This window comes from Tauraco erythrolophus, chromosome 1 (genome assembly GCF_009769465.1).
Source record: "Tauraco erythrolophus isolate bTauEry1 chromosome 1, bTauEry1.pri, whole genome shotgun sequence".
Lineage (NCBI taxonomy): Eukaryota > Metazoa > Chordata > Aves > Musophagiformes > Musophagidae > Tauraco > Tauraco erythrolophus.
In genome coordinates, this window is record NC_141465.1 from 103,540,958 (window position 1) to 103,678,141 (window position 137,184).

At 44.2% G+C, this 137,184-nt stretch overlaps 3 protein-coding genes across 4 annotated transcripts; 1 reads left to right on the forward strand and 2 right to left on the reverse strand.

Annotated features, from left to right (window-relative positions):
• Positions 1–50,933: 50,933 nt before the first annotated feature.
• NUFIP1 (nuclear FMR1 interacting protein 1) lies at positions 50,934–77,580 on the reverse strand. Its single transcript, XM_009981079.2, has 10 exons — positions 77,193–77,580; positions 76,858–76,946; positions 75,606–75,710; positions 74,907–74,969; positions 74,558–74,634; positions 67,431–67,523; positions 63,260–63,522; positions 56,945–57,073; positions 54,939–55,171; positions 50,934–51,899 (listed from the first exon to the last, which is right to left on the reverse strand). Exons 1-10 carry the CDS (start codon positions 77,578–77,580, stop codon positions 51,561–51,563), a joined length of 1,779 nt encoding a protein of 592 aa, XP_009979381.2. The 3' UTR covers positions 50,934–51,560.
• A 284-nt stretch (positions 77,581–77,864) lies between these two features.
• GPALPP1 (GPALPP motifs containing 1) lies at positions 77,865–111,455 on the forward strand. 2 transcript variants are annotated; one of them, XM_086611917.1, is made up of 8 exons: positions 77,865–77,949; positions 86,108–86,252; positions 87,262–87,366; positions 104,465–104,573; positions 107,903–108,037; positions 108,279–108,443; positions 108,863–108,961; positions 111,201–111,455. In XM_086611917.1, exons 1-8 carry the CDS (start codon positions 77,865–77,867, stop codon positions 111,417–111,419), a joined length of 1,062 nt encoding a protein of 353 aa, XP_086468043.1. In that variant the 3' UTR covers positions 111,420–111,455. The 2 variants fall into 2 exon arrangements, with proteins under 2 accessions (XP_086468043.1, XP_086468049.1); XM_086611923.1 differs by having other exon boundaries at positions 104,465–104,549.
• LOC147529438 (uncharacterized) lies at positions 101,205–103,866 on the reverse strand. The gene is made up of 3 exons (XM_086622516.1): positions 103,647–103,866; positions 103,025–103,069; positions 101,205–102,733 (listed from the first exon to the last, which is right to left on the reverse strand). Exons 1-3 carry the CDS (start codon positions 103,864–103,866, stop codon positions 101,205–101,207), a joined length of 1,794 nt encoding a protein of 597 aa, XP_086478642.1.
• Positions 111,456–137,184: the final 25,729 nt, after the last annotated feature.

Here is a 137,184-nt window from a genome sequence, read left to right on the forward strand (position 1 = left end):
CAAGCTTGTGGCAGAGCCTGAGACTACACCTGAGGCTTCCTAATGCCCTGCCTGCTATCATCTGGCCTCTCCCTCCTCCAAAGGCACTAACGTGGGAGCTTGCATAGGGTTCGAGATCTCCCAGAGCACTCGCAATTGGCCCAAGTGGTTTCCTGTATAAAAGCCCAAGTAAAAACTCTGTCTATATTTCTGAAATCAGGAGCTCTGCAACAAAGAGATAATCAAACTAGCCTCGGGCACGGCAAATCCCTCCTCTCTGACTTCTGATGTGACCTGAGTAAGTTTGAGCCTCAGCCTCATTAACCCCAGGTTCCCACCGCTAAAATACTATAAAGCCATGAAACAGGAATGTTATCAGAAGAAATCCATGCAAAATTCAGTGGTATATACTTTGTATACATACATGCAGTATATACAATGAATATACTTTATACAGTGTGGTTACCTCAGCATGTAATGAGGAGATCCTTAACACCAAAATCTAACAAAAATGGAGAAGCTTTCCTTCTCAGATTTTGTTTTTGTGCTGCCATCATCTCATTGATTTAAGTTTTTCTTTTTCTCTCGTTTCTCTGTGCTCACCTTACACCAGAACAGCTTGTTTGTCTGTGTGCCATTAGCTGCAATGTTTGCACAGCAGTTACTGCCTTTGGATTTCTTACTGGCTTCAGTAACGTGAAGAAAATGCAACTTTGTGGCCTGTAGTGACCAAAAAAATTCCAAAAGCCTCTGGATTTAATAAAAAACTGTACAAAAATCCTTCCCAGAACTCAAACCAGTTTCTTTCACGGGAGGTTTCTTCCTTAAAAAAAAAAAAAAAAAAAAGGGCAAAAAAAAAAAGGCAGCTCCCACACCTACTGTGGACCAGATTCTCCTTTCTCAGAGCTAGAAACCAGAAGTCATTCCTAGTCAGCACAGTTTCAGCCGTGTAAAACTGCTGCTGCTGAGCAGGGTCACAGACCTCTCTCACCTACGCAGATGACAGCTTGAGAAGAAGGGCTGGCTGCGGGGGAAGAGCTGGCTGCATTCCGAAACAACAGCATTAGGGGGCTTTGACATGCGATATTTGCTGCTCTCTGACACTGGCACTGAATTAGTTCTCTTTTTTCGCCATTCCGTGATAAGCCGAAGATGCCAGCACAGCCGAGGGAGCCCGCCTGCACGAGCTGCGGCAGCATTCAAACAAAGGGCTAGAGCTTTGATCGCCAAATGGCTTCTAAACTGCTCCCAGCGAGTGAAACCTGTCTTGTTTGAGCTCTTAAAAAGCTAATGAGCCCTTTTCTCTCAGGTGAAGCAAAGCAAAAGCAGGAAGATAATGGTAAAAGCACTGCTGAACTAGATAATCTACCTTTGGCAATGGGCAGTGTCTGAGAATACCTCCTCTCAGCAAAGGAAAAAGAAGAAAACTTCAATTACGATGAGGGAATTGCGTGTCAGCTCCTTGAAGCCATTGAACACGGAGCTTTCTGCCCAGCTTTATCCTTGCTGAAGGCAAAAGAAAGCCTCAGGGAAACCCCTGGAAGCCACCTGAGCCGCGGGCAGAAGCTGACAACGCAGCAATGACTCTCAGAGTAATGACGGTGAGAAGTACAGCAAAGCTTTTGGAATTGAAGAGTAGAGCAGAAAGAGCAGCCGACTAGTAAACAAACAAATAAACAAGAACCAACCAAATCCGTGAAAAATGAAATGAAAAAAAATGAAAAAGTCCTGCTCACCTCCATGGCTAACTCCCACCATCCTGCCTAGGTGCACCAGTTTGGTACTCTGGGAAACTAACTCTTCCTTGGGCTTTGAGGACACAAATGCTAAAGCTAAGTGAGGGCTAATTATCATCAGTAGAAGGCCTATTTGTCATTAAAATCCAGTTTAATGGATTCCAAGTCGAAGTGGCAAGCAGCATTTCCTTTGCACCATGAAGGAAAAATCATTGTTGCTTCTTATTTCTCTGTAAGTAGAGCCAAAGGGACTCAGAGGGAACCAGCACCCTGGTATGCTACAAGACAAACACGGAAGCCAAGGGAGACTTTACCCAGGCAATGTCAGGTACATGCATAAGCTTAGGAGCCAAGAAGCCAAATAGTTCCTGAACAGTGCAAGCAAAAAAAGGGACAGAGACACTAGTTTATGCCATGTTTATGTACTTTATTCCTTACTTTATTAAGTGTGATTTTAAATTGTATAATTATGTAAAAATACCCTACCTCTCCCCTGTGCCTTTGGCTCACCTATAGTGCAGATCCTACAGTGGAACAAAGCCAAGACTTGGAGGCCACCAAATCTACTATGATGGGTCTTTTGAAGCATAACTTGGGTAGTTCCCAGGAGCTGGAAGCAAGCGTACGAGGCAGATCTTGTCACCAGTGAAAGACCAAAAGTATTTCCTGCTGCACTGGAAGTTCAGGATCCTGAGGGAAAGAAGTTGAGACAACATCATACAATGCATTATCTGAAAAGACCATGATTTACTTGCAGGACAGTCTTTGCAGCACAGACTAACCCAACCTTTCTCATGTTTAGAGCTGGTTTGAGACAATATGCATTTTTTCTATCTGTATTTATATTATCCTCAGTCAGACTGGATCGAAGAACTTGAATTCATGACCAAATAGCCAGCGTGTCTTCTGCAGAAGTACACAAGCAGGATGTCAAAGCTGGATACGGCTGCAAAGGGGGCAGCTGCAGAGCTTCCCGTGTCACCTTGTGACACTACCCATGTGCTGGATGGTGCTAATGAAGAGGAATGGCAAAGGCCCGCTTAATCCCCACCAGTAAATCTGCTCCTGTAATGTTGCCAAGTCAAAGTCTCAGGCCGAGTGTTTGCTGCAGCAGTTCTGCCTTGTGCAGAAAGGACCTCAGTGGCGTCACAGCCCAGGCTGGCCTGATCACCTCCCATTTCTCCATGCGTTTCCAGAGAAGTGAGAAAGAGATGCTTGCCTTGCAGTGCAGAGGCCATGCCCAGGCTTGATGGAGATGTGAAAACCCCCAGCACTGCAGTCAGGCCAAGGGATTTCCTTTCAGAGGCCCCTCCAGGCACTTTTCCACCCACCATCAGCAGAAGCATGGCAGAGCTTGCAGACACCCACCACTGCAGCAAGCCAGCACCGCACGCTAAGCACGTTTGACACGGTAACATAAAAAAAACCCCAACGTTTAAGCAAGCGATGCTATGAACTTTAATGAGCCTCAGAGCCACACTCAGTAGTCTTTTGTCTATGACAGGCAGAAAGGGGGAGGTATTGGTCTGCAAGGCTTGGCAATTGGAAAAGAGTTTGCGTTACAGGGAGCAAAGAGTGGAGAAACACTGGCTGTGAGAGGAGGAAAACGCGGTGCTCACCAAAAGGATGTAGGAAGTGACAGCCCTGCTGGAACAATTGATGCACCTGAAAATCACTAGATGAGAGTCTAATTTCAAGGCAAACAATTAATTTCAAGCAGCACCTGCTGCACAAGAGACGCTCCCAGTACTTGAAACAAAATCATGGGCTGAACATGCTTAAAAAACAACCCCAGTCTGGTCGAAGGTAAAAGCCGTTATAAATAACAGCAGTGGCAAGAGAACCACATCAAACAGGATTTCGATAGTGCAGAGAGCAGCAGCAGTCAGTTGAACAGCTGAAAGGCAAAGAGGGCCAAAGACTGATGCTCGGTGACAGGGACTCGCTGGGGAAGCAGGGAGATGTGTTATCTTTGGGGATTTGAGCAACCTGCAGTCTATGCCACGCTGGTTCCGTGTGTGACCTTGAAAAAGTCATCCAGCGTGTTTCGGTGTCCTGAAAAAGACATAAAATTGTATTTATGAGAGTGTGTCTGTGAAGGTTTGTAGAGCACTTTGTGAGGCTCAGATAGAAAGAGGAACTTTCTCATTGGGGTTGAGAACTGGTTGGTGTTTGAGAGCATTTATGACCATCCGTGTTTATAACCACCTGCCTGTATGGAAAGCTGGAGCTTTCAGCAGCTCGGTTGGCAGTGGGACAGCCCCAGGAGCAGTGCAGCTCTTGTTGCTTTCCCATCTTAGAAGCCGAACTAAAATCCAGTTTTTAATGAATCCAGCTGTAACCCTCATACCCAAACCTGCAACTAAGCAGCTGTGGCAGTTGCCAGCATCCACGGAAGTTTACCCTAGAGTCCTGTCTTTCTCAATGTCTCTAAGGGTCTCATCCCTTATCTGAAAAACCTCTGTGGCTCTCTCCAGAGCTGGCTTGTTTGCATCCCGAAACCTCTTCGTTCCTTTACCTCCATGGCTTATCAGAGGTGTGGGCTGCCCGTGTGCAGACAACCATAGGTACCCACAGAGCTCCTGACAGACTCTTTCCAACCACCGTCAGAAGCCACCATCCTGTGCTGTATACATGGACGATTCCACCTCCACTCCACTCCACTCCTTGTCACCAAGTGCAGATCCTCCCAGGGAAGAATTAAATGGGTTCTTTTGATTCCCTGAGACAGCCCATAAATGAGGTGCAGACCGGTCCCCAAACAGCACTAACACGTTTGTCTAGAGAGGATCAAATGTGAGCCGAAGGTTTGAGCCTGACCCACCTTGCTTACTGTGCTGCCTCTGCACACCTATTGCTTAGAGAGATGCCTGCTCTTGGCATTACCCCATTTCCTAATTGATCTGGATCCCAGCTGCAGATATTCTCATTTTTTGTTAATCCTTTTTGTTTATAGCCAGTGAAAGGCATCATGCGGGTTGGAATAAAATGCACTGGATTTCCTCCCATGCGTGGTGCTCTCACAGTGGTGGCATTCCCTGCCAGAGGAAGCAGCTCGGCAAACCTCGTGGCAGGGCATTACAGTAATCTAATCAGAAGGAGATAAGAAACGGGATGAGCTTTGCAGTGTCTGATATGGATAAACACCAGACCAAAGCTTGTCAGCATACGTGAGAGAATAAACCGAAGCGTTTAGATAGCAGCAAAAACAATCATCCAAAAGATGACAACTATTGAGACGAGATGTAATTGGCGACTCACATTTTAAAAGCAAAACCAAACTCATTGCATCCATGTTACTCTACTTACCCGCTTCCTTTGGCAAGAGAAAAGAAGCTTCAGTTCGATTAGCTGACTTGACTGCACACAACTCCGAGCTGGGAGAACGCTTCTCGGAGACTAATTTATTCCACAAATATAACATATTTTTCGGCTCACAGAATATCCACAAACGCATTGCAGTTTCCTTACATATTTTTCTTTGAAATTTTTTGGCACATTTTCATGAATTGTTTGCAAGTTCGCTGTTTGCAGTATTTAATGCCTGGAATCCAAGCGGTTGGTTAGTGGCGGTTGGTCACGTACATCACATGCTGTTATTTCTGTTGGTCCCTGGCTGAGACTGTCCTTCATCGGGTCTAATTCAATGTCCTTTGATGTCAATGAAAGTTTCTCTCTTTGACTTCAGTACACTTGGGTCCAGCCCTTTGTTAGGGAAGGAACTGGAAGAAGCCACTGGGATTTCAGTCTCTCAAGCTGGGCTCAGATTTATTTGGGAACTCAGCAAACATTCATTCCTTCCCACACAGGCCTTTTTCAGCTCCACTCCTAAGAAAAACTGAAGTTTTCAAACATCTGTTGGAGTCAACATGTTTCCTTGCAACCTGGAGAGGGGCTTTTTACAAGGGTGTGTAGTGATATAACAAGGGGTAATGGCTTTAAATTGGAAGAGGGTAGATTTTGATTAGATGTAAGGAAGAAATTCTTCACTGTGAGGGTAGTGAGGCACTGGCACAGGTTGCCCAGTGAAGTTGTGGATGCCTCATCCCTGAAAGTGTTCAAGGCCAGGTTGGATGAGGCATTGAGCAACCTGATGTAGTGGAGGGTGTCCCTGCCCACGGCAGGGGGTCTGGAACTAGATGATCTTTAAGATCTCTTCTAAGCCAAATCATTCTACGATTCTATGAACTTGCGTGGTTATTCAGATCAGTGAAAAATGGACATTAAATTATGCCCTGCTGAACTTCACACTCCACACTGGTGCATTCAGCAAATATCAGAGGAATGAAAGATGAAGCTCGTCACTTGGATGCAGGGTTTGCCTTCAATTTAATTTCAATTTGCCTTCAATTTAATTTCAGCACTGTAAGACAAAAGCCCCATGGAAGTCCACAATTTAGGAGTTCAAATCCCTTCTTTCTCCCCAGGAGACAAAACTCCCTTTAGCAATCACCTACATTTCTTCTTGTCCATCTCCCCAGGCTTATGGGCACCTGCCTCCAGGCACCTCCAAACCCAAAAGGAGAACCGGAAGGACTGACATGGAGATTTTTTTTTCCTACTCCTCTAGGGCAGTGGTGTGCTGGCAGCTCATTTAACTTTAAGACTGTCAGCATTTAAAAATATAAATTGTCTTCTCTTCAAAATCTGGTTTAAAAATAGCACTATTTGAGGATTGTATAAATAAGTAATCATTTGGAACACAATATCAGAGCTTCCTTCTTTAATTAAATGGTTGCTTGATGCATTACAAAGCTCTGTTCTGACTCAGTCTTCCTGCATCTCTCTACTTTTCCTGTTATGAACAAACCTTGTCTAACTGCACCATGAATTTTAGAGCAAACGAGATGGGGCAAAGTAATAGGACTATTAATATCCTAATTGCTGAGCTGCGCTTGGGACTAGCCCATCCTTGCGCAGACAGGAAGAAATAACATTTCAAACATGCTGCTAAGTAAGAATGGCTTCGATGGCCACCACTGCCTCCATTTGACACATGGCTTACAGGAGAACACAGAGAAAATATTCTAATGAGAGGATACATGCATTTTTCCTCTCAATCCACATAGCGTTTGCTAGACACAGCCAGGAATGAAATCCCAGCTAATCAGACTAAACCCTCTTCTGGTCCTGAATGCTGCTGGAGGGTGAGTAGAAAGGCCATGCATTTCCCTTTGTTGAAGTGCATTCTTCATGTAATCCCTGGATTGGGTCAGACTTTTTTTTAGTATCACAGAAGTGAGGAATGGAAAAGACACATGACATGAGGCCAACAGTTCACCCCATCCCTGAGCAGTGTTATTGACTCTGTTTCATTTATTGACTCTGTTTCATTGTCTTGTCCAGTTTTAAATTTTTGGAGTCACACAGCTTTTGCTTTTCTCCTGAGGTTCTTAAGAAAGTATATCTTAATAAAAGCTCCCTCATTTCAAGGTCTATAGCTTCACTTTCTTAATTTCACCCAACCACCCCTGCTGTCTGCTTTAAGGATATTAAATGCTTTCCTTGGAGTTTTAGAAGACCATTGGTGACCGTTTATATTCAGCATACACATTCAGCAATTCCTTTTTTGCTTGCAGGTCCTTGTCGCACTGGGAGTCAGATTTCCCCAGCACATCACTCTTCACTTCTTGTGCTGCCTTGTGAGCAGCTGCCAAACAACCAGAAGCAGAGCACTTTTTTTTTTTTCTTGGATGATGTGAGGGAAAGGATAGGAGGTCCTAGCTAGAAGAAAGCGAGGAAAATAACAGCCTTTGCCTCTAGCTGTTTTGCTTACACACTTGCTTTTTGAGAGGGAGAAAAGGAGGATAATTTATCTCGAAAGATGGCCATTTTTCATCTGACGTGCATGGATCTTAAACTTCCCTGGAGCCTTTCCCCAAAAGGCAGCTTAAACTCTGTGGTCTTGAGTGCACACGATGGTATTAAAGGCAAATTTGGTGTCTGGAGCAGCCCTGGGAGTACATAGATAGTTACATGGTGGAGTTGGGAAGAAGGTGAGGCATGCTCATGGGAGCTCTCTCAGTGCAGTGTCTAACTTGTTATGATATCTTATACGGAGCAGTACAACCTCCTAAGCCCTTTGGTGACCCTCGCCCTTCATTGCTCCAGTTTCACTGAGTAGATGGTTTCTCCTCTCCCATCTGAGGTCAATGCCCACCAACCAGACAGATGCTGCCACCGCTCTAAACCAAGAGCCACCACTTCAGCTTCAAAGAGATGGACTGGTCCTCACTCTGCACATTCATCCCAGACACTCACATGGCGGCATTTGCTCAACACTCTTATTGGACCAGCCCTATTCAGAGTGTGTTGCACACACGATCCCACCACAATCCCAAGGGTGGCTTTGGGGGTCAGCAGTTGATTTGTCTTGGGAGCTCCTGAAAGGCCAAGTTAGTAAGGTTTGTGTTAATATTTGCTCAGATAGCCCACAGAGATGCGCTGCTTTTAAATCCTGTGTTTAAATCCCCTTTGAATTTACAGATGACTGTTTTGAGTTGCCAGGCACCTTCTTTTTGCCCTCTAAGATATGACCCCTGCATTAGAATGACACTTACACGTTATACAAGCTTGCCGCTCCCTCTTGCATGTTTTCTTTTGAATTCCTTCTAAACATGCAGCCATATTCAACAGAAGAGCTGATATTCAGAGTAAATACAGGCGTACATTTCTAAGTACACCTCGTAAAGCCATCTTGAGTTCTTTGTAATCTCACCCAATTTGCTTGGCTACTTTAGCTGTTATAAACATGAGTTTGTCTAATGCCAAGTTCAGGTGATGAACAAGCTGCCGTGGGAGGGAGATCACACAGAGCTGATTTTATATTTTCTCCAGCTCTTCAGGGCTTGGGAGGGGAGGAGTGACTGACCAGGCAGGAGTGATGTAGAATCAATGAATACCATGGGGCTGTGGCAGGGCAGAGCAGGCACTCGGGCACAGAAGAGATGCAGCTTCAGAAAGGCAATTTTCAGAGGAAAAATATGGTGGGTTCCTCTGAAAGCAATTCTTTCAATTAAAAAGAGGAAGCAGAGATACCACCTCACCCGCTTTGTTCCTTATTTTTAAGCACTTGCAGTGGAGTAACTTCACAGGAATGTTTTCAACACCAAGAAGTGGTTCTTCTCGATTACGCAGGATCTTCTGTTAAGTTGCTTGAGGCTTGAGTGGTAAAAGCATTATCCAAAATAGCAGCAGTCCGTCTTTTATCAATTAGGAGAACAATGGCAGAATCATCTTTCACTAATCCCTAATCTTCCCCACAATTGCTTGAGATCACCATTCACAGAATCTTTGTTTTATTGACATGTTTGTTGGGATGACAGCTGTGGGATTGGATTAAATATCTTTCAGGTTCTGGGACATTTTGAGCCTCATATTAGCCTTAGCCTTCAAAAAGAAATGTTTAGGGAACAATGGAAGAAAAGTTCAGTTTAAAGTTTGAAATGATATAATCACAGTAATTATGAGAGATAAATGAGGTCTCAGCCATGTTCCACATGTGCGTGACTATAAGAGCTTCACGGGATTTATTCCCCTTCACAACAGACCAAGCGTGGCCAGCTGATTTTTAAGCCTATGTCCAAAGCTGTCAATGGGAGTTTTGTCATTGCCACCTTTGATTTCCCGGCCGGGTGTGAGGATTTTGTCTGACTGTCCTACAGAAAGCAGGATCACATGAGCATCGAAATCTATGCGCACTTCTTAACATGACAGAGGGGTTTATATACAAAGCCTGGAGCCACTTGCCAACATTCAGTGTCTCTCCTGTTGCAGGTCGCAGTGCGCTGCCATGCAATGTTACACCAAACTGACACTTGGTGTTCTGACTGGGCGCCATCCCCAGGATTGATGATCATCATTGCACACAGAGTGAGTAACAAGAAGCAAAGACATCTCCTGAGAGCATTTTGGAACAATCCTCTTCCTTTACTGATCATAACTAATTCTGCAGGTTGGCTGGTTTGGAAACAAAGTCATCAAAGACGACGCTTCTGGCATTGCCCCTTAGCAGATCTTTCAGCATTTTCTCAGAGAGGCTCTCTTCAGGTATTCTTTTCCACTCTGTTTTTCCAGACAGATCCCTACTGAGCCGATGTAGTCACACAGTAAACACTGCTAGAAGCAGGCCAACATATGGTATCACTTAGGTACAGAGCTGTCCCAGCACCATTGTAGTGGTATTTCAGTATCTCTGGTTCCACTTCTAGCCCCAATCAGTCAGTTCATTTGTGCATAAAAAGAGAGGGGGAAAAAAGGTGTTAAAGAAACTTTTACTACCCATAGGGTTTTCATTTGATACCATGTGTCATGCCTTCAAGAGAAAGAGATCTAAGGTCAGAAGGAGAACAACACCCAACAAGCAGTTGGCTCTGTAGTCATCTGATTGCTCTGCTACAGGCTAGGCCAGTGAGATGTTAAATAAAAATAGCTTTGAAGTCTTTAAAATCAGACTTCTGTACAACCTTACCCAGCTTTGCTGACCTAACATAAGAAATGTGAGCCACTGCAGATACAAAAAAATTCCAGCAAACATGAGCCACTGGGACCTAATGGAGAACCATGAGTCCCGCTGCGACTGCTTCTCAGTTTCAAGCAGCAGCTGAAAGTAGGACTGCAGGCAATGCAGCAGGAATCAGATGTGTAAAGGGGAAGGGAATTCTGGTGTTCAGCAAGAGTGAACTACTCGGGACCTTGTCAAGCCATCTTATCCCCATTCACCTGCAGAACTGGAGCAATGTAAAGTTACTGAAGACAGCACGGGGAATCCAGATGTTTGGTGAAGGAAATTGATGGAAGCCTCGCAGAAAGTGATGGGAGGCTCCTGTCACGAGAAGCACCTGGGTTTACAGCAGCACAAGCCAGGTCAGAAGCAGTGGGTCACGGACCACCTGCACCAGCGTGGGGTGGCAGGGCAGGAGTGATGGCTGTATGAAGGGGAGGGTAAAGGTGTTATTTTGCCTCAAAAGTGAGGAATGTTTAGTAACTCTTTACAAACCAGCTCTCTGCCTGCCAAGTTGCTTTTACCTAGCATGTGAGACCTGAAGGCTCAAGCTATCCATGAAACTTTAGCAGGCTCCTGGCAAAACACAGCTCTAAGCGACGGGGAAGTTTGAGGAGGTGTATCTGGTCCTCCATGTCAGATAGAAATGCAAAGTCCCAGCTCTCAGGCTGAAGCTGCTATGCAGAAGGTGACTTGGGGCTCTGGAGGCAGGGGAAGAGGAGCAGAGGGGTTCAGTTCCAGCTGAAGCCCTAATGCACGCACAGGCTGCAGCAGCTGCATCCCCTCTCCACAGTGGGCTGCAGAGCCAAGGTAAGGCAGGTTGGCCTTGTTGATGGCAGCAGTAGATGTCATCTGTCACCAAAATGAGCAAATGGGAATTGTGTAACGACATACAGGATACACCGCACAGAAAGGAGGACATTTCTAAGCCACATAGAAAAGAACCGAAAGATTGTTGTTGCAATTTAATAGTCCAGATGAGTACCTGTGGGAAGAAAACCCTCTGGAAAATCTTTTTTTCAGAAAATCAGTTTCCTTGAACAGGAAGTCTAAAGGTACTCAAGGAGCTCAGCAACGTGGTGTTCACATGTGCCCCAGTACACACTCGCAGAGGTGTCACACACCAGGTTTTCAGTCGTGGATAACGAAAGATATAGAAGTACATCTATATTTGGAGCCACAAATGAGGCACCTCACAACTACTGAGCAGTACAGACTCCTTTCCTGCAAATTAAGCCACTTGTCTGCTTTAGGAGCATCAGCTTCTGACACCCACAATTAAACTGTGAAGTTTCTAAGGTTTGTTAGACATCCTTAGACAGGGAGGCCAGCACAGCAGAATTCAGCAGGCTACCTCCTCTACAACAAGATCATCATTAATGAGAATGTGTTATCCTGCATTTTTCCAAATCAATTATCATCTTGCTCTTTTTTGGGTCTCTAGCTTGAAGCAACTTGAAGTAATTGCCGTCTTCCAAAGGTAAGTGTTCAGCACCTTCTGAAAAAAATTAAACTTGTTTTAAAAGCACCTCATATTGAACAACTGAAAATGGAAACACCAAAAATGGGGCATTTTGAAAATTTTAGCTGTCATAAGGGAACGTTCAGGTTCATTTTCTTGCTGGAGTGCCCTTGCATTGACTCAGTCCTCAAGCAATGAGAGGTGCTGGCACTGGTGAGCAGTTGCCTAAACACAAACAAGAAAGACACGGTGATCTCAAATAAGATATGAATATTGTAGGTTGACCTGATGCTGAGATGTTTACTGTACAAAATTTTTTGTTGTGTTGTTTGGTTTTTTTTTAACTTCAGGCCTTAAAGAATGAAATCAGCTCTTGAAGGCTGAGAGAGACCACATGAAGACTGGAAGCTGCAGTCTGTGTCCTTACCACCTGAAGGGCTACTTGGGTCTCTGGTGGAGCCCCGGTTCAGGTAGGAAAAGAGCTGCTGTGGACCTGTTGGGGGAAAAACAAATGGACTCCAGCAGCTCATGAAGGTGCCTGAAGTTAGTCCTGCCTGAGACATCTTCATGAGGGTGCAACCGACAGTGTCATTTCGCAGATCTTTTTTTCTCTAAAAGCTCTATTCCAACAGTAGAAGAAAAAGTGCTGAGGTTGCTGCTTTGTTTGGGACCACACAGATTCATAAAAGGAAGGAAGGGCAGGCAGAAAAGCCTTTTGGGCACTGGCCACGAGCCTGGGTGAGGGCTGCAGTACTGGAGTCTCCACACAGACCAACACCGTGATGCCTCCCAGAGGCAGCAAAGGCAGAAGGCTGATTACCCCAGTGCAGGTACCAGAGGCAGCAAAAGGGAGACATAGCCCAGGGCTGCCAAAAAAAAAGAAGAAAATCAGACTAATTTTTAACAAGCGGTGCTATTTCTGTATTGTGCAAGAGCCGCACAAAGTCGTGCAAGAGCCGCACAAAGTCGTGCAAGAGCCGCACAAAGTCGTGCTGAGCCTGCTGTGATTGCTGCGCGTACATTTAGACTTGTGTTTCAGGAAAGGGCGAGAGAGAGTCCCAGGACTATGGGAGCCCTTCTACTTATAGCTATGAATTAATTCTAATTAGCCCTGGAAATGGGCCTCTCCAGCTCTTTGTTCTCTGAAATTGTGCTTTTCAGATGCAGGCTTCTCAATTAGCAGCTAATTATGATGGTCTTGCCTCCTTGGGGCTGGAGGGGGTATAAAAAACTCAGCCCCTGACAGCTGTCAGAGATTCGCCTTGAGCTTGAGCAGCAGAATTATTGATATCGATTTCAAGGGTCTCTGGCTCTTGTCCATAAATCCTTCGCAGATCTGAAACAACGTTATTTGTGACACTACTGAGAATTATTCGATGCTGTGAGCTCTGGAAAATACATCACATTTCTAGCCCTCACCAAATGTAGTGAAAGCAAAAATGGACAAGTCCAGCAGTCTGTCCCTCCTCTCCTCTCCTGGAGCAGCGAATGAGGAATCCAGATGCAAACCCCAGCACGTTTTGGGGAGTGACTAGGTGTTCCCAGGCTGTTTTGCTATCACAATCTTTCTCTACAATGATGCTAGTAGATCTAAGTACCCTTAACCTATATCCAGATCTAGTATCCCTTAGGCCAAAGACCCCAATAAGCCATTTCCCCATAGGCCAGCTCCAGTTTTGTAGACTATTGCAAGCCCAGCAAAGAACCTTTTTACCCCTGCGATAGGTAGGATTGGCTCTGGAGTCGCGGGCAGGGCAGATGGGATGCGGAGGAGATGCAGTTTCTAAAAATATCAGACTTGCGCTACCAGGGCAAGACTGACGGCCCACCTCACCCTATATCCTGCATCTGTTGATGGTGGTAGGGCATTCTGCATAGGGAGTTCAGTGAGTACAACTCTACTTATTCCCTTTAGTACCTATTTATGGACCTGTTGTCTATGAATTTATCTTATCACTTCTTGAACTAGCTGGTAGCCCTTCTGCAGGAAAGGCTACCAGCTAGTAGCCTTCCCATAGCCTTCTGCAAGAATAAATCCCAGAAGTTCACTACATATTGTGTAAGAAATAGGCTTTCTTTCATCTATTCTAAGATAACGTCCTAGTTCAATCATCATTTTTCCAGCATCGCCCCTCACTTTCAAGCTGCATACAGCTCCTTCTGCATGCAGGGAGAGAAAATGGTTTGTTTGTTCTCTAATCTGTCTGTACTAGGGTCTGTCTGTACAACATGTATCTGCTGAAGGACGTGACAGAACCATACTAGCATCACAATTTTCAGCTACTTGTGCAGTTGTTCTCAGATAACTGGAAATACAGTCTTTTCTCACGTTCTTTTTGCGTGGCAGTTTCACTTCGGATCTCCATGGAGCAGTTATTGTCTGATATTTCCTTGGTAATACCAGAGGGGGATTAGCAGTACTGGAAGGACTCTGCAAGAGTACTGTTTTAAGATAAAATTTCTTTGCAGTAAAACTAGAGATAAGACAGACAAAGCCCAGCTCTAATCAGCCACAGGCTTTCCCCCACTGCAGATCCACATCTGGATGAGAACTTCGCGCAGATGCTAATTATTTCCATGCTGCAGTAGACAGACTCCCCAGACCTGGACTAAATTTCAGCTCCAAGTAAAATCATACATCCTCCGTCTAGAGAGTGCATCTGGGAAAGCAAGGAAGCCTAACACCAAATAGTACATAATAGCACCTCCTTCCAGGTATATCAGACACAGATATATCAAACACACACTTGTCTCCATGTTGCAGGCACTTAAGAAACGCAGCATATACATTACTACTGTAGTATTGTAGCTCCCAGTGTGTTACAGTTTCTCTCCCAATGTAAAAATCTATGTCCTGAAGGGAAAACAATCATCTTTAGATCAAATTAGATTACAAAACATTTACGCTATCAATCTCTATGAATGTTTCTAGCATTTCTCCTTCCTACAGAAAATTGAAAGGATCACAGCAGCAAATGAATGTAGTTTGGCTGGTTTAGGTTGAACTGTGTGTAACTTGTCATCAGCTATGTTATTTTGGATCAGATGGAGTGGGTGAAGATAGAGAAGTACAGAGAAAGGCTGTCCAGGGGGATTGCTTCAAAAACAGATTAGACAAACAGCAGTTAGAAAGCATGGTGATATATTTGATCCTGCCCTGAGCACAGAAAGGAGCAAGATAACTTCTTGAGGTCCTCTCAAGGCTAATTTAATGTGATTTTATAAAACAGCAACAAATAAGCAAATTTGCCAAGTCTACTGCCTCCCTAAATGGCGTACTACAAGAGAAAAAGTAAGTTGCCTTAAAAGGGACAACATACAGCATCCAGACAGAAATACTGCTGCAAACAAAAATCTTCCCTAAGATTGTGACATAGAAATGTTCGTGCTTAGCAACATAATTCAAACTGATAGTAACAGTGGAAAAACAGCTGCAGAAGGGAAAAAGAGAGAGGGGAAGGAAGGAAGGAAGGAAGGAAGGAAGGAAGGAAGGAAGGAAGGAAGGAAGGAAGGAAGGAAGGGAGGGAGGGAGGGAGGGAGGGAGGGAGGAAGGAAGGAAGGAAGGAAGGAAGGAAGGAAGGAAGGAAGGAAGGAAGGAAGGAAGGAAGGAAGGAAGGAAGGAAGGAAGGAAGGAAGGAAGGAAGGAAGGAAGGGAGGAAGGAAGGAAGGAAGGGAGGGAGGAAGGGAGGAAGGAAGGAAGGAAGGAAGGAAGGAAGGAAGGAAGGAAGGAAGGAAGGAAGGAAGGAAGGAAGGAAGGAAGGAAGGAAGGAAGGAAGGAAGGAAGGAAGGAAGGAAGGAAGGAAGGAAGGAACCTGGAGTGCTGTATACTCCACACTCACCAGCACCAGAAAGGCTCCGCTCCAACAGCTACTACTCATCACAGTAAAAGAAAGAAGGTGGCTCATTGAAAGGAGAAACTACAACAGCCATTACTGATGGCTAAGAGCAACAATTGGAGGGGAGCATGAGCATATGAGTCAAAAAGAATAATTTACTGGAAAACACTAAAAAAACAGAAGAGACTTAAAGCAAGTGTGTGTGCAGTTGGGAGAGAAATGTGTGCAGTGCTCTGTAGCGTTCTTGACGCTATGTTTTTAAAAATACCATATTGCAAGTCTTCCCAAACAAAAAGCACTGAGATCTTTTATAAAACTCAGTGTTTCTACTTTTCCAATACACTCGTAGGGAGCCACTTTCCTATTGACATAAGCCTGCGAATTAACATACTTTATACATTTAGGTCTGTTTTCTGCTCCTCCTCCCTTGTCAAATCCCTTTGATTATTCCCAGATATAACAGTGCCAGCATCACCAGTGAGCACTAAGGACAGGTTTCCATCCCTTAGAGATCACCCTCCATCAGCTGAGCTGCAATCGCTGGCCTTACGCAAGCGCTCAGCCTGCCTCATCTGTGAAGTAAAACACAAGTATTTACGTGAGCCCGTTCCATCTGACAAGTGAGGCAGGCTACGAGCACACACATGGTTAATTAGTATGGTTCAGCCAACAGGCAATAACTCATTAGGCTGCAGTAACTCGACTGTGTTTGATCATGTGCTTTATGCCCCAAGGCACTTTCTAAGTAAAGCAGTAAAGTCAACTATCTACCATCTCGATTTCTCTCTCGCTCTCTCTTTTTTTTTCCTAACCACAGAAAACCGTGGTTAAACCACAGAGGATAATTTCTGGACGCGGAATAGTTCACCACCTTCCTCTTTTTGGCAGATGAACTGCGCTTGAAGATTGTTATCGTGTCTCCTTTCAGCCTTGCCTTCCCCAGGCTAAATACAAAGGCTTTCTCTCTCTCCTCGTAGGCGCTGATTTGCAGCCTTCCTCCCTGCCACCTTGCTCTCCTCAGGACTGTGGCCACATCCTTCCTGAGGTATAATGCCAGAAACTGGTCCCAGTGATCCAGTCGAAGGGATTATCCCTCCGTGTCTAAGAGGCAACATCCCCATCTGCCCAACCCAGCCCAATGTTTCTTCCTTCCACAGCCCAGTCATTGCTCCATCACACCCTCCAGCTCCCTCGTGGCAGAGCTGCTACCTGGCTGCTCTCTCCCACTGAGAGCCTCTGAAGCTGATTATTTCAACATAGGTGCAGATTTGCACTTGTCTTCGTTAAATTGCATCCTGTTTATTTCCAGACAGTTCCTCTAATTACTGAGATCTCCCAAGTGCTAATCCTCTCCTCCCTAGTGTCTCTTGCCCTTAGCTGAAACTCTAGCAAAGGGGCTCTCTACCCCTTCATCGAAATCGTTAATGAAAATACCGGATAGTCCTGAACACAAGCCATATCCCTTGGGAACCAGCTCAATAAATCTTTCCAGTTTGACAGCGTTCACCTGGTAGCTGCTCTCTGAGTACTCTCAGTAATTTCCCCTTGATTTTCTTACAAGAACACTGCTTTTCTAAAGGAGAGATATTGTAGCTACAGCTTCTTCCTATTATATAGGCAGCAAGAAAACCTATATTTTTAATAGTTGATGCTAAGATAACATATAGAAGGGAAACTAACATCCATGTGTCAGACCTGACTTCAGCTGGCTTCTCTCTGTGGAGGATTAGGGATGTGATCAAATGTCACAGCTTGCCTGTTGCAAATCCATTTCAGAGTTCACCAAAAGCAGCTGTTGGTGGTCTCCACTGCAAATAGGATGATGGGCAAAATGGTCTTGGGAATAATTTAGTGTAATAGTTCCTAAATCATGGGCTTTCCAACTTCCATGAGATTTGAATCAGGCCCGTATCAGTCCAAACTCACTTTCTGTCTCGAAATGCAAGGCATAGGTTTCCAACAATGATCTCCATTCCTCCATAGGTAAAATTACTGACCTTGAAACTCAACACCGGAGTGGGCTGTTTGTTTTTATGAAGGGAGAAGGAAATCATCTCTTTCTTTCCCTTGTTCTCTAGCAATTTTGTGATTTGCATAATGAAATGTAGGAAGATGGTGGGTAACAACTCCAGATATACAGAGAACTTCTTGTGCTTTTCACATGATTCTGGAGAACAGGAGTATGCAATAAGGTAAAATAAAATATAAATCTAAACACCTGTTAGATTGCACAGCATAATAATAAAATATTGCTCACTTAAGCAAGAGCCTTTGAACTGCTCACTAGAGGAGCCCTTCCGTCTCCGTTGGTTGTTGCAGGTAGCCTAGGGAGATTATGTGTTTAAGTTAGTCATTTAAATTTAGAGACCTAGAACAAACATTGCAGACTCCCCTCCTCCCTCCCAGAAGAAATACTTTGTGATGACATAAGACCATTCTCTTTTTAAAAAAGAACTGGTACCGCAAGAAAAAAAATGATGAGAAAAGAAGAAGTATTTCTCGCTTTTCAATGTGGCGGTGTTTTTTTTCTTGTTCTTCTAATATCAATTGTGCTTAATAACTGAAAAGGAACCGAAGCAAATTAAGCATTTCTGATCACTGGCCGAGCGCTTGCATTGTGCTAATGAGAAACTGAACTGTAAAATCAAGTCAAAATATTTTTTCCGTGGTTCCCAGTGGAAGTCAAAGCAAACCAACATTTGCACTTCCTCTTGCTCCGCGGGCGGCTTGGCGCCCCTTTCACTGACATCGAGTCCTGCCAGAAAAGCCCATCAGGTCTTTCAGGTTCCCACTGGCAGGAAAAGTACCACTCTCATCGCACCAACATTTGGAGAACAGAGAATGTGCTGAGTCTCAAAGTCCTTCGAGTCTCCATAAATCACTCATAGAAAAGAGCGGGGATTAGTTGGGCAGCACATTGTATGCCCAAAAACGGAGCTGAAGGAGGACCTCCAGAGTCGCTATAGAGGGATTCCGTCACGAGGGAGGCTGAGCAAACAGCAAGGATGCCCTGTTACAACAACATCCTGTCCTTGCAAAGAGGAGAATGGCTTTTGAGGGAATGACAGAGCTTTGGATCTCAGCTCCCCGAGGCAAGTTCAGGCAAGTTCAGACTCATTGCTTTTGTGCAATGGAAGGTTTGGGTTTATTATAAGATCGAACTCAAAAGAGCCTTGCCAAGTTTGAAAGTTCATGATGTTTCAAGCAAAGAAAGGAAGCGTCTTACCTCTTGGAGAGGCTAGTTTCTTCATTATGAAACAGGCTAGGAGTTGTTTAGCTCTCGTTCCCAGTGATGAATGGAAGATGATTGAAGAATAGTCTGCTGAAATCCAGAGGCAGATCTGCCCTTCACTGCTCGCGAGTGAGGGCACCGCAGCGCTTCTCCTCAGAGTGAAATTCCCATTTCCCAGGTTTGCTTTTTCTGCTGTGAATGAGATAAACATTGATACAGTGCAGAGCAAACAGAGTCTGCTCTGAGGCTCATCAAGGGATTACTGGCTACTCAAATAGAAGAAGATAGGGTGGGAATTACATTTGTATAACCTCAAGTTTTGCCTCCTTGCTTACATCTCTCTCTCACCCTAACCAAACTCCATCTTCATGCCAACTGGGCATTTGCCTCTCTCTGAAGGCTATCCCAGAGTCTCGCTGCTCTAAAGCCAGAGGGATCCTTAGCTAATAATGGCCACTTCAGACCTATTTGCTTTCATGTCAACCATTTCCCTAGCTTAAATAGTTCTCGTCCCTCCTTTGTGGTTACCTGCATTATTGCAATAGACAGCAACCATAGTTCCTGTCAGCCTCAGTTTTCCTAAGAAAAACAAGCCAAAGCTTTCTATTCATCTTTTATCATTTAGGCAATTTTTTCCCCCTTAGCCCAGTTTTATGCCCTTACCTGCACTTGATTTTGGCAAAATTTCTCTCACTTGAAAGTGAGTAATTAGAGTTGTATAGGTCAAGGCTTGCTAGCACCCTCGTTAGGGCTCATAGTACTTCTTTCCTTTGTACTAGCTTTCAGACCTATTGGAGCTGCTTTGTATTCTTTGCAGCCATCTCACATTCATTGGCCATGGTCACCCATAGTCGAGTCCAGTGCTCAGGTCTCTCCAGGGTGGATGATTTTCAATGGACAAATTTCCCAGGGAAGAGCACAAAATTTCCTTTGTCCACCACTTTGCAGTTACCCTATCTCATCTCACACATACTGCTCTGCTTCTCAAACTCATCCAGTTCTTCACAAAAACTGCCCCGATCCCACTCTGTAGACAGTGCATTAAAGCAAGGTTCATCAATATGAATTAGTGTCATTTATCTGGGCCGAAAACAGTGAAGTAAGTGTGAGAAAAGGGAGAAAAGCAAACCCAAAACCCATGCGTAAGGAATGCCACTGTCAGGTTCCCTCTGGATTGATGCTCCCCTAAAGTACAAAAGCTGCTTTTCACTGTGAGCCAAACCTTTACCCATCTCATTATTATTGCATTAATTTCCATTTTCATTGGTTTCCCAGATAATTTTCCAGGTATCTCTTGTATCAAAACCGTCTCTATATCTCATACATATCTCTCTATCATCTCTATATCTCTATACATTTCCAAGTATCTCTCTATCAAAACCAGCTGTATTAGCTCTGCTTATTCTCTCGTGCCTGGAAAATTGGTCATCTATCTGTTATCTACCCATCTATCAGTTGTCTATTATAGAATCATAGAAATACAGAATGGTTTGGGTTGGAAGGGACCTTAAAGATCATCTGGTTCCAACCCCTCTGCCACACTTGAGCTGCTTCTGATAAACCTAAACTGTATTTCACAGGTGTGTTTTTTTTTTCTCCAAACAGTTTTAATTGTTATTTGTCCTTCAAATGTTGTTCTAGGCTTTTCCTAACTTGAAGACCACAGCGGTCAACGGGCTAGGAATTATTTCCCATTTTCTAAATCTGGATTAGCACCTCTGACTGGGTAGGTTGACAGAAAAGGTGGTTACTATTGGATTGATGGTTTCATGCAATCTGGTGAATGAATCTTTAGGGATCCTGGGATTAAGATGATTTTGTTTACACAGTAAGGTGCATTGACCATGCTGCTTTGTTTTTATGCATGGTGTGGCCCCTTAAATTTTCATGCCCTAGTTCCTAGCAGCCTCCCTGGTTTTACACCAAGTATTTAATATCTTCTTATAGAAAACTGAATTACAGTGGTTTTTTAGTTCAACACACTATCTGAACATCTCTAGTATCTGCCTCTTCCCTTACTGCCTCCTTAGTCACCTCTTATCTGCTTCCTGTTTACACCACTGAAAGGACTTAGCTGCTTGCCGTCCTTGCAAGCTCTAACTCATCTTCATTTACACCAACTTCCTCTTTATATCAGCCTGCGGAGGCCCCTTTGCTTTTCCCAATTCGTTTTTGGTCCCTCTTCCTCCCTCGTGTCCCTCTGTTTCTTGTCCAAGTAGATCTAGAGCCTTCCCTTGCTCTGTCCCTCCAGTTCATTAAAGTGACACCCTGCCTTTGGTGTGTCTCTCTTTAGGAAAAGCAGCGTCAGACCCTGACCTGGAGCGGAGAGGGGTGTCCCAGCAGCCGAGCACACAGCACTTCTCCACTTCTCCAGGTGGAGAGGTGCCACCTCCTCCAGAACAGCTCTCCCAGCTGGGACACACCTGCACCTCCATGCTGCCATGCTCTCCGAACTGTGCTCTTCTGGTGCTCCACCATCTCTGGCTCGTTTTAATCACAGAGCAGCCCCTGAGAAGTGTGAAATGTATCTCCCTGTTCAACACTTCCAGGTCTGGGGTTTGTGCAACAAGGTGTCTCATTCATCAAAATGTCTCGTCGTCCCTACAACTCCCAGCTTTGGGTGAAGGAAATGGAGCAGCTGTGTCCAAAGCACAGAGAAGTGGAAGTAGCTGTTCCCCATTGCTTTGACAGCATTTACAGGTTGCCCAGAGAAGCTGTGGGTGCCCCATCCCTGAAAGTGTTCAAGACCAGGTTGGATGAGGCTTTGAGCAACCTGATCTAGTGGAAAGTGTCCCTGCCCACATCGGGGGGGTTGGAACTATATGGTCTTTAAGGTCCCTTCCAACCCAAACCATTCTATGATTCTATGATTCTACTGACGGTAGCATAAACCCGAGAGAGGTGGCTGGAAATGAGGTTCAAGCTGAAGAATGCTGAAGAAATTCATTCCTCCTGTTGCAAATTGAGACGCCCAGACCATCCAACAGAGCCTTACTCAAGGCCGTACCATACATATTGCAAAGATTCTTCTTGTGTTGTGTGTATGGTAAGCTCAAACTTAAAATGTCTACCTCTAAATGAAGGTAGATTGGATAAGTCCTGGCTCAACACAAGATTTTACATAGGAAAGGCTGTGCTATTGCCATCAGCCCCCTCTTATCTCATCTGCAGCTACCCCTCTCTTTCCAGTGGCTACTCCTGCAAACTGCAAAATATAAATGTTTCTTTTCTGATGACCTCCCTCGATCTGCTGCCCTGGATCCAGAGAGTGCTTCTGCTTGGGTACTTGCTGCTTGGAGCATCCTTCCCAGCGATCTTGTATCTGCTGCACCATCCCACAATAGTGTCCCATTCGGGGGGGCTGAGCAGCAATCAGGTCTCTGCGGGTGTTTCCTTCCCAGTGTGCTAAATCTGAATGATGATGTGGCAGCAGCGCTGATGCTACATGCCAGACCAAATGAATGGGAAATAAATATTTTAATTATTTTGAAATGCCAGATTGATTTCACATCCAGCTGGCACTACTTGTATATCCTCCTTTCCCCCCCACCTCTTTTTTTTTTTTTTTTTTTTTTTAATACTGCCCCGATTTCACAGGCTGTGATTGTTTCTGCAGTTTCTTCTCAGGCCAGAGCTTTTGAGAGAAAAAAAACAAACACAGTTTGGGTTTTTTCCTGCACTGACATCATTAGCTGCCCATCACTTTCACAATGAATGTGCTAGTGCTGTCATAAGGCATATGCTGCCAGTGGGGGTTTCTTCCCACCTCTGCTCTTTAAACACAGCAGAAGTTCCATTTTCTCTGTAATGAGAAGCTGGAAAAAAAAAAAACCAGCCAGGACTGGCACCGGCACAGGCACCAGATACACCCGTACTGGTAAGAAGTGGACAAACAGGCTGAGATAAAGCTTAGACCCTTGGGAATCAGGCCCTGGCCATCCTTATTTGATGCATCGGTCTGTCCCATGTCCAAAACATCGTTGATTTTGTTTTTATTAGGCGATTATCTTGGCCCCAGCTCCTTCCCACGGTGTTCTTGTGAAATGCATCAGGATCCACTGCCCGCTCTCTGCCAGCCTCCTGCCTGCATCCCTCCACAAACCAGAGAGTCTGAGGGTGATGCAGAAATGGTGGGGAAGAGGAGTGGGTCACCAGACACCAGGTCAGAGGGTCCCAGGCCTTCACATTCCCCCCACGCTGCCTACACCATACTTTGTGAGAGTTTATCTCATCTTACCTTGAATATATCTACTGTTTCAATCATAATTACCTTGCCAGGCAAAGTACTCTGTTATCTGATGCCCTTTCTGGTGGACATTTTTTTCCAGCAATGTGAACTTGGTTGGGCTTCTCTGAAGAACCATTCATTTATTCCTCTTTCTGTTGGCGACACCCAACATTAGCAGATGCTTTTTCCTTCCACCCAAGTGTTATACTCCCAGTAGTTGTTTTCTTCCACCCCAATGTATCAAGGGGTGGGGAAAGACTGAATTTGTAACTAATATTTTTAAGCCTTCTGCACCTGCATGCTTTTTATTCAAACAAGAAACTTGAAGATTTAGAAGCGGTACAAAGGGCTGCAAATGTTAATAGGGTCAAGCCTTTCAAATCTGTTAAGGCAGGTGATTTCGGATATGTGGACGACTTCAAAACGATCTGCTCTTGCATGCTTTTGGAAGGTATTCAACACCCATCCCAAAGTTACGCAAGCTGAAACTTCAGGAAAAAAATGACTAGAGGAAAATAGAATAAGAACTTGAACATGAAATATCTCTTCCTCCCCAAATCATCCCCGAGGTTTCAAGCTAATGCTATTAGAGCCCTCAAAACTGAGCAGAAATGCCTTAAAATTAATAGGAAATTTTTTAACTAACCAATGAAGAGATTTCAAAGCCAAAGTAATCTGATTAAATACTCTGAATCCAGTTGGCATCCTCCCATATCATTCTGTATCAGCTGCAATCTTTTAATAGCACAAGCCGTGAGGTACAAAAATAAAGCACCACAAAGGCATACGGTTCCCTGAAATACAATTAAACTTTCATTAGTCGAATTATCCCTTAAGAATAATCACTTTCGGCTGAATACAGTCATATTCTTTAGTCTTTTTGCATAAGCCTGATCTAAAATATTTGACATGGTTAAAAAAAAAAAAAAGTAGAGTAAGAAACCCCCCAAATACAGTGGTTATGAAAATCAGCCTTTCCTTGAGGATGTGAGAAGAGGAAGAGTAATTACCCAGGAAGGGTGTTCAGAAATTCAGTGCCCCCCCGTATCCTCTCCTTGGCATCAGATTGAGTGGCTTAAGCAACAACAGGAGCAAAACTGCAACTTGCTTGCTTTTTTTTTTCCCCCCTCCTTTATTTTCCTTCTTTTTTTTTTTTTTTTTGATACAAACCAGTGCCCCTGGAAGGGAACAAGCCCTCCTCCGTGCTGGTGCGCTGGAGCCTCTGACGTGAGATCAGTACTGTTCTCACAGCTAAGGCGTGATCTCTACACGTCCCCCAGATTATAACCGGAAGGCTTACGTGGAGGCAAACATACCAAGAGGACGTTGCCTGGCTTCTCAAAACCCGGCATTTGGCACGGCAGAAACCAGACCTTCCTCTGAAAAAACACCAGCTCAGCCTCAGCGTTTTCACTGCAAGAGTCAGCTCCCCATGCACATGTGTGGGAAGGGGCAGAGCTCTGCACACCCTGCCACGAGGCAGAGGTCTGGGGCATGTTCAGCTCCAGCCATCCCCCTCCTCTTTTGTGGCTGCAGTAGATCCCAAGGAACTGGATTTGCCCTGGAACTTGGCGGTTTTACTTATTTTTAGATGCCTTAAGTAGTTTTGGCAGCAGCTGAACCCACCTGTCATGGCTGGTGTTGCACAGACCCTTTCACGGTGTAGTTGCGATGATCTCCAGAGAAAAATATATAGAAAGGAACACATCGTGTCATAGAATAACATTAAAAAAACGTAAGAGTCTCTAGACTTGGTGTGGGAAAACATCAGGAATGAAAATCCAAAACACACCGGGTGTTTGGAAGTGCTGTAAGTCCTCATCGGAGCTGAGGAGCGATTTACTCCTCCGGAGTATTTCCTGTAACGCTTAAGGACCTGAAGCGCATTCTTAGATCAGCAATAAGAGAATTAGTGAAAGTAGTGCCTATGAGAGGATTTTTTTTTTCCAGACCGAGTCATTGGAATTAAGAGCCCCTTAGTGGATCACAGCTGTGCTGAAGACAGCCACGGGATTCCTCCTTGCCCACACACTCAAAAACGTGCATGGATCCCCCATTTACAATACTTATTCAAACATTTGGGGTTTTTTTGGCCTTGAGACCCAGACCTGGCCTCCTTCTTCATGGTCAACTACAGTCTCTTGGAAACACATGACAACTGCTTGCAAGGTAGGCAAGCGAAGCCTGAGCCTGAACACAGAACTGTGGTTCTAGATTAGTTGGAACCAAAAGCTTCAGATACTGCCTAACCCCTGCAACACTCAACATCTCCCTATTTGACTTCCAAGAAGTCTGTCATCCCACTCTTGCACGTGATCCCAAGGAGCCTTACAGCAAGCAAGTCGGGGGTTAGTTTTGCCTGAACAAAGGGGGAGGTGAGTCCAGCTTTGCCACCAGCTTCCAGGGCTGCTTGAGTGTTTCCTATCAAACACTCCTATTCCACCTCCAAAATACTTACGGCACATTTCTGCATGGATAGGAAAGATAATTGCTTTAGTTAAATATCAAAGATCCCATTATTTTGCAAGGCAGAGAAAATTAAAAATATCCAGGACCTAAAGCACATCTTTGCCTGTGGTACTCTTGGCAGGGGTTGTATTGGTTCTGTGGACTTCAGGATTAACTCTGGTAGCTCATGTTGCTCAACTTCAAATTCATGAACCCTCCTGGAACAAACCACACACAATTTTATAAGTGCTTGGGAGAAAACAAGGAGATTAATAACAGCCAGCATGCATCAAAGTGATCTACTTGTGTTGAGTTATATCAAGCCAATCTAAATTTGTTTTCACGACAAGATAGTGATTCAGTAAATGTCACGTATCTTGACTTTTCAAAGCTAGGACATTATGGTCCAGACTAAATTATTTGAGGTGGTTACAGGAGTGGCTGGAAAATGATAGAGAATAGTTCTCAGTGCCATAGTCTCACCTCACAGTAAGATTGAAAGGACATTCAGGCAGCGGTCTGTCCCAAGTCTAATGACACTCCACATTTTCAGTAACAACCTGAGAATAGAAAAGAAGGGGCATTTGCTAGTGACATGAAGCTGGAAGAGATTGCATGTAGGTTAGTGTATAGATGAAGAATTTTTAAAAAAATTAATTAAGAAATCCCCTGCAAAACAGCATGACTTGGTTTTGACTAGTCAAATACAAAGTTCTGCATTGGACAGCAAAAAACAACTTCACAAAATCACACCAGGGAGTTACCAGGCATATTTGGAGAAGTAGGCTACAGGCTGAGCATAACTCAGTGATAGGTTGTTGCTGTAAAAAAGGTAAGTTTTGTACTGGATGTGTAAACACAAGTGTCCCAATGTGAAAACACAAGATAATTCTGCTCTGCTCCACTTGATGATCTTCTCTCAAAGCCCCCAGTGGGAATGAATTGCCTGACTTGGGCAACAGTACTTCAAACACAATCTGTATGATGGGTGGACCAAGCAGAGAGAGGTCAGAGGAAGGCAGCCAGGTCTAGAGCAAAATTATTTAATGGTAAAAGTAAGAAGTTAGACATTAAGGCACGTAAGGCTTTCTGAAACTGAAGATAAGAAAGCACTGGAGGCTCACCGAAGGTCTCCACCTTTGACTATCTATGGGCAGACATCTGTCAGGAATGACCTTGCCCTGGGGCAAAAAATGGACCAGAAGAAACCCTCCCCCTGCAGAGCAGGTGTATGCCCTGGGACTGCAAGTAGTGTTTTGGAGACATCAAGTCATGAAGGTTGCTGCAGCTCTGTGCTGGATACATAGCAGATGGACCACCTCTGAAAGATAATGCAGCTGATACCGGTGGAGAAGCAGGAGAAAGAAAGGCAATAGTTAATCTCCGAGGAAGCAGATAATTCATTTACATCCTCTGGAATGTAAAGTTGGGGAGGATTGTAATGTACGATAAAACTCTGCAACAACTAGTACGCGGTTCTTTCTCTCCAGGAAAGCTGCAAGTTTAAGTCTGTGAGTGTATTTAAGTCTCCCAGCTCTGAAGTAAGCTGCCTCTGTTTCACACCTGAAGAAGACTCTGACACTAAGTTTTTAATACTTTTTTTTTTTCCAAATAAATCAATTTGTCTTACAAAAGGTGCAATCTGTATCTAACCATCACTTTGCTACCTTTCCTTGGAAAATAGAAGTTTCTCTGGTTTATGCAATAATGTAGGGGATTATGGAAAATGGGCTGGAAGAGTCCCCTTGTCCGTTGAAGGATTAAACATATTTATCTCATTTATGCTAAATGCCCTTCTCAAATGGTCTTTAAAATCTGCAACAATGGAGATCCTGCACATTTCTCAGGCAGCCTGTTTGAATGCTTTGTTATCCTTCCACGCAAACAGCTTTTCCTGATATGTAAATCATATTTCTCTTACTGTACTTTAAAGCCATTACATGCTTTCCACAAGACACTCCTGTGTACATACTTAATACACTACTGATTCTTTTTTTTAAAAAATTGCAATGTCTTTACCAACTTGATTGTTCCTAAATTTAGCGTTCCTTTCCATAACATCTGTACGGGTACCACACAGCCACAGTGATGTAGCTTTTGAGCCCTCATAAAGTTAAATACATAGTGAGTTATTTCACCTCTTCATTGTCAGACAAAAAAAGAAAGCCAGAGCAGACTCCAATTGCACGTACCGGCCACAGCAGAGAGAGCTGTCATCTCAGTCTTTGTGCTCAGCTGATTGAAATGATGATTGATGCACTTAAAATATGCGTATATCAATCATTGCTAAGGTTAAGAGCTCAAGGGGCAGAGATGGGAACACAATAGAAAGTTTCTAAAAGAAAGAAAATATTTCTCCTCTTTAAAAAAAAAAAATAAAGACAACAAAAAAACCCACAAACCAACCAACCGAAACCATCCCAACTCCCAAAACCAAGTCACGAGCAAGGCATATTTTAGGTGTCCTGTATCCTCCAGCACCCAGTGTTCTCAGGGAGCCATTGACAGTCAAGGACTTTGAGAGGCAACATGAACAGCAGCAGGGGTAGCATCATTTTCACTCTCCTCCATCCGTTCACGTGCACTGTCTATGTTACGGCTCAGAGGCTTATGCCAGCACAGCCGATGCACAACCAGAGAAGCAACATCAAGCAGAAGCTCCAACTTGAGTTGTTTCTTTTTGAATTTCACTGCTCAGGAAGAGTGTCAGCCTCGCAGCTTGGAGCCTGCCTGGTTCATTTACAGATCAAATGCACCAAGACTGTGGTGATGCCAAATTTGATGGCATAGAGTGGGGCTCAAGATGCTCGGGCAGGGAGAGAATAAGGGGTAATGTCTCTCCAGCCCAGCTACAGATCTTTCGGGGAGTGGTTCTTGGTGTCAGGAGCTTTTAACGCTGTGACTAATGACTGCATTTCACAACTGCTCACATTGCTCAGGGCATGTCCAGTGGCAAGGTCTGCCGAACAGTGAAGATAGGATTTGCCATACATCTGCACAGGAGATGGTCACCTACAATTCCCTCTGCCCTCAAACAACAAAGTTCTTGTTTCATGGCCCACCTGCCATCATGTCTCCTGTTAGGCTGAGACCTTTGATGGCTCAGAATTCAGACCAGGTCCGTCTCATGCCCAAACACAGCTTTGGGATCGCAGGTCACACAACATGGTGGTGGCTGGGCATGGCTCCTGTCCTTGCAGGTGAGACCTCCTCAGAATAACGTGCACCATTGTGGTCTTTTCAATTCAAGCTGCAACAGGTACAGAGGACTGAGATGGACAGAGCCATTTTTTTTAGACTTCTTTAACAAACACATAATAAAAGCTGCAGAGAAATCCGCATGGCTGCATCCAGACTTATTTTTCAGCCTGGAGAAAAAAAATTTGAGCTGGCTCCAGTTTGGAAAGTGGAAACCAAGTGGTAGCTAGTTAAACAGCACGTGTGATTAATAATTTACCCCAGCTATTTAGGACTTGAAGCCTTTACCCAGGTGATACCAGGAAGGAGTGAAAGGGAGCCATGCAAGCCATGCGTGCTGCACCAGGACCCACAGACGATGCTTTGCGTAGGTCAGAGGTGGAAATGATTTACAGCTGTTTCAAGCTGGAACACCACAAAGCCTGGAGGGAGTGGCAAACCCTGCTAGCTACCATCATTCATCTCTTCTCTGTCTTGTGCTAGTCTCTAATTATAAAAGTCAGTTTCTTTTAAGAGCCGTCATTATGTTTTCAATCTCCAAACCTTTCAGTTTCCTTGGAGAAACAAATGAGGAAAAAAAAAAGACTTTTCAGAGCTCAGGGGGAAATCATGGGTTTAGTGTGATCATTTCCTTCTAGGAGATGGGTTGGTAAAGGATTTCCAAGAACTGACTCAGATCAGTGTGTGTTTCATGTTCAGCAGTATTGCCAGGGAATTTACGCACCTGTCACTTAATTGCTGCTTCCTTTGTAAAACAGAAATGACAAACCCAAGTCGTTTGCTTTTATTGTCATTTTTTTTCCGTAATAGCAAAGTGCTTGACACTCCTCTGCAAAAAAAATAACAGATTTCCTCTGCACTGTGGGATTTAGCACAGGCTGCAGTCTTCAAGTGATAAGCAGAGTGTGTTTCCTTCGAGTCATCGTGGTATCAGACGGTGCAATGTATTATTAAAATCCAATTTAAACTTCTTACTCTCAAGTGCCAGATGGCCAAACTGTGTTTGCAGTCCTGGAGCAGAGCTGGGATGGGCTTGTCACATGCTTCTGCTGTTGTCACATCTATCTAAATAGAAATTTCTAATGTCACTTTGTCTTTTAAGTAGTTGGAAACCTGTTGATCGTTTCAACCCTAGCAGGTCTAAGTGCTTTACGGATCTCTGTCATGGTGCACAAATGTTCCCGAGACTGTAGAGATTCTGCTTAGTTCTTGCAAAACTGAGGTCACCCTTAGCCGAGTGGCGGGAATACAACTGAGACTGGACCTTAATACTTGTCTCCTGTTCCTCTGCCCTCGTTGCAAAGCCATGAGAAAACAAACAGAGAAGCAACGCACACAAAAAGGCTACATTCCCAAGGCCTGACAGACTTTTCAGCTTGAGACCAAACATGACATTGGGAGCAGCTTGCTAAACAATAAAAAGGGAGAAAAATCAAGGAGAAAAATTTCTTATATCATCTCCAGAGTTCAGGGAGTTTCTACCAGGAAAGATTTAGTAATGTTTTCATCTGTATGTAGTTCTCACTGGACTTTTCTTATGCTCTATTACATTTCCTGTTGCTTTGTAATTGAGGATTTTAGAAGATGGGACAACTTTTGAGCTGGCAGGGTAACAAGGACTATATAGGACATGGCTTGGACAAAATTTAGCCTAATGACATCATGGCTGTGTTACAACCATTTCTGAAAAAGAGTGGCCTCCATATCACCTACAGAGTAGGGCATCCTCTCCAGAGACCTGTCCCATGATTGTCCTCAGAACCAACGAGATGGCAGACGTGGCTGCAACGTGACTTCAGGGGAAGTGGGCATGTGGAAGTGGGCAGGGGAAGTGGGCCCAGAAAGTGGGCCCCTATGGTCCCATGGGCTGGAGCTTCTCCACTGTGCTCGACTGGTCATGTATCTCCTCTGGGGAGAGATGTGCTGTCGTTTTGGGCTTAGAAAGAGCACCCAAGTGCTTCACCGCTGAGAGCTCCCTGCCTCTGAGGGCTGTCTGCATTTTCTCCAGAGAAAGGATGGAATAAGACCTGCCCCACAAGAACATCTCATGGACCTTCTTGCAGGCTCTCTCTATGTGTTTCCCTCAGAAATGCAAACACCAAGCTGGTTTCTCACCCATGCTAAGGGGAAAGGATATCCCTCACTGAAGGGCGAAATAAGGAGAATGCCAATCATTACACGGGTCATTGTACAGGGATTGGGAAACCCTCAAACTATTTGGAGGCACAATCTGCCTCCCTCATGGCTAACTCAGTGTGCTCAGTAGCATGGCAACATGACCAAGCCAGCCAGCCTTCTTGAAGCTAATACCATATGGGGAGATTAACTGCAAGCAAGCAGGCAACAATAACAGGCTCATTGAAATGCAAGGACAGCTCCGCTTCGATCACGTCAAAATATCCCTTCTCCATTTCCAGCTTCTCTCCCCGCTGCTGGCGCAAGTGGCCTGCTGCGTGGCATGGAGAAGTCCCCCCTTGACGTTTTGGTTGTCACCAGCTCTGTGCTTCTGACAGCAGCATGTCCAGGAGGTGTTGGAGAGCGATATGAGATGGCAGGACCATGGCAGGGAAGTCCCTAACCCAGCACAAAGTTGGGATAGGAAAAGGAGAGCAGGGAAGGGGGTTGTGAAGCTGGGGGCAGGTGGAAAACTGGGGTGTAATTTTCAGCAGAGCTTCCTGGAAGAGGCTGAGCAACGCACCACAGAGAGGGGATTTCTCCCCTCCTCCTTCTCCCCGCAGGTCCCCAGAATAAGTTAAACAAGGCGTCAGATGTTTCTATTTTAAGAGCAACCAGGGAGGCTGGCAACTACAAAATGAAAACGAGGGGAAGGCAGAAGTTGTCTAGCAAAATTAGCAACACATTTCCCTCCCTGCCTTCCAGAGAGCATGCCCCCTTCCAGCAAGCAGAGTCTGCACAGCATAAATTATTCCTGTCTAAATTTCAGCCTGTGCTGTTGTTTCTGCCAAGTGTTTACTCTTGAATGCCATATTTTTTCAGGCACAGACGACACTGGGTGACACATGTCATCACAGTAAGTGTCCTTGAAAAATACGCGCTGTGAAATCACACTGATGTTCTCCAGGACATGCGGCTCATGTGCACAGAGAAAGCAGTCAGCAGGTCTTGGTCAAGAGCCTGCTCACCCGTTCCACCACCCCAAAGCTGGACTCGAGGCTGAGGAAGATCTCCACTGCCAAATGTCACCGAGTTCACAGATCATCACCGAACCGTGCATGCGTTTGGCTTGTACAGATAAGACCTCTGGGCACCTTCTCCCTCAGATGTCTCTGCAATGTTGCTTCCCCCATGAATAAGCCCTGTCCTCCTCGCTGTGGTGTGTAAAGCCGCAACTTCATTGTCTATCACGTTTCCTTTAACATCTGGAAGCTGTTTCAGGTGCACTCCTCACAGCACAGTGATTGTGCACCACTAGCAATCGCCTTAAGGGCAAAAGAGAGATGATGGATAAATGTTTGATAGATATTTTTGTCCTCCCAAACCCACATTCCCCTTCACCCCTTTTGGCCACATGCCACCTGCCAGCACCGAGATTGAAGCTCTTTGAAAAGGCTGGATCTCTTTTCAGTCCTATTCAGATTGCTGAAAGCCCAAATCCATGTAGCGTGATCAACAAACCAAATCACTCAAGTGCTGGGCAGGTCTATTTTGGTTGTGCCAAGCAATAGGCTTTTATGGCTGGGGATGCAGCGGGCGTATTCTGTCATCAAAACAAAGATATCTGGGCTGGGCAAGCTCACCTGGCTCCTGATTAGCTTTGGCCTTTGCCCACTCAGGATTCTACCTGATCTAAAGCACACAGATTAAAATTAAAAGTACATTTAAAGGAAAGGCTTTGTAGCCCCAAGTATGGAGAAATGTTTTAAGTTACTGTCTTAAGCTCCAGCCTGTCAGGGTTAGAAATGTTTTTGTTCATTGTTCTGACACCATATGGCCAAAGTCAACAAGAGGCTGATGTGTTTGATATACGGCAGCCCAGCATGATCTCATCTCTGTGAGGTCACAGAATTAGTGCATTAAACAATCAGATATGATTAACATTAGGCACTGTATCTGTGCAGAGATGTACGGGTCTGTCGCTGTGACTACAGATGGAAAGCCAAAGTCAGATGAAGGTCAGACAGGGCATGGTGACTGTCCGGGCAGTCAAAACCTGTGACATCCTATCCCACTTGGTGCTACCAGTAGAGGAAAGCCACTTGTCCCAAAATGCCTCTCACTGCCATCAGCATTACTGTGCTTCACAGCTTAGGTTCACCCAGCACACCTGCCGGCTCCGACAGCGCGCAGCAAATGGAGGAGGACATCTGTGCTGGGGAATTGCTTTCTGCTGTCTTCTGTTATTTTTACATGGTGGCTGTGAAAGCTTCCAAAATGAGACGCGTTGCCACAATTAAACTGAATGCATTTAATAGCAAACTATATCGGAAATTGCAGAGCGAAGCCACTTCGTATTTCCATGGGGTTTGCTAGAAAAATAGTTCCAATTAATGAGGCACATTGTAGACTTGTTTATATTCAGCCGACTCTGTTCAAGCAACAAATTATCTGTGTGTGATTATGAGGCCAAATTCACCCTATAATTTTTCATTTAGCCTTGTTTTACTGCCTGGCCTGTTCCAATGTGCTGAGGAGCAAAACCTCCCTGTCCTTGCTCCCAAGCTTCAGAGGGCTTTACAGGTGTCACACAAAGTCACAACATCCCGTGCACAGCCACCGCTTGGTAGCACCAGCTTCCAGATTCAGAGGGAACAGGCTGAGGTTAGCAACCCTTCTCCATGGACTCAGTAACCAAAAGCTAAGCAGAGAGGATATTCTGGAGTCAGCTTGGAGTGCTAAAATTCGTCTCACAAGCATGCACCAGCCCCAAACAGAATTGAGGCCCCGGTGTTTGGAGCAGAAGAGCCTGATCTGTTTTCCTGCCTGCCCCATGGCGTTCGCGGGGCAGCACGTCCCCGTCCTGGCCGCACCAGCTGCTCGGGTCCCACCGCTATAATGGAAACCGTCTAACACCGCAGCGCCCTGCCATGAGAAGCAGTGGAAGTTGCATTTCATCACTAATCTCGTGGCTTTGCTCGCAGCTACAAGTAGCGTTCCCAGTAAAAGAGGCGCAGGTGAATTTTTGTGTGCTCTTCGTGCAGCCACATGGGAGGGTCTCTGGGCAGAAACCTTCCCAGGCTTCAGTATTTTGTGGTAATTCATGATGTTTCACTGCGTGTTTTAGAACAAGCTGAGTCTCTGTTCCAGCCACTCATCGCCAGGATTTTCGTGGAAGACATGATAGGACAGGGATGGAAAGAGACAGAATAGCCGTATGTTACAATCCCGAAATAGGACAAACGTCCCCAGCCCTTGTACAGTTCCTTCACTTACGCCACATAAGCAGTATCAACCTCAGAAAATGAAGCTTTTCTTTTCCCTTCCCTAAGCTGCTGGAAGAAACATCCCAGAGCAGGCCAGCAGCAGGGCCCCCACCACAGCACCTACACCTGGTGCACACCTTGGTGCTCAGTCCCAAGCACAGGGACATGGGAACCCTCATCTCCGCAGTAACAACTGCACAGACTCTATATATTTATAGCCTCCCACAAACGTCCTGAAGAGGAAAAGATAACATAAAAGCGCCAACCAGAAAAGCAAACAGAGAAGAGCAGCGCTGGATCTGTGTGGTTCCACTTGTTGCTCAGATGCCTTTTATTTTTGGTGCCTGTCCCAGCAGTTTCCAAGAAATCTCCCCCTATCCTGTTTCTATGGGGAGGTATAGCGTTACACTCCAACCCTTCAGGCAAGAACGTTTGAGGACAAAGCCAGGCCACGAGGTCAAGCCTGTATTTATTATACGAGATGTGAGCAGGGCCAGGTCACTGGAGCAGGCTGCACTTTCCTGAAAAACTGAAAGATACTCCAAGGCTCCCTGGGACGACGATCAATTACCAGTACAGTTCTGCGAGGCTGGGTCTGCAGGTTTGCACCAGGCAGAAGAGCCGTATGGGGAGACGCATCGCCTCGCTGTCGTCAGACTGACCTCACCCCTTCCCTGAGCAAGCCAGTGCCTCTCAGGAGGGCTCAGCAAGGGATGGGTAAAACCACTCAGCACTAAATTCAGGTCAAATCTTGAGTCTCTTCTGCTTCATCTGTTTCGAATTTTAGTGGAAAGACCCTTATTTAATTATACTGTAAAAGCATGACAGTTAACATTCATCATTGTTACTTCTATAGGATCAAAGCATAGGTGCCTTTTATTTTTTCAGATTTTTCTTTATATTAAAAGTCATATAGCTTATCCATTTCTCCTTGGCAGTAAGGTCCAAATAAGACAGAGGAAGACATTAGCAACACATAACATGGGCAGACATACTCAGGAGCATTCCTGTGGGCAAAACTTCACGTAAGCATTTTTTTCTTTCAATAAAAATGTCTTAGAGACATTTTAATGTGTGGAAAAAAATATCTCTTAGGCTCCACCGGTCCTGTTCATTTCTCACATGGAGCTGTAATCTTTTCCAGTGGTAACTAGTTGGGATGTCACAAACAAAGGATTATATCTTCAGGTGAGGCAGAGCTTCTTATGAGCTTACTGCTTAGCTATCATAGATCCTGTTCTCATGCGGAAATTACATGCACATATGGACACGTGCATTATTTAAGATGGAACAGCAAGACTGCAGATGGATGGATCTTCTAGCTCAGGAAAGCAGGAATACTGATTATGGTTCTTCCTATGTAGCCATCCTATGTGGAGGTGGGGAAAATGTGGTACAGGGCATTATTTGATCTTTTGGATACACTTCTAAAACACACTATTCAGCAGGGGAGCAAAATTATTATCAATATGTGTTTCTTATAGTCAAGTGACCAATGTTGGATTTGGGTTGATGTTTTAACAGTCTCCAGTTGTCAACCCTGCAGTCAGGTTGTTGTATTGTATCCAAAATACCCGTTTGGATGTTTCTGACCTTGTGCTAAAATTTCAAGAAGAAAGTGCACTTAAATTTTTAATGTGCATCCTGCTGACACATCACTTTTCCCTGTGGGAGAAGGAGTCTTCGAGGAGGGAAGAGTAAGAAAGAAGGTAAGTAAGTCCTCTCAGTTAGATAAACTCATTGATTACATGTGCACAAGCTTGGAAAAAAAAAAAAAGTCATCATTGTATGGTGTTTATTATTTCAGTGTGTGGCAGAATGTCATTTCTAAAAATAATATCAGCTTACCATGGGAAGCCACATAATTTTTATCAGGATAATTGAGAAATCAGACCTCTATCTAATGTTTCTCTTCATAGAAAATTACAGCTTTGGAGAAGAACACATTATTGCAGAGAAAGTCAAAGTGAGCACTGAAGAGCTGACAGCCTTGGCTGGAGACAGAGGTTGCTTTTCGTGGATAACTCAATGTTTTACCAGCGCTTAACTGATTGGGACCATATGACAGTCAAAGTAACCACATTTATGGAGCTTAATCTGCTCTAGGACCCACAGCAGCGCAACAAATACTGCCCTTTCACTGCACTTATCATCGAAACGTGTAATACATTTTAAAAACACAAATTTGGAGTGAGACTCCAACCATCATGTGTTTCCCATCATTTCCCTCCCAGAGAAGAAGAATCTGCCGCTCTGACAGCGGATGAAGCCATTCCTGGGACCTGTTTTGTAGCATCGCCCGGGCAGAAAGCCCGCTGGGACAGCAAGCGCATGGAGCAGCCGGTCTGCAACCGCTTCCGGCAGCCTTGGTCATGGCTCCTGTCTTCTATTTCCTCTCCTCCAAAAAGGAAGCCAGACAGATGTTTAAGAAGCTTTGAAAAAATCTTGTCAAGAATTTAAAAGAAGAAGGAGACAGTGTGAGAATGTCGGGGGGGGGAGGGCCGGGGGGGGAGGGATGTCTCCAGGTTTTGACCCATCTCCAGCTAGCTGACGGTATGGCGCTGACTTTTGTCTTTGTTTCCAAGCTGCAAAACAACCATAAAAACAAAAACCTAAGTTAGTGTATTAGTGACTTGCCTAATTTAACTTTTTTCATGTATTCCAGTACTCGTGCGGCCCCAGAGATGTTTCACTGTGCAACTATAAATAAAGGAGGGGGGAATGTCCCACCAGGCAATCTCCAACTGTGGGAAAGGAGAGAGGAGCTGGTGTGAGTTCACCAACAGTAATAACACTACACCTACGGCTTGCAAAAAAAATAAAGAAGGAGATGTTTCAGTTAAGGAAGAACTAAGTGCTCTCGGAAATTTTCCCTAAGTGCCTGAGAGCGTGATATAATGCAAGCAAAACATTTCCAGGAACACCTGAGAAGATGGGTACGTGGTGCCTTGAATTCCCAAGGAAACTCCTGTTCCTTCGCAGCGCTGGATGCTGCGCAGTGGCAGGAGAGCTGGATTTGTACTGCTCCTGCTGACCTCGGACAGTCATCCTGAAGGCCAGGCCTGCCTTTTTGAAACTTTTTTTAAGATAAAAAGTGCCAAGAAAGGCAATAGGAAATAGTTTTTGGTTTGCTTCATTGCTTAGCTGAGTTCTGGTTAATATTTAAAAAGATCAATCCCGAATCACTCAACATTAATGTTGCAATTCAGATCTTCATAAGCCAGCACAAATGTTGCATCTTGCCCTTGACCTGCCACTTTGTAAATTCCCCATAAGTTTACAAAACTAAACAAAATTCAATTTAGCTGAGGTCTTAGCTCTGTATCCAGCAGAACACACACAAGCACGCACACGCCCTGCCGGTATCTGCATTGCAAAATGCACGCACCATTTCAAGACACACAAGAAGCCACTAACATGATTATGGTAGGCACTACAGGCAAATACCTTTTAATGATGCTTCTATTTCTTCTGCTTGCAAATGATCACTTCTCGTGGTGCTTTCCCCAAGTATTACTTATTTTTTGTCACCAAGCTTCAAGAAATCATCTGTCTTCTTTCAGAAGAAACCAGCGCAGATAGACAGACAACCTAAACCCTGAACTCTGGTCCTTCTACAGAGAGGGTTCAGACTAAAGAAGCAGGGCTTGACATAGCCTACCATTCAGCTGTATTTTATGCCCTTCTGTCTTTATAGATCATGAAATGTTCATGCAAAGCCAAAGGACCCTTCTAAACACTTTATTTGCTTCTTTATTCTGCAGAAGAGCAAATTAAGAGCAATGCTAGATAAAGACTCAGTCTTTCCCCAGACATACCACTAGCGTTTTTGGCTTCAGAATCCACAAGAGCAGCGTGACACTCTTGCCTTTTAATTAGTTTAAGCCAGAGGGAGCAAAGATCTGAGCCCTTTGCCTGTACCGGAGAGACCAAGAGCTGAAGAGCTGAGGCAGAGCTGCTGCCGCCCGCCATAGCCCCCCCTTGCCTTCAAGTCCCCATCAGTGGGAAAATGAACGTGTTTACTTCCCATCAGTGGGTGAAATCAGAGCCCTCGTGCAATTTGTGTCAACAATTACTTGATCACCCTATTTTTGTGCAGGTCTGGTGATTGCGGTGCTGTGTCTCCGTCAGGGGACGGGTGAGAGGCCGGAAGGGATCAACCTATTGCTTAAAACCAGAATACGACAAAGAAGTGGTGCATGCTTTGCAGAGATTTTTCATTCACCTACTAAAATTGTTCCGTATTAAACAGGCTAGGCTAATAAATGTGGCAAATTAAATGCTTACCAAGACTGCCTTGGCCCTCTGCTGCAGCTGTTAATCTGATTTTTGAAGCCACCAGCTTGCTGGGCGGTATGAACAGAGTTTGCTGGATGCTCTCATGGCTGGTGGTGCAATGTAAGCACAACACTTGGAATACAATCCACCAGTGTCCCCACGCCAGATCCCATAACCTACTTCCTAGGCCTGCTGCCAGTGTTGTGCTATGAGTCACGAAGAGAAACAAACACAAGAAACGTCAAATTAAATAGGACACAACGCTTTCGCAGCATTTAAAAGCGGAGCAATTGTGCTGCAGCATACAAACCTCCCTGGACTCCTCTTGGAGAGTTTCTCATCTTGGTAATAAGAAACATCCCTTTAATTAGTTCCACCTAATGAAATTCATGAGCCAGGGAGTGGGAGTTTTGCTCCTGGGTAGAAAATGAAAACTTCTCTCCACTTGATCTGCCCATTTTCTGCAGTAGTCATTAGCAAATTTTATCAAATCTCTCCGTTAAACAGTAACAACTATTGTTCGCCCGGAACACAAGTCCATTTATGAGCTGCAATACGACACATCTCGGAAACCCCAGACTGAAAGGCACTTCTAAAAACAACAAAGAAATTAGAACCGGCAAGAAAAAGTAGTTTCAAATTGTCAAGAACAAACAATAGAGAAACTTCTACCTGATCTTTCTGGCTGCTGAGATCGGAGTGATTCCTTTACCTTTCTGTGTTTGGGCAAAATAATTTCGAAATTTATTCCATCTTCCCTTGCAGTTAAGGGGCAGCCATTAGGTCTCCAGCTGAAGCTCTGGGTGCTTCATGCTCCTTGCCTCAGGCACAAGTAAAATAATTCTAGGAAGCCTCAAGATATGCGTTCGCTCCTATGGAAATATTGACCCACGAGAGTCTGTTTAAATCCATTTTGGTTATGTGTCTCTCAAGACAAAGCGATATCCATAGCAACAAACAATTTCACTGCAGAAGAGGGAACACATCCAGAAAGAGTGTGTAATCGCTCTGTTTATCAATGACTAAAAGCCTGGAAGCACAAAGTTTGAGCTCTCAGGCGCAACATCAGTGGTCTGTGGAACTCCAAGACCTTTTATCGGGACACTTTTGCAAACATCCATAGTAGAGGATGGCGAGGGAAATCAAAGCCTTACCTGCTGTTTTCATTTCCAAACTCTTTTGCAAAGAGATGTGGCTCACCATGACGTTGCAGCTGCCCTTTGAGAAGGTAACAGAGGAGGGTGAGAAGGAGGGAGCCGATTCTCAGCTACATTTGGATGCAGCAAAAGCACAAATCACCACTAAGACAAACTGTTAGGATGATCAGGATTTCAGTACAAACTGTTTTCAGCACCTACTGGGGCCCCTCAGTGTGTAGGCATGTTTTCCTCAAAGTAGCTGCTGACCAATATGTTCATCCTGTTATTCCACGTTGGGTCCCATAATTACAGAGCCTGATTTACAGGGTTGGTTATAGCTGCTATTACGGGAAGCTACAGCGCTGGATGCAGCTGCGGTGCTGATGGGGGAAGGAGGGAGGAAGATCACAAGCAGCAACTCTTGCATGAACGGTCGCCACACTGGGTGATGTTAACAGAGGAAAAGGGGGAAGCCACAGCCCCTCTAGGGTCTTCCCAAGACTCCTTCCCACTTCTAAAGCCATCTTCAATTTAGTCTGGGAGGAGTAATTTTCTAGTTGAGCACTCAGGTATGAGTTTTTTAGAGCTTTCCACAATAGCTCAAACCAGCCTTGCTCTCAGGACCTGATAGAGGAAGGTACTGACACAGAGCACATCTCACTGTGGTCCCACTGGAGCTAAAGTACTGCTTTGGAAATTCTTTGCTTTTTAACCCAGGAGTGTCCTACCCTAACCTGAATCCCCTTCCCCTCCAAACCTGGCTGCCTGCTAGCATTTGCTCTGCTCTCCAACCTCTGTGCTCTGGTCTCCGCTCCGTTGAGATAAAAAGCTCCCCACAGCATTGCTCAAGGCTTCCAAGACAATTTCCTGAGCTATTGGGATCCTTCTACCTGCAGACCAGACCCAGTGCTCACTTCTAGCCTTGAAGATCTGTGGAGGGTGGGTATGAGGTTGCCAGACATTGCTGCTGAGCAAACTCAAGAGAGATTCAAGGCTAAATTCATCAAGCAGTGGTTTGGTGCCATGACCTGTCTAAACGCTACACAGCCACTTGCAAATGATGTGATTGATTACAAATTACATCAACACCACCCCACTGGACCTTCTTGCTGACAGTGGTGCTGACAGAGCACTTGTCAGCTTCATTTCTGAGAACCCATAAATGCAAGGGCTATAAGGTCATCACCCTCGCAGGCAAAAGAAGGGACCCTTGTCTTAAAAGCCAGAGCGTCTCTATTAGGAATTTGAGGTCGAGGTACTCAAAGGAGCATATGCTATCCCCTAAAAACGTGCCCAGGGTGAGCACATCTCCCATAGAAAACACAAAGTGTGAGATGTTTGCTTTGTCAGGGAGAAAGACTGGGGTAACGGTTTCTTTCAGGAGTTTGGCTTCTTATACCAGGGCTTCCTGTCCTAAAGAGGAACAGGTCCCACTTCTGGAGGCCAAAGCTTATCCAGCGAGGAGAGCAAATCGTTTGAAGATTAATGCCAAATTTAACATCTCTAGTCAAGATTAGGAGGTGATTTTAGGGGTTAGACTCACCTGACTGAAAAAAACCAGGGGCACTGCTTCCCCCATCCATGCACTTGCAAGTGCCCACAACTCCCCCTCCCGTATCTACCTCACCTCACCACCATCCAGCTGAGAAACCCCACCTCCGTTACTGCAGGGTTTCCATTTCAGCTGCAATAGAGAGTGGCCTCTCGCTCTGCATCAGCGGTGATATATTACCTACCCAGGTACTGACCAGGCTCTGCGCATCAGCTTATCTGCCAAGGTCTACTCCTATGACCCTTTGTCCCCGGTAGCCTGCTGAATATATGCTCTTTCTCTGATGTACTGCTACACGAAGCTGAAGGCAATGCTGAAGTTTTTCCTGGTGGTGCAGTTAAAACCATTAAGAAAAAAAAAAAGCCCATGAGCAAAACTGTCTCACTTTATTGAGATCCGGCAGGATGCAACCTTACTCCCTCGTGTGGAATACAGCAAATATCGGTTGATCAAAGTGGCTTTAGGAAGAGCATTTTTAATACAAGTTTGAAAGATCTGTAAGAAAAAGTCAGTGCAGTCTCGGGGGGATGCTGGCCTGAATTTAAAGAGACCTTCAAGTGATTGCAGCTCAACTACGTGGGTCAGAGTGAAAATCTCTACTTCAGTGACTGTCAGTGAAAAGATACAATGCTAAGCTACTTTTTATTATGGTTAAACCTTTTGATGCTTACTGCTAGGGTTACAGATTCAGATGCATATTTAGATGCTGTCATTGGCTGCATCTTCTTGAGTCCAGAAACCAATGGACAGTTGCCCATCTGCCTCTTGGGTCTTTTCTCCCAAGAAATTGTGGGCATTTACAAGTCAGCACCCTCTCATTTTCTTGCCCTTAGTAGGGCAACGCATTCCCAAAGCCATCTATCAGAGCTGGGCTGGCTACAGAGACTGAACCTTCTCCTCCCTCCCCTTCTCTCCCGCATCATGTCCCATAACGCCTGCCTTAGTGGTGGCCAAGATCCTGCTGAAGCAGACCGAATTTCAGGCTACTTAGCAGTCCCAGCTCTCAGGGAAGCACAAGACGCAGAGCGGAGAAGCCTTTTCTATCATTATTCCCCGGAGCTGTTAACAGCCAAGAAGTGGTTTTGCCAGATCTCGGCTCCTCTCTGGTTACATCCCCTCCACCCATGACCCTAAGCAGAAATCTCAGGCTTATAAAATTAAATAGGCTATTCCCATGAGCCACTCTGGCACTCTGTGCTTGGATGGGATCAGGAGAAAGAGCAGAGGCACGTCTGCTCCCGGAGCAGCGCAGAACAAGCAGTGTACAAACGCAGGCTCCGAGACTCCCTGGCCCCATTTTTCTCATAGCTGCAAGTCAAACTGGACAGGGACGTAGCACAGTAACCTATTGAACTAGTTCTTGTTAGCTAACTACAGAGAAGTCTAACAGACCATTAAAAATCAAGCTAAATATAGGCACACATTAAAAAAAACAAAAACAACAAAAAAACCCAAAACAACAAACCACAGTAATTCTAAAGCTCTGGGCTGAATTCATTAGGGAGCAGAGAATCATAACGCATGGGATGTTCTTCAGACGATGCAACTGCGGCTCTGATGAGCCAGAAAGCTTTCACCAGATCTCCCCAGAACAAAAGGGAGGAATGCTGTGCCTCTGCTCTGCTGCTAAAGACACCCAGCCTCCCGCACACCTGGTTATTTTCCATGCTTGGACACTCGCAAGCTCACACAGTAGCCCAGGGATGTGCTACCCTTCCCAGCCTCCCACAGCTCACTCCTGCTTTCAAGGCTCACTTGGTAGCCCAAAGGACAGCATTGGGTGTATTTCCCTTGAGCGCAGGCGTGTTGGTGGCAATCAGTCGTAAGCAGGACTGGCAGTCAGGGACAGATTTAAATGGCCGATGTCACTGGGACAACCTCCTGGTCCAACCCTGAGAAGCCACTGCTGTCGCTCCGGTGTTTGGCTCACAGCTGGGCAGTAAGGGCACCCAACTAACAGTGCTGAGTGTCAAGCGCAAAGAAAACATCTTTTCATTGAGAGACGGGAGTTGTGCAGCGGTCTAAGCACAAGGCTTGGCAGCAAGAGCTATGGAACTCCCCCCTTGCAGCCTTCTGGTTTTACCAGGCTCTCATGGAGGCAGAATGAACGAAGCAGACTGAGGAGAGACCCTATCAGATATAAAACAGGACCTTCATAGTGATCCCATGAAGTTAAATTAGTTTGTGCGAAGACTTTGGGAGCACAAGTAATCTTCTGGTTCAAACCTTCAATGTCACGTGAAACACGGTCCTTTGATTAGGGCTGAATTACCCTGGGAAACTTCAAAACCATCAAAGAACTTGTGCTCGGTGACATTTACGCGCAGCGCTTTGAGTGAGTTTTCTCTGTTTTTCCTAGTCACCATGCAAGACTCGATTAAAAAGCGCTGCTCTCTTTGTAGCCTTCGCTGCAATACGGGCTTTATTGTCCTATTTATCACCGTCGAACTGCCTCAGGCTGAATTATTTATAGCACTGGAGAGGACGAATTAAGTGGTAAATTCAAAGTGGGTCACAGGGCTGTCGCCTTGGCCTTGCGACCCAGACGTGTCAGCGGGCTGATGTCTTGGCCTCCTTGGCTTAAGGGGATGGAGCATCATCGTCTGCGCTTGCACCGAAACCTCCAGCTGCCTGCATCCCGCCACTGCTCCCCTGCCCTTGGGCCAGAGGGGCAGGAGGCGGGTACCGGCACCCCGCGTTGTCCTCCACAGGTGATTTACCCCCACCTTTTTATCTGTGCATACTCGGGTATTTTGATAAAGGAGATTATTGCAGCACCCTCAACAAGAAGCTCCACTACAGAGCTGCATTTCTAGGACGTGGCATGGCACGCCAGCACATCGCGCTGCCGGTGGCACGCTGCGGGGTGAGCCAAAACACCCTGAAAATTCAGAGAGCTGCCCAGCAGCCTGAGATTTTTAGTTTTCAGAGTAGGAACAAAACAGCCACTTAAGCACAGGGGTTTTTTAAAAAGGAAATCCTGCATGCGTTTCCATCCCTAAATCCCAACTGAATCTCGTAATCCTCCACTGAGAACAGCCTGTGCTCCACACTGCCTCTAACTTCGACAATGATTCGGTTGTTTCCGGAAGAGGAGAATCACTTTTCACATTACTGCTTTTCTGATGCCACGTCTGACTGTGTAGCAGAGGCTCCAGCAAGGTGCTTATGCCAGGATTCCCCAGATATTTTCCATGCCAGAAGGTGGGGAGCTCTCCCACAGACAAAGGGGATGGGGTACCTGCCTGGCACAGTGCCAGAACCAACAATATGAGGATATTAAACTCATAAATATTGGAGATTCAAATTATTTTACCAATATCTATGTTCAAATACAATACCCAAGCATTTTTTTCAATCCAATTTAAAAATACATATATACATACATGAAGCGAAACGCTGCTCCCTCCACACCACCCTTTTTCCTTCGAAAGTACCAGACGTGTTGAATCTGGTCGTCTTGGTGTTTTCTGAGAGGGTGTCACAGGAGCTTGGACACCAGCTACAAGCTCCTGTGTATGGATGGAGGTTCCGGGCTAATAGACACCAGGTTCTCAGAAAGGGTCATCTGAAACTGGGATGGAAAATATGCTCCTGGCCATGAAATCAAAGAGCAATAAAAAAAAAAAAAACCAAACCAAAACACCTATTTTCCTGTGTTATTGGAATTTTCTCTCCATGGTGCAAGGGTAGGCAACTTTCATTATCTCTTGTGATAAAATCTGTATCAACAGTATCACCTAATAGCACAAGAGACAAGACAGGCACCAAAATTCAGAATGAACTGGTTTTAACAGGAAGGTTAGGAAACAGCCTCCACTTTTGGAAAGCTGCAATAACATTTTGTTTCTATATGATGCAATCACCTTCCCTCCAACGTTGCCTGGTACAATACTGACATCTTGCCCTCAAAAGCCAAAACCTCTTGGCTGAGACCAAACGAAAATAAAGAAGGTGGTTTAGATTTAAGTACAGCAGGATGAAGAGTTTTAAGCAACAGCGAACTTGCTGAGAAATGTGATTTAAGTAATCCCACTGCTATTTTCAAATTCAGGTTGAATTTACTTAATAGCTCCGGCAAACGAGAGAGTGTGGACCACAGACTCCCCAACCCGGGCAGAGGAGGAGGAGAAAGCAGACAGCTTTAATTAGCAGGCAAGTCAGCAAAAGCACTTGCTCAGGAGGGAATTATCCTGAGGATGCAGAACCCCACATCTCCTTGCCCAGGAATACTCCAAGCATCACATTGCCTCTCTCTAGCATCCTCTGGCTTTTTTCCTACCCCTTATTTTGAAAAGGTCCAGCCTCCCAGGTGAGAGATTCAGCTGGTTCCTCCTCCACCAGGAGGGAAGCGCTTTGGGCCAAGCAGAGTTGTGGGGAGGCAGGAGATGGGGTGTGTGGGGCCAGCTGATCCTGAGGGAACTGCTCCAAGGACCCCTCTCCCAGGAGCCTGGGGATGGAGGTCACCTTCTCCCACGCCGAGAAGCTGCTCTGGCTTCCTTGCTTCCATTAAAATGGAAACAAAAAGTCTCTATCCCAAGTGAAAAGAAAGGTTTCACCAATCTGAAATCCACATCTCAGAAATGTTATACCCTGGTCAGGCATGACGAAGAAACCTCCTCTGAAATTATTACAAACTTAGGCTGCTTTATCGCAGTCTTCCGGTACCTAAAGAGGGCCTACAGGAAAGCTGGAGAGGGACTTTTTCCAAGGGTGTGTAGTGATAGGACAAGGGATAATGGCTTTAAACTGAAAGAGGGCAGATTTAGATTAGATATAAGGAAGAAATTTTTCACTCAGAGAGTGGTGAGGCAGTGGAACAGGTTTCCCAGAGAAGTTGTAGATGTCCCATCCCTGGCAGTGTTCAAGGCCAGGCTGGATGAGGCTTTGGGCAACCTGGTGTAGTGAAGGGTTTCCCTGCCCATGGCAGGGGGGTTGGAACTAGATGATCTTTCAGGTCCCTTCCAACCATAACCATTCTATGATTCTATATTGAGAAATTTTTCAGGTCATCTCTGGAACTGAAAAAAAAAAAATCCCACTTGCCCAGATCCATCCCTAAATCAATCCTATGGGAAATCCAGCTATTTCGCCCCAGCCATTTTGAGGAAGTAGCGTTTAAAAGGCACCTTGGTCTGAACAGATGCGCGCTGGTCACCAGAGCAGCAGATCAGCACAAATACTGATGGTGGCAATTTTCTTTCAGCCCTCTCAAAGCCAAGGTTACATTTCCACAATTCAGGCAGATCACTCGTATTTAGAAGGTAAACCACTGTTTTTTACTACAAAATGAAGGAGATGCTTTTGAGCCATCTCATTTGCCCACGCACTCACGTAAGAGTGCAGAAAACTGTACAACTACAGACCGCATTTGTTCCAATTTCTTGTCTCGTTTTCTGCAGCAAACACCCAGATCAGTGTCTTCATGATGATGTTAGTCAACCTGAAAGAAAATTTTCAGCTGAAATCCCTACGGGATTTCCCCTCACCCAAAACAACTTCTCCTGTGACCACTTAGGGGTTTCGATGTGTCAGATACTCCTCAACAGAAGCTTTATTTTACCGAGCCAGTATTGCTTTTATACAAGAGCCCATGCCCATACAATGTCTATACATCTTCCTTTACATATACAATAAAGAAAAGATGGAGAAATTATACCATGCCAAGAAAGCTGTCTTACCAAACAAGAGCTGCCGCCTGAAGGGTATATTTAGAAATTAGAGGACAATTTAGGAAGAGAGTCACACAACATAAGCCAGAAAAGTAGTGGAAAGTAGGGAGAGTGGGAGTTTCTTTCAGGTGTTGAGGACACCCAGGCTGCATCGCTGAACATCCAGACCAACACAACTCTTTATCACCTCATCAAGTAACAGCAAAACCCAACACTTACACAGCATTTTTCATTCATCTGTCTCAAATCGCATCGCAAGGAGCGTTAAAGCACTGGATTTAGTGTCCCTCTCTGCAAACTGATGCACAGAGCTGAAGTCAAGGTCGCACAAAGGCAAACACTAGGGACAAACGCAGGCCAGGGAGTCGTGTCCATTGTCGTGGACGCTGAGTTTGGACCTTCTCTTTAATCCTTGAAGCAGCCTGTCAGCCCTGTGTGGGCAGGGCAGCCTGTGGGGTTTGCCTGCTCTGTCATTTCAGTTGGGACAGAGCTTCCAAAGCAGGTGTCTTACACCAAGAAGTGATTTTGAGCAGTGCATCCACTTCAGCCCACAGAGTCCCAGTGCTGCTGAGGCTGGTGGGCACCGCTGGAGATCATCAGTCCAACTCTCGCTCACAGCAGGGTCAGCCACAGCAGGGTGCTCCAGGCTGAATCCTGTTGGGTTTTGAGTATCTCCAAGGATGGAGATACCACAACCTTGCTGGGCAATCTGTGCCAGTGTTTGACCACTCTCACAGTAAAAACATTTTTCCTATACTTAAAAGAAATTTTCTGTTTTGGTTAGTGTCTCTTGCCTCAGGTCCTGTCCCTGGGCACTACTGAGAAGAGCCTGGGTCTGTCTACTTCACTTCTCCAATCAGGTATCTATCCATATGGATAAGGTCCCCCTGAGTCTTCTCTTCTCCAGGCTCTCAGCCTCTCCCCAAATCACAGATGCTCCAGTTTCTTCATCATCTTCGTGGCCTTGCACTGGACTTGCTCCAGTATGGCCATGCCTCTCCTGTACTGGGGGCCCAGCACTGGTCCCAGCACTCCAGATGTACCTCACCAGTGCTGAACAGAGAGAAAGGACCACCTGCCTCAACCTGCCAGTGACCGATCACAACCCTTTGCACCTGACACTTCAGCTACTAGTATTCAATCTACCTCATCATCCACCTACCTAGCCCACAGTTCACCAATGAGGATTTTACGTGGGACAGTGTCAAAAGCCTTGCTAAGCAACATCCACTGCACTCCCCTCAGCCACCAAGCAAGTAGTCTCACTATAGACCATCCAGCTGATCAAGTGTTTCTCCTTCATAAATCCATGCTGACTAAACCCAAACACCTTCTTGTCCTTACTACATCTGGAAATGGTTTCCAGGCTCATCTGCTCCACCACCTTCCCTGGAGTCCAGGTGAAGCTGATGAGTCCATAGGTCCCTAGATCCTCCTGAACTGATATTTGCTTTCCTTCCAGTCTTCAGGAACTTTCTGCAATCATCTTGTGCATTTAAAGATATTCAAGAGTAGTCTCACGGTGACATCGGTCCACAGTATGCCAGATTGCCACTTCTAGATAGCCAGTATTCCAGCCCAGACTCCTGCCCTTGACAGAAAGACCTGCCCAAAGTGTTTGTATTTGTTCCTCAACACTTTTTAAACATCTAAGATCTGCTAGGACTGCATGACTACACCATCCAACATGTATGGTTTGGATTAGCAGTTACAGGAACAAGGGGGAGCAGAGGGACATCTAGTCGTAAGGAGCTGACACAGGATCAGAGCACTGACAGCAGGGACAGCATCTCCCTTCACAGCAGGATTAATCGAACCACCCTATCTCCTGTGTTCTCAATGCAAGGATTGCAACATCGACGTGTAAAATCAGCTGCAAAAGCCCTCACTGAGCAAGAAATCATACCGATTAGAAACACACACCACTTCTTTCCCTTACCCTCGTCTCAGGAGCGGCTGCGCTGTAGCATAAGTGACTGTTCACAGCAAAGCCTAGATTGCCTAAGCTGCACCACCACAACTGAGTAAAGTCTGATTTTTTTTTTCTTCCCCTTCTCTCAACTGTTCTAGCTCAGTAGGTGAGATGGATTTAAAACAAACAAAAAACACCGAAGCCCAAGGATACTGAATTTAAACTAGACACCCACAATTACATTTTCTGTAGCTAAGTTATAAAAGAAGAAAGATAAAAATAAAATTTCAGAAGTGTGAAGGTTGTCACAGGAATATTTTTATCTGAAGTGAGTCACAAAGCCTGAGAAGTAGGATTATTTTTTTCCTAATAACACTGCAAAACACACTTTTAAAAAAATTAACACAAAACCACCACCCCACACCAAAACAATGAAAAAGTTAAAAGCTACAGAAAGCTTCATCAAGACACTGGTTCCTCCAGCATGTCAGAAGCAACAGGTTCTTCTTACACAGACACAGAGAGGCATCTTGTTTGAAAGGAGTAAACAAAACCCACCGCTCTCATCCCAGAGCAGGAAAGTTGCAGGGATGGCAGACTCTATAGGTATTTGATGGTACCAGAAAAGGTCATTATGGCAGCTTTCCTACCCAAAGGCTGAACCCAAAGAACTAAGAAAGCACATTCTTGAATAGCAGCAAGGGGTACATGAAGTCTGAATACGGCCTGGAAGAACAGGGAACGAAAAGCGGGGGAAAGGAAGGGACAGAGACCTTCTGCTCGTTGACAAAGACAGCAGTTCAGGGTTTAACATCACTGCAGCGTGTCTCCACACATCTGCTATATGAGTTGGCAGAAATGTTCCTCTACAAGAACAACACTAGCAATTCTACATGTATGGAACAAGTCCATCGTTGAAACTCCTGATTTATGCCATGCTGGCCTTGTACAGATCTCCCCCGAAAGAAACTCACTTCTTCCTATCTACATGAAATAGACTTTAGAAATATTTTCTTCTGACAAAGCTTTTGGTTTTGTGTGAAAGTTTAATATTTTTAAATCCATGACAACATTATAAAGAATTCAGATTAAAGCTGTGGGTTTTTTTTTGTTTTTCGGGGGTTTTTTAAACACAAAGTTGGAGTGTACAGTCAAAGAAAGCTCTGCCATCAACTCAATAAGGACAGAAGCATGTTACGGGCCGATTAAAGTGCAATTCAGTAGGAATTCTAAGACATCAGTTTCTATTCCTGCAGCTGCTACCCATGCTTTCAACAACACTGGTACCATTCCACTCCGAAATCAGGTTCTGCCCGAGTGTCAGATCTCTGTGGCTTAGAGTCCTTTGCTGGTATTTTCATCACAGTAAAACTCTAAGAGCCATCAGCAAGTTGGTGAGATTGAGATGGCTCATGGGACCATCATGGGAAGAATGAATCATCTGCCTTGGAAATATAAATGTTTATGATCACTGCTTCTATTCTGCACAAGTATTCTTGAGACATGCAACTTTTACAAGGGTGTTGATATTTATATAATTCCATAAATTTAGACGGTGCATTACAAACACAATATGCAGTCATAGCTAAAAATAGCAGAGCAGTGGGACAGAATTTTCAACTATTTCTTGTTTTCTATGCACCACATATGAGACGTATGGCACAAGTTAAGGAACTAGAGGAAACAAAAACGAGTTATTAAGCAACAAAAAAATCCCATGTGAGTTTCCATATTTTAGATGGTGGAAGGGAAGGCTAGACTTTTACCAAAGAACAAAAAAATAAAATCAGTGCCTGAGATTTAACTCCAACATTTAACCATGACTAAAAGACAAAGAGCAGAAAAATATTCTGAAGTGGAGGTTTTGCTAATGGATTATTTTCATCGCACATTTTCAGTGTCAGTGTGACAAAATAACACCTGCCCTTGATAAGAACGATTCTGATAAATGCACAATATAATCAAAAGACTAAACTTGTTTCTAAACCCTGGCTGAAGTTATTTTAGTGCTCGCAACACAACGGATGTACACACAAATCTGTGAAAAAAAAAAATATAATCACTGGATGCTCTAGGACCATTGTAAGAATCATATGTATCAAGAAAGACATTCTTCTAGAAGACCAACTAATAAATTCCCAATGCATATTAAAAAGGGACAAACCAGTAACTCTTGGTAAGTTTTCTAAACTTTAATAATATTCTTAATACCAAGAGTTTGCTTCAAAGTTAGATTTGTCAGGCAATGACTATAACAGCAGTTAAGGCCTAAGGCATAATATTGGGTAAGTAAGGTCAAACAGCAACTTAGCACTGAAGCAAGGAGTTAGCAGTTATTGAATCCTTATTTATTTTTTTTTAAAAAAGGCTTCTTGCATCAGTCTGCACCCTCATTTCCATTTCTCTGCTCAATTAACAAATTAGCTCAGAGAGGAGGAAACTCCTGGTGCAAGCAGTACTTTCAGAGCCAGGTCAGTTATATCCAGTATAAAACGAAGACATGAAATGGAAGATACGTTACATCTATATTGGATATATTATCTTGAACAACAGCTGGGGAAAAAAAAATATGCACCAAATGACCATTTCAAAAGTATACTGAAATACTTCTGGATGCTCAGATACTCCCAGACACACCAGACCATGATTTCATATGAGGAAGATACATCCTACCACAACACTACTTGGCTGTGGTTATGGACTGACACACATTTCGTAATGAGGTAAAACATTCAGAGCTCTGAAGCTCGAGATCTGCACCCACGCTAGGGAAGGTCATACTCTGTGCCACTGCCACCCTTCTGCCACACGGGAACACAATTACTCAACACAGATGCTGTTTTCACAAGAAAATGGCCACCTTGGGCAGAACAGATCAGAAAATTGGTTTTAACAGCTCTCAGTACGTACTTTAATGATTATTTTGTTATACTGAGGTCTTTCAAAAAGTATCAGTCAGGTAGAAAATGTGAGCCTTTGTTTCATTGTCCACAACAGACGTTCTCTACAGTCCTTCTCCACACTGAATTGACGGGGTTTCCCACGTGTCCTCATCTGCCAAGTGAACCATCTGTGAAGTCTGATCCACAGGTGCTTTCTCACCCTGGGCTATTAATAATGCACCATCTTCTCCTCCTGCTAACTGAAGGTCAGAGCTACAAGAACAATTAGATTCATCAAGTTTGTCCGTCAAAGATTCTGCTGTAGCTGTAGAGGACTGTTCAGTCTCTGTTTCAGCTTGCGGTTCTGTTTTAAAATGAAGTCCAAACACGTTATTTCGGATGAGGTATCGAACACACTGCAAAATCACATTCCTTTCGTGTCGGATGTCCTGGGCCAGTAACTGGAAAGAAAGAAGAGAACATGATGCACATTTCCCTCTATTGCTCTGTAGATGATATAAGTCTAGCAAGATGTACGGCTCTACTCGGTAATTTTGAACATCTCTGAATTTAAACAGTCAGCTCTCTCACACGAGTCCTGGACACACGGAGCAGGAGACTGCCTTACCAGACACAGCACAGGAAAGCCACGTATTCCCACATTCAGTGCTTTTCCACCGACTGACTGGGGCTTTGATTGAGCCAGCAAGCATGTTTTGACAGCACTACTGCAGAGTTTGTTGGTCTGGGATATCTAAGGGCTTGCTGTCCCCCTCTCTCACGCCGGCTTGTGCTGATCATACCCCTTACTGCTTCAGCCCAACTCACCAGCTGGGAGAAAAGTAATGTGACAATTAGCAGCAGACAGAGGGGTGTTTGGGGTTTTCTTTTTACAGGGCTTTTTTTTAGGGAAGAGTGTGTCAAAAACCACATGGAGTAAGCAAAAAGGGCCAGCACAGCAGAGAAGAAGAGGAGGGACCAGGCAGCTGGAGAGGAAGCTGCCAGAGTAGTGCAGGTTGATGGTCAAACACCACTTTCACAGTGACAGAGGCTCATAGTGGCCACAATTCACTATGGTACTGGCACAGGACTGTACCACTGAAAAGGATGAGAAATACTCACGTGCCCAAAGTGCACGTTTAACTACCACTCATTTAGCACCATTAAGACAGGTAGAACAAGCTGACAAATCTGATGTTATCTTTTGGATTAAGCTGCTCAGTCTCAGTTTGCTCAGGTGGTAGAGAACGTCACTCAATATACCTAAACACCAGGAATCTCCCCCTCAATTATCTAACTGTAGACCCAGATGATGATGTTCTTGTATCGTGGACTATAAATAACATCTGAAACAAAGAACGCATTCCAGGCCATGTATTCCAGTACATCAAGATAACAAGTCTATTAGCATCTTTTACACTTCCCAGGTTATACTTTATCTGTAATTTAATATCAGATGATTTTATTAGAAAATCCCTATAAGTAAAAGATGCTTATAAGGAAAAGGCATGTTTCACCAGGTACCAGACTGTGGATTCAAATAGCAATAACTGGTTTGGGCTATAATCCACCAACTTAAGTCTAATAGCCTCTAAGGCCTCCCTCATCTCCTTTAACCTCACACTAAAGTTCATTTTGGTATTAAAAATGAAAAGTCAGCCAGAAGGCTGAAGGACCTTTTGTCATTTCAAGTGTTGGTAGAACTAGTACTCTGAACAAACATGTTTAGAGCAAGCGGCTAAATCTGTAAATACTTGATCATTTCAGGAAATCTGTATTACACATCCTAGCTAAATTTGGCTTGTAATGTCACAGAGAAGCTTTTTTCTTGCTGTCGTTGTAAGTTTCAACAGTAATTTCGCCAGCCACTTTACAGTGTGCGTATTTCTCTTTTGACTAGTTACTGAGAGGTGTTACAAGCAGCTGACACCTAAAACGGGCCTTCAGAAACCTCCTGTATGAATTGAGATGCACATTAGGGCAGGGAAAGGACAGCATAGTCTTTGCCAGACTGGGAGAAACTGCTGAATTCCCAAATGGCCAAATAAAGGCACTGATGGGATGCACTATCACCCTGTCAAAGACTGTACTTTCGTATTATATTTTTTAATGCAGGGAAGGGTATCAGCAGATTGATGCTACTTCCTCACTTTTTGGATAAATTCTCAGCAGCAACTCACTGCAAAATCTCAACCTTCCTTCCTCAAGGTTTTTATACCCTGACCATTTCTGACAGCAGAAGCCTTCCTGCAAATCTCAGGCACTCCTCTGTGATTCAGAGCCGCAGTGCACGTCCTTTAACAACAGTTTTGAGCAACATTAAAAGGCTAAAAAGCCCACGAAAATGCAATTTTAAAAATGGACTATACTGGCAAACTACAGTTCGGGCTTCCAATGTTCTGCCAGCTTCTCTCAGCATGTGGGACTTCATCTGAATTTTTTCCAGTCCTCACTGCTTTGATCACCAACAACTTTGAAGAGCAAGAGATAAAGACAACTGCATGCTTAGGGAGCTACACAAAGGGCAAACACTTCCTTTTCAGTCACTAGGAGCTTTAATTCTTGGCAGCAACACTAGTATGTGCTAGGACTATCAAGGGATTTCTCCCACATGTGCAGCTTGGGACGTGGCTTATCAGGCATCCCGTGCTTAAACATCCTGTGCTCTATCAGAGCCCTGATGTGAGTGGCACCCTGCTTCCTCCCGTGCCCTGCCCACAGCAGTTTTCCTTTGACGAGGAAGCTTTTACAGAATCACAAGGGTAGTCTATCTAGCTATGGTTGCTTTTGAGTACTAAAAGAAAAGTTTGGCCTATACTAGAGAAAGCCACCAAACTTCCAAATAGGATGCTTTCCACTGTTACTGAGAACAGAATGATAACATCCTGGACTCACCCGTATAATCTCTTTTTACCCTTCTGCAACACCAACGTGCTCTTCAAGGTATCAGTGCTGTCACTTCCTCAGATGGATCTAAACATGCCTAGAGAAGAATCCTACGCACGTGCCAGGTTGCTGCTCAACACCACTCTACAGTTTAAGTCACCAACGCCCTTATCAACAAGATCTCTTTGACCGCATCTCAAAAAACTGTACGCTCCTCAACCAGGGGAAGGCAGCTGAATAGCAAAGCTGGGAGAAAAGGGAAGAAGATCAGAATAAGGCTGATGGGATCACACACAGACAAAACCTACTGGATACTACCACAGAGAGGGCAGTGGGAGGAACAAAGGCTTTGTCCTTTGAGCAGCTCATTTAAGGCACATGATTAAGTTGTCATCTCTTGCTCAAAGTCAGTCACTACCTTAATGCACACCAGAGTATTTCTATATGCCTATTTAAGCACCTACACCTTCTCCAAGTGAAACGCTCACTTCACTGTTTTTAAGACAGGACCTTTGCTAACAGACTGCTCTAACTTCCCACAGGGAAGAGGGGAACCACTCACAAACAGTGCTACTCTTGTACAGGAGGCGTTATTTTAGCACTAAGAGCGTTACCATTTCCAGCAGAGTCGGACGGCGCTTCGGAAGGAGAGGTAATGTTTTCTTGCCCCAGTTACCAGGCCCTCTGGGGGGACGTGCATTTGAATTTGAGCTTCTTAACGTCGTGCCTGCATATTCTGGACGTTTTTGATTCGGGTTTCGACTCCGAGGAACATAAGTAGTTTGAGGCGTATTTCTGAGCGCAGGCTGGTTTTCCTCAGCTTTTGCTGCAGTCTTGACAGGGATTTCTTAAAGAAAAAGAGCACACTTTCATCTCAAACTTAAAAGCCTCTTTAACATGCTTATATCCCCATGCACTGGCAGTTCGTTAGTACTATTCTTGCTCATCTAACCTGATATGAAGATGTTCAAGGTTTAGTTGGAGGAAGGGAGGGTTTTGTTTGGCTTGGGTTTGGGTTTTCTTTAAAAATACGAAGAATAATCTCTAAACATTCACAGAAAGGAAAACAAGATATTTAAATTCTGCAATACCAAAAAGCAAAATAGAAGTAGTACAAGCTGAACGAGGCTTTCAAATCTCTGCCTTGTTATCACTTAGAAAGTATACTGCTGGCGCTTCGTAACATAGCTTGCTGCAAATTTGGCTGCTGAGAAAATAATGATACAGTTAGGGCAGAGGATACCCAAGTTCAATTTCCTGCCTGCTAGATGCTCTCTGTAACTGAGTAGGCCATCTAGGGCAAGTAAGGCACAGTGACTACCTGCAAAAGCGAGGAGCAGCAGCAGTTCTCTACCATATGCTGATGCATACACTCAGAGAAGCACAAAATCCAAGTACCAAAGAGTTCAGGTCTTATGGCAACACTCAGCAGCCTTCTATGGAAAAAGCCCTTAAGGACATGGAAATTAATTCACAGGGTGAGTATAACAGCTTTTTCCTGGCACTGTACAAACATGATTTGAAGGGAGATTGAAGACAGGCTGCTTTTTTTTCCCCCAACCAAGGGAAAAAAGACGGGAAATTCGATGACACACACCCTAATCAAACGCATTTTATGACCCCCACTTCAACCCAGGACATGCTGCTGAGAAAAGGCAAGCAAAGGGGGAGTGGAAAAACCCATCCAGTCTTTCAGGAAACTCTGTTTGAGGCTTTCTAAAGTAAGCCGTAGGGCTGGGGGGTGGGGAGGCATTAGATGCAGCACAGGCTAAGTGGACAAGGCCATCCCTGTGCACTGGCTGTTCTACACAAATGCTGTGTTCTCTCTGGGTACTTCTCCAAGACCGAGAGCTATCAGCATACTGGGAAAAAGTAATGGTTCACCCAGTAACCCCAGTTACCGCTCAAAATTGGGAGGAGGGAGTCATGAGGAAAAAAGAGGAGCAGAATAATGGCATAAGCTTTTACTCCTTCCTCTCAGCCTGACTTTATGCATGGCTTACACCAGTATTGGCATGCACTGTCATTGAAAGCAAACTGGAAAGGATGTGTACATAGACCACAAAAACATCCCTGTGCATAATCCTTAATGAGCCTTCCTGTTTACTTGTATAAGCATAAAAATCAACAGGTACAAGACAGCTCTGAGTTACAGCACTGGTAGACAGGCCAGAAATCAAAAGGCATTTCCATAGCCAAGTGTTTTGGAGACACAGCCGCTGAACTGCCATTACCTTAATGTCTTTGATAAATGTAAGCCACAGCTTACATGTTGCATTTTCTTCTGCAACACCTTTGATTTCTCTTAAAAGTTTTTTTCTCAAGAAATTTTAAGTATTATATAGGTTCTGCTGATCACTTGCAGCTTTCAGCAGTTGGGGCCACAGCCATAAAGAGCTACTGCTGGGCTACTGCACTCCTAAACGCTGTATTTATAAATACATAGGGGCTGGACAACGGGATGGGAGGTGGTGAAGGACCAAATAAAGAAGCGAAGCCCCTGCACCCTTCCCAAAGAAAGGTAATTTGTGATCAGCTTTTATCACTGTTTGCAGTCCGCACCAGTGCGGCAACATAGGGTAGAAGGGGAGAGAAGGGCAGAGGACACGTTCCTACGCACCTTCAGGCTCGCTGTCGGACGCACTGCCATAGTTGGCCGACAACGAACTCAAGGCAGACGTGACCTGCTTGGGAACGACAGTCAATCCCAGTCTCCCGTCTTCGGCTGCTGCTTCGTCCTTGTCGGATTCTGCAGGGAGAGAAAAGGTAAGAGGGATTTTTCCCAATAGTCCTGCATGCCAACAGCCAGACTTGCTGCTAAATCCCCATCTCACCACTATGCAAGCCCAGTGTTGGGCACCGTTGCTCAACACCACGGACTGACAGAAATCCCCCACATTTGCCAACCCTCTACAGACATTCGGTGGCAAAGTCTTCTCACCACTGATTTACAGTCCTGCCAAAGCTACAGAAGCAAAAAGTTTCCCGAAAAAGAACTTGGGCTTTCTGGTTCTTTCTTTGCATACCAAACATAAGTTTTATTTTCAAGTGCAGGTAAAGAGAGAAAGAGGATTTCATAATATGTTTTGAAGTTTTGCTGGATTTAGCCCTGCAGAGGCAGGGGGTCGGGGGGAAGGATCCAAAAGCCAGTCAGGTTCATTCAAAGTGAGAATTTAAGAGCGAATAAATTCTGGGATAGTAAAAAAAGTTCATAAGGGACATGGAGAACAAAGGCTACAAATTAGATGATCAGTTTTCAGCAGTACTTCACACCGTTTGATACTTAAATCCCTGCAGAGCATTACAGACATGCATGAGTAAGTGAGGCATTACAGTCTCAAACTACCTCAAAAGAGAATACCAGGAAGATAGGCAGCAAGTGGACCGAAAATGCTGAAATTGAAGATACTAGAAAAACAGAGCCCTACCAGAAAAAGATTCCTAAAAATAAACATGCAAAATTAGGATGGCTTTAGTTTGAAACAAAGGATCTACATGCACTAAAATCTTGGAAAGACTCTCAGGTGAACAGTGCGAGAGTCAGCAGGAGAACTAGTAAATGCTTTTCAGTAATACACCTGCATACACACTTCATACATATATAAAAAATACATATATACACACACATATATATGTATATACACAAACACATCCCCACTAATAGAAACATTTTGAAAAACTAGCTTGTTGAGACTTAGAGAAAAAGAATAGCTGCAATCTTATTTCCATAAAGAATCATAGAATGGTTAGGGTTGGAAGGGACCTTAAAGATCATCTAGTTCCAACCCCCCTGCCATGGGCAGGGAAACCCTCCACTACACCAGGTTGCCCAAAACCTCATCCAACCTGGCCTTGAACACTTCCAGGGATGGGGCATCCACAGCTTCTCTGGGAAACCTGTTCCACTGCCTCACCACCCTCAATGTAAAAAAATTTCTTCCTTATATCTAATCTAAATCTGCCCTCTTTCAGTTTAAAGCCATTATCCCTTGTCCTGTCACTACACACCCTTGGAAAAAGTCCCTCTCCAGCTTTCCTGTAGGCCCCCTTTAGGTACTGGAAAGCTGCTATAAGATCACCCCAGAGCCTTCTCTTCTCCAAGCTGAACAGCCCCAACTCTCTCAGCCTGTCTTCATAGCACAGGTGCTCCAGCCCTCGGATCATCTTCGTGGCCCTCCTCTGGACTCACTCCAGCAGCTCCATGTCCTTCTTGTGTTGGGGACTCCAGAGCTGAACACAGTATTCCAGGTGGGGTCTCACGAGAGCTGAGTAGAGGGCCAGAATCACTTCCCCTTGACCTGCTGGCCACACTTCTTTCGATACAGCCCAAGATGCGGTTGGCTTTCTGGGCTGCCAGCGCACATTGCCGGCTCATGTTGAGCTTCTCATCCACCAGCACTCCCAAGTCCTTTTCCTCAGGGCTGCTCTCAATCCATTCTCCACCCAGCCTGTACTTGTGCTTGGGATTGCCCCGACCCACGTGCAGGACCTTGCACTTGGCCTTGTTGAACTTCATGAGGTTCTCACAGGCCCACCTCTCCAGCCTGTCAAGGTCCCTCTGGATGGCATCCCTTCCCTCCAGCATGTCCACAACACCACACAACTTGGTGTCATCTGCAAACTTGCTGAGGGTGCACTCGATCCCACTGTCCATGTCTCCAACAAAGACGTTAAATAGCACTGGTCCCAGTACTGACCCCTGAGGAACACCACTCGTCACAGGCCTCCACGTGGACATTGAACTGTTGACCACAACTCTTTGAGTGCAACCATCCAGCCAATTCCTTATCCACCGAGTGGCCCATCCATCAAAACCATGTCTTTCCAGTTTAGAGACAAGGATGTCGTGTGGGACAGTATCAAATGCTTTGGATAAGTTCAAGTAGATGATGCCAGTTGCTCTTCCCCTATCCATCAATGCTGTAACCTCATCATAGAAGGCCACCAAATTAGTCTGGCAGGATTGAAAAAAAGAGAAAGAGTTATACCCTCTCCCATCCTGTCTGTCTAAGCCTGCTCCACAGGAAAACTGCTTCATACTTGTTAAGAAAATTTCACTGAAATAAACACTTTTGAGATCCTTATTTTGAAATCATAAGTGTTTCTCTATTCTTTTCTAATAGATCATTAACAATTGGCAATTGGATTCATTGTAGCTCACACCGCTCTGTAAAACAACTTTTCGATAAAACACACAGGTATTTATCTAAACTACTTACCTGCCTCTTTTTAGTTTGAGCTCTTTTTGAGAAAGGTTGACTTTCACTGATTTAGTAATCATGCCAGTTCACAATTACATTGGAAGCTCATGCTAAATGCAGTGCGTTTTTTTCATGGAGAACACATAGCACCTGCATATACTTAAGCAATTACAAAAACAGCATTTACTTCAAGTTATTTTGATTCATTACTGCTTTTTTCTAGCTCATCCAAAATGGTAAGTGCATACTGTGGTTCGGTGCCTTTTCTTTTTATTTTCTTTAAATTTTAAAAACTTACTTTTAATTTGCTTTTTAGCAAATTAGGAAAACATATTTTCTGGAATCAGCAAGTTTGCAGATGACACCAAGCTGTGTGGTGTTGTGGACACGCTGGAGGGAAGGGATGCCATCCAGAGGGACCTTGACAGGTTGGAGAGGTGGGCCTGTGAGAACCTCATGAAGTTCAACAAGATCAAGTGCAAGGTCCTGCACATGGGTCGGGGCAATCCCAAGCACAAGTACAGGCTGGCGGTGAATGGATTGAGAGCAGCCCTGAGGAAAAGGACTTGGGAGTGCTGGTGGATGAGAAGCTCAACATGAGCCGGCAATGTGCGCTGGCAGCCCAGAAAGCCAACCGTATCCTGGGCTGCATCAAAAGAAGCGTGGCCAGCAGGTCAAGGGAAGTGATTCTGCCCCTCTACTCTGCTCTCATGAGACCCCACCTGGCATATTGCGTTCAGCTCTGGAGTCCCCAACACAAGAAGGACATGGAGCAGCTGGAGCGGGTCCAGAGGAGGGTCACGAAGATGATCCGAGGGCTGGAGCACCTGTGCTATGAAGACAGGCTGAGAGAGTTGGGGCTGTTCAGCTTGGAGAAGAGAAGGCTCTGGAGTGATCTTATTGCAACCTTCCAGTACTTAAAGGGGGCCTACAGGAAAGCTGGAGAGGGACATGTAGTGATAGGACAAGGGGCAATGGATTCAAACTGAAAGAGGGCAGATTTAGATTAGATATAATGAAGAAATTTTTTTATGTCAGAGGGTGGTGAGGTACTGGAACAGGTTGCCCAGAGAAGTTGTAGATGCCCCATCCCTGGAAGTGTTCAAGGCCAGGTTGGATGAGGCTTTGGGCAACCTGGTGTAGTGGAGGGTTTCCCTGCCCATGGCAGGGGGGTTGGAACTAGATGATCTTTGAGGTCCCTTCCAACCCCAACCATTCTATGATTCTATGATTCTCTTTGAGAATTTGGGGGAAGCGTTAGGCACTACTGAATACAATTGACTGTTTCTGGTCAGTAGATCCCTCAAAATTTTACACCTGACAGGCCCATCATCTTACCTTGTTTCTGCTTATAAATCAAGAGGAAAATTCTGTTTTCTCATCTCCCATTCAATTTCTCAGTTTTGAAGGCACTCGCCACTAAACAGAACTTAAGCGAATGCGTTATGCAAAACACACATTCCCTTTAGAGAAAGGGTTGCTGCCGTTAGAAAGGTTTAAATACTCCAACAAAATGTACCTACACAGTAAAATCATGGATTCCAGCTGTATGAATTTTTTTTTTTAAATCTACTTAGTTATATCGTGTTTGTTATGACTATATTTCTCAATAGTATAAAAACTCCAACTGGCTTTAATACTGTGTAATAAGCAAGTACCACATTCCTTTCTACCTTATAACAGAAGTTATAGCTGTACTTTGGTATAATTAGACTTTTTATCATTAAGTAAAACACAGATGCTGTGGGGAAATACAGTTATATTTAAGCATGCTTAAGTTTCCCAACACGCAGAGACTAGTGGAATAAACAAATTGCATAGGGATGCTGAGTTCTTGTTCCCACTAATAGAAGATGATGTTTTCAAGAGGAAAAACTCAGCATCATTCGTCTTTCCAGGGATGCATTCTAGCCTTATTGCTAAAAATAGCTAGAGTATAAGTCAGTTTACATGCCATATTCTAAGAGTACTGCATCACTGCAGACTACATTATAAATAGTTATATCTGGTGAGTTTATATTGCTGCCAGCATGTGAAAACAAGACACACTCATGAAAAAAAACAAAGCAGCAATACTTCAGAGAACATACACATATGGAGAGTATCAAGAGTAAATTAGATAATACAGCAAAAGCCAGAATTAAAAGAAAAAACGCTGACATTTTAAGTAATTCACTTAACTCATACAGGAAAATCCATTTGTTTTCACATTCTAAATACTGTTATTTTCAAAGACACAAAGAGATATTTAATAGTCTTTTAAAAAAATGTGACTGTTGAAGTACTTTTTTCTTCTGGCTTTATGAAGATTTTCTTATTTTACATGTTTAGCTTAGCAAACTAAGTTGGTGCACATCCTTTAGAATATTGTACAGTGTTTACGTCAGAACACATAACACTGCACACAAACTTTATGGCAGCACTTCCAAAACCCTGACTAGCAAGCAAAAGTTTCAACATCTAAACTTAAAACAACTCAGATGCTGTTTCTTTTCCTCTCCTTCCTAAAGTTACTAGAGAATCACTTCCCTACGGTCAGAACCACCTTCCCTTTGCTGCCTCTCCCAGTTAAGTGTTTTGGACACAAAAACATTCTTAACGAGGAGATTACAGGTAAAATCAGATTATTATGGTAAAGTACTTGATAAAATAAAAATAGAATTGAGGTGCTTCATTAAAAGCCCAGAAACTCTCTTCAGTTTGTTAGCTAAATACTGATTTAGAGCAAGTAACGTATTCTAAAACATACAAAGCTAAGTATCCAGAGTGATTATTTTTCAAATCCAAGACACATCTACATCCTGTCTCCCAACACCTCCCCTTCAGATTAAGCATTTTTTGATGACAGAATAAAATTTAATGCTTCCTAATCCTCACAGAAAAATCCGAAAGACATAAAAGTAGCTTGCTAGGTTTTCCCTGTGTGTTTATAACATGATCGACTTAGCTTGCAAGCAAACTTATGTAGAAGTGCTTCATGCTGGCAGTATCTTAAACATTCTCGTGTCAGCCTTTCCAAATCAGAATTTTTCCTCCTCTTCAACGACTTTGTGTTTCAGCTTCTTTTCAAACCGTATCTCAGCCAAGCCTACTAGTTTTAGCTCCTCCTACTGGCACACGTGGACATGAATTCAGTCAGACATATACAGGTATCAAAAAGACTTCCAGACTACTGAGATACTTTCCTCCACAACAGGCCAAGCCTACTAGGGCAGAAGCTCCCCAGAATTCAAGATTTACCACATTTCCTTTAGATAAAGCACTGATCCGCTCTTTCACAATAATCAAATTGGGAATTCTCTTAGAAGGTCATGTCCTGAATCAAGGTATCTCTTTACAGGAGTTTCCATTTACAAGGAAGTTCTAAGTGCAAGTTTTAGGGGCAGGGATGTTGGACAACCTTCAAGCTTATGACCCTGTTGGCCCTGGCATTACTCTTGCCACAACACAGCAATCCCAGGCTATTTTGTTAGTAACAATGAGAAGATAAGTATGACAACAGGCTCCCCACTATTATCCTCCAAGAATACCATAAAGTCTTGCATCGATCTTCTACTAAGAGAGAGTTTTCCCATTTTAAACGTGCCCAGTTAGCCCTCTTTCCATCAAGGGCAGAGTTTACGTGTTTCTGGAAATCCCCAGCTCTCCTCAGAAGTTGCTAGTTACGCAAAAGGTCAGTAATCGCTTCAGCGGTACTACTTAAAATAAAAGTTCTCCAAGTTCCTTCATCTTACCAACATCACCGTTTGCCAGAATACCGAGAGGGTCCACGTCCTTCACGTACGGCTGAGGTGCCAAAGCACGCTGTTTTTCATGTTCCTTGTCACATGTGCTGTCTTCTGTTCCATTGGCTTCATTTTGAGTTCTATGTACATCATAGTGACCACCATTTTTCCTAAATTTCTTCCAGAATGGACACCTTTGTCTTCTCCTCTGTCTTCCTTGCTGCCCAAGCCTCTCTTCATTTTCTGAATGTTTCCACATCCCCTTCATTTTGCTGGAGAAGAGAAACACAAAGCTCATACAAATGACAAGCTATGAGAATAGATCAACTGACGTAACCAAACAGCTCAGGCTCACATTTAAGGTTCAGCAACACAGCACAATGTCAGGACTTACTCCAGCTCAGATAACATGTGGTGACAGACCAGACAGGCAGTCACAGCTCATCTCATCGGCAGGGCAATGTGACAAAGCTGGAACCTAAATGAAGAGTTTGAAGTTCATGACTAATCTTTTAACACGGCAAAGGGTCCATGAGCTAGGCAAGTTCCTGATCACCTACAGCATGAGGATGCAGTGCTTTCATTTCACATTATGAAGTCAACAAGCAATTAAGTCATTCAAAACAGGAGAACGTAGAATTAAAAAAGAAGTATCTATTATAAGCATTTTTCCACTGCTGAAGTCTCCTTTTTCCAGTTCCAGCTCAGAGAGGGTTCTTGCTGCACTAAATCCATTCAGCCATCTGACACCGTCAGTTGTGACAACTGGCTACTCCCGCCTCCAAATTACAAGCCATTCATCTTTTTCACTCCAATGGAAAAGGAGTAAAAGAAACTTCTATCAGGACAATGAGGTTTTTAAAAATCTGAAACAAAATAACAAGCCCTAAAACATGGGAAAAGTACAGCATGCTGATTCCACTTATTTTCCATTGTTCCATAACCTTCCAGGTGATCTTATGAACACAAAACATGTTTATAGGAAGGTACCTGGAGAGCTTACAAACTCTCATCAAAGTCTATTGATACAAGAATACGTGTGACCTAGACAGAAAAGCAAATATAGAAGGGACAACCTAAACTTGCTGAAAATACTTATTCTCCTGCAAGAGAAACTTAATTCAGCAAAACAAGCCTGCAACTAATTACAACACAAAAATGCACATTACAACCATGAAAGACAAAAAGTCTTCCATCCTGAGTGAGCCCCATGAGCTCACTACTCACTCCCTCAGCCTCACCTACAGCACGGCAGACGTTCTGTCATCCCTAGTCAACCACATAAAACCATACTTGGGCAAGAGCTTCATTCTTCCTGAAACTTCTCCCTGGCTCCAGAGTCGTGCATCTGCAAGCAGTCTCACAGGTGCATTTCTAATCTGGTACCTAGTCACTGATAAGCAGCCAGTGGAACATAGTGCAGAAAGAAAAAAAGAGCATAAAAGCAGGGCAAATAGGCAACCTTCTCTTTGCTTACTTTTCAGTGATGTATCACTTAGAGACCCTCTCTGGCTAGAGATGCTCCCAAGACGCTGACTGTTTTACATCTCATGCCATGTCAATGTCTGGTATCCCTGAAATCTTGCAGCAAGGTGTTAATATTTTGTGAAAAAGGACTTCTTTTGTTTTGTCTTCATTCTGATGTCTGAAATGGTCATTTGGTACTCCCATCCTTCTCAAGTTACAAGAAACAGTGTATAACTGCATTCTGTTCACCTCTTCCCACCTCTGCAATTTTCCTAGACCTCCATCATACAGCCTTCCCAAGCCACCAACTTCTTTGATTGTACAGAAACATTCTCATTACCAACATTCCTCTCTTCCATACCGTTCCAGCCTAAGTCCTTGAGAGAACGGGGCCTTCCATAGCATTCAGAATGGCTTTATATCACACCAAAACATATTTCATTTCATTCCCCAGTCATTTCATAACAGTGTCTAACACTGACTGCTCAGCCCTGATAGCGTCATCCACCACAGTGCTCCTGTGGCACAAGAGGCAAGCCACCACCTTCCTGTGCATCAGTGCCTCATCCACAAAAGGAGGCTAATATTAACTCCCATAATTCAACTCCATCTAGACAGAGACCTACACTTCTGAATTTGTACAACCGGGCTCTAAATTCAGGATGATGTTGTATAACCTAGAAGATTTTGAGCAAATATAGCTCAATTAGAGGTGTTGTCCTTGACCAAGGCTTAAAACCAACATTCTGATTTCCCTGGGGCCTCAAACACCCAGAAAGAACTCCCAAGGTCACAAACACATCCCAACAAACATCAGCCTGGCATCTGCCTTCCCTTTGTGAAAGATACACTACTCTTCCCTTCCCGTTCGGAGGGGATAAAGAGCCATGTGCTATTTATCAGCTGTTGCGAGACACCAGACAGACTACCAAAGTGATCCTTCTGCATCTCTAAGCTCACACAGGGGGATGCTGAGAATTAGCAGTTGTAAAGCACTTCAGAGAACCACAAATGGAAAGCGCCGTAGAAGTGTTAAGTATCTAATCCTTTCTAAATCTTACTTAGCTATTTGCTTTAATAGTACAGCTTGCAGAGAACAAGCTGTATTCTATTTTTGCCTCATGCATCACTAAATTTGCCAGATAAGCACTAATTCCAGAATCTTTACTGTTGATATACAAAGCAGAAATGACAGCTTTTTGGACAGTTCATCAAGTCTATAGTGCTAACAGCTCAGAGAAGGAAAAGGAAAAAAGAAGAGATTTCTAAAATCAACCAGAATTAAAGGTCACTAGGTGAAAGCAAACATTCTAGAACTTGGGATAGGGGGGTGGGACACACATACAGGCTTTCCAACTTTCCAGATACAAAGTTACTAACAAACATATCGGAATGGAACTGCTGATGGACATTCAAGACTGCATAATGCATCCGACTCACAGCCACAAGAGCTGCCAAATAAACCTATGGACACCAAACAGCTTGTTACTGTCACAAGTAAGACTCATCTTTGCTAATAAGAATCCACAAACATAACATTACATGTTTGTGGCTTTAGTGTCAATGCCTAGGTTTGATTCCTTGGGTCCAAAGCACTTCTGCAACTTTATATCCTTTGAAGGAAGTTTGACTTCAGTCCTTTATAAACCTTTCCTTCCAAAGTCATAAAAGGCAACCAGCTAGAGGGGGTGAACAAGTGTTGGGTCTTCAGAAGCACATGCTGCATCAAGGTAATTTGAACTATCAACATTTAGCAAATTATTCTAACCTGACATGAACCCTACTCTGCACTAGTTCAACCGCTTTACCATGGTGCAAGTTTTATTTTGTTTGGTGTCACCCCCTATGAAGAAAAAAAACCCTAGGCAAGCTCCAGCTTCACTTTCATGCAGCAGCAAATGGTATTTAGCAAGAGCCCCTTAGAACTAAGTCCGCTCCTGCCTTCCAGCTCAGTTGTTCTAGTTTAAACAAATGATATTCTAGGAGCGTGGATCATTGTAACATTTTTTTAAAAAGTCTTCCCACAGGCCCTGAAGTAGAGCTAATGAAGTTAGCTGGTTCCACATCGCATTGGCAGGAAGAGAAAAGAACAAAGACCATACTGGAAAGTAATTCACAATATAAGGGAGAGAATAGATAAAAATTCAAGAGGAGTAAGTATTAGATGCAGAACAAAGGTAGCCGATAAAGATGATGGGAGGTAGAAGAAGGAAGTAGCACTACTTAAGCTATGAAAATAGTTAAATCTTCCTCCCCTCTTCCTTGATTATTGATTCAACATCTGAAAGGAGAAAGTAAGAAGCCAAATCCACTCATAAAATCTCTCTTGGCCATTTTCAGGCATTAAAAGATTAGACCATGGGGATTCATTATGTCGCGTGACTTCCGTCCCCTTAAAGAGTAATTCCTTAAAGAGATCAAGGTTACACTGACCTAATGAATGGCCACTAGAATGTGGTTTTCTCAAACAAGCCAGAGTGCAGAATTCAACAAGAATATCAGATTTCTAATATAATTATCGTTTAATTTAACTGAAGTGGCCTAGGTAAACAAAAGAACATTACATTTGCCGTTTGTCAAACGACCTGTCCTCTGTTAAAGGGCAGCTAAGTCGTGTGTACAGTGGGAGCATAACTGCTGGGAGACCACAGCAAGAAAGTGTGCTTCTGAACTCATCAGGAGGAAAGTAACAAGCTTGTTTCAAAACACTTACCCAAACTGTTGGGTAGTCAGCACTTCTCCCCGTTCTTCCTTCTGCCTCTGCATCTCCTTCTTCTTTTCAATATTTGCCAACGTAGGAAAATTTCTAGAAGAAAAAAAAATAATTCACTGGCTCTTAAATGATTCACTGTACTTTGCCAATCCCTCCTTTCCAAAACCAGCATCCTGTGTAAACATAATGATTTTTAAAACATTTCATGGAAGATTAACAAACTTCTTAAAAAGGCATTGGTGAGGAAAAGAAACCTGAGTGCATTTATGCTTACATACTCAGCTATAGAAAAAAAAAAAAAATCTACCAAATTGGCATGATTAGCTTTACTAAATCATCAAACAAGCTACAGACAAACTGTTCAGTCACACTTATCGACTCTCTGCCTGCCCCTACACGTAACAGCACAATTTGGTCATGCAATTTTGTTTTTCTGGTGCTTCAGTTGGAGCATTTGAATTATTTTAAAATGTACAACATGCCTTTAGGAAACCAACTGCTGAGTTCTTGTAATATCAAAAAAAAAGGTTGTAATAATAGCTTCTGGGTGCACAAGACTCCTTTAATATGACAGTTAGTGAAAAGCACACAAGTTTCCTCTTGAGCAATATTCAGTATTGTACTTGCACACTGACCTCCAGTTCACCAAAATGACTGTCCCTTTTTAATTCCAGCTTCAAGGAAAATTGCTAAGTCATGCAGATCAAAACAAATCTACTGTTATAACCATCTCCCAAATGGTCCCTCTCTTCCATTCCCCACCTCCCTCCCTACGGACGAATGCCATGCTGGTTCTAACACGCAAAGCCTGCTGCAAATTACCATCAAAGCCCAAAAATGGCTACGCTAGTTGCTCTGTAAACATTAGTTAGCTAAATCCCAGTGCTTTGAGATAAAGGTGGTAAATGAGAAACACATGTGCACCCCCACCAGCCTCTGGATAGAAACGCAAAGTATAAATATTTGATAAGTCTATTAAATGGAGTAACGAGAAACTTGGAACAGCTACTCACTATATATAGCTATCAAAAAGGACATGTATCTTTCTTTAAATATTTAATCTTATCACATGCATCCTCCGTGTTTAACGACGTGAATGTTAAGTGCCACATTGATACAAGACAGCTTCAACCACATATCAAGGGAAAAAGATGAGAAGCATTTCCTACGAGACACACCTAAATTACAGAAGTTGTCTCCTTTAAGAGGATTTGAACACGAGCTGTCAATGTCTGTTTTCATTGGATTTCTCCCAGAAATCCACCATACAGCTCAAGCGAGCCCAGGGATGTGATGTTTTTACCTCTGCTCTTCCCTGTTAGCTATGTTTGTTCATCCATGTTATAACACTCTCAGCACAAAGCAAGTGTGCAATTAATTATTTAATCTGAAGAGCTTTGCATCGACAAAGACCCCTGTGCTTGGCACCTCTGCACAGTTTCTGGAGAAGGTGCTTTCCTTCACATGAAAAAAGCTCATAGGTGGAGAGCGAGCTATAAAATAAGTAGTAAAAGTAAGCCCCAAGCTTGTCTAAGAACTTTTTTTTTTTTTTTTTTTAAAGACATAAGGGAAGACCCTTAATCCTGGAGTAAAGGAGCCTTAAGTGCTCTTGTAGTTATGCTGATTAAGGACATATTCAGACACGCTCTCACAACATGATTTGAGACATGACTGCCTCCCACTTTCATTCCTGTGAGTTACCACTCCCTCCACCGAGCCATCATAATGGACTCCACGAATGCTTTTCGGTTTAATTCATTGCCAAGACAGACAGATTTCTCCTAAACCACCCTTCCAGTTGACACAGGCAGTAACTAACAGCTAAAGAGAGCTCAAGTCATAAGCCTGAGTATGCCTGCAAAAGCACATCTGAAGGCACCTCTAGTGGCTGTGTTTATTTTCTGCAGCTCTTCTCAAATTTTTAATAGCATTTTACTCACTGCCTTTACTTTGTGCAGAAAATGTACCTATTTTGACAGTGCACGTGCAGTGTTCCACTTCACTCACAATGAGCAAATGAGTATCTACGAGTTTATTCTTCCATCTAAGGAACTGGTGGGCAGCAAGCTCTAGACATTCGAGTTCGCAGGTCACCAGCCTTGGTACGAGGTAGACAGGGTTCGCTCCTCCCCAGGTGCTCTGCTGTGTGATGATGAGGCTGGGCTAGGCCCACCAGTGGGTCTTGGTGGGATGTGGTCAAGTCAACCCTGTTGTCCCTGCAAGGAGCAAGTGGACCAAAGAGGCATGCACCGAACTTACCCACCCACCCCAATATACCAGCCCCAGTGCAACTTTACAAGTCATCGGGTACCACAGCCCCAGCACAAAGAGGTGGTCCATGCACCTCCCAGCATCAGCTAGATGTACCCACAGGAGGCAACAAAATTCAGTTGGACCCTAAGCAGAGGCAGATGCTTACAATGGAAGCATTATGGTCCTGAGGTGCAACTTTATGGCAGACTTCACAAACTTCGCTATCTAAGGACAGGCACAAAGTACTCGAGAGGTCAAAAAATCTAAAAGTGAGGCCACAAGGCCTCATGAACCTAAGCAACTTATTGTAAACGAGGGAGTTAAACCAGGATGTGGTGGTGTGGCACAGTAGGTTTCATGAAGGAGCCAGTACTGCCAGAGAAGGCAGCCCTATTTTACAGCAGCTGCAGTTTCCAACCATAGATACTTCTACAATCCAAACTGGAAGTTTTTCAGTATAAATTGTCAGGATAACGCCAGAAAATTGGTTTTCAGGCTGAGTATATTACATATATACCAGCAAAGTGACATGCAGGTAAAGGATACTCTAAGCTTCCAGAGAGAGGGAATGGTGACATCGACTACAATCACTAACATATGTGCCTTAGTGAAGAGATTTTTTTTTTTTCAATAAATGAATGCACTAGCTGCAGTATAAACATAGATGTTTTATAGGCCAGTGTACTCTCTTTTGTTCATATAAACATCAGAGCAAACTAGCTGTTAGCAAGCAGTGGAAAAACAGGGCTTTGCCAATGTCTAACAGAGACGAGACCTGGTTCCATAGCAGTTTACACAATGCCTTTCTGAGTATAGAGCTATATAAGTTTATCACCTGTACAGAAACAGCACTGTGACCAAATTGCCTCAATAATGTCTTGAGCTGGTCTTGATTGCACACGCATAACCCACGGCAGAGGGAACATGGATAGCCTAAAGGAAACAAAGATGGCCCAATAGATAGCTGATAAAACCTTGGTTTAAGACTCCAAGGCATTTTATCAAGCATTGGATCTCCAGTGTGATTTTACCATACGTTAGCTGAGGCAGTTTTATTGCTAATCCATACCTGCAGTTTGGAGTAAACTTTATGGCATCTAAGTTTACCTTGATCTACCAACACACTTCTACTTTGCTCTTTCTCTACTTTCACCAGGTGCTAAGAAATTACTTTCCTTATTATATATTTAGCTACTATGAACGCAACACCAGGGACGATTCCAAGCTACTCTAGGATTATCATTATTCAACTAGAGATCCACAAACTAATTAAAAGCGCTGTGATTGACAGTACTGGCCTTCATTCATTAAGCACATGCTCAGCCTACGAGATGTACTGCAAGGAAACATAGCAGTCGATCCCTAACTGGCTAAAAAAAACCTGAATGGATTAAAGAAAGCAGAGGAAGAGGGTGAGAATTTACAAGCAACACACATGATCAAGAAAATCCTCGAATGTTATATTAGGACCTAAGCAAGAATAAGTTTAATGATTCGCTTTAGCACCAGAGCAGCCTTGCTACATTCTTTCTAATAACCTTTGATCAAGAAGAGTTGGTTAGAAACAGATGGGCTAGCAGGACCCAGATCTCTCTTGGGAAGAAGGGAAGATGGCAATATCTCATTCTGACACATTAAGGAAAGGCACTGCAGACAATTCCCTTTAAGATCACGTCTAAGAAAAAAATATGCTGAAAACAGCACATTTCTCAACACTTGGAAGGGACAGGCCAAATACATACAAGAAAAGTAACTAATCACTAAAGTTGATGTCAGACTTTGCCAACTCTCTTGTCTGAAAAACCCAGGGAAACCCTGAGATCCCGTGGAACTTCACCTCTATTGCTGTTCACTTAATTAGATTGCCTGGCTCAGCAGGTTCAACGGGCCACAAACCATCAGAATCTTTTAGGTAAGCAGAGACCTGAAGGCTGCAGCAATGAACAGGGCATTGTACAGAATCAGACAGGAAAACAGCATTCCCACCCAGCATGCTTCATACGGAGATACTCGCTCCTTACCAGCTCTCCCCCCCCCTTCTCTTCCCTCTACGTGAGTAAGGCTGCACTTTAAACACAGACTCTTTCCAATAGATTTTCAGCAGGATACACAACTGAGCAACGCAGCAGCTAAGTAAGAACAAAAATCTCAACTCTGTAAACAATTATTTATAACAGCTGAAAGAACAAGCAAGACAGCAACATTAGGGATGTTGCATGGAAACATACATGTTAAATCACTGCAACCTATTAAGAAACAAACTACTAATGACCTAAAAAGATTCATTCTTAGCTCTGACTGGAGCGTCTAGAAAGAAAAAGGCTTTTTCCTGTCACCATAAACCAAAACTGCTTAATAGCTCAGACTTCCTCTGGTGTCCTTTTTTTCTGTACAATGCAGTGTTTACTATGAGTCAACAACAGACCTACAGTACTAAACTGATGCTTTGCTGGTGACCCAATTAATGCTTCACAAAAGTTTAAGTTGGGTTTCTCTCTTTTTTCTCCCCTCCTTTTTTTTTCCTTTAATTAAAGAAAAAAAAAAAAGATGTTAGTACAGCTTCCTTGCTGTACAAAGAGTAACAAAAGCCACCCAGGTGGTCATTCTACAGCCATCTATTATAGCTAAACAAGATGCCTACAAGAAGGACTGAAGTACCAAAATAAGCCACAGCACTACTCCATCTAGTGGTCTTGTCTTAGAAGGTCCTAATCCCATATTGCCTTTTTTGGCTGGTGGTTGTGACTAGAAGACTTTATTACCATTGATTTTATTGTGCTGCAGTGAACAAAGGCTTTCACCAATGTTGTACCACAGCCAAATTTTATTCATCTGCAAAAACCTAACAGTATCCATGAGATTTCTAGAGTTTCCTGAGTTTCTAGAGAACAATCTCAGGGAGAGTATCATCCTTACAATCAACTGCACATAAAAGTTGCTTTGACTCCTAGCACCCACCCCCCAAGCAAAAAGTACCTAAAACACGATTGTACACTCAATTCCTGCTTCCCTAATGTTCTAGTGTACAGTAAAGCATGTCCTGACATACACACCTTAAACATCTTTTCAACACAAACCTTCGCATCAGCCACTAGACAGAAACTCTCCCAAACACCTCCCAAACCAGAAAAGTGTATGAAAAGTTGAAAAAGAGTAGCAGAGACTCTGTACACAAGTACTGATGCTTTTCTTTGGAGCTACTGTTAGAAAATTAAGTGTAGGCCACCAGATAGACAAATCTAAGGACATTTTGGGGTTTCCTAACCCTGTTAACACTTCATATTTTAAGTAACAAAGGCATAGTTAAGTATCATTGTTGGGAATAAAAAGGACAGTAATATATAGATTGAAAACACAGAACCCAAGCCCTCAAACATCTTTTGAATAAAAGGAAGGAAACATTGGAACCAAAACTAATTTAACACCAAACTTGTACTTGCACAGATCACAAGAAATTTTTGTCTGGTTAACTACAGCATTCTGAACATGGAAGAAAATAAATTTTTTGTTTCTGTATCGACAAGAGGTGGCTTTTTTTAAAAAAGAGAAACCTATGGATTATCTTCCTTTGTAAAAAACGAACAGCAGCTGCAACAGTTGACTGCTGTGATATGCAGACATAGTGATAAGACTCCCCTTTGCCTTTCTGAAATATGCTCAAAAAGCTGAAACCATGTCCAAAGGAATGTTAAAACTCGCAAGGATGAACTTACATGGGGAGAAATTTTGCTTCTCAATATAGCAAAAAATGATAGGAGCCAATAAAAAAAAACCTCACATGCTGTTCATTCTTCTTTTTCACAAAGTCACTATGTAAAATCTAATTAAAGGAAGTCAGGTTAAAAGCAAGAATGCATTAACATTGCTTTCTGACATAAACGCAAGCTGGATTCATCAATAAGACTGTATCAGACAACTAGGTTTATTTTCATTTAGAAAAAAAAAGGTGACTAGTATATGGCCCTAGCTCATCACCCGTGATCTTGAAATTAAATTTGTATCACTTCCCACCCTGCATATAGGACTCTTGCTCACAGAAACAAAACCCGTGTACTGATCACTCGCAAGACTATGTTCTAAGTCAGGAGCAGAAGTGAGGAAAACCTACAGCATCTTTCACCTGCTGGAAAAGGGTAGATTTTAATCTGTTCAACTCTGTAGAAAAAAAACAAACAAAAAAAAGCCCACAAAAATCAGTGGGATAAGGTCTATGGCAGTACAGTGTGAATTTTTAAACTTTTCAATGCTGGTCAACAGAAAAAAGTTATATCACCTCACATCACTGAATGAGAAATAATGCCTACATGGGAATTTACCTTGCACCCTAGGTACAATCCAAGTTAGACTCGCATCATTCATGGATTCTGTTCTCTTTCAGAAGAAAAGTGCCAAGCAACATAGAAAGTTCTTAAAAATTAGGAAAACTCCCTGTTGAGGTCTACTGGGACAACTTAAGCTGTGGAACTTTACACACAGTGGGATGTATTACAATTATAGTTGAGTTCCAGATTTCTTAGCTATTAAAAAAACACCAAGCAAACACACGCACATTTCCGACCTAAAACATCTCAGTGATCAGGCTAAAAGGAATGAGTCATTCACCTTAACCTGGGGTACCAAATCAAATGAGAAAGCTACTTCCTTCTCAGATTGTATGTTGCCTTTTATTATAATCATCCAAATTATTAGAGTCTCTGCAGCTCACATCCTCCTGGCTCAGGCATTCTGACACAGACCACTACTGCAGGAGTTTTGCGGAGTCAAAGGAACAGCAGCAGCAAGCAGGTGCTGCTACTGTCCTTCAGTTATCATCTAATGATCACACAGGGAAAACACAGAAAAGCAAATCCATAGGGAAAACAAATCTTACTCACTTTTTTCTTTCTTCTCTCCATCTAGCGATCTCTTCTGGACTTTCTAATTTTATTCTTTTAGCACCAGGTGCATGTGCCTAAGGAAAAAGTATTTCATAGGTGCTTAAAAGGGGAAGGGTAAAAAAAACATCATTCTGTTAACTATAGTAGTATCACACTGTTTCCACCATTTCCGAAAGTGGTCAGACTGCACACAGCAATTACAAATTGAAGCCATTAAAAAACTCCATAGTATTTCACATGTTTCATCCACTGTATTGCCTTACAACAGATTCTACTCAGAGGTGATACGTTTTCCTTCCAGAAGAATGAAAGCAAGCCTCTGAAGAATGAGAAAAGGGATACCTACGTTCTTCCAATGTATCTGAACTATCTTCTCATGTGCGCTGAAATTGCAGCCTTCTTCTGTGCACTGCAAGAAAAGGAAGTGAATTTAAGACACACCAAATTACACAAACAAATTATAAACAAGCATCTGAGCACACTTCAAACTCAGTACCAGATGCCTGTACAGTTAGTTACACAGAACTTCTAAGCTATCTAGTTTCAAGACAAATGCGATCTTAAAAACAGAAGGGATAATGTACTTTTAAATTTAACTCGATTTTAGAAAAAACAGCAAAGCCAACATATCTGATAACTGGAGATAATGTGAAGTTAATCTAAGAGCAAGACTTGCAAGACTCTTCGATTTCACATTTTGATATTTCTTGGCAATAAAGGAGTGGATTTTTAAAATAAGTTTTCCACAAAGTCTTTTCACGCAAAAATTTTACATGCTATACTAATGTCAATGAATTAATTCCTACCACTGGGGTGACTTGGCAACACCTCACAAGACAGACACTAAAATGACTTAAGCAATGAAACCAAAAATACAACTGAGACCTCCTTTACACACAGCATTGAGAAAAAAAATCCCCTAACAATTTTCTTTGCTCTGGAATCTCTTTGCCAAGTCCTCCATTAAAAGAGTGACTACAGCTAACTACTTATCAGGCAAAAGTTTAAAATCAACGTGTAAATAAAACAAGCCAAACTCATCGACCTGTTTATGCTGTGAAATATGTTCATCATACTTCTCCTGGTTTTTATAGCCACGGTCACAGGTATCACAATAATGAGAGAAAACCGGCTCTTTTTTCTTTTTGGTCTGCAAAAAAAAAGAAGAAATCATCTCAAGATCGCAGATATAAGATTACAAGGTATTCCTACGTTTAATTAGGTGTCAAACATTTTCATAAGTATTTTTGTTAATAAAACCATTAATTAAAACATTTTTCAAAAGTTCCAAAGTTAAGCTAACATAATATGACAGCGTTAAAAACTCAAATCATGCTCTTCCAAACAAAGCACCCTGCACTCAGTTCTTTCCACTTACCACCTTCCCATCAATTATTGCTTCCACAAACATATCCAGATGTGTTGAGGGCTGGGAGGAGAGCTAGGCTACAGCCCTGAGCCTCTTCCCTGTCAAGTCAGACCATTCCTGTTCTCATCTGACATGAAAGAGCTCAGGGGGCAGCGGAGACCCTTCCTTCTGGTGATCTGGCTGTCTCGCCCTGATAATATAACAGAGTGCTAACATAATTTAGGCACTTGGGCATCACCAATGTAAAAGCTTTTCTAAAGTAAATCTGTGTTAGAATCTGGTTGAAATGTATCTTTCTTTCAATGGGCTCAAGATTTGCAGACTGTCATGCGTTTCTCTCCTGTAAGGGCAGGCACATTAGACAAGAGCATGGGATGTCTCTACAGCACCATGGGGCAAGTCCCACATGACTGCCACCATCAGCACAACAGAATGGTTTGGGTTGGAAGGGACCTTCAAGGGTCATCTAGGCCAACATCCTGCCACAAGCAGGGACATCTGTCACTAGACCAGGCTGCTCAAAGTCCTGTCCAATCTGACCCTGAACAGTTCCAGTGACAGGGCACCTACAGCTTCTCTGGGCAACCTGTGCCAGTGTTTTACCACACCCACTTTAAAAAGTGTTTTCCTTATGTCCAATCTAAACCTACCCTATTTTAGTTTAGAACTATTACCCCTTGTCCTGTCACTACAGGACCTACTAGAAAGTTTGACCTCATCTTTCTTATATGCTCCCTTTATATACTGGAAGGCTGCTATAAGATCTCCCTGGAGCCTTCTCTATTCCATGCTGAACAACCCCAACTCTCTCAGCCTTTCTTCACAGGAGAGGTGTTCCAGCCCTCTGACAGATTTCATAGCCCTCCTCCGGACCCATTCCAAGAGGTCTATGTCTTCCTATCCTAGTGCTGGCGAGTCCAGTCCATACCTTTGGCTTGTTATTGTCTTCTGGAAAACGTTTACTAAACCCAGGTGCTTGCTCGCCTTGCCATTTCTGGGAGAAATTGCCGTTTCCACCTTCCAAAAATAATAATAAAAAAAAAGCCAGTTATACATACAGCTATACGCACTCCCTTCTACCTCGGTGGGCCCACTGTGGCAGGGCAGGGCTTGGGGGAGACACAAGCTGGGGCTGCGCGACTGGTGCGGACAGCAGGGAACGCGCTTGGGGGGAGTCCTCCGCCCCGCAGGGGTTAAGGACAGCCCCATGAGGGGTGGGAAGGAATCAACGGGCCCGAGAGGCGACTTGCCCCCACCCCTTACCAGCGTGTGGGCCCGGCAGTCGCTCTCCGTGGGCCGGCGGGTACCAGGCGGCGGGCGGCGTGTATGCGTCCGGCGGCGGGTAGCCCTCGGCGGGCGGGCAGCTGTCGGTGGGTGGCGGGAAACTCTCGGCGGGCGGTGGGTACCTGCCGGGCTGTGAGTAGTTCTCAGAAGGCGAGTAATTCTCACCGGACGAGTAGCTGTCGGCGGGCGTGTGGGTGTTGGGCGGCGGGTAGCTGTTCGGAGCGGGGTAGCGCCCCGGCGGCGGGCAGGGCCCGGGGGCAGCCCAGAAGCCGGGTTCCCAGGGGGGCGGCGGGCCGAAGAAGGGCGGGGGCAGCCCGGGCGGAGGGAGCCCCGGCGGGGGCGGCGGGTACCAGGCGAAGGGGTTCATGTCGGGCGCGAAGCGGCCGCCCGGGTGCAGCCCCCGCTCCGCGACGTGCTTCCACCACCACGTGGGGCTACACCGGGAGGGGGGCACCGCAAAATACGTCACTTCCGGGGCTTAGCCGTTCGCCGAGGGGGTAAGCCCTCCCGGTGAGTGCGTGTGAGACGTCATTCGGAAGCGCCGGAGGGGCGATGGCGGAGGGGCGGGGAGCGCGGAAGCGGCGTCGGACGGGAGAGAGGGGCTGGCCTGCGCCCCCGAGCCCAGCGCATGCGCGCTGCGACGGCCCGGCCATGGCCCGGGAGCTCATCGGACCCGCGCTGCCGCCCGGCTTCCCGCGCTGCGCCGAGGCGGATCCGGATGAGGACTTCAGCCAGGGTGAGGTGTGAGGGGCGCTCCGCCCCTGGGCAGCGGCGCTGTGCCGCCCGCTGCCCCCCCGCTCCGTGCCGCCCGCTGCCCCCCCCCCTCCGTGCCGCCCGCTGCCCCCCCCCCCCCGTGCCGCCCGCTGCCCCCCCCCCCCCGTGCCGCCCGCTGCCCCGCCCCCCTCCGTGCCGCCCGCTGCCCCCCCCCTCCGTGCCGCCCGCTGCCCCCCCGCCGTGTCGGGCAACCGGGCCAGGCTCGGGGGCGGCTCCCCGTTCCGCCGCGAAGCACGCGAACGCGCACGGCAGGCGCTCGGGGAGAGAGGGAGGGGGTGTCCCCCGTGTTTCACCGCACCTCCGCGGCGCGTCAGGCGGCGGGGGAGGAGCGCGGCCCCCCGAGGGCCCTCGGTGCGTTCGGGTGCTGAAACGGGCGGGCGGTAGGGGGGCGCAGCCGCTCCGTAGGTCGCAGTAACGTGGCTCTGCAGCGGCTGTTGCACAGCTCGGTCCGCGCCAGGGAGACGCCTCCACGAAGCCAAACTTCACGGCTGGAGTTTATAGTGACTTTTTCAGGAAAAAAAAAATTATGTTTTGTGATGCGATAATATAGATACGAAACGGTCTGAAACTTGTTTTTAAAAAATGCTGCGTTTTTTCGTTTGCTATGTTTCAGCTCGAGTCCAATACATGCTTTTAGGTCTGTGCTCTTTAGTAGCTCTGAGTGTGAAGTCCGTGGGCAGAAAAGAAAGGCGGTGGTGAGGTCTTTGCAGCATGCTTTCCATTGTCAACCCGAAACACTTCATGCAACTGTCGTTTTCCAAGTCAGCTTTTCTGCGGATGCAGAACAGGCTTGTGATCAGTGAGGCTGTGGTGCCTCACCTGCCCGGGGTCTCTAATGTTGAGAGCAGTCACGTCAGAAGTGGGATCTCTCAGAGACCAGCTGGCTGCCAGGCTGGCTCTTCTGCAGTGGAGCTCGGTTACCTTCACTTAAACTCTTACGTGTTATGTGTCAATAATATCTCTGGAAGTAGCAGTTGGAGTATTAATGCTGTCTGTCCTTAACCCAGGCTCACAGCACTAGTGTATGTATGTTCCGTTTCTGGCAGTGTGTCAGTGATAATTCGGTTATTCCAAACAAAGCAGCTCTGATGGGAAAAGTTTGCTCTCCTCCTCTGCTCTTCTCATTTTTCAATCCAGAAGAGGGAGTGACAGGAAGAGAGAGTAAAGCTGCTGCCTTAGCTGACTGACACCATGACAACAGCAAGCTCTGCGTCTATCTTGGTTTTATACTGAAGTCCTGACTACACGCTTGTTTGAGCTGATGCAAGCCTTTCCTATTTGCATTTGTGTTCATGGCTTATTTACCTTCTTTCAATCCACGTACCGATACATGTTGCAAGTATTTTGTATGAGTCCGTTGAACAAAATAAGTTTATCATTAGGCCATGCTTTGGTGGTACCAAGTGTTTTGGTGATATCCGATCTAGGTTATTCAGCCTAGTTTGTCCACTTTTTATCCAAGTGTACATCAACTCCGTAAGTAGTAGTTATACTGGCAAGTCTACTTGCAGATTTCTGTGTGAAATGGGTGAAGGAGTTCATTTGCCTTTTTTAAAAAAAAACAAAAACAAAACCAAAAAAACCTAAAACCCCTCCAAAACCCAACTATTGGGGGTCGCTTATTTGATTTTATAACTTTTAGAAAATTTCCTGACTTACCACAGCTTGGCACAACAAGTAAGCGTACCTGCTCAACACATGAGGCATACCGCTGCAGTGCAGGGGAGGAAGAGCGAACAAATATTTCATCATAACACACTTAGTTGTATAGAAGCTGCAGCTCCAGCTGCAGCTGGAGCCCTGCACCTGGAGGTCTGAGTGGCAAAACTGTGTGATGGGGCTGCCACAAGTGTCTTCTGCACTGCAACACTTGCTGGGTCTTGAGACAGAATGGGCCCAGAAGTTGTTCTGTAACTATTTCCTCATGTATTATACCAATTTTAAGAGATACTTCACCTGTTAAAGCTGAAGAGCTTTTCCAGTATGTTTTCTTTCCTTGTGGTCTTGCTGATATTTGAGCCACTCTTTGCTTTTTTTTTTAAGAACACTTGATTTTTTATTCTTCTTCCATTGTTCCTACTGCCTAACAGGTACAGAGTAGGACTTTGGGCAGCTGTTCTGAGAATTCTGTCAAAAAGGTTTCATTCAGAACTATGATCTAAGAGAATAGAATAGAATATTTCAGTTGGAAGGAAAATTGACCATCTAGGCCAATTGCCTGACCAGTTCAGGGCTGACCAAAAGTTAAAGCATGTTATTAAGGGCATTATCCAAATGCCTCTTAAATGCTGACAGAGTTGAGGCATTGACCACCTCTCTAGGAAGCCTGTTCCAGTGTTTAACCACCCTCTCACTAAAGAAATGCTTCCTACTGTCCAGTCTAAACCTCCCCTGGTGCAGCCTTGAACCAGATGGAGATGGATGACAAGTGATGTCCCCCAGGGGTCCATACTGGGACCAGTACTGTTTAATATATTCATCAGTGACATGGACAGTGGGATCAAGTGCACCCTCAGCAAGTTTGCAGATGACACCAAGCTGAGTGATGCGGTTGACATGCTGGAGGGAAGGGATGCCATCCAGAGGGGCCTGGGCAAGCTCGACAAATGGGCCTGTGTGAATTTCATGAGGTTCAATGAGGCCAAGTGCAAGGTCTTGCACATGGGTCGGGGCAGTCCCCAGCATCAATACAGTCTGGGGGATGAAGGGATTGAGAGCAGCAGTGCGGAGAAGGATTTGGGGGTACTGGTGGATGAAGAGCTGGACAGGAGCCATCAATGTGCGCTTGCATCCCGGAAAGCCAACCATATCCTGGGCTGCATCAAAAGCAGCATGGCCAGCAGGTCGAGGGAGGTGATTGTGCCCCTCTACTCTGCTCTTGTAAGACCCCACCTGGAATACCGCATTCAGCTCTGGGATCCCCAACATAAAAAGGACATGGAGCTGCTGGAGTGGGTTCAGAGGGATGGAACATCTCTTGTATGAAGAGAGGCTGATAGATTTGGGGTTGCTTAGCCTGGAGAAGGCTCCAGGTAGACCTTTTTGCAACCTTTCAGTACTTAAAGGGGCTTGCAAGAAGGATGAGGACAAACTTTTTAGCATGGCCTGTAGGGATAGGACAAGGGGTAATGGTTTTAAACTGAAAGAGGGTAGATTTAGACTAGATACAAGGAAGAAATTTTATTCAATAAGGGTGGTAAAACACCAGAACAGGTTGCCCAGAGAGGTGGTAGATGTCCCATGCCTGGAAGTGTTCAAGGTGAGGTTAGACAGGGCTCTGAGTAACCTGACCTAGTGAAAGATGTCCCTGCCTATGGCAGGGGGATTGAGCTAGATGACCTTTAAAGATCCCTTCTAACCCAAACTATTCTATGATTCCCATGTGTCCTATCACTGAATCCCAGGGAGAAGAGATCAGCACCTCTCTCTCCACATCCGCTGCTCAGGAAGCTGTAGAGAGCAATGAGGTCGCCCCTCAGCCTCCTTTTCTCTAAACTAGACAACCCCAAAGTCTTTAGCCGCTCCTCCAAGGGCATTCCTTCCAGCCCTTTCACCAGCTTTGTTGCCCTCTTCTGGAAGCATTCGAGGACCTTCATATCCTTCTTCAATTGTGGGGCCCAGAACTGCACACAATACTCAAGATGAGGCTTCACCAACGCTGAATATAGTGGGATAATCACTTCTTTCTGGTTATACCATGTTTAATGAACCCCAGGATGCAGTTTGCCCTTTTGGCTGCCAGATAAGTCTTTGTCTTCCATCTGGCGTATGACATTGCCATGCTAGATGTAGTGAACAAAACAAATGTCTGTTGATCCGTTTTTAAATTTGCATTTTTTTATCTTTGTATGGATAACATTGAATCACAGAATGGTTGGGGTTGGAAGGGACCTTTAAAGATAATCTAGTTCCAACCCCAGACATAGCAGCTCTGTTAATAGCTGTAACTTTTAGCATGCAAATTCTTGCCTTTTTTAAAAATAAAAAAGAAGAAAAACTGAAGATGTAGTAATTGCAGCTTGTGTAATCACATTGATATGATTGGTAAAGTGCCAGTTGCCGCTCTGCCTGTAGGTCAGCCCGGGGGGAGCCAAAATGGACTTTGCTGGGAGATACCAGTGTCCTTTGATGGCATGGGAGAACTGCCGCTGTTAAAACCCTGAGAGCTTTAATCAGGACAAGGATGGCAGCAAATGGTAGTTGGATAGACTCAAAAGCTCATCACTGATAAATCCTTTACCTTCTTCAGCTTGTCACTGTACAACCCCTGGGACACACTTATCTCCTGATTCTTCATCTCATGATGATTCTTCAAAGCTGGCCTAAACTTGCCGGAAGACTCATACTTCCTTCAGCCTATTCGTCCTTTCCTCTGCACTGTCCTTCTACCAGCAGGAGAAAAATGCTAAGGAATGGCTAAAAATAACCAGAGATACAGAAGTGGGGTTTGTCTGTTTCAGCTTTGAGGCCACATTTGTTAAAAGTATGGATGCGTTGATATATGTCTGAGTTGATCTATCACTGTTGCCGAAGGTGAAAAGCCCTACACCTGCCTGTCCTTGAAAGGTTCCCAGTGCCTGTCTGCTGGCGTCGTAGATTGCTTAGAATCGCCAAATACAGCAGAAATTAACCTAGCAAATATAAGAACTAGTTTTTCATTTGCTTTCTGAATTGAATTGACCTAATTTTCAGGCAGGCAGTCAGAAGAGCCAGCTGAATGAAGAGGGCAAGTCAGAGCAACAATAGTAGGATAGCCACTTCCAGCAGTGGCGAAACATTCAGTTCACTCTGATCTGAGATGTATCCCTGGCTCTGTTTCTCATCTTCATCCCCAGTTTTCTTCTCCCACTTTCTTATCCCACTCTCAGTTGTTCTGAGTTCTGGCTACTTCCTCACTTCCCTGTTCCTCTACCATTGCTACATCTATTTCTTTTTTTCACCTCATTGGTTTTAGTTTCGTGGCACTCTTGAGCTCTCCTCCATTCCTCCTTTGGTCTGCACCTTTCCATTTCTCCACATCTTCCAGGGAGTTTCATTCACAGACTTCTCATTAGATCTTGGTCTTTCTTCTTGTCCTTTTATTTCCTTGCTCCCAGAATCTGTGCTTAGCAATTCCCATTCCTTCCTCGCTACTCTTTTTCTTTTTTTCCCTAGATCCATAACTCTGTCCTTACCCATGCTGATTGTTGGTCTCCATCAGTACCATGACCATAGTCATTTTTAACACCTGTTCTCCCAAGTCTCTTTCTCCTCCTCTTCTTTCACCATATCCAAATGACTCTTTCTTCCCCAGGCTTTAAATGGCTTTAAATGCCTTTTTCCCTTCCTGAACCAATCTCTGTCTCTCTTTGTTTTGTTTCTGGTTGTCCTGCTTAGGCAGCAGTTCCGTGAACAAACAGTTCTTTCAGGGAAGTGCTGGGTTTTGCAGTGTTATTTTTATGCGTCTTAAGTTCCCTGATCTGGTTTATTCTGTAGCCCATGCAAACAGTTGTGCTAGCACAACAGAGAGAAATTGCAATAGAAAGTGTGTGTGTTGGACAACATGTCAGTGGGGCCAGTCTCCTTCCTTAAATAGTATCACTTTACATCTTCTTTGCAGCTCACAAAGGTTCTCCCAATTTCTCTCTTCTTCTGCAGTATCAGACTCATCAGACTGCAGCTCAGTTTGCTGCTTTCACTCCAAGTCCTTTCTCTTACCCATCTGCATTCAGAGCAAATGAAGCTCTGCTTTCATGATGCCAGGGCACCAGGTGGCTGGAGAAAGCTGTTGTGCAGGTTTTGTCTGGTTTTTAAGTGGTTTTTATCCAGTGGTGTTTCTCATGACAAAATGGAAGACTTCTTGATAGCAGTCTTTATTCCCATTTATCATTCATCTGTTGGTTCTCTCTCATCTTGAACTTACTTTACCTTTATAGGCTGGGGCGGTGTGTTTTTTTTCCTTCTTAGTGCTGAAATGGATTTATATGTCCTAGTTAAAGTCTTTCCCATTGAAACAGAAAATGAAATAAGTGGCAGATCTGTCTGGGTGCTTTGTAACTAGTAGACTGTCCTTGTTCTGTGTCTTGTGCTGAAGACAAGTAAAAGCTTTATGAAGCTCACTTGAAGGACTCAATTTCTGCCTAGCCTTTGTCAGCTAACAATGGAACCAGGTTTAATTTTGCACCATCAAAAAGTCATAGTTCTTTAACTGGAGATGAAATTTCCTGGTACCCTTCATTTATGTGGGTTTTTTTTTTGCACCTCATCTTTTCATCTAACCCTTGACTATTCATAAAGATAACAATGTCTTTTCCCCACCAAATTATCTTTCTGTCCTGTCAGTCTTGTACTGAATGCTTGAAATATTGAAAGGAGGAATAGTGTCTGTGTTTCAGGATGCTAAATCATCAGTAGGATCCGATCTCCGTTACATTGGAAGGCTGTTCATGCTGTGTGTGTAAACTGGTGGTTGCCCTGCATGCACTGTCCTGGATCTGGGAGGGTCTCTAATCATGGAATCATAGAATGGCATAGGCTGGAAGGGACCTTAGAGATCATCTAATCCAACCTCCCTGCCATGGGCAGGGACGCCTCTCAACTACATCAGGCTATTCAAGGCTCCGTCCAACCTGGCCTTGAACACCTCCAGGGAGGGGGCATCCACAGCCTCTCTGGGCAATCTATTCCAAAGTCTCACCACCCTCGTACTGAAGAATTTCTTCCTAAGATCTAATCTAAATCTGTTCTCCTTCAACTTAAACCCATTTCCCCTTATCCTATCAGTGGACACTCTTGTAAAAAGCCCCTCCCCAGCCTTCCTGTAGGTTCCCTTCAGGTATTGGAAGGCAGCTATTAGGTCCCCCCAAAGTCTCTTTTCAAGGCTGAACAATCCTAGCTCCCGCAACCTGTCCTCATAGCAGAGGTGCTCCAGCCTGGATCATCTTTGTGGCCCTCCTCTGAACACGCTCCAACAAATCTATGTCTCTCTTATGGTGGGGACACCAGAACTGGACTCAGTATTCGAGGTGGGTTCTCACAAGAGCAGAGTAAAGGGGGAGAATCACCTTTCTTGACCTGCTGACCACGCTTCTCTTGATACATCCCAGGATGCGGTTGGCCTTCTGGGCCACATGAGCACACTGCCGGCTCATGTTGAGCTTCTCATCTATAAACACCCCCAAATCCTTCTCTTCAGGGCTACTCTCAACCCACTCTGTGCCCAGTTTGTATTTGTGCCTAGGATTGGCCCGACCCAGGTGAAGGACCTTGCAGTGTTATCCCTTATCTTGGGACCATTGCTGGTCTTTGCTTACTCCAGCTGGCTCTGTGTTGACTGAGCCTGTGAGGGTATCTGTGTTGTCTTGTTTGGGGGGCGTTTGCTGGTAGGATCAGTGGCTAAGCTACTTCTGGATGCAGTATATGTGGTACTATATCCAAATACATCTATAGAGAACCGTGCCTCCCAGTGGGGACAGTGCCAGAAGCTGCTCAGGCCTGTTAGCAGTGTTAGCGTCTGAATTTTCCCTCTGCTGAGATATGACTCATGCCCTCCTTGTTGCTCCAAAGGGTGAAGGGTTGATTGGAGCGTGAGAGCTCCATCCGCTGCCCCAGCCTTCCGACAGCAACAATTCTTTGAATGCCTACATCATCCCTTTTCCTGTTCGCACTCAGCTGAATTGGGAGTAACCTTAAGCATTAACCCATTCCTAAAGCAGGTTGGCAATTAAATGCCACTAATCTGTGGTCTCCCATTCTGTGTATGTACAAATGATGTGATTCTTCTCTGGTAAGCTTCAAATGCTTTATTAAGGTGGTAGTTTCTTTTAAATATAGCAGTTTATACCATATACATTGTAAATGGGTTGTTAGGTAAAACAGGGCTTTCTAGTCCTGTTCCAGAAGGTGCTGATGTAGTAATGGATTAGTAATGTACTAATTTAATTCAGGGAGGATTGTTCATTGAAATATGGTGCTGAAGAAAATAACTTCTAGAAGTTTATTTAGATGTCTTCTCTAAATGCTAGGCAGAGCAATAATTGAGTAAACTTAATTCCAGGTAGATACGTGTTTTGGGTATACCGAGATAGATAATACTCGTTTGAAATGTTTGATAAGTATCCCAACTAACTCTGGATGTTCAGTTGCAGGACCAGCACTGCCTCCAGACTATAAAAGCAGCAGTAGCTCAGAAACTCCTGACAGCAGCGATGACGACTCACAATCTCTTCCTCTATCCAGAGACGCAAACAGAGATTCTGAAGAGGAGACAGGAGATCCAGCACCCAAGTGAGTATGTTTTTAGGTTATTTGTATATTTACATTGTGTTGCAAATGAGATGCATCTGCATAAGCTGTGAGACGGGAACAGTATTATATAAATCAAAAGGTAAACTCTGTACCTGTGTAAAACTTGATGATGTGTTCTGCATGGTCTTTGTAGTCAAGAATGTTCAGCTGAGCTCTTTGACACTCCACAGTGGAATTAAGTTATTTAGGGCAATCAGATCTCTGTATTTACATGTTTTATTTTAGTTCTGCAATTAAAATAGTAAAATCCTTAATGTTTTGCTTGTTTATACTAAGGACAGACACCTCTTACTGTGTATGTAAGTACTTGGTACTTGAGTTTTTCCCTGTTTCTGGTATGCTACCTCTCATTGAGAGGTCATAAGAACCATTTATGGGCATGAATTTGTGCATTCAATTAAGTCAGCTCTAATGAAAAAAGAACTAATTGTTTAGCAAATAACAGGAGTCTGCACGTACTCTCATTTGGTGGGGTTAATTACTCGCAAGTGCTGTGTTAAGAACTTGTGTGTGTTTGTGCTAGGCCTTGTATAAGGGACTTGAAGGGCGTTGTGCCATCTTAATGAATGTTAATTATTACTCACTTTTTTCTTGTCTTATTCAACAGTTTTTCAGTTCATTAGAATTGAACTGGGAAAAATACAAGTCAAAATGCAGACAGTTTATAAAAACGGAGAAAAGTGTGCTGAATTTAAAATTACTTTGTGACTAGAAAATGGTATTTCAACATTATACTACTTTTCTTTCTACAGGGAAAGCATTCATAATGTTTTTTTAAATGTCAGAATGTTGTTGAAGTGAAGCTTATTCTCCCAATTTTTTAATTGCTTCAAATTATTTTGGATCCTTTTCCACTGTTTCCTTGGTAACAGCAGGATATTTAGTACATAAGACTGAAATAATTTTATGTATTTTTTTCTTTTTTTAAAATGTAGATAATTGCTATGCATGTCAAGGTAATTATTAAGTGAAACCTTTGTATTTGCAGAAAGCCAAAAAGAATTCAGGAAGACGATAATGATGATGATGATGATGGCTTTTTTGGGCCTGCTCTTCCTCCTGGATTTAAAAAACAGGATGATTCACCAGAGAGGTAATTAAATTGGAATTATATTCAGTCTCTTTTCCTTAAAACACAGTTATTTTAGACAAAATATTTTGTGGCACTATTACAGAACACTTCAATTGTGCACTTCAGATTCATGATTAGAATTGCTTACTCGACATTCTGAGAACAGGAACAGCGTTCCCTTGAAACAGAACTCACAGTCGTCCTAGTCCTGGTTGGAAGGTTGGAGAGAAAAGAAAAAATGTGAATTGTCTTTTATTTTGAATGTCAAATTTCTGCCATTTCTTATGATAGGTGTCAGATCAGTGCAGAAAAAACAAGTTACAGGTACAAGGACCCATAGTTCTATAGTTCATTCTGGGCTGTGAGGGAGTAGGGCAGTTAGCTTTTGTGTGGTGCAATACAATGCAGATTATTGGAATTGTTGTTTGCTAATGCACCAAGGATTATTGTTTATGTGTCTCCAGATAGAAAGTTAATCTGAACAGTGTAGGTTTCTAGAAAGCAAGCTGTCAGGTCTAAGCAAATAAGCCTTATTTATAGCCTCTGTTAGGAAGCTTTCCATTTGATTGCATGCAATTATAAATTTTTTTCTGAAAAAAAACCCAAACTATTTATGGATATTTCTGTGCAGAACTTTAACATGTCTCACAGCCTTCTAATCTTTACATCAATCTGTGCACTTCCTACTATAATTTTAAATTATAATCCATAGTGAGTATAATCTCCATACGTCCAAGGAGACGCCTATTGATAAGAGGTACAAGAGAGTCCCCTTGATCACTATTATCTTCCTTAGAGCAATAGGGAGCTGGTAGATAAAATAAATCAATACCTACCTGTTGGGTATGAGTTTTCAGTTCTAGGAAAGTAACTCGATTTGTTGTCGAGCTGTATATGTGGTATACCATCTTGAAGGAAATGTCAAAGTTGAAGGTTTTTTTTTTAGTTTGGTTAAATTTTTATAGTGCTTGCCAGCAGTTAAGAAAGCAAGAATTTATGTAACTAAAGTTATTTGGAAATATCCTCTTCATCTGTTTGGTTACACTTTACTGTAATCGACAAACTCTTTTGTAATTGTGGGTGTCATGCTCAGTGGGCTGATTTGGTGCTTTGAGGGTCCCAAGAGTAACTAACATCTTTTCTTTTTCTTACATTTCACATGCACAGTGTGTTATTTTAATTATAAAATTTGGGAAGTTGCTAAAAATAATGCGATCTCTAATAAAGCAAATAAATGCTTATAGCTATTAGATATCAGCAGAGGTAGCTTTCTTAATTTTTGAGATGAGCACTGCTGTGGTAAAATGTTATGTCAGAGTGTTCAAAGGAAAAGACACAGAAGAGGCAACTTGTAGTTTAAAGGTTAGAGAGATGAGCAGTAACACGGGTGGTCATCCATCATGTAATCTTAGTCATTTGTACATTCCCCCAACTTTTATTTCTCCTTAGCAGTTTATTTCCAAGATGGTGGATAACTTGCATTTACATGCAGAGAGCAAGAGTCTGCCCTATGTCTGTGAGTATGAGAGATTAAAGCAGTAAAAGGCACTTGCTAAGTTGTGGGGAGGTTTGTTTTTTTTTTGTTACAGCTCACCATTGAACTGCTCCTAGCACACACTGAGAAAGCAGATTGAGCAGAGCTGGTTTGCACCCAGCTCGATTCCCTGAATAGGTGGGAAAGGTGTGATGCGTGGGAAGAGCCTTGTCTATCTTCCGCCCCCATGCACCTGGCAGTCTGGTTGTGCTGACACACTCAGGCGCCGAAGCTTTGCGGGGTGCAGACACAGTGCTGTTAACTGTCTCTTTGCTGCATTGCCCCTAGCGTTGAGCTGGTTGCCAGCTGACAATCTAGCCATGAATAATTGCAACAAATGCAGGCTGTTTGCTTCAATGTATGGGCGCACCATTTATTAGCTCTGTGTGACATACGTGTTCTTTTGGAAAAGCTTGTGTTCTGTTGCATCTTCTCCAAGCTTGTCAGAGCAACGTGTGCGTGATTCGGAGCAGCTCATGTGGCGATTTGCAGCTTGTTAGAAGTTGTTTGAATCGTTGCAGCATAAAACATGTATGCATGAGCAGATTTCCTTCAGAGAGGATGTTGATGTTTATCGATTTTAGACAAAAGTGCAGCACTCGTAAGTATTACTGAAATATTCACACATCAAGGTAAAGAGCGAAGGTTGTCTAAAAAATTTTAAGTTAAACATCAGAGGAATGCTGAAATACCCATCTTCAAACGTGCATTAGCAAGGACTTCAGGTCCAACAACAGGACAGCGTTCTTTGCCATATATGACATCCAATATTCATTAAATGAAAGCTTAATTCATGATAAGTTTAGAGTTTTTTGAATGCTTATAGATAGATACCAAAGTTGCCAGCAGGAGCAAAACATGTTTAACAGTTTCATTTAGATTCACTTCACCTATTCAGAGAGCCTTTGGACATCCAGGAGACTGTCAAGAAAGGCACTGGCTGTGTGCTGCTGAGGAAAGACCTGAGCAACAGGGTTATTCATGTGGAGAAAAAAAAAAAAAGCAGCGCAGAAAGTGAAAGCATGGGAAGGATGAATATGGGAACCATTTTTCTGTTCCTTGGAAGAGCCTTTGAGCTGTGACAGAAGCAAGACAGAGTATTTGAGATCTGCTCTTTTTCCCAAGTTGCACAGATACAGCCCACAATGTAGATGTTCTTACGTATTTTAGTAGAAAGCTTTTTTGATAGTTTGGTTTAACTGTCCTTCCATGCAAAATAAAGGTACTTGTATACTAAAATAAAATATTATTTTGGCTGTATCTATATGGGTTTAAATTCAATCTCTTTAAATTATATTGGGAACTTAAAATATAGTTTTAGCAATAAAACAGTCAGAAGGGAACAGAGAAAAATGAAAGCTGTTTCTGTCTTGCTGCAGCTAGGTGGGAGTGGAACTTCAGATTTAACCCAGACCTCTTGCCTGAGTTTGAAACCTCACCAGTGCCCTTGCCCTGGCCTGAGCTCACATTTATTGCTTGTGTCTGTCTATCTGTGGTTGGCTTTTTGCCAGGACTTTCCCCTCTTCAGATCCTGACAATAATATCACTACAGCAGGGCTGTACTGATTAGATTATGTGGGATTTAGTAGAAGACCATAATTAGCATAATTCAATTCATGTTGCGTTACATTTGATTGCCCTAAAGCTCAGAAACTGAAGATCATAATAAACAAAGTCTCTGTTGATATTTAGTGAGGATACTATGACTTGGACACTTCAGGTGATAATTGTTTGGGGTTTTAATTAGGTTTTATTACCTTTCCAGAATATGATGGTGGATTATTAAGAGGGACTCAAATATAAAAGTATTTTCAGTACTGCAAGAACGGTTTGTAGTATGCTTTGAACTGCTTTCACTATTGAAAAGAGATTCTTAGCTTTCTATATTCCTGGAGACAATTGAATTATACTGATTGCAGAGGTGCTGTGTAAGAACAAATGAGTGAAGTTATCTGGGATCACAAAACTTTTCTTCTCCTTGCATCCCCACTCCAAGGGAAAATAAAATCAAAGCAATTCACTGACTCTTTATTGAAGGGCAGTGAAACTGCAGTGCAAGGCAAGAATGAATAAACTGTCTTTGTTGCTATGTCACGGATGAGTATTTAGATAAAAGTGTGACTTAAGAGAGTTTGATGGCAAGGTTCACTCTATTACTCACTACAAGGAGGAAACGTGCAGAGTGAAAATTGAGTTAGAATCAATTTGGGATGATTTACGCAGGGGCTGGAGAGGCAAAAGGGTAAGGGAGACTCTCCTGTTGAGTCACAAGGTTCAGAATGGACCCGTTTGCTTTCTAAACTCCTTCTTGGAGGGGAGTCTAGGTGTGACTGCATATACTCCTAGTCCCAGACTTGGTCAATGGTTTATGGCTAAGGAATTAGATGTGTTTATAGCTGAAGGATTATAGGTGCACACCGATTCTCTATGTGACTTAAATAAAATCTCAAAGTTTCATCATGCTTCCTCCCAATTCACTTACCTTCTATCTAGATGTCCGGTGTTAGTTCACTCCAAGTTGGAAACCTAGGATTTCCGAAGCAGACTCACAGACATTGGATTCCAGGAAAAATAATTTAATAATTGAGTGGTACAGCAGCTGGGTCAGCTCAAGCTGGGCATCTCCGGAGAGGAGTCAACCTGAACAAAGAAATCCCTGGGTAATTATACTCTTACAAACTCTTCCCCCACCCCTCATGCAAGGTTTCTGTCCAGTAGTAATAGTTGGGTCTGGGGTCATCTTGTTCCTCACTGGATTCCTTCATTGTCTTCAGACAGGTCGTTATCTTGTCTAACTGCAGCTGCTGTTGATGCTTGTAGCCTTGAAGCCTCCCTGTCTTCTTATTTATGCTGTAGAGGCCCTGTTTTGTCTAAGCAGGTCCATGTTCAGTAACTCCGAGTGGAAATGTACAGCTTGTGGCCTCAGGCTTGAGCAAATCCAGCTACTCGGCTAGGCAAGGAGAGCTGAGCACACAGCATACTAAGTAGCACAGCATTATAACTAAAAGTGATTTGTTCTGTATAAAACTTACTTATTTAGCTAAACAACTAATACTCTTATCATGGAGAGCTGTCCCTGCCAAAGCGGAGAGTCGCCTGATGTACAGTCCAGTTGCCATGCCGGGAGAATCCAAATGGGGCTCATCCAGCGATCTGTTGTTGGTAACGGATCTCATTGCTTCGAGGAGCGCCCTTGCGAGGCGTCCCTGCCGAAGGGGAGATCGTCGCCATGCAGCCACACTGCGCGGCAGGGAGAGCTGAAAGGCGGCTCACTCAGGCTGTCATATTTATGGGATAAAGTGGTTGGCTCATAGTCAAATTGCATACGGCGGGAGAGCAATGCACGGGGCTCCTTATAACCGCAGCTTGTGGGGTCGCCTGTGTCGCTCTGCTCCTTGTGGGTTTCCTAGAGGAGTTCTTGGCCTGGCTACAGCTCAGGCCGTTACCTCCTTTGGAGCTCGTGCCAAACTGCTGCTGGTTTGGTTGAGGGGGGGTCGAGTGCACCCGTCACACTCTACCCCGTGACTACAGTCAATCCACTTTATCAGCTCATAGAGTGGTAGTACGGTTACCTCTTGCCTCTATGTCATAAATATGTGGCGTATTGCAGATCAGTGGTAAGAGCCCCATTAGTTGCTAAACTGTTTGGTTTAAGTGCCAAGTTGATGTTGTTTAAATACTGCACTGACACATTTGCAGATTCACAGTAAGCAAATAGCTTTTAGTAGTATAAAATATTAGTATTAATTACATTATTGGGGAATTCCTCGTGATGAACGAGGAGTATTTGCTTAATCATGTACCAAACCTTTACACACAAAATGATCATAAGTAATAAGCATAATAATGCTAGAGCTAACAAAATCAGAAGATTAAGCATTAGATACAAAGTTCCTGTTGCTGTCAATGACCCTTCGAATCAGGTATCCCAGCAGTGATGTACGAATTAAGTCAGGTCATCCTGTTGGCAACAGTTTGTTTTTTTTTACCAGTGTAAGATGCATTCCAGTGGTGGTAGGTAGTAAATCTCAATATGATGTGTAGTTTGATTGTAGCAATTGGTAGGTTGTGATAGGAGCTGAATAGTTAAAAGTCACATGCCATAACTCATGTTGATTAGTGTGAATAAAAGCAGTGAGGGTCTCCAGCCTGTGGGTTGAGCTTGTTGACGTGTGAACCGAATGTGGCTCGTGCTGGCAATGATTACTCTTGGGAGAAGGATAAGGAGTCCTTCGGTGGTTAATGTGATCTCCAGGAGAGGTGTGCTGGTATCATTCACAGTATCGTTCCTGGAAAAGGAAAACAATACACGTCTCGGCGGGGTTTTTCCGGACAGGTGACCCCTTCATAAAGATGGAAAAATCCACCCTGCACTAATTCTTTGTTTTGCACCTCTACTATCTGTAGCCTGCAGAGGATTTGCATGGACTGATACAATCAATTTGCCATGTAGACTGCAAAAGTTTTTCCTTGGTTGATGTATAGGGGTGGTGTTTTAGCAGGGTGATTTGTTTGTGATTTAATCTACATTGAGGACATTCTGTAAGAATAATTTCACAAGTTTTCCTGTCTAGGGGCCAGACCTTGTTCTGTGCAGCAAAACAAAGTCCTGCTTTACCTGTGTGACATAATTTTTGATGTAACCATTCTCCCAGTCCATACCATTTGAGATTTAAAGATGTCCTGATTTCAGCTGGGATAGAGTTAGTTTTCTTCTTAATAGCTAGAATAGCGCTGAGATTTGGATTTAATATGGGATTTGGTATGAGAAGAATGTTGACGACATACTGATGTTTCCAGTTGTTGCTGAGACATCAAGAACTTTGCAGCTTCCCATGTTTTGCCAGTGTGCGGGTACACAAGAGGCTGGGAAGGATCATAGCCGGAGCAACGGACTCATAACTCCTAGCTTAGGGTTTGATCATAGGTTTAGGATTGAGGCCCAAATTGGATAATGGAATATTCGATATCATGCAACGTCATGCTCAGTATATAGATGAGGGTTAGCTGGGAACCTCTCTTTCTCTTTGGGGTTTGCTCTGTCTTCCAGGATTGTGGTTTCAGGACTCCTCTGTTTCAGGATCACTAGCCAGGACAGGGCAGGCATTTGGTCAGTGGGTGTTGAGCATCACTTGTTTGTCTATATTATTATCATTTTTATTATTATTTTTATCATTATTGCTTTTAAATTTATTTTATTTCAATAATTAAAATGTTCTCAACCCATGAGTCTCCTTCCCTTTTCCCCTTTAATTCTCTTCCCCATCCCTCAGAGGTGAGGGAGGGTGAGTGAGCGGCCGTGTGGTGGTTAGTGGCTAGCTGGGTTAAACCATGACAAAAGAGTTCCCCGTTTTTATTTTCCTAATTTTAGTCAATTCATCAAAGTTTTGGTTCCAGTTTGTGGCTGGTTTATTGTCCTTGGAGTGAGCTTTCACCCATCCCATCTTGACTGGTGTTTTCCTGGTTATATCTAGTAATAATTGCCAGTCTTTCTATTTACTTGCCAATTCAGTGATTCCCACTGACCAAGCCACTGCGTGGTGCCAGCCCACACAGCATACGAGTCTACATCAGGGATGTCAGTGTCTCGAAGGGATGTCAGTGTTCAGGTCACAGGCTGTGAGGAACGTCATAGCTTGTCCTTGGTAGCTGGGAGCAATTCTGAGGATGGCCCTGTGAGGTGTGAGCAGGTTGATGACCTGCTAAGCCAGGTGGTGCAGCTCCAGGATGAAGTGTTGGAGCTCAGGGAGGAGGTGAGCAGGTTAAGAATAATTAGGGAAAGCGAGAGGGAAATTGACAGCTTCCATAATCTGGTTGTGGCAGAGCTGAAAGATGAAGTAGAGAGGTTAAAGGGGATCAGGGAACGTGAGGAATTAGGGGACAGGGAGCAATGGCACAAGGTCCCTGCTCGGCGTGGCAAGCGCAATTGCCTGGCAATTCCCTCACCCCCCCAGGTGTCCTTATGTAACAGGTACAGTGCTCTGCAAGGGGAACTGGATGACAGGGAGGGTGATGGTTGTCCCTGCTTGGGGGTGTCTCCAAAGCCGGGTCGAACTGCCGTTGGCATTAAAACCTCATCAAAAGAGGAAAATATAGATGAGGGCCCACGCAGAGGGTTGCCTAAGGTGAGTCAGTCTGCCCCACGATTTCTGACTGCCCCTGTTAAAAGAAAAAGGAGGGTAATTGTCATAGGTGATTCCCTTCTGAAGGGAACAGAGGGGCGTATATGTCGACCGGACCCAACCCACAGGGAAGTCTGCTGCCTCCCTGGGGCCCGCGTCAGGGACGTCACTAGGAAACTCCCTGGTCTGGTACGGCCCTCTGATTATTATCCATTACTGGTAATGCAAGTTGGTACTGATGAGCTAACAGAGAGAAGTCCAAAGGCCATCAAAAGGGACTTTAGGGCATTGGGGCGATTGGTCGAAGGGTCAGGAGCCCAGATAGTGATTTCTTCAATCCCTTTAGTGGCAGGAAAGAATATGGAAAGGAACAGAAAAACAGACTTGATTAACAGATGGCTCAGAGGCTGGTGCCACCGACGGAAATTTGGTTTCTTTGATCATGGGGAGGCTTTCGCTGAACCAGGTCTGATGGCACCGGATGGGACATGCCTTTCTCAGAGGGGAACCAGGGTCTTAGCGCAAAAGCTAGCAGGGCTCATTGACAGGGCTTTAAACTAGATTTGAAGGGGGAGGGGAGGAATATCAAGAATGATAAAGATATGCTGGAAGTACCTGTAGAACAGAAGAAGGGAATTCCAGCCACTCCAGCCAGGAAGTCAGAGTCATCTGGGGCCCAACTTAAATGCCTTTATGCCAATGCGTGCAGCATGGGGAATAAGCAAGAGGAGTTGGAAGTGTGTGCGCGCCTGTTGGGATATGATCTTATTGGCATCACGGAGACGTGGTGGGATGACTCCTATGACTGGAGTGTCAGAATAGAAGGGTACAGGCTCTTTAGGAAGGATAGGCAGGGGAGAAGAGGAGGAGGAGTTGCCCTCTATGTCAAGGACCAGCTAGAGTGCATGGAGCTGCACCTGGGGACGAGTGAGGTCCCGACTGAGAGCTTATGAGTTAGGATTAAAGGCAGAGCAGGGACAGTGGACGTAGTAGTAGGGGTCTGCTACAGACCACCTGACCAGGAGGACTGGGTGGATGAGACCCTCTACAGACAGATAGGAGCTGCCTCACGTTCACGAGCCCTGGTCCTCATGGGGGACTTCAACCACCCTAATATCTGTTGGAAAGACAACACAGCGAGGCACAGGCAATCCGGGAGGCTCCTGGAATGCATGGATGATAACTTCCTTCTCCAAGTGGTAGAGGAACCAACGAGGTGAGGTGCTACGCTGGACCTTGTTCTCGCTAACAATGAAGGGCTGGTGGGGAACGTGACGCTCAAGGACAGCCTTGGCTGCAGCGATCATGAAATGGTAGAATTCAAGATACTTAGAGAAGCAAGGAGAGTGCATAGCAGGCTCACTACCCTGGATTTCAGGAAAGCAGACTTTGGCCTCTTCAAGGATCTCCTCGCTAGAGTACAATGGGATGAGGCCCTGGAGGGAAGAGGGGCACAAGAAAGCTGGTTAATATTCAAGGATCACCTCCTCCAAGCTCAGGAGCGGTGCATCCCAACAAAGAGAAAGTCAGATAAGAACACCAGGAGGCCCACATGGATGAATAAGGAGCTCCTGGCCCAACTTGGGCACAAAAAGAAAGCCTATAGGGGGTAGAAGCAAGGACAGGTAACCTGGGAAGAATACAGAGAAATTGTCCGAGTAACCAGAGATCAGGTTAGGAAAGCCAAAGCCCTAATAGAGTTAAATCTGGCCAGGGACTCAAGGGCAACAAGAAAGGCTTCTATAGATATGTCAGTGATAAAAAGAGATCTAGGGAAAATGTAGGCCCTCTCCGGAAGGAAACAGGGGACCTGGCCACCCACGATATGGAGAAGGCTGAGATTCTCAATGACTTCTTTGACTCAGTCTTCACTGGCAAGAGCTCTAGTGGCATGGCTCAAGTCACAGAAGGCAAAGGCAGGGACTGGGAGAATGAAGAACCACCCACTGTAGGAGAAGATCAGGTTCAAGACCATCTTAAGAACCTGAAGGTGGACAAGTCCACGGGACCTGATGAGGTGCATCCGCGGGTCCTGAGGGAAATGGCAGATGAAGTTGCTAAGCCACTATCCGTCATATTTCAGAAGTCGTGGCAATCTGGTAAAGTTCCCAATGACTGGAAAAGGGGAAACATAGCCCCCATGTTTTAAAAGGGGAAAAAAGAAGACCCAGGGAACTACAGGCCAGTCAGTCTCACCTCTGTGCCCAGCAAGATCATGGAGCAGATCCTCCTGGCGACTATACTAAGGCACATAGAAAACAAGGACGTGATTGGTGACAGCCAACATGGCTTCACTAAGGGCAAATCCTGCCTGACTAATTTGGTGGCCTTCTATGATGAGGTCACAGCATTGATGGATAGGGGAAGAGCAACTGACATTGTCTGCCTGGACTTATCCAAAGCATTTGATACTGTCCCACAGGACATCCTTATCTCTAAACTGGAAAGACATGGTTTTGATGGATGGACCACTCGGTGGATAAGGAATTGGCTGGATGGTCGCTCTCAAAGAGTTGTGGTGGACGGTTCAATGTCCACGTGGAGGCCAGTGACGAGTGGTGTTCCTCAGGGGTCGGTACTGGGACCAGTGCTATTTAACATCTTAGTTGGAGACATGGACAGTGGGATTGAGTGCACCCTCAGCAAGTTTGCATATGACACCAAGTTGTGTGGTGTTGTGGACACGCTGGAGGGAAGGGATGCTATCCAGAGGGACCTTGACAGGCTTGAGAGGTGGGCCTGTGAGAACCTCATGAAGTTCAACAAGGCCAAGTGCAAGGTCCTGCACGTGGGTCAGGGCAATCCCAAGCACAAGTGCAGGCTGGGCAGAGAATGGATTAAGAGCAGCCCTGAGGAAAAGGACTTGGGAGTGCTGGTGGATGAGAAGCTCAACATGAGCCGGCATTGTGCGCTGGCAGCCCAGAAAGCAAATCGTATCCTGGGCTGTATCAAAAGGAGTGTGGCCAGCAGGTCGAGGGAAGTGATTCTGCCCCTCTACTCAGCTCTCGTGAGACCCCTCCTGGAATACTGTGTTCAGCTCTGGAGTCCCCAACACAAGAAGGACATGGAGCTGCTGGAACGAGTCCAGAGGAGGGCCACGAAGATGATCCGAGGGCTGGAGCACCTGTGCTATGAAGACAGGCTGAGAGAGTTGGGGCTGTTGAGCCTGGAGAAGAGAAGGCTCCGGGGTGATCTTATAGCAGCTTTCCAGTACTGAAAGGGGGCCTGCAGGAAAGCTGGAGAGGGACTTTTTACAAGGGCATGTAGTGATAGGACAAGGGGCAATGGATTTAAACTGAAAGAGGGCAGATTTCGATTAGATATAAGAAAGAAATTTTTTACATTGAGGGTGGTGAGGCACTGGCACAGGTTGCCCAGAGAAGTTGTGGATGCCCCATCCCGTGTTTAAGGCCAGGTTGGATGAGGCTTTGGGCAACCTGGTGTAGTGGAGGATTCCCCTGCTCATGGCAGGGGGGTTGGAACTAGATGATCTTTGAGGTCCCTTCCAACCCTAACCATTCTATGATTCTGTGATAATAACTTTTGCTTTGTTCTGTGCTGCTAGAAAAACTGCCCTTAATTCTCCCACTTGTGCTCTAGCTTCACCTTCTTCTATTACTCGTTTGCCAGTGGTAATGTTTAATGCCATAGCTTTGTGTTGCCACTTACCTTTTATCCTTTTTGTGAGGCATCAGTGAACTAAATGCCTTATGTTGGTGTTTCCTTGGTGAGTGGGGGTGCATTTGAAATTGGTGAGGATTTAAAAAGTTGTTGTAATGCTAATGGATCTGCATTTATAGGCATCTGTAATTTAGAAACTTAATATGTCCTTCGGTTAATTTTGTTTCCTCTGTAATTCCTATTACATAAGCATAGTATTTTCTGACTGTAAGTTTTTGGGCAACTCCTTCTGGGGGAGCAGTCCCCTTCAGGATTGCTTTTAGTCAGTTAAATGGTTCTCTGGTTTGCATAGCCTGTTCTTGGTGTGTTTTTTTCAACTTGTTTTACTGCTCGGACTAAAGACAGAAGTCCCTTTTCCCATTCAGAGTACCTCTATTCTGTTTCTTTAAATGCAGTCAAGCTGAATAATAAAAGTTTCTTTGGTCCATCAGGGCCAGTTTGGACTAGGTTATAGTAAGCATCAGGTTCAGCAAAACCCCATTCTGCTAGAATAGAGTCGGGGGGGGGGGGGTGTGTACTGGTCCCAATGATTGGTATGTTTTTATTTCCTGTATTAAGGTTTTGACTGCCTTTTCATGTTCTGGGTTCCATTTCCAAGGTTTGCCTTTCCATAAGAGTGAGTACAAGGGACGAGCAATGATAGAAAACCCAGGTACCTGTTTCTCCAATATCCTAAAGTTCTCATTAGCTATCATAACTCTTTCCAAGATTGGGTCATCTGCAATTGTTCTGTTTCACTTTGGGTATCTGGCATAATTGTTACACTACCTGCAATCTACCAAGTACCTAGAAATTTTACTTCTCTACTTGGTCCCAGGCATTTTCCAGGTGAGATCTCAACTCCTGCTTCATGTAGGGCTTGCCACACTGCTGCTGCAGCTTCCCCCACCTTTTCAGGGGAAGTTCCTTCAATTACAATATTATCTATATATTGATTCAGTTTCATTCACTAGAGGGAGTGAGTGTCTGTATACAAAGTTCAGCAAGCCTGGCTGTCCTAGTTTTAGCTGGGACAGAGTTTTTAACAGCTAGAAGAGCTCCGTGTTTTGGTTTTACTCAGAGGCTCACTCTGAGAAGAATGCTGATAGCAAGCTGATGTTTGAGACTCCAAGGACTTTTCAGTGTGCTGGAGTGCAGAAACACGTCGGGATAAGGGGAGAGCATAGCTGGGACATGGGGGACACGATTCCCCTTGTAATTTGTGGTGGACCTTAAGATCGAGGGCCAAACTGGCCAATTAGTATTCCATATCACGCAACGTCATGCCCAGTATAAAAGTGAGGGTCAGCCGGACAGAAGGGCTTTTGCGCTTTGGCTCTTTTGCGCTTGCTGCGCTTTTGCTCTATTGTTTTTCTTTTTCTCTCTCTCCCAGTACTCCCACTCTCGGAGTACTATCTCTCTCTCTCTGCCCCTCTCTATTTCGGGGCCTCGCGTTCGTCCGGGATTGCAGCTTCGGGACGAGACGGGCTTCGCATACGAGGGGGTGGTGAGCACCTACACTGTGTATTAAATCATCTGTATTAAATTGTTCTTATCTCAACCCACGGGTTTCCCGTTTATCCTTTAATTCTCTCCCTCATTCTTGGGGGTGGGGGAGGGGGAGTGACCGGCTGTGTGGGGAGGTTCAGCCTAACCCACGACACTGGCATGAGCGATTATGGGTGATGCTTATACCCCTGTGGGAGTCTGTTGAAAGTCTGTTGTATACCATCCCCAGTAAAAGCAAATTTCTTTTTATCCTTTTCCTGCCAAGGGACTGTAAAGAGCATATCTTTTGCATCTAACACTGCCATCCATGGGTGTGCGACTGCTTGCCAAGCAGCTGTTAAGTTTGCAGTGTTTGATACTGCAGCTATTAGTGGGGCTGTATTAGCATTCCGGTGCTGATAATCAGTTGTTAAACGTCACCTCTGTCTGGTTTCCCAACTGGCCAGAAGGTGAATTGTGTGGGGAGTGAGTTCTGCAAATAACATGCTGTTTTTCCAAGTCTACTGTTACTTCAGAAATTCCTTTTCGTGCCGCAGCAGAAATGGGGTATTGGGGTACAACAGTAATTTTTGAATCAGGGAGTGCAGGGGCTGTGCGGAGTACACGCACTGTAGCCTCCCGATTTTTATCAGGGTTAGAGTCAGCGTTTGAACCGAAGGACCACACACTGCCATCCGGCAGGCACCAGGTTCAACCGTTGAAAACATCGAAACCCAAAATATTTTCACGGTGATATTTAATTGCAAAGCCAGTAGATATACGCTCACCCGGGAGCCACAAAGTGACCTTGGCAGTTGGACACACAACACTCCCTCCATTCACACCGGTAATCCTAACTCTTTGCTGTCCGGGTCGCACACCCGGCTTCTTGGCATCTTGTTGTGTTAATATTGAAATTTGTGCTCCTGTACCTATTAGGAATTTCACCAATCGTCCTCGAGGACCAACTGGAACTAAAATGTATGGGCCATCATCACTTATCCACTGATGAGTCTTCATTTCCCAGACAGGCAGGCCCAATTGCCTGCCGGACATTACGCGTTTTTCGACCTCATGCCCTGCAGTTCCTCCCTGAGGGGGAGAAAAGAGTTAACTCTCTTTCCTGGAGCAGGGGCTGAAGGAGTTAAAATATACTCCTTCTTTTCACTGTTATCTCGTTCCTGGAATGCTTCAGTCAGACTCAGGATAATGCCAGTAGGCTGTCTCTTAATTGAGGCTCTAGGAACGCCTAGTGCCAATGCTTTCTTGCACAGTTCATTTCTCTGCTCCTGAGACTCTCCTTGTGCATCTTTAGGTGTATTTTCCCTTGGTCTAGTTCCTGTTCCCTGTGGAGCTGGCTGTTTTATTGGTCTTGCTCGATGATCTCCTGTTCGGGGTTTTGGATCCGATTTTCTGGCTAACGGATCGCCCCACCCCATTTCACGGGCATGGTTTATAATGTCGTGCATTAAGTCTGCCCAGGTAGGGAGTTGGATGTGGGGGTAATTGTTGCCTGATCCCTCATTGTGTTCTGTGTCTCTTCTAATCTCATCCCTTTTTGCAACTAGATAAGGTTTGAGAATTGCTGGGGCTCCTCTAATCAGTGGTTTTAGTATCGCATAATCAATCGTAGCAGATATTGGGATATCGATGGCTTCTCTTCTGTGCATGGCTTGTATGCAGGCAGCTTTTGTGATGGCTGTAGAAAGCTCCTTAAGAGATCTCATGGGGATTGTGGAGGGTTCACCTCGTTCCATAGCATCTCTTCCTCCAGCCCAATAAGCTACTCGGCTGGTGATAGAGTGGCATTTGTTTACTGGGTCGGGTCCTAAATTTAAGAAAACTCCCGGACCCCAAAAGCCATTTGCTTCATTTCCATTCAGCAGTATTCGATCCCCACCACTTAGGCAGACTCGCCACAAATACTCAGTTTCAGTTTCACCTGGCTTCCTGCTGTATTTCTGTTGTAAATTTGCCAATTGCACCAGATCCCAGGGAGTGATTCGCAATGTATATCGCAGAGCACCACCTTGAGACTGTTCTATTTTAATGATGGGTCCGGCTTCGTATTCAGGGAGATTTGAGGGAGACAACAAATCACCCTGCCTTGGTTTGCTGTCATCAGGGTCGCCCCATATATTTCCATCCCATTCCTCAGGGGATACAATTAGTTTTCTAATCTGTAAAATGTCGGGGGGATGAGGAGCCCGCATGAGTATCATTTCAACCTTTCCTTCCAGCTTTTTATTTTTCTCCTTTTCTTCCTGTAACTGTTTCTGCAGCTGCTCAATTTTCAAGGAGAGTAATAACTCAGCTGCCTTTCTGCCTTCTATTTCCTCTCTCAGATCTTGGTTTTCTCTGTTCAGGTTTTTCCTCTCCTGACAAACAGCTTCTAGGCAGGTGCCTAACATCTTACAAATAACATCTTTTCCATTGTTTATATGGTCCCTGGCCACTCTTAGCTGTTCTTCCACAGCTTTCCAATCATGCCAGTTATCACGAGACCACTCTTCTGAGAATCTGGGGCTCGGACTCACTTTGTGCCGCTGTAAATAATCAGTGATACTACTTGCCATGCTGCTGACTACACCAGTTCGTCACGGAGGAGCGTTTAGATAAAAGTGCAACAGAGTTCTGTGGCAAAGTTCACTCTATTACTCACTACATGGAGGAAACATGCAGAGTGAAAATTGAGTTGGAACCAATTTTGGATGATTTACAAAGGGACTGGAAAGGCAAAAGGGTAAGGGAGATGGTTTATGGCTAAGGGATTAAATGTGTTTCTACCTTAAGGATTATAGGTGCACACCCAATTCTCTATGTGACTTAGCTAAAATCTCAAAAATTTCATCATGCTTCCTCCCAATTCACTTACCTTCCCTCTGGGCGTCTGGTGTTGGTTCGCTCTGAAGTTGGAACCCTAGGTTTCCGAAGCAGACTCACAGATATCACATTCCAGGAAAATAATTTAATAATTGAGTGGTACAGCAGCAGGATCAGCTCGAGCTGGGCATCTCTGGAGAGAAGTCAACCCGAACAAAGAAATCCCTGGGTAATTATACCCTTACAGACTTTTCACCCGCCCCTCATGTGAGAGTTCTGTCCAGTAGTAATAGTTGGGTCTGGGGTCATCTTGTTCCTCACTGGATTCCTTCACTGTCTTCAGACAGGTCATTGTCTTGTCTAATTGCAGCTGCTGTTGATGCTTGTAGCCTTGAAGCCTCCCTATCTTCTTATTTATGCTGTAGAGGCCCTGTTTTGTCTAAGCAGGTCCATGTTCAGTAACTCCGAGTGGAAATGTACAGCTTGTGGCCTCAGGCTTGAGCAAATCCAGCTACTCGGCTAGGCAAGGAGAGCTGAGCACACAGCATACTAAGTAGCACAGCATTATAACTAAAAGTGATTTGTTCTGTATAAAACTTACTTATTTAGCTAAACAACTAATACTCTTATCATGGAGAGCTGTCCCTGCCAAAGCGGAGAGTCGCCTGATGTACAGTCCAGTTGCCATGCCGGGAGAATCCAAATGGGGCTCATCCAGCGATCTGTTGTTGGTAACGGATCTCGTTGCTTCGAGGAGCGCCCTTGCGAGGCGTCCCTGCCGAAGGGGAGATCGTCGCCATGCAGCCACACTGCCCGGCAGGGAGAGCTGAAAGGCGGCTCACTCAGGCTGTCATATTTGTGGGATAAAGTGGTTGGCTCATAGTCAAATTGCATACGGCGGGAGAGCAATGCACGGGGCTCCTTATAACCGCAGCTTGTGGGGTCGCCTGTGTCGCTCTGCTCCTTGTGGGTTTCCTAGAGGAGTTCTTGGCCCGGCTACAGCTCAGGCCTTTACCTCCTTTGGAGCTCGTGCCAAACTGCTGCTGGTTTGGTCAAGGGGCAGGCTGAGTGTGTCTACCGCATGCTAGAGGAAGAGTAGAGTATATATGACCTCCTGTCTTTCATTGCTCTTGAGTCTGGTGATGGGAGGTAGGGAAGAAAAAAGTGGATTTCCTTGACTACAGGCTGCAACTTTCCCAGTTTTCTTGCAGCCCGGCTATCATGCAGAGCTCCTCCTGGAAAACAGAGACTCTTCTTATTCAGTTATTTCTGTGGCATGTGCATAGGGGGCACACCTGGCATGGGGAGGAAGGAGAATCACACTTCTCAACAACATTGAATTTTTATTTTTATATTAATCTATTACAATTTTTTCCTGAGGCAAACAGTGAAAGACTGTCATTTAATGTACTGTCCATGCTGGTTATGTTAATTCCTTCTCCCCTCGCCCAACTAAACCCAAGATTTTATTTTTTTTTTTTTTTCCCTCAAGGCCCATTATAGGTCCTGCATTACCACCTGGCTTCAGGAAACCTTCACAGGACACCGGGAATAGCAGATGTGCCATAGGACCGTCTGTTCCGTCAGAATTCCGCACCCAGGTTTGTGAAAACAGAAGCCTTTTCTTTTAGTACAAACTATCTGAAATGTGTAAACAAGTCAGAGCCTGAAAAAGTCTACTAGATATACTTTTCAGCATAACAGTTTAATTTTAGACCAGAAACTGTCTGGCATATTTTTGCCCGAGTCAAGTAGTGAAGCGTAAATAAGCCTTAAAAAAGAAAGTCTGGTTTGTTGTGATTTTGCTGTTAGACAGATGATGCACTGAACACAAGACATCTAGGCATCCTATAGTGCAGTCACAGTAATACTTCTGTTTTTCCATTCTTTCTTTTGGTGTCATGTCCTTCGCAAGTGAACATCTTGGCAAAGTTCAAATATTTAAAGACATTAAAGAAGTAATGCAACCTGCTAGAATGAAAATATTTACCTATAATTCAAGCTTTTACTCTTTTGCTGTTTTCATCAGGTTAGGTAAAAAGTAGGTAGAAGTGCTGTAGTCTAATCCATAGCCACAAAATAATGCACGTACTGCTAAAGAATGTTCAGGAATAAGGTGTGTGATAAAGTAGAGCTAGAAGTATGGGGAAGATTCTGCTCCCTAAACACAGGCCTCTAGTACCGTTGTGAGAGATCTGAAACCTCTGCAGCAGACCGGGAAATAGAGAGTAACACATCAGAAAAGCTTGCATCCTTCTTGAGCAGCACCTCTTAAGCCAGGCAGGATACCCTAAGACACCAAAAATGGTGCTGGATTAGGATTAGTTAGGTAATTGAATCTCTCTCATGCTGTGAGAAACTAAATATTCACTCCTTGTGAGAAGTAACTTTTGTTTCCACAGTTATTCTGTTTATTTCTAAAATACTCACATTTTTAAGTTTAAGTCTTAGACACTATGAGACATGCTAGGAAGGCATGAGGCAAAGGCTGCTCTGGAACTTCACTTTTTTGATTGGTAGTTGGGAAGTACATCATTCTCCAGCCTCCTACAGTGAGTGTTGTCATAATTCTTCATGAAGAATGATTGTCTGACATTTTTAAGATACTCATCATCTTATAACTCCAAATAACGATTAAGCAATTTATCATAATGACAAATCTCTTGAGGCAGGGATGTCAAAACTGGTCAGCTTATACATTTTACAAACAAAGTAGTATCTTTTCTCTTAAACAGATCTTTTAGCATCAGCTTTGTTACAGCTATTGTAGAACTTGGCTTATTTTAATTTTTTTCTCTGCCTAATAATACTCTTTTTTTAACCTTTGAATATGAAGAGTAATTTTTTCCTGTTTATTTTGTTTTAATTTATTTAATTATTTTGTATTCTAGTACATACTTAGAGGCAGCTTATTCCATGCTGTTTCTTCACTTTTTATTGATTTCCCCTTCAAATTTGAAGGCAGTATTTTTTTAATGCTTGTTTAATTTCATCTTGTTTGAGGCAGGTGGTAATGGAGTGGATTGAACTTAAGACTAATGAGAAAGGAAATGAGACATGCTTCTTCAATTAAAACTCAGCATGGAATTTGTCTTTCATCCTCAACTACTTTACAATTTATTATGAAAGTCTTATATCTTTGGATTTTTTATTTGTTTGTGAACAGAGAAACACCTCGTTTCTGAAGATGGTTATTTCTCTTCCCTGCCAGCTCTTCCTTTAAAAAAAGAGAGAGAGAGAATGCAGTCACCCCTTTTTCTAAAGCTGGCAGATAATTGGTGAAAGCTTAACTATGTAAATATTTGAGAAAAATGATAAGATAAATTGGTGTTACATGCTGGCAGTGTTTATGTTTATAAATGACCAGTTATTTCTCACCCTTCTTAGTCTTTCACATCGGTTTCATGCAACTGATCATGCAGCCATTGAGGTTGCTAAGCCTCTTCTTACACCCTGTGGTTCACAGCCATACATAGCTGTCTCTCTTGCTACCTGAAGCTTGCCTTCCCCGCTGTTCATAACTTTTCTCCCTCCTAAAGGTAGACAGGGCCAACTGGCTTGGCTACCTTGGAGCAGTCTCATTAAAGCACGCCAGTTTCTGTAGCAAATGGCACCCATAGGAGTAAAGTGGCTTATTTTACACCTGCTGTCTTCCTTAGCCCAAATCCTTCTACAGCAGTGGGATGCCAGCTATGAGCAGCCTGAAGTATTAGGCTTGAATTCAGTGTAGCAGGATACCTTTCCTGCTCTCTTCCTCTTTTCATTCATCCTCCATCCCCCATGCTCCCATTCGGTGACTCTTGTAGTGAGGTTCTGTACTCTGTTCTTGTATTCTCCACTGGGTCACCTCTGCCTTGGGCACCTTATTTTACACAGATGGCTCCTGATACTGTTTTTCCACTGCTCATCCCCCTTGGGATGGTGTCATATCTTGGTTCTAAGATGTCCACCTGGTAACCAAAGTTTGACATGACAAAACCAAGCTATTTCTCCCCCCACCTTCTTCATCCTTCATTTGGAACTTCTTTGCCACCAACTTGTTTTTTCAGGTAATGCTCTGTAATGCTCCCTGAGCATACAGCCTAGTGGTCATCCTACTCCCATTGCTTTATCACCCACATTCTTTTTCACTTTCGCAGATATTGGGCACCTTAGCTTTGCGGCCAGGGCAGTGTGGTGTGACCATTTTCTGTCCAGTCCTGCCTCTGTCCACATCCTTACTGTTTCAACTTGGAGGGACCTGTGAGCTTTCTGCACCACCCCTCGCATCCACAAAGGTTCTTATTACATCTAGTCCCTTTCAAACTTAGGTTTTTGAGCAGTTCTCCAAATAATTGCTTAAATGCAATATCAAAATGGATAGAAGAGCTGAATGACAGAACCAAGAGATTAGACTGGCAGATACTATACACGCAAGGGTGTAGTACCATGCGTGCCACTGTACCCCAGCTTGCATTTTAATCTTTCTAGCATCCTTGCAGAATCTGAGCTCGAGACAGTTCTCCCTGCGGTGCAAAATTGCGACCCTTATTATAGAGATGCATCCAAATGTTGCTGGTGATGGTAAAGCCCAAAGCATCAAAGATGTATGCTTGTGTGTTTCAAATTTGTGTATGGCCCCAGAGGCTAAACAGCTGTATGCAGAGCAATATAAAGTAGCCAGACTTTGTATATTGCCACTGTGTTTACCAGCAGTTTTGCCTCAGACAAGAGATGATGCTTTTGGAAACATGGAGACTAAGTATCCATGCTGAAGTGCTACAACAGGTCTAATCTGGAGTTGTAGTCCCGGTTTTCGTTGGCTGACTGGCAGATGCGTTGCATTAGGTTTATATGCTCTTCTAGACAAAATCATTCTTACCCTATGAAGCTAAAGTGTTTCTTGATGATCTTAGCAGTATGGTTGAGAAAAATATTTTCTTTTCGGAAGGTAACAGATAGCAGTGAGGAAGAAGACAATCTTATAGGCCCAATGCCTGCAAAAGGACCAGTGGAGTCTGATGTGACTAAAGAATTTGAACGCAGAGCTCAGAGAATGAAGGAAAAACTTACTTCATCAGGCAGCGTAAGTTCGATTTCTTAATTTCTAATGTTGTTGCTTGAGTGTATTTGTTTTTTTTCTTTGCCTATTTCTGTGTGAACCCAGTTGCAGTTCTGTTCAGGATGCTAAGTGTTTGCAATTGTTAAGACAAATTAAAATCCATGATTTTTGCTGGAAGCTAAGAGATTCAGATGTTTAATTTTTGGTTATCTGCTTTTTTTTACTCTTCATCCCCCACTCCCGCTCCGATATTTCTTTTGTAAAGGATGAACCTAAGCAAGTTACCAGGGAGTCATGGATGACAGAGCTTCCACCTGAGTTGAAGAGCTTTGGATTTGGCCCAAGAACATTCAAGAGAAGAGCTGATGACAAATCAGGTGATAGATCTATTTGGACAGATACTCCAGCTGACAGAGAGAGAAAAGCCAAGGTGAGCATTTATTCATTCATACATATATATATATATATATGTTGTTGATATTCTGTAAAAACAAAGTAAAGATACGCTGAACTGTTTGATGAATTTTTTTTTCCAGATTTTAATTTCTTACCAAAACTTACTAGTTCAGGCTTAAAGGTAAAGACAAGGAAATAACGATTTTAAGTAACATTGATATTCATTTATTCTCTCTCCCTTCTGCAGTAGTCAGGTACTCTGTATCAGCTCATTGAATTTCCAGTTGGACAGTATGTCCAGTTTCTTCTTTTATCAAGCTGGGCAAAAAAATACCTGGTGGCCTCTATTGTGGCTTCTACTCTTCAGATTTAATTAAAGTAAATATAGATTTCCTTGCTTTTTACTTCAGACATTCTGATTACTATAGTGTGTGATTTGCTTCTACTCATCAGGAAAGAGAAGAGGCAAAAAAGTCAACCAGTAAGGATAATGAAGAAATTGTATTATCTGGGAGGGACAAGAGACTTGTTGAGCAGGTGACTTCATACAATGTAAGTGTAATAGCAAAATACTACTTCTTCCTGCATTTCCTTTAATTCTTCACTCTTTTCTTCTGGTTCTCATTTCTAGTGCTGCTGGTTTCCATGGTGATGCCACTACATTCTTCCCTTTCAGCACCCAAACCTACTGCTGTTTAAGTCATTAGAACATTTGCTGTTGACCTCAACAAGAGCAGGATTGGGTCCTCAAGGCGCTGCTGAAAACAGTGTGTTAGAACTGGGGTTTGTGTATGTTGTCTCAGTTTTAGGTAGTGTTTTCTTTAAATCACCCTCATGTCAGAACATGGTTGCTGGGAGTAGGCAACCTTAATTCAAATATTAGCTTGCCTCTCCAAATTACCAGCATCCCAAGAATAAACAGTAGTAAAGGTTTAACTTTTAGGACTAAATACGCGTTAACCCGAAAGAAGCTTGATGGGCTAAGCAGATCGATGCATTAATTACACTATGTAATTAATTACATTAACTGCTCATTACAACAGCGTTATTACATGAAGCTTTCCTCAATCTCTGCAGAAAAAGATAATTTTCACAGACAGATGTTGATCACTAGAAATCTGAACTCCATGTCAAATTTGCTCTCGCTTTTCTGTCAGCCAGCGCTGTTGACTGTTGCCTCCCTTACAGCTGTTCGTTCCAGTTCCTCCCTGATTTATGGCCTGAACTCTTATGGAAGGCAATCTGATCTCTTGAGAGTATAATTAACTTGTGAATCACAGCCTTGGCTTATATTACACGATTGAAGTTTATCTGACAGTTTTAATAATTTATTTGTAGTTCATTAAATCACGTCCCTCTTAACCTAGAGGCTTGCAAATCCAGAGCTATTAGCATACTGTCTTAAATTTCTTCTGTATTATCTGTTTCTACTGTCACTATGAATATAGTAGAATAATTTTGATGTAAAACTATGGGATTTGCTCTGTACTATTACCAGAATAAAACATATATAGGCCTTCAGTGTTTTGAAGGTTAACAGAGCTCTCTCAAAAAAAAAAAACATCGAAGGTGTTTGAGATGTTTCCTGGTTTTTTTTTTATTTTTAAATCAGCTCTTTTCTGATATTCAGGTGGTTGCTTTTTTTTCTTTTAAAGTTTTTTCCTCTATTCTTTCCTATTTCTTTCTCTACTGAGCTTTATCAAGGATATTTTCATAGAACAGGAGCTTAATTCTTAAAATAGCTTCCTACAGTTAATTCTTTCAGTGCTGATGCCATATACGTTCTCTGGTGCAATTCTGTCAACATTGACGCAGTTACACCATGAATAAATATTGTCTACTTTCTGTCTCCATGAGAATCATTTCTTATGTCATGTATGAATTATTATTTGTATGTGTGATGAAGTAAGTGTTTGCACAGGGAGTGAAGGGAATTGAACCCTCGGAATAAAGATCTCGTGTTCCTAGACATGAGAAAACAGAGCTGCTTGTCTTTTGCTCTTTCTGATGAGAGAATTGGTTTGGACTGGTCTTTTGGCTGGTTTGCAATGATTTGAGAAACTGAGGAATTGACTACTTAGGGACACACAAATACATTTTACCTGAGTAAAGGAGGGTCCACATAGTCTTGTGAGAACTAATCTTGCTCCTGTGTGAAATCAGCAAAAGTTCTGTGTTGTATTTGGGCTGGATCATGCTCTTTAATAAATGCAACTGGAGTCCTTGACTTGGTGAAACAAAGGCTCTAGCTCAGACCTGTGACTGTCCTGTGGACTTGCAACAGATGATTCAAATACTGAAAAGCTAAGAGCACACTTTAAAATCACAGTAGTGCATGAAAGTAAGATTGAAAGGGTGTCGAGTGTGTTCCTGCCCCAGCAGTGACCAAAACCAGATGCTTAGGAGAAGCGTGTAAGAAACTGGGCCTGTACTTTGAGATGTTTCTCTTGACGTATTGTCTTCATTTGTCTCTGCTAGTAACAGCAGAGCAACTTTTATGTTTCTTTTGCATTATTTTTATAACTTATCTCCACTGTCTGCAGAGATTCAGCAACATTATAAGTGTCTTTAATGCCGTTGAATTATTAGTGTTTTACTCAGCATAGACAAGATTACACATGCTTTCACCTCTGTGTATGCCAAATTTATCATTCTGTTTTCCAGTTACTAAGCTGCAATCTTCTTCTGGAATTTTTAGCCTTCCTAATTACAATCTTTCCATTTGGATTTTCTGTACTTTGTTGATACTTTGTAATACTTTATTTCCTCTTCCTTCTACCTGTTTTTCCAGGAGTCAAAGAGGTCAGAATCTCTCATGGACATACATCAGAAAAAGTTAAAGAGCAAAGCATCTGAAGAAAAGAGCAAACCTCAAGAAAGAAGGCCATTTGACCGAGACCAGGATCTCAAAGTCAATCGATTTGACGAAGCACAAAAGAAAGCTCTTATAAGAAAATCCAGAGATCTGAATTCTAAATTTGAGCACAGTAAAGGCAATATGTTTTTATAACATAAAAGCATGGAGCTTTTTTGAAGTCAATTAAACTTTGACTACTTAATTTTTTAAGTATTTTTCTGTAAATAATTGTATACAAAATAAATATCCTGATGTTTAACTATTTTTCCTTGTCTGTAAATACTCTGTTAGGGAGGATCATCTGTACTAAAACTAAACTGATAAAGGGAAGTCTTGGTATAAAAAAAAAAATAATGTAAATTTGCTACTTAAAAACGTTGGGGTTTTTTTGTTAGCATAAAGATAATTAAAATAAGTATTATTTTAAGGAGCTCTAGATTTGATCTTGCAGTGGAGTTGGCAGTTTCCCCCTTTGTCCTGCCATGTTTAAGATATTCTTGCTGAGCCTGATGTGAAAGTCATGGAAAAATTCCTTTCAGGCTCATGGGCAGGACACTGCTTGACTGGAGTTCCTGCTGGGGACTATAAACTCAAATGGCAGCTTTTATGTCCTCCCAGTGCTTTTATTTCTATGATTCGGCGTCTGTAGGTTTATATGTGTGACGTATAATTTCTGTACTATAGCAGGAAGAGCTAGGGGTGGCAGAAGTAATAAAACTCCCAAGATTTGCAGATTTAATTATGAAATGGTAGTATACAAGAAGAGAAAATCTAATTTGAGTTTCAATTTGTAGGGCTTATCATGAGAAAATCAATTTTTTTAAGCAAATACAATGTGAAAATCAAACCAAAGTAAAGCTTATTTTGTCAGTTAATTTGTAGAGCAGAACAGCTCTTCAGAATCAAAAAGGAAATAAATCTGACATTTAAAAAAATCTACATCCATGCTTAGAGATCCTTAGTTCTTCTGTGTGTGTGGAGCAGCTGAAGGAAGAGTTGTGTTACCTATTTAAAATTATACTTATACTCTCATCTTTTTTTCTCAAGTAATGTTTGGGATCCTTTTTGAGGAGTTACTGAAAGTATCTAAATATGAACATCATTTTATACATGAAACTCAGTCAGCTGGTTTGGAAGCGTGACACGTTCTGCATATTAAATCCCATGGGATTCACTGTAGTTTGAAAAAAGGCTCCTGTGACAGATGGTGTCTGGGTCAGTTCCTGTTAACAGAGCAGTGACCTGACAAGCCACCGTAACAAAGGGCTAAAATTTGGTATTATTTTATTGCACGTGTGCGTGAGCCCACGGCACAGCCTCCACGTGCTGAGAAGTCTTGGAGAATTTTCAACATCACAAATGAATGCTTACGAACAATATATTTCAATACTGCTGCTTTTTTTTTTTTTTAATAGCTGATTTATTTTGCCATTTGAAAAATCTGCTGCCTTCTGGAGGAAGAGGGGCTAGTTTTGTATTGTGTTTGGGTTTTCTTTAATCAATTTTGAATTTCTGAACTTCTTCATTTTGAGGCAAGAGGAGGGTTTAAACAAGGGCCGTTTATTTTTCCTCCCCTTAAACAGACTTCTGTTAGTGCCTCGTGCTTTTTTGCCTCAGCAAGCAAGACCTCCCTAGGTTTCCACCTTCTGAGTTGTCTCCTTTTTGGGGAACTCCTCTGCAGCTGGAGGTTAAATTTGCAATTCAGCAAATGTAGATTTCTTAATTGAAAAGGCAGTTTAGGAATATTTGAGTGGTTTTAGGCAACTAAAGCAATGACAGGGTGAGCATCAAGTGACTAGCTAATTCTTCAGAGTTGACAAAAAATGATCCTCATGGCCACTTTTGGAAACCCTGCTGCCTTGAGACATCAATTTACTATCGGGTGTTGCTTTATGCTGGAAGAGCTGATCTCAAGAGCACGTGTGCAGTCTTTGCTAATTCAGACAAGTCCATAGCAAGGACATTTGCACAAATGAGGGCTTTGAGTTAAGATTTTGTTGTTGTGACATGCTTCGTTTTCATTTTTCTTCTTTGGTCCCTCCTCCTCCAAACTGAGGACCAGTCATCGGATGTTGCAGATGGCCAGATCTTGCCATCCAGCTGTGTCCTTGCTGTCTGCTCGCCGGTCTCCCTGTCCCTCTCATGGTCTCCTGCCCTCTCCAAGGAGGTGTTTGAGTGGAGGTTCCTCCGTGTTTCTCAAGAGAAGAGCTCTTGTAACGGGGAGCGTAGGCAGCCCCTTCACAGTCGTGTGACGGTATGTTACACCTCCACATATGGGACGTGCGGTTGTAATTAGTGAAGCCTTGATGAGAGTTGGGAATGTGTTTTCTCTCATCTGCTTGAGTTTTGTTTGTTTGGGGTTTTTTTTGCCACTCTGAAGCAACCTCTCAAAGACTTGATGAAATCCGTGTTATGAACTTGAGATGAGGGGCAAGTGGAATTGTTGAGAGCTCAAATTAAGCTTTTCATTATTTTGTGTAAATTGAGTGAACTTTTGAATTGCATTAATACACAAACTAATCTCCTCTTACTGATGCCAAACCGTTCCCTCGAACAGTCGTTAGAACAAGTAGTAACTCAGTAAGTTACAAGCTCTGGAATCTTTTGTGGGTGAAGATGAGCTGTCCTCTACAATTTGGACAAGCTGTAAAGCATTTCTGCAGAAATGTTAGTGGGTGATTTTTCAGAATCTCATTTGAAAAACTGGAATTTATCTCACAGAAAATCCTCACCACAATCACTATGTAACGTTTCCGGTAACTATGTGGATTTAATGGATTCTATTGCTATTCTGCGCTGCCAGCCCGTGTTGTGGTATATGAACTCCAGGCACATCAGTAAATTCTGTTTAGTAAAAAAAAAAAAAGTCAGGGAGGTTTTCCTGGATGTGAAGAGCCTATTAGCCTAGATTTTAAAGTACTTGCCTTTGTTTTGTGCTTTCATAGACATCCTTTATTAATACTGACGTTAAAAATTTCTGCTTAAGAGTAGAATCCCCTCCTTCTGAAACGTCAAATAGATGTGGAATTTGTAGTGAAGCCAATAAAAAGAAGGCTTTTGTGGTAGGCATGTGATAAATTAGATGTTTAAGAGGAATTTTAAGGAATATTATATGTTAATAACAAAAAAAAAATTAAACACCTGTTGAATCTGCTGTTGCCAAGGAACAATTAACAGCAATGAAGACATTTCAAGAAAACTTAGTGATTTCTTTATTTGTATCTTCAGGGCAAAATATTGAGCTGCCATGATTTTTGATCTGGAAAATTTTCTTAGAATATGGTATAGCAATACTGTCATCTGAGGAAAATCTCTGCTCTTCTTTAAACACCTATTTATGGGGAATTATTTTTTACTTCTGCTGCAGTGGATGCACTGTGCGTGTTAGCTTTTCTGGATGAAGTGCATTTCCCAAATAATAAACAGCAATAGAAATGCATTTTATTTAAGGCTTTCATGGTGTCATGTTGATAGCACAAATGTGGCATTGTCGAAATAGCTTTCTTCTTGAAGAAACATTGAGATGAAACATTTATATGTTCCTGTTCAGTAGAAAAGGGAATTATTTTTGCATAAAAGAAGTTTCAAAATGCTCCAGAGGGCTCTGGGACTCCAGGGCTACTGGTGCATGGGGACTAGTTTTGTTTCTGAAATGTAAACTTTGTTATTTCTGTCCAGCCAATTATCAATTGTATGTTGATTTAAGGGTAATATAGCATTAAAAATCAGAACCTGTGAAAACTTTCTGTACGTGCATTGTTAACTTCAGCCACCCCACCTGCATACATACATCTTCCCGATGCTTCCAGCTCTGGCAGCCGAATGGGAAGTGGTGGCCCTCAATAATAGCTCACCCAAATGTGGCATTTCTGTTCTTTTCAATCATGACATGAAGACTGAGGTATTACCTGTGCAGAGCTGGTCTTTTCTCAGCAGCCAGTTCTGGGTCCTCCCACAGTGGCTGTCACCGTAACAGGCAAAAGCCCCTTTTCCATCATCCCGTCTTCGTTCCTTTTGGTTCTGGTCATGCATTTTCTTACACTGGTATTATTATTATTATTATTTATTATTACAATAAATCCTATTGCTCTCTGAAATTATACCCATTTTGAATCAGTGTGGCAAATCAAGCCTTATTTTTTTAAAAAAAAAAGTCTGTCTTTTAGAGTGGGAACTTAAGGTCTCTAAGAGACAGCAGCACAGACTGTTTATCACTCCAGCAGGAGCAGCTGCAGCTGTGACTTCTTCCAAATAAGCAATCCAAACATAAATATTCAAAAGCAATTCTCATAAGCAGACTTTAGAGGGAGAAAAAAAAAACAAAAAAAAAAAACACCAAACCCTGCCTGGCCGAGGCTCTCAGCTGCTTAACATTGTCTTCGTTTGCTTTACTTCAGAGGGTTGTAACCACTTGTGTTTGCATGTGTACGCCAGACCAGGAGTTTGACAACAAAGTTTAACAACTCTCAGGGTAAATTACATCTCTCTGTCTTTTCATGACTGTCTCTCTTGAGGAGCCTTGCTTGCTCCTTACATATGCCAATACTTGAGCTGCTACAAAAGACTTGATGTACATCAACAAATACTATTTGATATGTAATTTGTGTGAGCCCTGGAAGAACAACTGCAGCTCTCCCCATCGGTCCTCCTGTTGGCCCAGATCTAAGAACCAGCCAACTGCAGAGTTTTGTGGCTGCTCCTTTGTTTCCCAGGATCTCTCCTTAGATCTTGGTGGCCTGCGAATGGTTGCCACCCATCACCAGCTTAGGGTCAGGAAGCAATTTTCTGAGGCCAGTCACGATGGGGAGAGGACAAGTGTTGAGTTAGTACATCTCCTTTGGCTCACAGAAGAGAAGACCCTTTGCCTGCTGGAACTTGATAGCAAGGTTTATGGTAGAGCAGCAGAGCTGTGACACCACCCTGAACCCAGCAGCCACCCTAGCTAAGGCCCTCAAGCCAGACTTTGGTTCAAACACAAGAAATCTCAGGGCAGGAGAGCCCCACAGGTAACATGTCTGCCTTCCTTAGCCTGGGCAGCAGCCCTATTGCTCAGTAGGAACCATCTCTGTGTTAGCCATGTCCCTTTCTCAATGAACCTCTTGAAGACACCTCTCCTCTTTGGAGACTGGCCAGATAGCCCAGGGGGGCTTCTGCAGTTGTGTGCTGTTGGTCTGGATCCAGCCTGGCTGCTTGGCCCAGATCTCTGTGGGCGTTTACACCCCCTGACACCTGCCATCCCCTCAAGAAGAGGAGGAGTGCAGTCATGTAGTCAACATCTAACAAGCTACCCCATATAGATTGGCCTAAGTCCACCATAACTATTGTTATTAAAAAATTTTTAAGCAGGTCTGAAGAAGCAGTCTCCAAAGTGAGTACCGTGAACCATTTTGGTGTGTGTTACAGAGCCATGCTGCTTTGGCCTAGGGTTTGGGGCTGAGGAGTGAATTAAAAGCCCTCTGAAGACACCAGGGTTGTCTCCCTGGTCAGGATGCAGGGAGCCGCCCAAGCTCATGTGTCCACCCAGCAGATGCTAAAACCCAACCGTCCCCTCCCTCGCCGCAGCACATCAGCACTAGGGATGGGAGGACTTCCTCAGGGGAGACCTGGGACTTCCTCTACCAAAGTCACCCCCAGCAGTGTCGCCTTTGTTGGTTCCAGGGAGGTCCCATGTTGCTGCCTTGCCAGCCACCACCCTTGGATTGCCACAGCACAAGCTGCCCCACAGAGCCAACCTCTTTTTCCTCCATTTTCTCCCTCCTAATAGTGTTAAGAGATGCTGAAGACACAAACATGTAGTATCATGAATTCTGCCTTCAAATATTATTGGGAAGGAAATTCCGCTGTGGCTCGTCTTTCTTGTTCACATTGGCTATAGATAAATCAGAAAACTGCAGTTAAAACCACAATGGCTGTGTGCATGGTTAGGACACTGTATTTCAATCCTGTTAGACACGTCTCTGCACGGCTTTTGTTCCCACTGGCAATACACTTTAACTAATATTTTCCAGAGATCACCCCCCTGGAAGAGGCAAATAGCCAAAAAGAGCTGGAGAGGCACAAGCGTGAAGGAGCAAACGGGCCAAGGTGTCATTGGCAGTGTGACATTGAGGGAACCTGCTAATAGATGCAAAGGCAGATGGACTCCCAGGTTGCCTGAGAGCAACCATGATTAACTAATGCAGAAATTTGTGCTCTGCCACACTTTAACTCTCAGGTACCAAACGCTTTCCTGAGTTTTCTTCTCTAACATGGAGCAAGGTCCTTGGGAAGAGTGTCCCCAGGAATTACAGCGTGAAAAGGATGGAGGGACATATGTATGAAGGAGTAAAGACACCAAGATGTAGCTGGTGGCCAGCATCTGCAGTTCCTGGGGCCCTTTGCCATCACTGCTTTAGTCACGAGTAGCTGACGATAAGGATTGCTGCCAAGAGTGAGTTTCTTTCCACTTGCCACAGATCCTGGAGACATATGACTACATATATGGACCTCAGTTTTCCTTTGTCATGGTTTAGCCTGGCCGGCAACTAAACGCCACACAGCTGCTTGCTCACCCTCCCTCACCCACAGGGGATGGGGAAGAGAACTAAAGGGGAAAAGGGAAAGAGACCTGTGGGTTGAGATAAGACCAATTTAATACTACGAATAATAATATATGAATATATGTATGTACAATGATAAATATAAATACAAACAAGTGATGCACAGTGTAATTGCTCACCACGCGGTGACCAAGACCCATCTCACCCTAGACTAACAATCCCAAAACAGGTAAGTCCCAACAACACAATCCCGGATGAGGGAGAGGCCCAAAAAGAGAGTGAGAGAGAGAGAGAGCACTCCAAGAGTCCAAGAGTGAGAGCCCCCAGAAGAGCAAAAACCCCTTCTTTCCGGTCAACCCTCATCTTTATACTGGGCATGACGTTAGATGATATGGAATACTTCATTGGCCAATTTGGCCCTCAACCCTAAGTCTAAGTTTGAATCATAAGGGGAGTTGTGGACCCTCTGTCCCGGCCATGCTCCCCGCCCAGCCTGTTGTGCTCCTGCACACTGGCAAGAACACGCCAAGCTGAAAAGTCCTTGAGGGCTCAGCACCAACTATAAACATCAGTGCGCTATCGGCATTCTTCTCATAACGAGTCTCAGACTAAAACCAAAACACAGAGCTCTTCTAGCTGCTAAAAAGAAGAACTAACTCTGTCCCAGCTGAAACCACGACATCCTTTTAGAAAGTGCTATTTTCATAGTCCTCAGGATGCCTGGGCACGGCTGAGCTCAGTACTGCCTTACAGCCATAGAGCTGCAGCTCTGGAAGCAGAGGTTTTGGCATTTATTTGCTATTAAGAGGCATACCTTTGGAAACTGAAGAGGTTTTCCTTTTTCTACACACTTTGCAAAAGTAAATATATATATATATATGTATACATATATATATATAAAAGCTCCTGTAACCTACTCCCTCCCTTTTGTCAAGAAAACGTTTGTGAGAGCTTAACACGTCTCCCCATGAGCTGCAGTATGACAGCAAAAGCTGCGGTGCCAGGCCTTAGATGAAGCTAAAAAGGCTGTTGCAGAACATAAGACTGTAATTGAAATTCTTCCCGCTCCCAGCCTCTAAATGGAGTTACAGCCTTTGGGACCACACTCAGGCTGCTGCTGCTCCAGGCCTGCAGCTACTTGCAATTACGAACAGTGACGCCCAACATTTTCTATTTGAATACAACATGTATGGTATATTCCATGGAATACATGCAGCTCTAATACCCCACAAAGTTTAAAACTCTTCTATAAAAGGCTGCTCCAGGTAAGTAAAAAATTTCCCTGTTCTCTCGTCTCTGAAATTTAGCCTAAAACTTATTTTACATGACCCTCTAAGGCTGTCTCGTAACTTCTTGTAAAGACTGCCTTTGGCGTAAAGTCTTGTAGAGCTTTGCAACACGCTTTCAACTTCATCTCCAGTGGTAGAGCATTGAAGACAGTAGACTTTCTTGGGATGATATCTTGCAGCAACTAAACCTTACCTTGTTGTTTCTAAAACAAGAGGGTGGTATACAAAGGATATCCTAAGTCCTGCACTGATTTGAATTTATTTGTTACAAGTATAGCAGAAGAAATTCTAGAATCAAGGGTGTTCACCTCTCTGTTCCACAAGGCAGTTCAGTGGGTTGTTCGCTCCTGAGCTTTGTGAAAGTCCCACGTGGAAACATCCCCTCCTGGGTCACTCCTTTGGTTAATATTGCCTCCTGCTGATGGCTGATCTTTACACAGGAAAAAAGCATGACCTTCTTGTGTCTCTATTCAGAATCTGCAGATTTGATTTTAACTTAATTTTTCGTGTTAGTGTAATCTGTGTCTTTTTTTGCAAACCTATGTCCCGCTGGACATTGAAGAGCCCAGTGCAAGAAAAGTGTAAGACTTTTGAAAGGAAAAATTCTCGTCTTTAGAGCTGTGACTAATTTGAAAGTTTGGGGGTTTTATACAAAGCTTCAGCCCTGTCCTGCTGTGCTGACAATCACTTCTTCCAAGCAGGCTGGTCTCCCTGCCTGCCAGAGGAGCCTGCTGCCCCAGGAAACAGAGCACACCCATCCTCTTCATCCCAAAGTTCAGAATACCTGGCCAAAAGTAGACCTGTAGCATCTTGCTACATAAACCAAGGAATAAACACTTTTCCAGCATTCCCATCACAGGAAACATATTATACCTGAGGAAAGCCTTCATTTCCCACTGGGCTCTGTAACAATAGAGAGAGGACCTATGTAATATTTTTATAACCACAAAAGCCTTCCTATATTAAAACCCCAAAGCTATCAGGGTACCACTTATTTCAGCAAATTGTTGAGTCATTTTACAAAAATGAGGCATGAAGGATACTATGAGAATGCTACTAGGAAAAGGAAACTTGGGGAAAATATGGGTCTGTTGCTGAAAAGTGGAAGGCCAGTGTGACAGGCAGTAGGTAAAAGGCTGAAATGCTCCACTGCATAGGGGAGCAGCGAACCAGGGATCGCCACGAGACGCTGGTTGTGTTCATAGTCACAGAGCTGGATGGGATCCACCTGAGTCTGCCGGAAGAGTTGTGACTGCAAGGGTATTGCTCTTCATCTCAGAAAAATCACGGTGAAGGGGGCTTAGAGTTGTATGCAATCACCCTAACAATCATCTCAAATGGTGTCAACCCCACTGCCATCAGCTCCCTGTGGGATGCAGGCAACGTGGTTTGCTGTGGAAAGGAAGATGCATAACAGGAGTGGGCATGCCTGCCTGCGCCCACCATCCAAAAGCAACTGTGGGACTCCTTACCTAGAGAGGACTGGCCTCTAATCGGGTGTTAAATTTACTGATATGTTGCTGGCTACTTTGGGGCTAGAAATGGTTAAAATAGCAGTAAAGTTTTCACTGTCCATCTTTATTGTTTGCTTTCTTAATTACACTTCCCTTTGGCAGCCCCTCTCTTGCCCCATTGTAATCTCTGCTCCAGGCTCGCTCTTTCTCTCAACCCAAACCTGGAATCCAAGTTGCAGGCCAAGGTTAAGACAATGCCTTTGAACATTGCAATGAGCACAAACTGTCGCTTGGGGGTTCACGAGGGCATTCAGAGAAGTTCTTTACCAAGAGGACAGAGCAGCACTGTAACAGGTTTCCTAGCAAAGCTGTAGGACCTCCATCCTAGAGGCTTTCAAGCCTTGGCAAGACAAAGCAACAACTGACTAGACCCGCTGTTGGCGACAGTACCCCTTTCACCAGAGGCGTGGACCAGAGACCTCCTGTGGTGCCTCCTAACCAAGACTTCCATGATTCTAATACTCATTCTAGTCTGGCCCTACATGACAAACTCAATACTCTTTGTCTTTTGGGGTTTAGAACACATCTCAAAGAGAGTTTTCTACATGTTGAATGCATGCATGGACATTGAAGAACACAAAGGAGTTGAATTCTCTAGTAATAACTGTGATGATAATTTTGTAAACCCTTAAGGTAAGGACTACTGCACCTTTGTCTTACATGAAAAATGTGCAAGGAGTATAAGCTGCTTTCAGAGTAGATCTACCATACTTTTATTCAGAGCTACCTCAGATGAAGCAGACTGGTGACCTAACTTTGTGAGTTTTGCTACTAAAGTCATGTCTTATTGCCAGAATAGATTTGAAAATTAGTATCTTCACTGATTTTTCTACAGTTTTATTGGCAGCTGATTTTCCACTAAACCTGCTTCCCAGGCAACAGGGAGATCCAAGGCTTCAGTCGTATACTGTGCTATCAAAGCTGAGCTGGTGTTCTGCAGGAAAGCTTCAACTCTGGCCTTGCTGTGTGGTGATGTAAAAGCTGTCATCATTAATAATGGCTATGTCCTGAGAAGAGACCATCTATAATACTGCAGACCTACAGACAGGCTTCCAGTATGGCACTAAACTTCGCAGGTGAGTCAAACCTTCTCACCAGTTACTTGTCTCCTCTCCTTGTTCCTTTCACAGTCACTGCTTTTCCAGTCTCCCGGAAAGAGCCTGCGTTGCTGAAAATCCATCCACTTCATGGAAGGTGGCCTGGCAAGTCCTAAAAAGGGTTGCACACCCTCCCCAAAGATCCCAGTTAGCTGATGCACCTGACATGGAAAGAGTACAGACTTGCAGCACATGAAGGTCACGTGTATGGGCTCACACACCATGCTGTGCTTCTTGTCAGAGCTCTACCACTGGTGGATCTCTCCCCTCCCATACGAAATCCTTCAACAAATGAGGTTTTCTGGGGATAGCATTGCCCACAGACACAAGTAAGATGTTAGGTATGGGAGCTCCTGAATGCCATTCATCGTTTGGAAGGATACTTCTACAGTGTAATTTTAAGGAGCTAAATAGAGTGCAGTCTTTAGGACCCCAATAGAGGCTAATGTTCGAAAAGGAGCCAGACTTCCTGAAAGAAACAGCTTCCATAGAGGAGGACAGAAAGAGGTGTTTCCCCCTCCTGGCTCTTCCATATCATACATATACCATTACTGTAGTTTTGAGTCATGTTTTTTGGCATCTTCCTCTTCTGCCTGCCTGTCCCCTCTTGTTGCACTGCGCATCAGTGAGTTGTGGATGACACACTGGCGTCGTGGGCCCTTCAGGCAGGCACAGCCGACGAGAAGGACACAACGAGGACAAACGAGTCAGCCATATGCTAAGCCACGGAAGCAGCCGCTCCCTTCCCGCTGCCCGTTGCAGCAGTGGGCAGGCTGACCCCATCTCACCGGCAGCCGGGGACAGCCGCTGCGCGCCACTTGACTGAGCCCACCGTGCTAAATGCAGGAGGCTCGGAGAGCATTTACACTGAAGCCATGGAAGACTAAGGATCCTTCCCACTGCTTGGGGTTTGCTTTTTTCTCGTTAGATGCTTTGTACGTCTCCTGTCAGGGCAACGAAGGTTTTGCCTCCCCTAGAGGGACATCTGCACTGTGTGAAATCAAGCAAGCCCACCTCCCACTGCAGCTCCCTGGTGCGGCCGCTCCTCGGCATCCAATGTCCGCAGAGCACCAGGAGATGGTAAACCAATGCAGTGAGTTCCCGTCCAGGGAGAAATGGCACGATGGAAAAACAGAAACTTTACAAAAAGGAGATCGGCGGACTCATGGCGTGTGCAAAGCCCATGGCCTGGGGGAAGCTGTCCAGAAACCATTAAGGGCTCGCTGCAGTTTCCACGGTAACTTCCATCTTCTGCGACCCAGGTGAGGCTCAGCCTTTACAAGCATGTGGACAGAATACAAATAGTGGGTCTGAGGTGGAAAATGAAACACGTACGAAATGCCATGTGTTACCTGAGCTGCTCTGCTAGCAGCTGCTCACCTTGCACCCTTCCACATCTGCCCACCAAGGCAAAGTGCCAGGAGCGAGGAACTCAGTCACTGAAGCTGGACCTTCACAACTCACCTGCTGCCAGAGGGAAGCTAGGTAATTCAAAATTAGCATAGGTGGCTTTCCGGCTGGAGTCATGACTCCAGAATCCAGAGGTCTTGTTAATGCACAGCTTCTGGGTGCCCACACCACACAGTGCAGCACCGTTTGGCTCTGACCTTCCTTGCGTGCTCACCTGAGAGCATCTATGTGTTCCTGCACCTGGCGTTAGCACCAGCTGGGCTCGGCTGCTGCCTCAAGGCCTTGGTGAGTTCTTCCAAGGAAATAAAGGAGTCATGGCTTCCCAAGCTTCATCTCCGTGGCAACCACAGGAGAGCTGGACTGCCATCACAGGAGAACCGGGTAGTTATTCATGTGTGGGGTCACGCGAGCCAGGTGCTGTGCACCTCTGGACTGCCTGCTACAAAAGCCACTGAGTTTTAATTGCCTCTTCAAAATCAGCACAAGAGAGGAAAATAAGAGCGATGAGAGGATGCATTCACGGTCACGCACTGAATGAATACTTTAATTTTTTGATGTACACGTTATTGTCCTCAAAAAGAGTGAGTTTCCTAGAGCAGAGAAACCAAGGCCATCACCAACAGCTTCACGTGGTTCTCCCTGTCACCATCATGCTGTGTACAGGCAGGGAGCCCACCCAAAAAAAACAGCTTCCCACAGAGCTCACAGATGCACAGCCGAGTCTCAGCACTTCTGCTGCCCCTGGTACAGCGTCTTCTCTCCATTACCTTCACACAACAACGGCTGCCTAGGTGGGGAGAGGGACCCAGGTGCCAGGCTGAGCCTCTCCAGGCACAAGCCAGTGCAAGACCAGCACTGCAGCACTGAGGGTTATGGCTGATGCTCTTGAGGAGGTTTCTGCACAGTACTGATGCTCTGGCAGGAACTAGTGCATGGCCAGGTGCACCAGAAGTACACCTGGCAATGGCACCTCCTGCAAACATTGTCTAAAAACGTTGGCATCAAGAGGCCCTCCTTTCCAGGTATTTGTGGCTTTCCTGAAATACTCTGTCAGCTGGCATTACTTACCTCAGGTGTCAGCTCTGATCCACCCACAAGACTCCATATCACTTTTCTTTTTCAAGTATTTCAGAGCACAAACTCTGGTAGCACTGCCAATATTGCAGAGTTTCTAGCTCTGTGTTGCTGAGAAGCTCAGGTTTGGAAAATGGTCTTAAAGAGGCAGATTTGGGAGTCCTATTAGTGTCAGGAACATTTTATTTTTCACCAAATCCACTCCCTTCTACACGCCTTGGACCCTCTTAGATCACATATGCTGAGTAGAGACCAGTTGGAGCTTGAGGAGCTGCTCCCTGCCCTGACAATGCTGTACCCCTAGGCAAGGGGGCTGGCTAAAGTCTACCCCCCTGGACAGGCAGGAGCTGCAGCAATGCCAGACTGAGCAGGTCTGTAAGCAGAGAGCCTGTCCACCTCATGGGACCAGTCTTCTTCTCTATGGCTGAGCTGGCCTGCAGGAGCCTCATGGCCTGCTCTCTCGGAGACATGTGCTTTGCCTTGACCATCGCTGGGATGAACAGATGTCTCACCATCAGGGAGGCAACCAGTAAAGTTTCTGACCCATCCCCATGTGTCAGATCCTGTGCATCAAGGTCCTGGAAAACAGGGTGGAAGAAGCTGCCTGGCCACCGGTTGGTGGTGATCTTCACTAGCCCTCGGAGATGGGCACAGTGCAACAGACTGATCCCTCCTGAGACATGGACCTCAGGCTTCCTCCTTTGACACCTCCTGGATCCCTGCTGCTAAGGAAGAACCACTGCTCAACACTCGACTTGGAACCTCTCGTCTGGCTTTGAGCACACAGAAAAGGCAGGGACCCCCATCAGCATCTGAACATCAACAGCGAGTGAGACGAGACACGATGCAGGCAGCTGAGGCATCATCCTATTTTGACTGCTGCACACCCCTAAATTAGCAGCTGAGCATTTTTGGTTGCAAAGTAACATTAAAAACTCTTCACGGGGAGGAATTCTCGGTTTAGCAGCTAAGCTGAGACAGTGAAGATCTGCCAAATGCTTGGGAGTTTGAAATGCAATAGGCACAACTTTGCAGAGGCAAAAGAAAGCTTTTTTCTCAGCCTGTCAAAAGATCCAGTCTCCAACTCTTCAAACGAGTCAGCTGGAGTGCTTCCAACAGGCAGCATTTCTTACAGCATAGTCATTCCACCTCTGATCTCCCAGCCCTGATTCTCAAAGAAAACCTACAATACCTTCCCTAGGTAAATCTGGGAACTGTATCTCATCACTTTTCTGAATACTAATGTTTTAGAGTACTTTATCACCCTCCTCTTTTCACCAATCTCACTAATCTCTTGGTGCTCTACATTGTGCTGCTATTATTCTACAAATTACCTGCCTTTCTTTTCCCCTTAAGAGATAACCACCAATATCCTCTTTATATTCCAGGGGTGCTGTCAGATGTCTAGCTCAGACACAGGTCTAATTAAACCCAGAACAATTGTTCCCCAAGTGCAGTTAGGTCTGAAATTCACTGCATCTTTCCTGAGGAGCGTGTGTGCCTCAAACCTTATCTGCTCTCTCCCTCTATATTAGCTGGCTTCATAAAAGCTATTACACCTACCTAAAAACCTTTATTTTTATACCTTTGGCTCTAATACTCCCACGCCAAATGGCTACATAGACTGGAAAGAGGGGGGGCAGTGTGGAATTTGGTCTGTTTTATAAAAAATAGAGGTGTAAGACTATGACATGCTTCACAGATCTTAAATTCTGTTTTGCAGAGCATGGTGGGGTTTGAGCACTAGTTTCAAATCAGTGTTTGTCTTTGACTAGCAATGTTGATCCATGGTGCAGCTCAGCCTCCTCCTCACTCCTTCAGTCCCAGCCTAGAAGAAACGCCTCTGCCTCTTTCTTCAGGAGGCTCCTCTCCAGAAGGGAAGCAGCATCCAAGCTGCTTTTTCACTGACCCTCAGTTTCCCGTCTGTAGAACAAGGAGATAACAGTCTCCCTCAGTTCTAGGAAGAGAGGTTCAGGCTCAGCCACTGCAGCCCACTCCAGGGGTTTGTACAGCTCTGACTGTCAAATTACTGCATGAATAGGACAGTGCATCCCACCGATACCTCCTGCAGCACCTGCATAATATCCCTGTTGTGTGTCTCAACAGTGGAAGAGGACCTGAACCTCTTCTCCTTGAAGCCAGGTATCCTCACTGGGAAATTCTGAAGGTGCCTTATCCAGCGTTTGGGAAGCCCTCACATGCTGCAGCAGCTGCCACAGAACACCCCATGGAGAAGGAGCATTACTGGTGGAAGGCAGCATGTAGGGCAGAGGATGTGAGACTCCCCACAGCTTGGGCTAAGCTGCCACTGCAGCAATGACCCCATGGGAAGCACTGACCACATGGGGCTGGGCTGCTCAGAAAAGTGAGGAGGTCTGGGACCAGTGGGTACCCCACCTGCACGGTGACCTACTGAAGGAGCATCGCTGCAATATGTGTTTATTGCATTCAGAGGACCAACAGAGGAGGTAAACCTCGACTGTGGCCAAGTGTTTAATAAAACATGGAAACCAGCTGAGGCTTTTCTCCTACCTAGAATATTTTTAGCATGTCCTCCTTTGGGTTGCTTCTCTAAGTGTCTAGTAAGGGCTGGGTTTACACTATTCTCTCTGGAGAGAGTATTTTCTTCCACTGGATCCCTATCAGGATCTCTTTCCTCAATCGGACCTCCAATTTCCATGTATTTATGGCAGTATAGTATCTTTGAGGTTCGGTTGAAACTGGTGGATGGTTTCAAAAGCTGGGAAGGGGACAACTGTCAAGCAGACATACACCTACACAGGCAGCATGACCACACGGGCCTCCTTCCCGTAGGAAAATAAGCTAAATGCTATATAATCATGACATTCAAGGCTCTATTATAACACAGAAACATAGATTTACAAAATTGATGCTGCGTGGGCAGCCCGAATTTTGGCCTTTCTTAACCTTTGGCTACTGGGCTTTGCAATTTTCATGACATTTTCAGGGAAGCGTTTTTATATGCAATACAGTACTTTGTGTGATGGCATGATAACTTCAATGGAGTGTGTTTAAGTGGAGGAAGATGCCTTTTAATTTTGTGTTGATTTTCACCTTTTTTACATTGCTCCCACACACTCCTTCCTCACTAAGAGTAGATTCACAAACACGTGCACAAATACGCAGAGGATCAGCAATATGAAAGCCATCCACATCTTCATCCCCATGCCACAGAAGACGGGAGGCCGACGAGCCTGACCCTCGAGCCTTGCACAGACAGGCTGATTGAACTTGACAGCACCACTTGTGTGCAGAGAGATGACTCACTTGAGCAGAGGCTGTGGGATCTGCCCCTAGTTGTGGAGCCGCTTTCTTCATAGCAAATATTAGCTGCTCAAACAACTCTCATGTTTCTATTTTGGGTCATTGTTTACAAGTACAGACTAACAACAGTGAAAGAACAGGAATCCGCTACCAGCCCGCGCTCTCCCGGCACTCTCAGAAGCAGATTACAGGAGCTGCATTTCTGGAGAGGGTCAGAATGGACAATTGCTGTAAATATATTAAAAAGATGTTATTAGCTGTCAGAGATTTCACATTTCCTAAGAAGAAGGTGAATATCTGGCAATTTCTGTAGCAGGTTAGAGGAGTAATTATTAGTGCAGAGACTTAGATGGTGACTCTTATCTTTGACAGGTTGTCAATGATTTCTTAGACTAGGGAAGTATCACAATGTTTTCAAAATATCAGCAAATTTTCAAGTGAAGAGCTGCACAATTTTGGGTGCTTAACTGAAGCACCTCTGAATGGCTGTCAGAAATAATTTGCACAGTCTCTCAGCAGAGGCAATGGATGGTTTAACATCCAGGTCTTTTGTTTCGCACAGACATGTCAGATAAGCACCCATCTGGCCCAAAGGAAATTGCTACCCATTCTTCTTACATTTGCTTCAATCTGTGTGAATTCACCTGCTACTCCAACAGCCACTTCAAAGTCCCTCATCAAAACTGTAACTGTGGTTCAATCAATAACATTTTACAAGAGGAAAAATGGCCTGACCCAAAAGCGCTCAAAATGGAGGTCACGCCAAACCTACAACTCATCGAGATGTGAGGATGCTGAGCATGACCTGCCTTGATTTTCAAAAGCTGAAGTTTATTGAGCAGTCATCTCGATGATTTCATGTTGTCTGTATTTCTAATACAGCAGTGGGATCTTCTCTGAAACACTCTGTATGCCTAGAAAGCCCACAACGGGCTGGCAGGCACAAGCCACAGCCTACGTCTGGGTTTTCTTCAGCAGAAGCACAGTTGTATGTCACCAAGATCAGAACAAAAGGGCAAGGAAGGCAAGTCCCAGAAATGTAATCTCAGCTCTGCCACTCACCTTTCTACATGGTGAGAAAGTCCTTAGATCTTCCCCTTTTTCAATTTTAACCCTCTACATGTTGAAAAGCAACATATAGCTGTTAATGTACTGTCAATATTTAAGATTTAATAATGGGGGAAAAGCGTGTCTGGGCCAAAGGAAGGACTCGAAGTCAGTCAAGCAAGAGACACAAGCGGACAAAAAAATCAGACTTCATTATTCCTAGCACTGCCAGAACAATGCCTTCTCTCTCAATCCAGAAGATCTCATCAAGAACAAAAAAGTTCAGGTGATTTAACTGTCATACTGTTAGGAAGATGTTAGTGCCTAGCATAACATGCAAGCAAATGAGGATAAACCCTATAGCTGGCTCCAAGTCATTGCTGTCTCAACTTCTGATCAAAAGTGTCAGGATCTTCAGCGGTAGCCAGGGGCCATTGGAGGTGCTGGTGATGCACAGCAGGGATGGCGAGATGCACGAGAAGCTCAGCTGGGGCCAAAGCTGTTCTTCCGTGTTTATTTGCAAGACGGCTGAGTCAGAGTCGGCAACGACAGCAAATCTTTAACAGCAAATCAGCAAATTAGAGGCAGAGGTGTTGAAGGAAGGAGACATGTTGTGGCTCATATTAGGGTGTTCCTAAAATGATTATGTTCCATTTGTTCCCTAAGAAATAACCAGGTAATGTGCCGTGCAGGCATGAACCAGATCCACTGAGCAAGGCAGGCAGAGGGGGAATACTCTTTCTCGAAGAACAGTGTAGAAAAGCAAGACGTAGTTAATTTGCTGAGGGCCTCCGAGCCCCAGGCTGAGGAAGAACAGATTAGGCAAATACTCTGCTAATACGAATACTGAAAGTATAACATTGCATGTGATTGATCTGGCACTGGTGCTGCCCGCGAGACAGGGGTTTTAAGAAAGCGTATGCATGAGAATAAGAATGTAATGGTAAAGCCTTGAAAAAGCTGTAACAACCAGGAAGGTTATTTAAGTGAGGATGACTATGCATGTTAAAAAGGAGTGCAATTAAGTAACGTGATAAAATGAGGGCCAAGAGCTTGAATGCACAGAACAGTGACGAGAGCCACCATAAGCCAGCAGGTGAAAGGAGGAAAGGTCCTGCGAGCCTTAGGGCAGGGAGAGGTAACGGGATAAGGTTTGCAAAGCTAGTGAAAATATTGCTGGCTCTGAAATAAAATCTCATTGCAGCCAGAAGGGGCCTTTTGTTGTTTATGTTTTTTTCTTCTGGTAACTTTAAGAAAGAAGTTAACATCCAGCTTTGTTAGGTAGAGCTTCAGTGATTCATCCTTAAGAATAAATGATGTGAAGAGTGAACTCCTGATCATGTTGGGTCTCCAGAAATTACAAGCATGTATGAAACAGCGTGTGAGCTTCCAGAAGGAGCTGGACGTATACTGCAAGCTGCAAGTGCCAGTTTGAGGGCTGCTGCTGCCAAACTCTCAGTATCTGGGAAAAATCATTCTCAGCAATAAGCCTGAGGTTTTCAGCAAGAAGCAGACTATGAGGAAATAGCCTCTGATGACAAATAATTCCAGAATCACTGCCTTTCTTTCTCCCAGCCCCATATGCCATTTGCCAGAAGATAAAAGGAAGCAACTGTCAGAGTAAGCTGCGGTCCCTGCCCCTCTCACTGCCCTTTGGCACCCACGTTCTCATCGGTTCTTCTTGTCCTCACTGGTTTTGTTTGCTGTTTCCCTCTGCTCCTCTTCTGCTTATTTTCCTCCTACTGACTGAAACGCCATTTTTGCTCTCCCTTCATGTTTAACTCATAATAATTAACTAGAAGGCAAAATTTCAGACCTTATTTAACCTTATCCATCCACAGAAACCCAGTAAAATGCGATCCAATTGTAGGTCTGTAACACTTTCTATTCATTCCAGTTTACTCACTTCAATTTAGTAGGAAAGCCCTTCTTTGTGGCAAAGGGAGCATATTTTGCTCTGTTCTGCAGTAGCATTGTTAGCTTATGCAGTGAGGAGATGAACCACTTTCATATAATCATATTTATTAGATCATTAGCACTGTTTTAGAGAAGTGCCAACGATGAGCACTTGGGGAAAAAAAGAGAGCTGGCAGTAAAGGCCATTAGACACCGGGTGGAAAGGCTTTGGAGGGAACCTGCAGGCAGTTTGCAGCAGTAATGAGGCAGACACGTCCAATGTCTCCAGTTAATTATCCCATTGAGAGCTTGTTGGGAGGCACTGCTGTGGCTGAGCTGCAACCAGGCGCAAGGCTGGGATATGAGGTTAGATGCAAATACATGTGGTTGTTTTCCTTTAAAGATAGCACTTACATACGTGGCATTGCAGGGTACTAGAGCAATCAGTTCTGGAGCATCAGTATCCACAAACCAGATGCTCTCATAGATATACAATCTCAAGGTTGTGTACGCCTGTCTATGCTGTCAATTGCGGGCAGCTGCAGGAGGTAGTCAGCCAGTCCTGTACACATTCAAGTGTTGTGACCCCTATACAGCAGGCTGGCTTCCCAACAGGACCATCCTTTTTTTCTCTAGTAGCCTTTTAGATTTGTTCTTCTGGTCACTAATGTTGTTTTAGCTCAGCTTAGTCATATAGTCTTCTCCTAGGGTCATTGGAAAGCTCCCTCTGCAAAATAATAGTCCATTAGGAGATAATTTATATATCAATAACACACCTTAGCAGCTGTGCGTTGCCTATACCTACATAATTATGGCAAGATCACTGACATATAATCACGTTTGTTTAATCATAACACAAGGGAAATAAATCGATTGAAAATATTTTTTTTTGGTAGCTGAACAGAAAATGCCTCACTCTTCACCAAGTCATTAGTGGAAAGCCTAGGAGATGAGTGACTGCAGGTACTGCTGACCTTTCATATGGAGGCAGTACACCACCAGAGAAAACTCAGGGATCAGACCAAAGGTAAAGGAGTGGAGGACTGGAGAACAAGCAGCACTCAGTTCTATGTAACACCTTCTACTCGCCTACAATGAAAAGGCACTTTAGAAAGCAACAAGCTGCTCAGAGCTCACATTACCTTTGTGCTATTACTGAGTCAAAAATGTTGCATGATTAAAATCCTTTCTTGAGAGATGCTGGTGAAAAATGCTAGCTACTACGTTTTTATGCCAGAGAGTGGCAAAAAAGGACCTGGATGTGAAGAGACAGTGTCAACTTTATGGTCACTTTAAGAATTAACTTTAAATTAGGTCCAGATTAAGTATCTCTGAAATTCTCTCACAAGTTTTCTTCTTCCCTTTTTTTTTTTTTTAATAATTTCGCACCTGCATCTTGCAATTTGTTCTTTTTTTTTTTTTCCCTTCCTTGATATGTTGAAAATCCAAACAAACGAGAGGCCAAGCTGCTTACAGTCCAACTCAGTGCATGATGTTAATATGATTGAAGACAGGGGACAGGTGAAACTGTAAGCAGAGCTGCAATTCCACTAACCTGATGAAAACTAGGTGTTCTCCAATGCATAGCATACATAAAAAATATGTGGTCGTAAACATATAGAAAGAATTAAAAAGGATTAATTAACGAATGAAGATTGCATTCTGATCAGAGCCGGGTTTTTGAGTCGTGTTTTCAGGCAGAAGGGTAATGTTTAAGATTTTATACTGCCTAGCATGGTACTGAAATGGGAGCTCTGCCGTGAGCTTAATGCTTTTGCACTCTCTGACACAGAGCAGCTTGGGGTGAACAAGTCTGTTATTAACGTATCGCTCAAAGGCAGTCTGAAAACACCACGGCGGCAACATATACATTGGCCTTAAAGACACACACTGAGAATCCTTCACTGCCGGAGGAAATAGATACACAGCTTGATGGCCCATGCTCAGTTTCGGGAAAAAGCTACACAGACTTTATTTTCTCTTATTACAAAATAAATGATCATGCTAGGCCCAGATGTTTTTTGCCTCTTGGCAGATTATTTCGTCTCTTTTTCCAGGTTACACAGACTATCTACAGTGCAGGCAAGAGAATGATGCATCACAGTTGAAGATGGCAAAGGGCAGTTTGCTCTCTGCTTGCCCTGGCAGTTCAAGCATTGATGGTGGTATTGCGATTTAATTCTTGCACACGTGTGAAGCTGCGGGTTCTTTGCTGGCTGCAAAATCAGATATTCAGGCTATAGGAGAGACCCTCGCTGGCCAGCAGAGCTCTGCTGATTCTGTGCAGTACTTGAAACAGAGTAGGACAAGCAGCTCTGTAACACTCTCACTCCATTAGTTTTCCTATTCCAAAATGAGTGACCTGCTCACCTTAATTAGTTAATGAGGAGATTGGCTGACAGGAATGAATGAAGTCAGAGCTCTAGCTCTTGGTGGAATAGTCTCCTTCCTGGCTCAATGCTCCCAAGCGAAAGTCAGCTTCTGCAGGAGCTTCCCTTCCTGCCCAATGGCAGATCTCAGCTCTAGCTCCAGACCCAAACATTTCAACCCTATGGAGGTGTCCTGGTTTTGACAGGAACAGAGTTAGTTTTTCTTTTTAACAGCTAGAAGACTGTTCTAACTGAGACCCTGAGCAACCTGATCTAGTTGGAGATATCCCTGTTCCTTGCAGGGGGGTTGGACTAGATGGCCTTTGAAGGCCCCTTCCAGCCCTAACGATTCTATGATTCTATGATTCTAAGACCTCCGTGCTTTGGTTTTAGTCTGAGACTTGTTGTGAGAAAAATGTTGATAGCGCACTGAGGTTTCTAGCTGGCACTGAGACCTCAAGGACCTTTCAGCGTGTCGTGTTCTTGCCAGTGTGCAGGAGCACAACAGGCTGGGGGGGAGCGTAGCCAGGACAAAGGACCTACGGCTCGCCTTATGATTCAAACTTAGACTTAAGATTGAGGGCCAAACTGGCCAATGAAGTATTCCATATCATGCAACATCATTCCCAGTTGCACTAGGTCTCTTTTCGGGCCTCTCGCTCATCTGAAATTGCAGTATTGGGACTTATATGTTTCAGAATTGTTTGCTGGGATGGGACGGGCCTTGGTCACTGGGTGGTGAGCAATTACACTGGGCATCACTTGTTTGTACATAGTATTATAACTATACATACATTTTTTCATCTAATATTATTATTACTAAACTGTTCTTATCTCAACCCACAGGTCTCCTTCCCTTTTCCCCTTTAATTCTCTTCCCCGTTCCCTGGGGGTAGGGGAAAGTGAGCGAGCAGCTGCGTGGTGTTTAGTTGTTGGCCAGCCTAAACTGGGACACGAGACCCAGCACAGCTCCTTTGTACACAGCTGAACTCAGGGAGCATCCACATGTGGGCAGTACTCAGCTTCCAGCACATGGAAATGCTAGAAAACAGACTGGAGGTGTCACCCCTTCCACAGAACAGAGGAGAGGTGAAACCAGGTTTCTGGGACGTCAGTGTTTCCTGGTCAAATGCCTTCTGGAAACCTGGGAACCAACAGATGAGGAAACACCCCAAACCTATCAGGAATCACTCGCAGATGCCAAGGGCTCCCATCAAACGTGAAGTATGACTCTAGGTAGTGCTGGTCCTGCAACATGTTCAGCATCAGCAGCCAAAAAAGGAGAAGGATGCTCCAGCCATCCCTGAGGAGACCTGCCGTGAGGAGGGGTGAGAAATCACCAAAATGAAGTCTTTTAGCTGTATGAATCTAAGTGATCACTTTGGTGTTATACACCCTAGCCTCTTGGCTGTGAGATGGTCAAGCCACATCTGACCACAGGACGGAGATCATGGCCTCTGGCTTTTAGGGTTGCCCAGCTCTCAGGCCAGCCAGGCAGCCACCATGACCCAGGCAGCCTCATGGCCTCTCCCAAGCTCTTCCCACCCCTATGTGTCCCCAGCCACAGGATCACCATGATGGGATGGGAGATTGCTGGCCGTGCCCGTGCCTTTCATGGGAATGGGAGCCTGTGGCCCAGTGGCATGGTTTGTCTTGCAGGGACAGCCCATGCTTGGACCCTGTGGCACATCTGGAGCGTAAGTCTCAGAGCAGCAAAGTGGCTGCAGCAGTGTAGGTAGGGATGAGCTTTCATGTGCTTACTATGATTTCACAGGACCATAGCCAGGAGCTGCAGTCCCCCTCCTGCTCGCCTTGTGCCAGATACACACCTCTGCTCCTCATCCACCACATGGAAGGCAGCAAAGACAGGAGGGTCTGCAAACTCATTGCTGGCAGAGCAGTGAAAAGAAGCCAGAGATGGCTGTCACTCCGTTTTTCTGTCACTCAAAGCAATGATCTTCTCTGTTGCCATGCACCTGGAATAGGGAAATGTTGTTGCTCTGGTTAAAATTCCATGCATGCAGACTGGTGTGCTTATACACTGAAATACAAGTTGGGATCCACCTGCTTAATATAATTTAGTGCTTGCAGTTTAGTGTGATTATAGCTGATTTGTTTGATCTTGTGTATGAAAACTGTTTGTCATTTGCTACTTTACCCAATGTGGAGGGTTTGGGGACATCTGCACAGAGAGCAATATAGATCTCTGATTAGCTCATAACACAGTAATTATCATACGCTCTATTTTATTTCATTTGTACACAGCCTGCCTCACTTCCTCAGGGCTTTCTCTGCACCAGGAAAAATAGGGAAAAAAATGTAGTTTTCATTAAGACCTTCCATGTTTCTAAAACAATATTATCCTGTGACTTTTTCCTGCCAGGCGGGGAACAAGAACTACGTTGAATCATCTTGCAACTAAAATTGAGGCTGGGGCAAAGGAATCAGGAATCCTGACACCTTCAAGAGCTGATTGTGGAGGTTCCTCCATTTGGTGATATTAGGGAGGCTCAGGAAAAGAGAGCATGTGTCCTCCAGGCTTTCTGGCCAGCTCTCTGCCTGAGTGTCCAGGTCTCCTTCCCTCCAGTGGGAACCAGTGAGTCATGAAGCAGTGACCAGCACATGCGTGAGTGCTGTCCCTGGGGCACCCTTGGGGAGATGTGCACACCATGCCAGAAGCTGAAGAGCATTCTCAGGTGTCGTGCTTTAGTGCTACCCAACAATAAAGCAGGTTTTCCCCACGGAGGATGCAGCTGAGTGGTTTGAACACTCTCATGCACAATTCACTTTGCCAGTAGGTCTTTTCCCCTTAAAAGCTCCATTTGATTTCTGAGAAGTGTTTTCAGTGAAACTTGTCCAACAGTGTCCATCTTGGGTGGCGCCACTACCAGCTCCCAGGAAGCACATCTCCCCTCATCCTCACTGGGCTTTGAGGGAAGCACGTTGAGTTCCTGATAGCAAAACTCCTGTCAGCTTCAACAGGACAGCACCAGGCCTTTTGCATCTTCTGCTGCAGTAGTTTTCAAGCAGCACCATCAGGCTGCAGTGATTAGCCCGTTCCTAAAACTGATGAAGAGAAATCGTGTGTGGCTGCTGACAACGCTGCAGCCTCTTCATCTCACCTAGTTGGACCAGGAGAAAAAAAGAGAGAGAAAGGTTATGCAAGTCTGAATTTGGCTACCTATCTCCTCGGACACAACACCTGTTTCCGTGCAAGCAAGAAGAAAATGGGTGACTAACACACAGCTCCACTGCTTAGCAGCTGGCCTCCAGATCCTCCTCTCTGGTGCTAAATATCTCCCTGGCAAACAGAAGGTTGAGATTTTAAATGAGGTATTAATGAAAATGCGCTCTTTTCCTGCTTGTTGTCCCTTTAAATTCAGTTTCCGTGGAAACAGGTCTGGAGAGGCTGCCTGGAGGGAGCCAGGAGAGATCTTTGCCTGGCCGCCTTCCCCTCCCAGCTGCCAGCTGAGCTGCCCCAATTGCCAGGCATTTACAGAGGTTTTCACTGTTGCTACTTACGCCTGGGATACGAGCAATGACTCCTCGTGGGTTCCTTCCCTAAGGCGTACAGAGGTGGTCAGCCACGCTGCTGTCACCTGCAACCTGGACACTTGCACGCAGAGCTCCTCTCCTCTCATCGCCCATCCCGCGGAGCGCAGGCTTGTCTGAACCCACCGCGACGTCGCCTTGCTGAAAATGTCACTCCTGTTAAAAACGTTCATTCCACCTCTTTTTTCTTTTTCAGAAGTGGTGGCGGGTGTGATCTGAGCACACAGACTGAGCTGGGAGCAGTGGCAGGAGGACAACTTTTGTCACTAATTCAATGTTTATCCTATGGGAAGATTTGAGACTGCACCTGGAGCATTGTCTCCAGCTCTGGGGTTCCCAGCACAAGACAGACATGGAGCTGTTGGAGCAGGTCCAGAGGAGGGCCACAAAAATGATCGGAGTGATGGAACACCTTTTCTGTAAAGAAAGACTGAGAGAGTTGGGATAGTTCAGCCTGGAGAAGAGAAGGCTCTGGGGAGACCTCATTGCAGCCCTTCAATATATAAAGAGGGCTTGTAAGAAAGACAGAATCTTTTCACCAGGGCCTGTAGTGACAGGACAAGGAGCAATGGTTTTAAACCGAAAGAGGTTGGTTTAGACTGGACATAAGAAAGAAATTATTTACAATGAGGGTAGTGTCACACTGGCACAGTTTGCCCAAAGAAGCTGTAGATGCCCTGTCGTTGGAAGTGTTCAAGGCCAGGTTGGATGAGGCTTTGAGCAACCTGGTCTGGTGGAATATATCCCTGCCCACGGCAGGGGGCATTGAACTAGATGATCTTTAATGTCCCTCCCAACTCAAACCATTCTGTGATTCTGTGATTTTCTGAAAATTGTATTACTGAG

Coding starts and splice junctions, on each gene's coding strand:
- GPALPP1 (XM_086611917.1), top strand. CDS start 77,865: ATGGCCCGGGAGCTCATCGGACCCGCGCTGCCGCCCGGCTTCCCGCGC. Junction 87,367..104,464: donor CAGGATGATTCACCAGAGAG/GTAATTAAATTG, acceptor TTTTCCCTCAAG/GCCCATTATAGGTCCTGCAT. Junction 108,444..108,862: donor ACAGAGAGAGAAAAGCCAAG/GTGAGCATTTAT, acceptor TCTACTCATCAG/GAAAGAGAAGAGGCAAAAAA.
- LOC147529438 (XM_086622516.1), bottom strand. CDS start 103,866: ATGCAATTTGACTATGAGCCAACCACTTTATCCCACAAATATGACAGC. Junction 103,070..103,646: donor CCCGGCATGGCAACTGGACT/GTACATCAGGCG, acceptor TCGGAAACCTAG/GGTTCCAACTTCAGAGCGAA. Junction 102,734..103,024: donor ACCAGACGCCCAGAGGGAAG/GTAAGTGAATTG, acceptor GAACTGGTGTAG/TCAGCAGCATGGCAAGTAGT.
- NUFIP1 (XM_009981079.2), bottom strand. CDS start 77,580: ATGAACCCCTTCGCCTGGTACCCGCCGCCCCCGCCGGGGCTCCCTCCG. Junction 75,711..76,857: donor AAGACAATAACAAGCCAAAG/GTATGGACTGGA, acceptor TTTTTTTTGCAG/ACCAAAAAGAAAAAAGAGCC. Junction 63,523..67,430: donor CTGACTACCCAACAGTTTGG/GTAAGTGTTTTG, acceptor TCTCTTCTCCAG/CAAAATGAAGGGGATGTGGA.